Source organism: Gossypium arboreum, chromosome 11, assembly GCF_025698485.1.
Source record: "Gossypium arboreum isolate Shixiya-1 chromosome 11, ASM2569848v2, whole genome shotgun sequence".
Classification (NCBI taxonomy): Eukaryota; Viridiplantae; Streptophyta; class Magnoliopsida; order Malvales; family Malvaceae; genus Gossypium; species Gossypium arboreum.
In genome coordinates, this window is record NC_069080.1 from 23,159,040 (window position 1) to 23,267,711 (window position 108,672).

The window sequence follows — 108,672 nt, forward strand, 5'->3', positions numbered from 1 at the left end:
AATTCAAAGCTGTTAAGAGCCAAATCAAAGTTGGAAGCAGCGACAGCAGCTGAAGAAAAAGCTAACTCTATTGTAGCCAATCTTTCCCTCTCACTTGAACAGTTAAGACTTGAAGCTGAAGCATCAATGAAAGAGAAGGCTCTTATAGCCGAAGAAGCTGCAGCAATCGCAGAAGAAATCCGGAAAACCGAGTCCAAAATCGACTCAACCGAGGAAAAGTTGCAGGCAGCTGTGGGGGAACTAGAAGCAGTAAAGTCAGCAGAGACTTCAGCTCTAGAAAAGTTGAGATCTCTCATACAGACTACAATGCAATCTAGAGCTTCAGCATCCGATCGGAATTCCACGATTACTATATCGAAATTTGAGTACCAGTACTTGACCGGACGTGCGGTTGGAGCTGAAGAAATTGCTGATAAAAAAGTTGCTGCAGCTCAGGCATGGATTGAAGCTCTCAAGGCTAGTGAAAGGGAGATAATGATTAAAAACAAAATGGCTCAAAGTGATCTCAAGGAGATGAGGGTAGAGGAAGAAGAAGAAGAATATCGAACCCAAAGGTCACTTTCAGCTAAGAAAATGATAGAGAAAGAACTAAGAAACTGGCAACTTGTTGAACAAACCAAGCAATCATCATTCAATAGAAGGTCAATGAAAAGCAATGGCAATTCGACACCGTTAGGAAAATCGAAGTTCCGTAGATCATTGTCACCGGCGATACGGGTGAGTGGATTGACCCCATTCAGCAATAAGAAGAAGAACAAGGTGATGCCAAATCTAGCCAAGCTCTTCACAGGTAAGAAAGTTGATAAAGATGCTTAAGCTTGAGACGAATCCATTCTGTCAAAAATGAAAATGTTGCATATTACAAGCATTTGTAGCTAACAGTTGGGGTTATGTTTTTCAATGGCTGCTTGTTTCCGAGTTAGCTCTTAACAAAAACTTTTGAATCAAAAGAGAGTGATTGAGGCATTTACAAATATAATTGTAGGTGAGTTTGTTTAGATATGTGATGTAAATGAATGCAGACTGTATAGCAAAGAAGTATTCCATATAGGTTTCATATTGTTGATCTCTTCTTTATTCCTCTGTAACCATATTAAATAAATAAATAAAACATGTAATTGAAAACTCCTAGATATATAAGAAATATTTAATACATTGTGCGCGTATATTTTATCACGAGATGTTCTCTACTAAAATTTTAATTATTTCTATTTATTTTTTTAAAAATCAATAAAATATTAGTTGGAATTTATTCATGAATTTTTTAAAGAGGAAAGTAGTCACATAAATTAACTAACATCATCATCCAACATTAAGATACTGTTTGGTACGAGGAAAAATAATTATTTTTGGAAAACTTAATTTTTTGAGAAGTGATTTCAAAATTTGGTACGTCAAATTTTATTTATTTTTCTTCAAATTTATTTTTTTTAGGAGTTATTTTCCGATGAATGTGGTAATGTGATTTCCAATCACAAAAGGTGGGAAAGTTACTTTTCCATGTAAATTGGAAAGTCAGAAAAATATTAAGACAAAATTAATCTTATTTTATATCAATTTAAGATATTAATCTATTAATAAACGTAAAAAAAAATAATTTATTGCCTTCTTTATTTGTCCTACTACTTGATTTTCTCTATTACTTCTCGTGTTGCTTGAACCAGACTGACCGGTTGAATTGGTACGAATCAACATTTGAATCGGTTAAACTGAGTTTTTTTAATTTTTTAAAGTTTTTTAATTATTAATAATTTTTTAATTGAACTGGTTGAATCAATGGCTTGACTGGTTTAACCACCGATTTGATTTAAAAAACATTGATTACTTCAATGAATTCTTCACAAGTATTTGTATACAAAATTTCTTAAATTTATTCCAAAACAAGTTTTGTAACACACCAAACATGACCCGATAATTGGATTCAAGTATGATGTGTTACAACTTAAAATCAGACTAACTTCGAAACATTTAGTGAAAGCTTTATAAAAATTTTCAAATTATAATTATAAATCGTATAATAATTGTTGCTTGAATAAAGTTTTAATGTAAACATTAGCAATTTAGAATAACTACTAAATAGAAGTTCTTTATACAAATCATTTCCAAAATACATGCATACGCCACCCGCAAGAGTCATGCATGATATAGAACAAAACAGTTAGCTCATAATAGCAGCAGCACTCTGGCGTAGTCCTTCTAACAAATAGTCTTCCTTCAGTTAGCAAGCCAGAGAAGGAAAATATAACGGAGTAAGTGCATATGAACTTAGTGAGTTCCAGAAAGAAATCATAGATATCATTACTTACAACACAACCGAACCTTTCAGAGGGACTTCCATACGGTAATCATAGTACGCCCAATGGTGTGCATAGACATAGACAGACTTAGTATGCCAACTTACTTAACACATGAGCGTATATTGTACGCCAACTTAACACAACTCAAACTACCTATAACAACCCGATTTTGGGCCTAGTTGAAACAGTGGTTTCGGGACCACAAATTTGACGTAAGAAAATTCATTTTTATTATATTTTTATTGTCTACAATTTCACGGGATGATTTCGTGAAAATTTTGTTCGAAAATTTTGACGTTTAAGCACTCAATTTAGCCAAAAAGACTAAATTGTAAAAAGTACAAAACTTGAGTTCTAGAAGCTAGAGGTGTCTAATTGCTATGAAATTTTAAATTGGAAGTCCTTAAATGGTAATTAGACCATTTTGAAATTTTTGGACAAAAATGGGCATGATATGCTATGTTTTTAAAAGTTTTTCATTAAGGGTATTTTAGTAAATTGGTAAATAAAAGAATAAAAAAAGGGAAAATAAGCCAAATTTAGTCCATCTTCTTCCTCATGGCCGAATATACCATGGAATCCATGGATAGGGTTTTGTTCAAGTTTCCAAGCTCCATAGTAAGTGCATCCTAGCCCTGTTTTTAATGTTCTTTACATTTTTGAAGTCCCCGTAACTTAATTTACATAATTCTACCATTATTTTGAGCTAGGGTTCATGTTTAAAAATTTACCCATGAGTGATATGCATGTGTTTTGATGTCTAATGGTAGAAAATGAAAGTTGGGTGTTAAATAAACGACTTTTACTAAGTGATTTTCGGTGAAAATGTCAAAAAGGACCATTTTGTAAAAAAGTATAAAAGTGTTGTAAAAGTGTGATTAAATGAGAAATGTGGGTTGCTATAGTTATGAAAATGGTTCGGTTAGGCCCAAATTACAAACAAACTAAATGAAAATAATTTTACGAGCCTAGGGGAAAAAGTGTAAATATGACAAAGTTTAGGGGTAAAAATATAATTTTTCCATAATATGATTTTTGGGTCACAATAAATAATGTGACTAATAAGTAAGCTAAATGTGATGTGTTAGATCAAGAAAAACGAGAATCGGACTTAGAACGGGGGAAATCAAAGAATATGACGATTATGTCCATTTGCCCTTTTTGTGTCAAGGTAAGTTAGTGTGTTAATAATAATGAAATGTAATAATTGAATTTTAAATGCTATATTACTACCATGTATTATGTGCCTTGATATTTCATGAATATATATATATATATATATATGTGTGTGTGTGTGTGATTAGTATTATGGTCGTTATGAACGACATTACGAGTAAGTGCAACGACACTGTATTAAGCAAGAAATCCCGTTTGAACCTTAGGAATAGTTTAGGATACAAGTGACATGTCACTAGGAACTATGTGATCTGAGCTCATGAGTTGTGGTCTGAGTTCATGATATAAGTGATATATGTAATAGGGGTCTGGGTATTGACTTTGTGATCAGGCTTGTGAGTAACTCGCTGAGTGAGCATTTCATGTTAATGCTATATGGGTCCAAGTGCTGACTTTGTGTACAGGTCTATGAGTAGCTCAAATGCGAGCATTACATGATATGAGGTAGCTTTGGCTATGTATGTGGTACTTAGGTGCAAGTTTCCGTGTATCTATTAGTATTCTGAGTGTTCAACAGGTAATTTAAAGAATGATTTGACGATAGACCCAACGGGGTACGTCATGGTGAGAATGAATTTGATTATGTTACGAGATGGTACAGGTATGTACATAATGATATGATCTTTGATTTCATGAAGTTGTGGATTCATGAGCACTATGAAAATGACCTTGTGCTAACCTTGTGATTATTAGTTTAAGTTTATAATGTACAAATATATGATAAATGTGATTGATGATTATGTGTGAGACTTTTAGGCCAAATTAAATTGAGACATGATATGTTTATCCCCTTATCTTGTGGCCTAATGAACATGAAAGGAGAAATGGATTGGCATAAATGCCTATTTAAAAATTATTGTGAAAGAGTAAAATTAACATTAAAGCAGTTTTGGACAGCAGCAGTGATATAACTTTGAAAAAATCACCAAAAATTGTGAAAATTGAACTAGAGGTTGAATAAAATATGAAATTGAAGCTTATTGAGTCTATTTTCATATAAAGGAAACTGTGTAAGCAAAAGAATCTCATATTATGAGATATTTGAATTTTTGTGAGATAGAGCTAGAATGATTTCAGAATCCCCTGTTCTGATTTGGGAAAACCATTAAAAATTGTACAAAAATAATTATGGGTTATAATTTATATGCTTAAAATCCATAATTATTCTACTTTCAAAAAAAATAAACGGGAATCATCTGAATCCCGTATGAGGAGATAATTAATTTTTAGTGAAGAGGGGTCAGAATTATTGGACAGCGAAACAGGGGTGAATTTGAAGAATAAACTGTATTTATTGGCTAAACCAAAAATTCTGAAAATTTTATGGTAAGAATATATGTGAGTCTAGTTTTTGGAAAAATTAGCGGATCTTAATTTGGAATTCCCTAGCTCCAGATATAAATAATTTAGTGACTATGACTCGAGTTGCAACACCCCTAACCCGTAACCGTCGCCGGAATAGGTTAAGAGGCATTACCTAACTTGTACTCAATTCAGAACAGTCATTTAAAAATAATCCCCTCATTTCAATAAATATTATTCATCCACATTCCATATTTACTCAAATCAAGCATACAAAACTTTAATCATACAATCGGGACTAAATCGGTAACATATAAACATTTTGAGAACTTAGAAAATTTTCAACATTTCAAGGGTCACACGCCCGTGTGAACAGGCCGTGTGCCTCATACGACTAGTAGACACACCTATGTCTTAGACCGTGTGAAAACATGACATACATATTGATTTGCACCACACGGCCGGAGACATGCCCGTGTGCCTTGGCCGTGGTCGAAACTGACTTGGGTCACACGGCCGGCCACACGCCCGTGTGTCTAACCCGTGTGCCCTTCGAAATGGCTACACACGTACGTGTGCTAGGCTATATACCACTTAGGGGGTATACTAACTTATGTCACACGGTCAGTCACACGCCCGTGTGTGAGCCCGTGTGACACACACGACCAATAGACACGCCCGTGTTAAAACTATAAAGTATACTGCCTTAATTCGAAAGGCTACCCCAAGGGACACAATCCGTGTAGCATGACTGTATGTCGCACATGGTTGAGACACACGTCCATATCTCTACCCTTGTGGACAAAAATAGGCTATTTGCAAAGCCATTTTGCCACCCTATTATCATAAGTACTCACAAGCATAAATGACCACATTTCATAACTCAAATGGCAATCATTTCATAACCATTTCATATACAAAATATAAACCAATTCAACTTGATATTCAATCATCTATTTAATACCATGCATAATCCATTCATAATTCAAACAATTTGCATAACTTCATCTCATCAACTACTTGCCAAAACATGCCATATTTAGTACACATATACATAACCAATATTTAGCCAAGTTAATAACCAATATTTAGCCAAGTTAAGCCAAATCACATGGCTTAAACACATCAATGCATATAAACTTCAATAGCTAAAATAACTAGATAGCTTATATCATCAACTAGCCTATACATGTCATATTACTAACTTCACAGAGTTCAAATATACCAAATCAACTAATAGATAGTGTGATGAAATCTTCGATGACTTCCAACCCGAGCGAGCTTTCAAATAACTGTAAAATATGAAAATAAACAGAATAAGCTAATAAGATTAGCAAGCTCGTATGACTAATATGTACTATATACTATTTAACAATTAAGTCAGAATTTGAGAAACATGAGGACATATAAATCAGATCCATCAAGATTAACACGTAATACAATAACAACCTGGAAATTTCTGTATGTATTCATCGGTTTTCACTTACCTATAATATGAAATTATTAAATATCACTTACTTGTCGAGCATGTCATGTATACCTGGACTGATTAATATCATCAATTAAATTCTTGTATCGTTATCTTCTCTATTGAACCATGGAAATAATCAAATATTTTGTATCTTGCACACTAATGGGCACATATGTGGTTAAACCAACTATATATCGATTCAAATATATTACATTTGTTTGTACGTCATTATAACCTATATTACCATTTCAATACAATCCAACCAAATTTGCCAAATGCATAAGCATATAAAATCATCAATACCATGTAATTCACATAACATTATGGCAATTCATTTCTATTTGTATAAACTGTAATTCATTCATATAACCAGTAGTTCATCCGTGTAAATAGTAGTTCATTATTAATAACAGTAATTCAACTGTATCAACAGTAATTCATCCATATAAACACATATCTTATTCATATAACCACTAACAGTAATTATGCCCGTTGAACTACGTAGAATATGGACAGATACTCGGGTGATACACACTAAGTGTATTTATTGAAAATCTGTCAATTCATTATCATTTATCCTCTTTTGAGCCATGATCGATAGGCTCTTTTGAGCTGAAACGGTAAGCTCTTTTGAGCTGAAATGATAAGCTTCTTTAAGCTGAAACGGTAAGTTCTTTCGAGTTAAATGGTAAGCTCCTTTAAGCTGAAACGGTAAGCTCTTTTGAGCTGAAACGGTAAGCTCTTTTGAGCTGAAACGGTAAGCTCCTTTGAGCTGAAATATCGGTAAGCTCTTTCGAGCTGTGGTGAGTCCGCAACAAATGCAGGAGCTCGACCAAATCAGTAACCCTAGTGACATGTCACTCATATCTAACAAATTCATATGGTTCAAATAGGGCTCGGTAATTATTCAACTTCACCATTTAAGCATTCAATGATCAATAATTCAATTCCTCAAATCATATATATATTCGATTCAATTAAGTACATACATGTAAATACTCAATTCGCATATCTAATGCGTATTATCATAACAAATCCATGTAACATATATAACAATTGTAGCATTTCACTTTCATTCGTGTAAACAAAAATTTAATCATATAATCAGTAATTCGAATTCCAAGTGGGTTATTCATTTAACTTATACACATTCATTTAAAACAATTGCAAGTATTTAATAATCCAGTTCTAGCTATACAAACTTACCTTGTGTCGTTCAAATAAAACTATCGGCTATTTGTCCACTTTTCGTTTTTCCCGATCTAGTTCCGGTAATTTCTTATCTTGATCTATATGTAATATCAAATTCAGTATATTAACTTCCAAATTATTCAATTTAACATATAATACACATTTTGGAAAAATTACATTTTTGTCCCTAATGTTTTACATTTTGACAAATTAGTCCTTAAACTCGTAAAATGAATCATTCAATTTTATCAACATATAAGCCTAGCCGAATTTATTGTATACTTATACCAGCCCATATATTCTACAATTTCTCACACTTAATATCAAATTTTCACATTTATCAATTTAGCCCCTATTTGAAAATTTCATTAAAAATCCTTTAACAAAAGTTGTTTATTTAACAAAAACGATTTATTTTCTATCATTAAACATCAAAGCCCTATTATACTCATCAATGGTAAATCTCAAATTATTCAATAGTTTTGCAAATTAATCCCCTCATTAGCTAGCTTAAGCTACAATGATCCCGAAAACATAAAAATCATTAAAAACGAAATAGTTTTTCACTTACAGGCAAAAGATTTTCTTAAGAAAAATTTTAAGCTTCCATGGCCCTTCATTGCTGTCCATATTCGGCTGGAGAAGAATCACAAAGAAGTTGGCTTTGTTCTGTTTTATTATTATTATTATTATTATTATTATTATTATTATTATTATTATTATTAGGCTAATTACCAAAATGCCCTTACCTAACTTTAAAAATTTCCATTATACCAAGCCATCACATTCCACTATCTCAATAATGGACTAATAACCACATAAGGACTTTCACATTAAAGATCTATAGCTATTTAATACCTTTAGCTAATAGAACACAACTTTCGCACTTTACGCGATTTAGTCCTTTTTACTAAATTAAGCATTTAAACGGTAAAATTTCTTTATGAAACTTTCACGTAATTAATAAATCATGCTGTAGACCTTATTAAAATAATAAAATAAATATTTTGACTTCGTATTTGTGGTCTCAAAATCACTGTTCCGGTTTGACCCAAAAACGGGTTGTTACACGAGTAGACAACTTGATTGGAATATGAGCAAATAGTGGAATGATGTGCAAATTATGATTGTAATACCTTGAAAACATGTTAATAAATTTCTTATTATTTTCATACGGACTTACTAAGCTTATTAGCTTATTCCTTTTCTTTTCCCATCCTTTATAGGTTAATTTAACAAGCTCGGGTTGAAGATCGCCGGAGATGCTATCACACTATCGAGTTAAAATTTAGGGTATAAGTATTCAATACTTAAGTTTATGCATGTATAGGGGCTTCGTTATTTGTTATCTATGTCATTGTAAATGTGACCAAATGTGTCTGCCTATAGTGATTTGTGATTTAATTTATATATATATGTATAAATAACCATGCATGGTGGCTTAAATTGATCATATGATAATTCATGTGTATATGACAATGTTTTGTGGTGTGATTATGTTGTTTGATATGGATGAATATGTGCATATGACTCAAGTATTTGATGATTGATTTTGGCATAATTGGCATATAGTTAGAGTATAGCATAAGTATGGGATGTGAAAATGTATCAATGATAATCTTGGTATGAAAGTTGTTATGAGACTGCCATGCATAAACCATATTATTGATTATTAAGTGTTCATTTATGCCATGTTGGATGCCATTGAGATATGTGAGTGTGCATGTGTTATGAAGGTGGCAAAATGGCTTGGAAAATAGCATTGCATTTGTCCACATGGATAGGCACACGGGCGTGTGTCTAGGCCGTGTGTGACACACCATCTGCCCCCATATGCGTGTGATCCGGTCGTGTGTCCCCTGTACCTAAATTTTTGGAAGTCATTTCGCCACACGGCCTAAGGACACGGGCGTGTGACTTGGTCGTACGACCCTAATTTGTTGATGATGTCATAAACAAAGAGTTACACGGGCTGAGGACACGGGCATGTCCCAAGCCACACAGGCGTGTGTGACCACACAGCCTACCCTCACGGGCGTGTGACCCTATTTCATGATGAAAATTTTTAAATTTTCCCAAAAGTTTTTAAAGTTCCCGGTTTAGTCCCGAATCATCCCCGATGCGTGTTTAGGGCCTCGTAGGCCTACATAAGGGATGTTATGCATGTGTATGATTAGTTTTAAGAATTGAACAAAATTTTATGGTCTGATTTTATGTGATTGCATATGTTTAAGTCCGATAATGTCTCGTATCCTGTCCCGGCCTCGGACACGGGTAAGGGATGTTACACTACCCATATTCATGCCAGCTACGTACCTAGAATTCAGAATCAAAAGCATATCATATAGTTTTATTCACATACATACTCCCCCTTAACTCATCATATCATTTTCATTCAGAATAGCATGTTTTATTATGATCTGCTAGTTCAGTTTGCAATAATGACTGTCCCACCGGAAGCTACACAAACATATCTCTTTTTCTCCATCACCATAGATTAGATCATATTTCACATATCAGAAGCAGATAGTAGTGACTTAGGTATGAAGAATGACGCTTACTTCATACCACTAACAAACTGTACTTAGACTGATGACACTGAATGACCATTATCCACACATACACCATTCATACATTACTGAGGAAGAGTAATTACCTTATTCAATTTATATAAGAATGGAAATTTATAATACATGGAAGTAAGAAGGAACTCGCGAAAAATTCTAGCACAACCTACAAAACAGGTCCTTTGCCTTTATTGATTGGACCCTTATTAGCTTCTTGAGCTCAAAGAAAGATAATTATATATATCAGAACATCGACCTATCAAATCTTAACATGTTCAAAATCAGGAAGTTTTCTTCCTTACAAACCATTCTAACATCTATGCATGCAGTACGAAAAAAACATAAATGACTTCGATGATAACCTAAGGGTTCATTAGTAATTACTAGTGAGCTGGTATTAACGTAGAAGTTAGCTGCAAACCTTCACTTCGAGGAAAATCTTCTAAACTTAGGTTTTTAGAGACTCCTAGAGAAAATAAAAATAAAAAAGAGGAAAAAAAGCGTAAAGATGTTTAGAAAGACCACCGCTATCCTTATATACTTAAGCAACGAAGACAAGATTAGTGAAAAAAATCAGATAATTCCACTAACACTCTTGATTCGCATGATTAAGTGTATTTAACAAATTCTAGGTCTTATCATCTACAATAGTTTAGTTCAGTTCTAACTAAATTTTAACTTGACTAACTAAATCTTCATACTTTAAAATATTAAATAAATTTAAACAACTACGAACTTAAAAAGTTCGCCCAAAGCATTAGAGGTGGGTGAATACTTAACAAAAGAGTCCGTCAAACCACAAAACTCACCAAAACTAGGAGTTTGTCAAATGGTGAATTACACATAATTCTATACTTAACCAAGACAAATACTTTACTTATTCAAATCTATCCTTAATTTACCACCTATACGCCAAACAACAACCAAATACGGAGACTTAAATGAAAAGGTTGTTACAAGTTTTATATACAAATATGCATTATTATATTTATAAAATATATGTAAGACAAATCTGAAACAATTTTGCTTTCAATTAACATTATAAATTAAAAATTTTAAATATCAATTAAAATTTATTATTAAATATTTAATCCAAATATTTGTTACGAGAGAAGTTTATTATAAAAATTAAATATATGAATATTATCTTTTATTTAATAAGGGTAAATTCATAAATTATTATTACATTTTTAAGAAAGTACTTAGTAAATCGAACTAAATAATATAACATTCTTGTGATTTTAATCAATATATTTTATATATATTAAATATTGTAAAATAATTTTCCCAACAATTACATCCCATTAAAATTATAACATGAAAAATATCAAAATTTAGCTAATAGATGGATGATATTTGGATATTCCAAATCAAACAAAGTGTAAATGTCGATGGATTTATGGGCTAAACAATGTGCAACATAATTGACCGTTAATGGGCATATGAAAAGAAATAAAAGAAATTCAGTCGCGCAAAATATGGGCTCCTCAATGATTCCGCCGTTAACAGATAAATCAAAACTATTGCCATTAAATCTAAAGTAAGGGTGGGATGGGATTGAGTAAAAATTTTATTTAATTGAGTTAATAAAATTTTTTAATTTGATTTGAATTTTTTAAATTGAATTGAGTGAGATGAAATTTGAGTTGAGTCGAAACGAGTGAAATTATTTGAGTTAGATTAAAAATTAAACATATCAAATTAAAATCTTGTTACATTATAATTAATTCTATATTAGAGCATATAAATTTGAAATCATATATATTTAAAAAATTTAAAAAAATAATAAAAATAAGATATTAGGATGATAAATTTAAATTATTAATTAACTTATTTACGTACTTAAAATTATTATTTTAGAACTTTTTAAATTCTTAACTTTCTTTATATATTCTTCATATTTTTTTTAAATTTTTAAAATTTATAAAATTATTTTGAATTTTTTGTAATTTTTGTTGAGATGCACTAATTTGCTCATTTTTAAAATTGACAGGAATCAAAGAATTATTTACACCAATCCATTATTCGAATTGTAAAATTCAACTTAAAACTCGAATAACGTAAAATTTTAAAATTTTTTCTAATAAAATCAAATTTGATTCAAACCTAATTAAGTTTAATAATAACAGCTAAAAAATTTGACTCAACAATGATAGGAGGCCATCTTAAAAAGATGTCAACAATGGTGATCAGTCAGCTTTTGCCATGTTTTTAGAGAGGTGGAGTGTGGGTGTCAATAACCTAGTTAAAGATGCATTTGAAAGCAAGGACTGGATTCTGGTAGTTGTTTTCCCTATGCAAATTCATTATCACAAATGGATACTTTTATTCAACAACAATAGATTTGATGGTCCAGGCAGGAAATCAAGAAAGAAACATTTAAGGCTTCTCTTTCCCTATAAAATCATTTATACTTGATATTTTAATGAAAAATTTCATGATTCCTCTTCCAAATACCTAAACCAAGCTAAGTATCTATTCTTCCAACATTAAAGCTTCTATTTTGATTTGATCCCATGTTTATATTTTGTATCCAACAATATCCCTAAAAGATATTTATTGCAAATCATTGTTTATATTTTTTTTGTTATAATTCGTTTCTTCCAAATATCATCAACTTTAACCATTAATTTACTAGTTCCATTAGTTAAACATGGAATCACTATAATGTTTTATTTGCTTACAATGTTGTGCTATGCATAGAATCTGTAGTAAATTAATCATTAAGTAAGAGACAAATTATACATCATTGTCCCTTAATTTCGGTCAAGATTAAATTTCGGTCACCCAACTCTTTTAATTATATAATAACCATTAACATTATCAAATTGTTACATTTTTGCTACTAATTTGATACCTCCTGTTAAAATGATAATATGGCACATTAATTTAAAGGGATAATAACCAATTTCGTCCCTAAAATATAAATAAAATATTATTTTAATATCTTAATTATTTTCTTAATAATTATTCTAAAAAAGTTTTAAAAAATTAAAATTAATTATTATAAAACTAAAAAATATTATATAAATATAAATATTAAATAAAATAATTATATTAAAAATAAAATTTTCCCCGCCTCGTCCCCCCAACGATAGGGTTGGAGAGAAAGAGGTAAAGGGCGGTGGGGAAGACGATGGGTGGGGAGAGGAGGGACCAACGGTGGGGAGAGGAGAGGATGGGTGGGGTGGGTTTTATTTCATTTCATTTTATATTTATATTAATATAATAATACAAATATTAATATAAAATTTTATAATAATTATTTATAATTCAATTCAATTTATTTTTAATATTTTTAAAAATAAAATAATTTTAAGAAAATAATTAAAAATATCAAAATAACATTTTATTTATATTTTAGGGGCCAAATTGATTATTAGCCTTTTAAATTAAGGTACAACATTATATTTAACAAGAGGTAATAGATGAGTGCAAAAATGTAACAATTCATTAACGTTAATGGTTATTATGTAAATGAAAAAGGTTGAGTGACCAAAACGTAATATTAACCGAAGTTCAGGGATAACAAGTGTAGTTTACCCTTATATATTATGAAATTAGAGTGGTCGTTGTTATATAATGCAAGAGCGGATTGCTGACAAATGTAAGTGTTTTGGTTGTTTGTTTCATAATGGAGATTGAACATGTCATCCACGACCACCCCTTGTCGGTCATTGAAAACGGGAATATATGGCATTGGTGCCATGCATGTAAGGATTCCATATATAGGTCCCCGATGTATGGTTGCAACCGTTGTAGGTATTTTTTTCATAAATCTTGTCTTGATAGGCTCAAACCAGAGGTTCAAAGTTTCTTTCATCCATGCCCGCTTGTGCTCTCTCATTATTTTTGTTTAGATTGTTATGCTTGTTTTGGAGAAATCTCTTCAAACTATCGCTATCAGTATCAATGCAAGTTAAGTTGTCGTTTTAACATGCATGTGGAATGCGCCCTAAAGCCCATGGTAGAATATTCAGATGAGGAACACACTATCGAAACCATTCTTTTGAAAACGGGGATCGACTTTGTTTGAAAGTGAAAATTAAAACGGGAGTCGCCACCAATCTTTTATTAGGTGTGATCGGATCACCTTTGTTTTAATAAATCAATTTTAGTTTACTAAAACAGGCCTTTGGTCTCTGAAACTTGAGAGAATGAGTTCGGAGTCGTTACGTGCGAGGAAGGATTAGCACCCTCGACACGCCTAAAAAATTGGTACCGAATTGATTAGTTAGTGTCTTAATGTCGAAAATTAAAAATCGGGAAGGGACTTGAAATACGATATTTTCTATTAATACTGATTTTAAAATTCTTGAATTAGCTTAAATCGATTTGTTTAAAGATTTCCTTATCTCGAGATATCGGAGTATCACATCCCGTAAGTTAGGACACAATACCATGAATTCCCGAGCACAAAGTCGTCTTTTAATTTAAATTGGAAATCCGTAAATTTCAAAACTCAAAAGGATATTTAGCTATTTAGAACCAACAAGAGAACCGAAACCCCGTAAGTTAGGGCACAATTCTTCGATGTTCCAAAATGCGAAACATTGCCTTATTTATTGAAATTAGTAAAAACATGAATAAAAATCTTTAAAGTAATGAACAACAGAATGATATAAAATAGGCGGGAGACAAAAATAAACGAGTTGGAAATACATTGAAACAAATAATAAATATGACAACAATATTAAAACAATAACAATGCATGCGATATATTAAACGTAATAATAGTATCCAATGTGAAATAAAACAACGAATATATACATAATAAATATATTAAGAGTATGTACGTAAAATATATATATATTTATAAATAGTAATAGTGTTAGAAATATACTATATATAGTGTTTGAAGTATATACATAAAATAGTGAAAATATAACTAGTAATGTTAAGATATATATAATATATACATATGTATGAAATAGATATAAAAAAATGTACATAATATAGTGTAAAAAATACATACATAATACAATTAAAATATATACATAAGATAACATGTAGAAAAAAATATATATATATAATATAGTATTAAAGATATATACATAAAATAGTATAATATATATATACGTAATATAGAATTTAGAATATACCTAATATATTAAAAGAATATATATAATATAATATTAAAAATATAATAATAACAAAAAAAGAGGAGAGAGTGGGTGATTTTCGCCACAAGGTCAGCACTGATTCGATCTTACGGACCGTAAATAAACCACCATCGGTTGCCACCAGACACTGCAAAATGGACCTCAAAAAAACTTTTTCGGTAAAAATGAGAAAGCTTCCTCCTTTTATTTTTACTTTCGTATAAAAGAAACAAAATAAAACTGCAAGCAAAACAATAAGCAAACAAAGAACTTAAAATGAGAATAGACCAAGAAACCTCTTTTGCTTTGATATTTGATTAATCTCCAAAACAAACTAGCCTCTCCAAAAACTAGCCTTTACAATAACTCTTCTCCTTGATTACTCTAAAAAAAACCTCACAAAAATCCTTTACAATAACTTTCTCCCCCAAAACTTCTTCCTCCCCTAAATACAAAATATGAGAAGGCTTATATAGCCATTTACCAAATATTTTTTATTGTTTATGTCTTCATTTGTAGGTACAAGTGGTGGTGGAGCAAGTGTGGCTAATGGAGTAAGTGGTGGAGTAAGTGTGGCTAGTAGAGTAGGTGGTGGAGCAAGTGTGACTAGTGGAGTTGGTGGTGGAGCAAGTGTGGCTAGTGGAGTTGGTGGTGGCAAAGGCTAGGATTTAGTTGAGAAAAGTTTAGGTTGTGGGCTAGGGTTTTTTTATTTTGATTTGGGCTTAAGGTTTGGGCTTTGGGGTTTTGATGTAAATTGGGCTTTGGGTAGTTAAGATTTTGGGTTTTGGGTTTAATTTTGGTGGGTTAAGTAAGGTTAAATTGGGTTTTGATGTAAATGGGTTAAAATTGGCCTACAACAGCTACCCCTCTTTGCTTATTATCGTGTAACAGGAATAAAGAAAAGACACAAAGAAAGGCCAATTTTGCCCGGTCTTACTAAGTATGGACTTCTTTGGTGCTCTTCTCATCTAGGTAGTCTCTTTCTAAACCACTGTATCTTGTTGTCTTGATCAAATCCACTGCATCTTCTGATATATGCCTTGTAGCTTCGATTTACTCCAAAGTGACTTCAAAAAGATAAGATCTACGACTTCAATCGCTCTTCCATCGCTTTAGTCGATAAAATTTGTGGTCTTCTCTTCGCAACTTTTAGAAAGGTAAGATCTGATATCATCGATCAGCTTCACTGCAACTTCAATTAGCTTCACTGTAACTTATAAGGGATATAAAATCTGTGTCTTCGATTAATTCCAGTCTTTATTCTTTACTCGGCATGTGATCCTGAGCTTAACTCATTTCTCGCAATATGAATTGACTTTTTAAAACTAAACATTAAAAACAAAAATTGAAAATAGCTCAGCACGTGAGCCAAGGCTCAACTTACTTCTCGCAATATGAGTTGATTTTTAAAACAAAATTTGTAAAACAGATTTTGAAAATACCTTGGTATGTGACCCGAGGCTCAACTTATCTCTTGTAATATGAGTTGATTTTTGCAAAGCATAAATTGAAAAAAAAAAAATCAATTGAAAATACCTTGGCGTGTGATCTGAGGCTGAACTCACCTCTCGCAATATGTGTTGATTTTTTTGACAAACATAAATTGAAAAAAAAAAGAAATTGAAAATATCTCAGCGTGTCCTGAGGCTGAACTCACCTCTTGCAATATGAGTTGATTTTTTGGAAAAACAAAATTTGAAAAACAGAATTTGAAAATACCTCAGCGTGTGAGTCAAGGCTCAACTCACCACTCGCAATATGAACTGATTTTTTTTGAAACACAGAAATTGAAGAACAGAAATGGAAAACACCTCAGCGTCTTGAGGTTCAACTCACCTCTCGCAATATGAGCTGATTTTTTTAAAGACAGAAATTGAAAATACCTCAACGTGTCTTGAGGCTCAACTCACCTCTCGCAATATGAGTTGATTTTTGACAAACAAAAATTGAAATTACCTCAGCGTCTTGAGGTTCAACTCACCTATCGCAATATGAGTTGATTTTTTTGAAAAACAGAAATTGAAAATACCTCAACATGTCTTGAGGTTCAACTCACCTCTCGCAATATGAGCTGATTTTTTTTAAAGACAGAACTTGAAAATACCTCAACGTGTCTTGAGGCTCAACTCACCTCTCATAATATGAGTTGATTTTGACAAACAAAATTGAAATTACCTCGGCGTGTCACGAGGCTCAACTCACCTCTCGCAATATGAGCTGATTTTTTTAAAGGCGAAATTGAAAATACCTCAACGTGTCTTGAGGCTCAACTCACCTCTCGCAATATGAGTTGATTTTTGACAAACAAAAATTGAAATTACCTCAGCGTGTCCTGAGGCTCAACTCACCTATCGCAATATGAGTTGATTTTTTGAAAAACAGAAATTGAAAATACCTCAACGTGTCTTGAGGCTCAACTCACCTCTTGCAATATGAGTTGAGTTTTGACAAACAAAAATTGAAATTACCTCAGCGTGTCCTGAGGCTCAACTCACTTCTCGCAATATAATTTGATTTTTTTAGAACTATAAACTAAAAAAACAAAAATTGAAAATACCTCAGCGTGTCCTGAGGCTCAAATCACTTCTCGCAATATGAGTTGATTTGAAAAGCAGAATTTGTAAGGCAAAAATTGAAAAACAGAAATTGAAAATACCTCAGCGTGCCCTGAGGCTCAACTCACCTCTCGCAATATGAGTTGATTTTAGAAAAACAGAAATTAAAAGCAAAAATTGAAAAATAGAAATTAAAAATACCTCGGCGTGCCCTGAGGTTCAGCTCACCTCTCGCAATATGAGTTGATTTTTGAAAAGCATAAATTGAAAAAACAAAAATTGAAAATACCTCAGCGTGTGACCTGAGGCCCAACTCACCTCTCGCAATATGAGTTGATTTTTTTGAAAGATAGAAATAAAAACATCAAAATACCAAAAGATGTTATCTGGTGGAACTCAAGTGTCCTTTCCTTTGATTCAGTACAGCTATCATCGAAATCTCTTGTTCTGCTGAAATACATGTATATGTCATGCATGATGTTATCATGAAATGCACATGTTTGCCTTAAATGCCTTTATGCCTACATGATCATGCTATGTGCCTTGGGCTTGCTTGTTATATGTCCCTTTCCGTCATGACTTTTGATGATCTGCGTTCATTGCTTTGACTCTTGACTTTCTCTTCAGGCCCTGTACCCATCCTCTAGCTTCACGACTAATCTGCATTTCTCAGATATCGTTCTTTTGCCCCTGGTTGAACTTTGTCCTTGCTTTGAGGCTCTTGTACTTATCAAATTCTTGTCCGGGTAATGCTTAGCACTTCTTTTGTTTAGAGTATGTCATTTCACTATTTATCATGTAAATGAACCACATAATGAGATGCATGAAAATGGTCAGGTAGGGACAAAAGGATACCTCACATTTATTCATTTCAAATGTAGCAAACAAAGAAAGTTAATCAATGATAGTAAAAAAAAAGTGTCATAAAGAGAAAGGGGATCGCATTTCAACAAATACAAATGCTCTAGATATTCAATGCATGAACTCTTCCACGTTCCTCAATTAAGAATCTTTTCGAGCATGGCTTTCTTGCGTAAGAGATTTCGAGTTTTCAGAAATGCTTCAAATACTGTAGTATCTCTGTTTGACCCACCGTTCAAAACGCCTTGCTTTTTAAGCCAGTGCTTGCTTCATTAGAACGCCCTTTAGGGTTTTCATCTTAATCTTTTGTGTTAATCAAGACGTCCTTTTCGGGTTTTCACCTTGATCCCTCTCTCTTTTTCTTTTTTCTTTTCTTTTCTCTTTTTTTTAAGATGCCTTTTTTCGGGTTTTCATTTTGATTTTCCTTTTTTAAGCATAATATTTCTTTACAGCATCTGAATTCACTGGATTCGGTAACTCCTTCCCATCCATCTCAGTGAGAATCAAAGCTCCACCCGAGAATGCCTTCTTTACGACATATGGTCCTTCCCAATTTGGTGCCCATTTTCCTCGTAAGTCCTTCTGTATTGGAAGAATCTTTCTCAGTACGAGTTCTCCTTCTTGGAATTCTCTTGGCCGTATTTTCTTGTTATGGGCCGCGATCATTCTCTTCTAGTACATTTGTCCGTGACAAATTACCTTTAAACATTTTTCTTCGATGAGGTTTAACTGGTCATATCGAGCTCGAACCCATTCTGCCTCCTCTAGTTTCGAATCTATTAAGACTCGTAAAGAGGGGATCTCAACTTCGATAAGTAGCACAACTTCTATTCCATAGACCAGAGAGAAATGAGTTACCCCCGTAGATGTCCGTACAGATGTGCGATATGCATTTCAAAGCAAATGGTAGCTTCTCGTGCCAGTCTTTATATGTCTCGGTCATTTTCCCAATAATCTTCTTAATATTCTTATTGGTCGCTTCAACAGCTCTGTTCATTTTCAGGCGATAGGGCGATGAGTTATGATGTTTTATTTGAAATTGCTCACACACTTCCTTCATCATCTTGTTGTTTAGATTCAAAACATTATCTGAAATGATTCTTTCAGGCAAACCATATCGACAAATGATTTCCTTTTTCAAAAATCTGCAAACTGCAGTCTTTGTCACATTAGCAAGCAAATGACTTCTATCTATTTTGTGAAGTAATCAATAACCACAAAAATGAACCGGTATCCATTAGAAGCTTTTAGGGAAATTGGCCCTATAACATCCATGCCCTACATAGAAAAGGGCCATAGAGAAGCCATGACATGAAGGGGCGAAGGGGCTACATGAATCTTATCGCCATAAATTTGACATTTGTGGCATTTTCTTGCAAAACTAATGCAGTCGCTTTCCATCGTCAGCCAGTAGTAACCGAGTCTCATAATCTTTCTGGCCATAGTGAAGCCATTGGCATGTGTCCCACAAATTCCCTCGTGGACATCTTCAAGTATTTTTCTGGCTTCAACAGCATTTACGCATCTCAAGAGTACCTGATCTTTTCCTCTTTTGTACAGGATATCCCCATCAAGAACGAATCCAGCTGCCATTCTTCTAATTATCCTTTTGTCGTTCTTATTTGCTTGTTCGGGATACCTTTGATTCTTGATATATTCTAGGACACCATGGAACCATGGTCGTCTATCTGGTTCTTTTTCAATGCTGAAACAATGTGCAAGGACTTCATATATGCTCATTTGAAGAGGCATTATTTCTGTTTCTCTGTTTGCTTTAAACATTGAAGCTAACGTGGCCAAGGCATCAGCCAATTGGTTTTCTTCTCGTGGGAGGTAATTAAAAGTTATTTCTTCGAATTCTTGAATCAACTCTGCCACTAGATTACTGTATTTAACCAGTTTCGAATCTCTCACTTCCCGATCTCCACGGATTTGGTAAATCACCAAGACTGAGTCTCCGTATACCTCTAAAGTTTTGACGTTTCGTTCAATAGCTGTATGAAGTCCCATGATACATGCCTCATATTCCGCTATGTTATTGGTACAGAAGAAATTCAGCCTGGCAGTGAGTGGGTAATAGTTCCCTTCTGGTGATACTAAAACTGCTCCAATCCCATGCCCCAATGCGTTCGATGCACCATCAAAGCTCATCTTCCATGACTTCTTTTTTGATGACTCGCCCTTTTTTCTGTAATGCACATCAAATCTTCATCCGGGAAATCAAATCTTAATGGCTCATATTCATCCATTGTTCGGGTTGCTAAGAAGTCAGCTATTGCGCTCCCCTTTATCGACTTCTGACTTACATAGGCAATGTCGTATTCCGATAGGAGGATCTGCCATCGTGCTATTCTTCCTGAGAGTGTTGGTGATTCCATCATGTATTTTATTAGGTTTAGCTTTGAGATTAACCATGTCGTATGATACAACATATATTGCCTGAGTCTCCGAGCTACCCAAACCAGAGCACAACAGTATTTTTCAATGGATGGATACTTTGCCTCATATTCAGTAAACTTTTTGCTGAGGTAGTAGATCGCCTTTTCTTTCTTTCCTGACTCGTCGTGTTGCCCCAGAACGCAACCCATTGAATTTTCAAACACAGTCAAATACAATATCAATAGTCTTCCTGGAGTTGGCGGTACTAGCACTGGAGGACTAGACAAATATTGTTTTATCTTATCAAAAGCCACCTGGCATTCCTCATTCCATTCTCTCGGGTTATGTTTTCGAAGAAGCCGAAAGATTGGGTCGCATTAGTTGGTAAGTTGAGCGATGAATCGGGCGATATAGTTTAACCTCCCTAAAAATCCTCTAACTTCTTTTTACGTGCGCGGAGGTGGTAACTCTTGAATGGCTTTTATTTTATCTGGATCAACCTCGATACCTCTTTCACTGACAATGAAGCCTAGCAAATTTCCCGAGGTAGCCCCAAACGTACATTTGGCTGGATTAAGCTTTAGCTGAAACTTTCTCATCCTTCCGAACAACTTCTTGAAGTTCACTACATGCTTTTCTTCGCCTCGGGACTTGGCAATCATATCGTCAACGTAGACCTCTATTTCTTTATGCATCATGTCATGGAATAGCGTCACCATAGCCCTCTGATATGTTGCCCCAGCATTCTTTAACCCAAATGGCATTACTTTGTAGCAGAACGTTCCCCACATCGTTATGAAGGTAGTTTTTTCCATATCTTCCGGGGCCATTTTGATCTGATTGTACCCCGAGAATCCATCTATGAAGGAAAATAACGAATGTTTTGCCGTGTTATCCACCAATGTATCAATGTGCGGTAAGAGAAAATTATCTTTAGGACTTGCTCAATTCAGGTCACGATAATTCACACACATTCGTACTTTGCCGTCTTTCTTTGGTACCGGGACTATGTTAGCCACCCATTCTGGATATTTGGAGGCTTGTAGAAAGCCAGCATCAAATTGCTTCTTAACTTTTTCTCTTATTTTCAACAACATCTCAGGTCTCATCCGTCTTAGCTTTTGTTGAATGAGCTTGCATTCTGGCTTTAATAGGAGCTTATGGACCGCTACATCTTTATCCAATCCTGACATGTCCTGATATGACCATGCGAATACATCTTTGTACTCGCGGAGCAAAGCAATCAAATTATGCCTAGTGCCCCCTGAAATAGAAGTCCCAATCTTCATTTCTTGCTTCCTTTCTTCAGTTCCCAGATTTATTGTTTCAACAGATTCTTGATGAGGCAAAATTTGTTTATCCTCTTGTTCTACCATTCTTAGCAAGTCAGCAGAGAAGACATAGTCTTCAGCATTTTCTTCGGCTTTGAATTCTCCTAAACAAACAACGTTCTCAAAATCGATTTCAGGACTCGTAATGGGTTTGTTCATGCTGTTGACATCTGAGCACTTGAAAGTTGAATGGAAAAGGAAACTATAGAGGGGCATCCAAGTATTGGAACCAACAAACTGAATGTTATGGTATGGCATGAGGCAAATGTAAAGATAAGTTATGAAATGATTATGGAATTAGTGATAATGCGAAAATCGTGACAAAATGCATCTTCATTAATATTCATTTAAATGATAAAGAGCGAATGCAAGCTCTTACAAAAGAATTTTATTATATCTAAGGACATAACAAAATGTTAACGTTTGAGCATTACTCTGAAGACTTATAAACTACAAGAAGATCCTCGGCAGTCCAATTGTTCAACATGAAACCTGGGGGACAAGGGCGTATCTTTGAGACGTCTTTATTCACGTCAGCTCCTTTGTCAATGACATTTATACTGATATTCTAAAAACCCTCTTCGATTATTAACATTGTGCTTTGTGCACTATAATTTCCTGGGTATATCATTCCCACAGACGTAAATGTTCTTAACAAATGAGGGAATTCCATGGGCTCCCATTTTAGTTCTCGGCCTAATGTTCTCGCGATCTTTCTTTTCTGATCTTTTTCCCACTGCTTTCTTCTTTGACGCATGTCCGGCTAGAACCCTAAACCGTATCGAGCCTTGTGGTGTACTGGCTTTAGAGCCCTGACTATTCCTTGTAGTGATCTCCCTAAATCTCTTCTCGCTCGAGCTCCCCTTCCTATAGTCAACTTGACACCCATTCTGGTATTTCTCGACAGTTTTGGCACTGAAATTCTATTTCCCTCAGCGACAAAAGTGGCATTGACAAATTCAAGGGATCGGAAGGAACATTCCACTGCGTCTTTACTTACTTCAAGATGTGGCGCATCAGCAGAGATAGATGCGATAATGTCTTCTTATCCCTTGACAGTGACCAAACAACCATCCATGATGAACTTTACTTTTTAATAGAGAGAGGATGGAACTGCTCCAGCAGAATGGATCCAGGGCCTTCCTAGAAGGCAGTTATACGAGGGTGTGATGTTCATGACTTGAAACTCGACATTGTAAATGTAAGGGCCCACTTCTAAAGGGATATCAATCTTTCCCATAACTTCACGCCTTGTCCCATCGAATGCCCTTACCGTGGAATGACAGGGCCTTAAATAGGACAGATCTGTCAAAATTCTAGAAAGCGTGGCCAAAGGCATGACATTGAGTGCTGAGCCATTATCGATAAGCACATTCGGTATTATGTAGCCCTTACGACGCGTCGTAACATGTAGTGCTTTCACGGAGCCTCTACCATTGGGTGGTATTTCGTCATCACTAAAAGAAATGAAATTATCCGCATTCAAGTTGTTCACCCATCTGTCCAGCTTCTCCACGGATATATTGTTTGCCACGTAAGCTTGATTCAACACCTTTAGCAAAGCGTTCTGGTGTGGCTCCGAATTTAGCTGCAGAGATAAAATTGAGATTCGTGTTGGTTGCTTATTCAATTGTTCCACCACATTGTATTCACTGTGTTTGATAAATTTCAAGAACTCCTGTGCTTCCTCTTCATCCACAGGCTTTTTAGTTTCTTGCACGGGTGGAATTTCTTGCTCGACTTGACCTCATGCATCATTGCTTTCCTTTTGCTTCCAAATAACGTTCTTCTTCTTTGGTTCGACCTCTTTCGAATAACATCTTCCACTTCGGGTAAAATGACCTACCTCTCCAACATCTCCAGTTATGGCTTTGAGCTTTTCATCTTCCAGTGTGACGATATTGATGTCATATTTCCATGGTACGGCTTTGTCGTCCTTGTACGGGAAAGGAGACGGTACTTCGATTATCATTTTTTATTTTACCGGCTCTTTCGTCGCGTCGTAATAAATTATTAACGGTCGATCTGCGCTATAAGGGAGACTTGATGACTGGTTGTCAGAGGTGCATACTTCTCTTTCGTTGGTCTCTTCCCTCTTGTTAAGGACCTTAATCTCCTTATTATCCATCTGGTCTTGAAGCAACCTTTTAAATTCCTCACACGACTGAATGCCGTGTCCTACAATTTCATGGAAATTGCAAAAACTTTTACCTTCTTCTTCGAGAATTTAATCGGGGTGACAAAGCAATCCTTTCTTAACCAGTACCTCCCAAATTTTCTGTAGAGGCATCCTTATTTCCGAAACACATCTTCTGACTTTCCATTCGTCCTCTTTCCCCACTGTGCTCACATTCCCTTCAGCATGGTTAGGGAACGGGTTCCCAGTTGCATTACTGGCACTATCGAACTGTAGGATACCCGCGTCAATAAGTCCTTGAACTCTCCTCTTAAAGGCTAGGAAATTCTCCGTGGAATACCCCTGGTTCTCGCGTAGTATGCACAACTAGCGTTTGGATTGTACCACTTTGGGTATGGAGGTTTAAGGGTGCCATGTAATGGGGAAAAATCAGCTGTTTCTCCAGAAGTTTTGGGTACAATTCCCCATACGACACAGGGATAGGAGTAAATTGCGGGCTCTCAAGATTAGGCCTTGCTGGTCTTGGTTCGTTTCTGGGCTGGCTTTGAGCGGGTACCGTGTTTTGTGGGAATGTAGTGACGGGTCTCTGGTTGTTCGTGGCGTATACGGGGTAGGAAGGAGGTGGTACTTGGTAGTAAGGGGTTTGAGGGGGATAATAGAAATTTGGAGGTGGATAACTTCGAGGTCGGGGTTGGTTTGAATATGGATTAGGGGCATAACGACTTCCCATTCCCACCATGTGGGCTTCTGGTTCTTTCTTCTTCATGGGTGCTACCCTTCTTGAACTTTCTTGACCTTCTATTCTACCGCTCTTGACGGCATTCTCTATAAGCTCACCGGATATTACAATATCCGCGAAGTCCTTCGTGACGCTTCCCATAAGTTTGTCATAAAACGGCGTCTTTAAGGTGTTGATAAAAAGGATGGTTATCTCCGTTTTTGTTAGTGGGGGTTCCACTTGGGCTGAGACGTCCCTCCATCTCTGCGCGTATTGTCTAAAAGTTTCTGACGGCTTTTTCTCCATCATTTGTAAAGTCATCCGATCAGGCACCATATCTGATACATGCTTGTCTCGCTTCACGAATGCCGACGCCTAAGTCTTTCCAAGATCGGATCCTTTCCTTCTTCGAAATTTGGTTGTACCAATGAAGAGCCGATCCTACTAGACTATCTTGAAAACAATGTACAAGTAGCTTATCTTCGTTCACGTAACCGGTCATTTTTCGATAAAACATGACAAGATGTGCTTTTGGACATCTTTTCCCATCGTACTTTTTGAAATCAGACACCTTGAACTTCGGAGGTAGGATTAGGTCATGTACCAAACTGAGTTCTTTAGCACCTAATACCGAGAAGACTTCAGTGCCTTCTATTACCTTGAGTCTTTCTTCCAAATTCCTATACTTCTCTTGAGCCTCGTGATCATCTATTTTCAACTTGGCTATTTCAACTGGATCATCTAAATCTGGAATTACAGGATTGGCAGGGGTTGCTCCGGGATTTGACATAAATGTTTCTTGCCCTAGATGAGCAAATGGCATAGGTCGTTGTTCCAAGCCTGTGGATTCCCCTTGAGTATACCCTCTTTGTGCTACGTGGGCATGTGGTGGAGTGAATCCTAGGGGATAGAGTGGATCCTGGTCATAATTAATTCTTGATTGAGGTTCCATACTGTCGGGATTCTGCATGGGTCCTTTTCCTTTGACCAAAACTGATATCATCTCCATCATTCTAGCCATTTGATCCTTTTGTTCAAGTGATTCCTCTCAAGATCTTACTATCAAATCCCTCGTTTCTTGCTGTGGCTTAGCCAGTTGTTCTTGTAATTCCTTCTGGACTCTTTCCATCTTTTCGATTCTTTCATTGAACTCAGCCTCCATTGCTCTAGCTTGTCGACGCGTTTTATACGAATGGCGTGGTTCCAGATTTGAAGTGTTGCAACTGCGAATTATATGATTCTAACCTTAGCGAATGATTATAGGATATGTATATGCAATGAATGGATGAATGGATGCAAAAAGAGGCGTTGATTCCAATTCAATTTCATTAGAAGAACTTCACTAGAAGAAAAATTTCTTTACATAGAACAGATGATTACATATACGACTTCGCCCTAATGCCCAAAGTCTTAACTTTCCTAAGAAGCCAAGCTAAGCTTCGGCCTCGGTCTGATTCCAACTCGTACTTTAAGCTCAATATATCAGCCTAAACTGCCAAGGTTTGCAAGTGATCAACTATCTCTCGAACCTGAGCTATAGCTTCGCCCATGACATAGTCTCTATCTCTAATCTGGTTTTGAGAGTGGTGAAGCTGTTCTCTGTAATGGTCGTTGTCTGTCTCAAGAAGTTCCACTCGAATTTTGCTATCTCGCAGTGCGGTCTCGAGTTCTTCTATTTTCCCTTTCAACTCTTGATCCTCTTTCAGACTAGCCTTTAGCTTAATTATCGAATTATGGCTACGATGTTGCTGAAGTAATCTTTCCAATTCAGCCACCCGAGCTCGTAACTTCTCCTTTTGGTTTTGGGTTTCTAACAAACTCTTCTTCAGAGTGTCCTCTCGTACTCGGGCATCTTGAAATCTTTTCTCCCAATGGTCGGCTCTAGTCTTTTCCTCTTTAATCTCTTGACGCCATTGCTCCGACGTTTTACCTAATCCGGCAATTTTTATCGTTATACAAAGCTTCTTGTAATCGATTTTCAGACTATCTAAATCTTTCTCAGCCTTGTTCTTTCCTTTTCTTAACTTCTCGGCCTCTAGCTTGTGGATATCGACGTCTAACCCCAACTTCATTTTATCTTCTTCTAGCTGCTCTATCTTCTTCCCCAACTCTGAGTTTCTTTTCTCAAAATCTTACTTAATGATCTCTAACTCGGATGGAATGACCCGTAAATGCTCCTCTATCGGTTGTGTGTTCCTTTAATTCTGCCTAGGGATGTTATCGTTGACTCTCATACCCCACCACCATTCATACTTGGGGGTCTTCATCGGGCCTACAGTGAATCCTTTCATTCTTCGAGTTTGGTTCCATGCATCTGATATCTCGCGAACCCTCTTTTTATAATTGTTGTCTTTATAGGGGAACTCACATTGTGCCAAACCTTGTGTCACCGGTATAAACTACCTTGATCGATACTGCCTTAACACCATCAGTGGAGCGTATCCAATGGCTCCTCATATTCCAGCCAGAGGGACCCAGTCAAAATCACTGCACCTATATAAGATCTCGTTAGGAATCAACCACGGAGCCCTCCATTCAACATCTTGGGTCCGTAAATTTTAGAGAATAGTTATCCACCTCTCTTCGGAGATGTCGTCCCGCCTCGATGTGGCCACTAATTCTCTTAATGGGGAATAATCCTTAGAGAATACCCGATAGGAGACCTTCTCCACCTTCCAAAAATGACTGTGGAACCAAGCCAAAAGAAGCTATGCGTAACCAATAAATCTTCCCTCGCCCCCTCTCTGACATGTATTCAAGGATCGGAAAGTTTCTGCTAGGATTGCCGGGACGGGTGTGGTACCTTTATCAAGTCGATCGAATAAATCTGAGACGGCTTCATCTATGTGTCCAAGTGCTTTAGGAAAGATGATCAAACCGTAGAGACTTAAGGCAAAAACATCAACCCTTTTCTTCGAATCCGGGTGCGCAAGAATAAAATCCCTCAAATTCCTCCAAGGAATACATTTACTATCCCCTTTTTACGTGATGCGGGTCGCAACCCATTGCTCGCTCATCCCCGTGATATTCATCAATTTCTTCAAAAAAGGAGGGACATTAACAGGTCTTGAATAGGCCCTATCGGCCTGAATCTTCGGGCAATTAAGTAACGCCATGTATTCCTCCACCGTAGGTACTAAATCAACTCCTCCGAAAGTGAAGCAACTGTAAGCTGGGTTCTAAAATTGCGCGAGGGCTCGGAACAAGTACTTATCCACCTTTACATTGAGCAAATAGGGTAGGTCGTCGTAGTTACAGTAAAAGAGTTGTTTGACTTTGCCATTCCAACTATTCTATATATCCCTTAACTCTTGCAGGTCGTTCTGAGTCACACTGATGCGAGTGAAATCCCACAACTCCGATTCATATCCCTCGGTCAAACTATCTCCTTTCTCCTGTTGCGTTCTCTCAGACCATACTCGGACGGCCGCATTATCCTCCATTCTATCAAGAAATCCTTTTTCCATGCTAAACTCTTCTAATTAGTAACCGAACATAAATCAACACCCTTTTATGATGAAATGTCATGCGAAAATGATCAAAATACAACAAGTTAGTATTATATACAAAGAATAGAATTCAAAGCAAATAGTGAGGAAATAAGCACCTAATCAGGTAACCACTAGGGTTTAGTGTGGTTCTACCTAGGGTAGGCTCCTAGGGCTCATTACATGTAGTTTGGTTCTAAAGTAAAGGTACCTGAACCAGCAGATTCCTCGATCCTCACCCATTATAGGTTCATACAGACCGAGTTCGATTCAGGGGAATACATTTCCCTATGGCTATATGGAGGTGAAAACCCCACGAAGACGCAGGTACGGATGTATCCCGAAAGCGATCCACTATCCTATATAGAGGTGAAGACCTCACGAAGGAGTAGTTTTTCACTTCCACTTAAGAGGGTGAAATCGACCAATAATGCGATGCGATATGCAAAGATACCTCAAAGAATTAAACCACTTAAAGCAAGCATATTATAAAGAGAGTCGCGAAAATAACAGACAACATGCAATGCAGTAAATTTAAAATTGATTTTCGATTTTTGACAAAAGACAAAAAAATAATCAATTTAAGGCTCGACTCTCGAATTCCCCAGTGGATTCGCCAAGCTGTCGAAACCATTCTTTTGAAAATGGGGATCGACTTTGTTTGAAAGTGAAAATTAAAACGAGAGTCGCCACCAATCTTTTATCAGGTGTGATCAGATCACCTTTGTTTTAATAAATCAATTTTAGTTTACTAAAACAGGGCCTTTGGTCTACGAAACTTGAGAGAATGAGTTCAGGAGTCGGTTACGTACGAGGAAGGATTAGCACCCTCGACACGCCCAAAAAATTGGTACCGAATTGATTAGTTAGTGTCTTAATGTCGAAAACTAAAAATCGGGAAGGGACTTGAAATACGATATTTTCTATTAATACTGATTTTAAAATTCTTGAATTTGCTTAAATCAATTTGTTTAAAGATTTACTTATCTCGAGATATCAGAGTATCACATCCCGTAAGTTAGGACACAATACCATGAATTCCCGAGCACAAAGTCGTCTTTTAATTTAAATTGGAAATCCGTGCATTTCAAAACTCAAAAGGATATTTAGCTATTTAGAACCAACAAGAGAACCGAAACCTCGTAAGTTAGGGCATAATTCTTCGATGTTACAAAATGCGAAACATTGCCTTATTTATTGAAATTAGTAAAAACATGAATAAAAATCTTTAAAGTAATGAACAACAGAATGATATAAAATAGGCGGGAGACAAAAATAAACGAGTTGGAAATACATTGAAACAAATAATAAATATGACAACAATATTAAAACAATAACAATGCATGCGATATATTAAACGTAATAATAGTATCCAATGTGAAATAAAAACAACGAATATATACATAATAAAGATATTAAGAGTATATACGTAAAATATATATATATATATATATTTATAAATAGTAATAGTGTTAGAAATATACTATATATAGTGTTTGAAGTATATACATAAAATAGTGAAAATATAACTAGTAATGTTAAGATATATATAATATATACATATGTATGAAATAGATATAAAAAAATATGTACATAATATAGTGTAAAAATACATACATAATACAATTAAAATATATACATAAGATAACATGTAGAAAAAAATATATAAATAATATAGTATTAAAGATATATACATAAAATAGTATAATATATATATACGTAATATAGAATTTAGAATATACCAATATATTAAAAGAATATATATATAATATAATATTAAAAATATAATAATAACAAAAAAAGAGAGAGTGGGTGATTTTTAATACAAGGGCGCCACCGTCAGGATCCTCGGGACCGTTCTTGCACCCATTGTCGAATCTCCACATTACATACAATGGGACCTCAAAAAAACTTTTTCGGTAAAAATGGGAAAGCTTCCTCCTTTTATTTTTACTTTCGTATAAAAGAAACAAAATAAAAGCGAAAGCAAAACAATAAGCAAACAAAGAACTTAAAATGAGAATAGACCAAGAAACCTCTTTTGCTTTGATATTTGATTAATCTCCAAAAAAACTAGCCTCTCCAAAAACTAGCCTTTACAATAACTCTTCTCCTTGATTACTCTCAAAAACCTCTCAAAATCCTTTACAATAACTTTCTCCCCAAAACTTTTTCCCTGCCTAAATACAAAATATGAGAAGGCTTATATAGCCATTTACCAAATATTTTTTATTGTTTATGTCTTCATTTGTAGGTACAAGTGGTGGTGGAGCAAGTGTGGCTAATGGAGTAGGTGGTGGAGCAAGTGTGGCTAGTGGAGTTGGTGGTGGCAAAGGCTAGGATTTAGTTAAGAAAAGTTTAGGTTGTGGGCTAGGGTTTTTTAATTTTGATTTGGGCTTAGGGTTTGGGCCATTGGGGTTTTGATGTAAATTAGGCTTTGGGTAGTTAAGATTTTGGGTTTTGGGTTTAATTTTGGTGGGTTAGGTAAGGTTAAATTGGGTTTTGATGTAAATGGGTTAAAATTGGCCTACAACACACACCATTCAACATTTCACTCATTTTGATCATCCCTTAAAACCTGTTATTGATTCTACCCTGCAAAAACATGAAGTTGTCTGTGCCATTTGTGAAAAGCTCTGTTCTTCTTCTTCTTCTTCTTCTTCTTCTTCTTCTTCTTCTACCTACGGTTGCACGGAATGCAAGTTTTTCCTTCATAAATCTTGCATGACGAGCATTCCTCGACAGTTGATCAATCATCTCATCCATCCCTGCACTCTCCTATTCCTCACAACTCGTTTCTCTCACTACTGTGATAAATGTGGTGAAGATATTATCTCCAGAATAGAGTTCAGATGTCATAAATGTTATTTCTATCTGCATGTCAAATGTGCCCTGCTTCCCACTGTAGACTCTGAAGATGCCAAAGAGATCCAACATTTTAGCCACCCACATCCACTAGCACTCATCGAAAACCATAAAGATTTCAACAACGAACCTCGATGTGTGGCATGTGTGGAAACTTGCTTAGCTCCCACACCAGCTTTCAGGTGTAGCCGCAGATCATGCAACCACTTCTTTTTACACAAATCGTGCACTCTTAAATTACCTTGCCTCCGTCCACATATTAACCATCCTTCTCATCCCCAACACAAACTCACCACCGCATCCCTTCTATACAATGATGAAATCCGTCCTTGTGGTGCATGTTATATGGGCTTTGATTCATGTCTTATAGCATATAGCTATCCGAAGATAGGTATGGGTGTGGGTTTAACCTTCACTTGGATTGTAGTAAGCTCGAACCTTCTTTTGTTCTCGATGGCAATAACCATTTTCTCACTCTCATTGAGAAAATAGTCGATATGAATTGCCATTTTTGTGGTGCAAATTGCTGTAATTTCATTCTTCTATGTTTGGAATGTGACATAAACATCCATATCCAGTGTCTTCCATCAGCACCCAAAACAATAAGCCACAAATCTCATCTCCATCCTTTACTACTTACAAGTCTCCTTTAGAATATGAGTTGAACTCAAAGGAAGAAGCTTATAATTCTGATGATGAATTTTCTTGCGATGTTTGTAAGGAAAAAAGAAATAAAAGAGAGTTAATTTACTTTTGTGAGGAGTGTAGATTTATTGCTGAAGTGAAATGCGTCCTTTCTGCTGTAAGTGTATCTTTTGAAAAAATATTTAGTTAATTCAATTATTTCATTTACTAGTTAACTTTTAGGAAAATAAACATTTAATTTGAATTAGATATTAACTTTATTTTAACTTCTTCTTGACTAAATTATTTAAATTAGAGGAGAGTGATGAGTATAAATATATATTTGACAGATATATAATCAAGTAAATTACTTCAATTTAGTATTTTTATCAAAAGTATTTGCATCTTATATGTATACCTAACTATTGTTTATATATATATATGAAAATATTTAAATGTATTTATATCAAACGTATATTTGTGTTTATTATTATTTATAAATATCCGAGTAACATAATAACAATAGATTAGTAGGTGTAAACAACTAAATATAAAATTATGTATCAGGTGTTGCCATTTCTCTGTAAGAAGTACATTTGGTCAAGTGAAGAAGAATTTTCAAATGAAGAAGAATTTTCAAGTGAAGAAGAACAAGATGAAGAAGAAATTTCAAAGGAGGATGTGAGGGAAGAAGCTAAATCCTTTCTAGAAATCCCAAAGTTGCATGTGGAAAAGATCTTACTAAACTGCATCAGATTAAATGAAAGACAACATATATTAGAAGTGGAAATGAAGGAAGGAAAAGCTTAAATGAACAAACTAAAAACAGAATTTGAGAAGGCAAACCATCTATTAGAGACACTAACTGAAGGTTACCCAGATTTGTTAAGTTCACTAGTGCGAGATAACCTTCATTGGCGAGATCTAATCATCCGTTCCAAGGTGCGACATTTCTCTTTTAAGATTTTCCATTAATTGGTAGAAAGTATGTCTTTGTTAGTATTTTTGGTTGAAAAGATAAAAAAAAGTGAAAAATAAAGGAAATAAAAAGACACTAATTTTTACTATTATACCCATATAAACATATCTCTTTTCTTCCTAATTTTTAGGAGAAGTTATTTTAAAAAATAAACAAATTTCTTTTAATTTTTATAATCTTAATACAATGAATTTATAAAAATAATTAATAAAATGATTTATAAAAGTAATAACTTGAAAAAAAATCCTAAATAAAATAAATTTAAATATCCAATAAACATATTAAAAAATGCTATATCCGACTATATTAAAAATAATAAATACATCAAATTAATTATTATTCGTGAAAATGAGACTGTAGTGACACTTTACCAATATGAATTTATATTTACATAAAAATTATTTTAATAATAAATTTAGGTCTTTAAGCCTCTTAATTCAGTTCTTCTTCTTTCGCTTGATAGCCTTAACATGGAAGAATCGAGTGTTTTGATCCCCTTTTTAAGCCACGCAATGTGAGATTGTTAATGCCAATACTTCTCCTCTTTGTCCAACAATGCACCCAATTCATGCCTACATTCTTGAAGCTCATGAGCATTGGAGTCAATTAAAGGTGGATTGAGTTTACCACTTTATTAGTCCAAGCAACAATGTGGTCCCTAGAGCGATTGAACTCCTCTCGTTGCCAAGTATCCAAACCTTTTCCAACTGAATCCAATCTCTTCTCATCCCAATAAGCCTCAAATTTAAGGTGTCCCTTCCATAATTCATAATTTCCCCTAAACCCCCAGTGTCCAAGAAATACAAGACAACAACTTGTAAGTTAAAAAATGTACTAATCCAATCCAAAGAAGCCACAAACCTATTGAGTCGTTCTTTAACAAGGTTGAGGTTGTCTCTTCTGTTGGTCCAAATAAACCACTCCATATCTGGCTTGATCCCAAGTGACATGTATTTTCCAAAGCATAAAAAAACCATCCATGTCAACCTTGACCTTTCTGCGCCCCATTGCTTTACATTATCCGAAAGGATTTCATTGAAGTCTCTCCAAGTAGCCAAGAAGATGTTGAGCTTGCCTTAAGAGTCCTTAAAAGATTCCAACCCTCATCTCGGTACCTCCTGTCAATAATGCTATAAAAACCAGTTACGTGGAAATTAACACCATCGAGCCTATACACCCTCTTCTGAAGATGGCTCATCGAGAAGGATTGCAAGCTTAACCGCTACCCCTCTTTCCAAATCATAACCAATCCATCTGTTATATTAATGCAATCCATAGTAAAGCAACCACTCATGTTCCATTGCCTTCTAATAGTATTAGTCTCACTAGCCATCAACCTGTCTCATTCAAGAAGACAATCTTGAGATCTTTTAATGAAATAAGCCTTAAGAGAGTGCGAATTGTCTAAGGGTTTCCAAGCCCTTAGAAGTTTAACAAAGGTTCCTCATGGCTTTCACCAAGGTTGGTCGCCAACCTCCACTAATCTCACATTAGACAAACCAATATTATTCTTTACAGTGTTCGTACCCCCAATAGGGTTGAATCAAGCTTTCTTGGAATCTAAAGCACTGCTCGCCTTGAACCTCCCCTTAGAATCCCTCCATTTTTTTCAAACTCAAACCTCCACCAATCTCACCTTAAGTTGCCATTTTTGTGGTATAAATAGTTGTAGTTTTATCCTTCGATGTATGCCATGTGACTTTAACATCCATCTCTAGTGTCTATCATCGACACCCAAAAAAATAAAACATGAATCCCAACTCCATTCTTTAACCCTTAAAGAGTCTTCTTTTGAATATGAGTTTAACTCAAAAGAAGAAGCTTCTAATTCTAATGAAGAATATCATTACTATGTTTACGAGCAAAAAAGAAACAAAAGAGAGTTGGTTTACTATTATGAAAATTTATTATGAAAGCGTGTATCTCTATGGTAAATATATCTTTCATAAAAGAATATCTGCATTTTGCATCCTAAAAGCCAAGGTTCAAAATTCTATTGCTGTGATTTCCTTTAAAAAAAATGATATACTCTTTGAATTGCATATGGATCAGGTGTTGGCATTGATTCCAAAATCAAAGGTGGAAGATGAATCAATAAATGAAATCCACAGGTTGCATGTCCAAAATGTAAAAGGAGAGCTCATGAAATTAAGAGAAATAAAAGAGAGTTTAGAAAAAATAATGATGGAAATAAGCCAATAATTGAATGATGTAAAAGAACATATACGGACGAAAAAGCATATGTTAGCCATACTAGAGAATACTCATCCCTTAACATTTCGAGGTCCATTAGACGACGGACAAATAGGATTGGAGGACGATGAACAAATAGGATCAGATGACGATCCATTCTCCATTCGTTTCCCTCATTTGGTATGACTCATACTCGCTTCGCTTTCAAGTAGTTTGGCGTGGTAATATCTACGACATTGTAATGCAATATATTGTAAAATGCTAGTATTTCTTTCATATATTTTATAATGTCTCGATAAATACTTCAACCATTTTGATTTTAAATTTATACCTGATAAGTGATAAAAGTAACATATTTTAATCCCGTTTTTAATGCATTTTTGGATGATTATTTACGTGAATTGTTGAATTTTATGCCCCTAATCCTTTGAATTCATGTTTCTATACTTAAAAGAGCATCTAGGAGTGAAAAACAAGCAAAAATTAGACAAAGCAAGTAGATTTCAGGAGCTAGATGGACTGGGCCTTCCCACACGGACGGACATATGGCCATATGCCAGACTGTATCGATTTCATGATTTGCATCTCAAACACGCAGAAAAACGTAATTTTTAGGCTTTCTAGGCATTCTAAAGGCTATAAATACCAAAAAAAAAAGAAGAGAGAATGGAACCATTAGAGAATATTGAAGAAAACAACTCGAAAAACACCATTGGAGCCAACTCTGAAGCAGATTTCCATCAAGATTGAAGACCTCCTTTTAATTTCTTTTGAAGTTTTTATGAGTTTCTTTATTTCTTGTGGTTATTCTGACTTTGAAATGTTTTTATTCACAATTATGAACTAATTCTCTAGATACCCAAAGAAGATGAACCCTATGATAAATTCTATTATTTGATTTATATTTTACACGATAAATACTTGATTCTTGTTCTCAATTATGTGTGCTTATCTCTTGTTCTAATATTTTCGAGATATTAATTCATATTTAATGTGCTTAAATTAAAGGAGGAAAAGTCCTTGTTTAAGAGTAGATCTAGCATAATTGAGTGGACTTGCCTGCAATCCTAGAAACAGAACGACATAAATCTATTGGATTAGAGTCAAATCTAACAAGGAAATCCATAGATCGAGTTAATGTGACAATAAGGGTTTAATTAAAAAGAAATTTCAATTACTCAACCTAGAGTTGGTTGTTCCTACTCTCGAAAAAGATATTAGCATAATATAGGGATTTCTACGGATCAAGATACCAAGTAAATAAATCGTTTAATTCATATTCATAATAATAGATGAAGTCTAGGTGGATTCTTTCTTGGGTATTGTTTCTCTCATTGGTTATTATTCAATTATTTCCTGATTTATTCTCTGTTGAGTTCTTTAATTAAATTAATTTAGTAATTTTAGTTAAACCAATCACTCCAATTTTTCAGCTAAATAATAGGAAAACAATAATTACTAGTACTTTTGGTCATCGTGGATATGATATCTTTACTCACTGTAGCTATACTATTTATCGATAGGTGTACTTACTTTTGTCGTATTTTTAATTAATAACATGGACACACATCAATACCACTGAGGGTACTTGTCTATAGGTAGGGATGGTAAACTCGAACACATCAAATGGATTTCGTACTTTTTTATTCAAAATATGAATTTCTTCACTAAAAAAATAAAAGGAATAATGATTTATTTGACTCTTGAACTTTACAAAAATAGTCATTTTAGTTTTTATTTAATTTTTCGTTTTTTTAGTCTTTAAACTTGTGATGTTTGTCAAATCACTCCAAAATAGATGGAAAATGCATACATGTGAATTACCATATGGATGTCGCATCAGTAATTCATTAATTTTTTAAAAATTAAAAAATTCAAAAAATATATAAAAATTATCTTTTAAAATTAAAAAGTTTTAAAAAAATAAAAACATAAATGTGAATTGCCATGTGAATTATGTTTGTCCTAAAATACTTTCAATTGCAACGTTGCCTTTTTCCCTTGACTGGAATGAACTCTCTATTGTTAATCTTTATTTGGACAACTATTGAAGTATCCAATTCTTTGAAAAGATCACGATTAACAGTCATATGGTTGGTGCAATCACTATCAATGAGTCACTTCTCACGTGAATGATAGATTGCAAAGCAAGTAGCCACAAAGAGCTGCTCTTCCTCTCCTTCGTCAACAACTTGAGTAAGATTCTTTTGTTGCAAATTCACTTGTGCGATAGTATTTTGCTGAGTATTTCTTTTGCAATTTTTTTCATGATGCCCCATCTTCTGACAATTTTCACATTACAGTTTGGTTTTCTCCAACATTTGAAAGGTGGATAACCCTTTCTTCCATAGTGTTTACAAGGAGGAAAACAAAATTTTGTTCTTGTATTTGTAATGAAAGAATCAAAACATGAATTTCCCTTCTTATTCTTTTCATGTTTCTTTCTCTTTCCTCTTGGACAGTATTAAGCTTCCGCAATTAATGCACCTTCAATAAACCCTTTAGATCTCATGAGCCTTCTTTACTTTTATGCTTGGAAAGCATTCATCAATTCTGCCAAACTAACATTTGACAGATCTTTAATGTCTTCCAAAGAGGAAATGGTGGTTTCAAATCTTGCAGGAACGGTTACTAGAATTTTTTGAATTAATCTGGAATCAGGAAATTTAGATCCAAGTAATCTTACTTTGTTTGCGATTCCAAGCAATTTATCAAAGTACTCCTTCACCGTCTCGGAGTCCTTCATCTTCTGGAGTTCAAACTCTTTAATCAGGTTCAACATTTCCATGCCTTTAATCCTTTCATCTCCTTCATACTCCTCCTTCAAGAAATTCTAAACTTCAAAACTTGACTTTATTGTCATTATTCTAAGAAAGATTACAGATGAGACTACAACAAATAACGTAGTTCTTACCTTTGATTTGCTTGATTTCCTCTTATTGTGATTCTTGATTTACTCCATAATTAGATTGGCAGGTAATGAAGGAACTTCATAGTCCTTTTCCACAACTTCCCGAAGATCATTTGTCTTTAGATGAGCCTCCATCCTTGCGGTCTAGACATGGTAACCTTAACCATTGAAGTGGTGTAAGTGCAGCGAAAAGGATTTTTGAATCCATAGAAGAAGAAAAAAGACATAATATTTGCCCTTAGTTACAAGTCCTTCAAGAAGATAGCTCTTGATATCAATTTGTTGGAGGTTTTGAAAAAAAACAAAAACTTGCTGTGAAAAGAAAACAGCAAAGGCAAAAGGAAAGTAGAAAGAGTTTTTATTGAAAGTATACATCTTATTGAAGTGGAAAACTAGTGTTTATATAGGAAAAAATTCAACAATCATTGACTAAAAATAGGCTACTAAGAAGATTCATAATCTCTAAAAAATCTCTAAAAATCATCAACAAATCAAAATTTGCTAAAATTAGCTAGATTATTTTGTTATGGTAACTAAAGCAAAGCTTCAACCACCTTCTTCTCAGCTAAGTTATTTAAGTTAGAAGAGAGTAATATATATATTTGACACATGTATGATTAAGTAAATTCTTCCAGTTCAGTTTTTTTCTCTAAAGTATATATATGTATATCTTACTGTTGTTCGTACGTGTATAACATGAATGATAGGGGTCAACAATTTTATACCTACCTTAGTAAAGATGAGTAGTTAAACATAAATTTATTTTGTTGTTTGAATTGGAAATGAATTAGGTGTTGCCATTAATTTCTAAGGGAGATTCGCTTGAAGAAGAATTTTTTATAAAGAATGTGAGTCAACAAGTTAAATCCTTTTCGGAAATCTGAAAATGACATGTAGAAAATGTCTTCTAAAAGTATATCAAATTACGCGAAAGACAATGGATATTAGAAGTAAAAATGAATGAATTAAAAGAAAAACTTAGGAAAGCAAATAATCAGTTCTTTTAACTTTTCTTTTCTTTTTTCTTTATTTTCTACTTTCTTCTACTTCTCCCTTTGTTTTCCTCCCTTCTCCATCTCTTTCAACGTAGTTTTTTTATATTTTCCATTTGTTAAAACTTTTTTATGTTTATGAAAAAAGAAAAGGTGAAAGCTGAAACCAAAATAAAACTTGCTTACAAACCCTCATCGTCCATCATATTGCTTTAATAAAACAATTTGGATATCTCAATGACTTAGTCCACAAGCTCGCTTCACTTGAAGACCTCACTAGTTGTGACTTATGGCAGTCCATCCTCAACAAAGTTTCTTGAGCCCATTCCCTTAACCTCCTAACCAACCCCCACGACCACCTTATCTATCTTACCTATAACATTCTTGCCCTGTAACGGCCCAATTTTCGGGAATTCTGTGAATGTTGACAAAATTTCATGCTTTGATTTTGTCATTTGTGAGTGAAATTATGAAATAGGACCTATGTGAAAATGTTTGAAAATGATATAGGCTAAATTGAAGTGGCCAAATAAATAGGAGTGCAAAATAGGAGGATTTGCATGACAAACCTCCCATTTTACATGAAGTGGCCAACCATCATGTTGTTGTAGACAAAATGTACACTTGATATCCATAATTTATGGTACAAATTGATACAAATTGATAATAGGTTAGGTAAATGTTCCATGATAATGGGTTAGGTAAATGTTTCATGATAATAGGTTAGGTAAATGTTCCATGATAATGGGTTAGGTAAATGTTTCATGATAATGGGTTAGGTAAATGTTTCATGATAAGAATTTCATGTCTTTTGTATTAAAGAATTAAATGGATGAAATATGAAGTTTTATTAAAAGAAAAGGGTGAAAAGAACAAAGTTTTGTCCATCTTTGTTCATCATAGCTGAAAGTTAGAGAAGAGAAAGGAGAGGAGAAAACTCTTGAGTATTCGGTCATTAGGAGGAGGAAAATTGAAGGTAAGTTCTTGGTACCTTGCTTTTATTTTGAGGTTCATGAGTTCTTCTTGATTCTACCTTAACTCTTGAAGTATATTTTGATTTTTGGTTGTGTTGTGAGCATTTGGTCATGAATTAAAATGAAGGAAATGGTTGTTGTTTCATGTTCTTTTGATGAAAAATGGAAGATATGTGAAGTTGAGCCAAACAAATGAGCATGCATGTGCCTTAGATGTTAAAGGGAAAAATCAGCTAACATGTTGTGCTTTAAAATGATGAAATGGAGATTATACTTAAGTAAAATCATAGATATGTGATGATTGATTGGTGTTATACATGTTTAAATAACAAGCATGCAAGTTAGGTGTGAAAGAGTGATTTGGTAATAACCGCTTGGGACAAAGACGAGAACGTGACTTTGGAAAATCACCATAAATTGTGGGAGATGAGTTAGAAGCTGCATAAATTATGTAATTAAAGCTTAATGAGTCTAGTTTCAAATGGAATAAACTAGAACATATTTTGAATTTCGTACAACGAGAAAAGAGTGGTCGATTAGTCAAACAGTGAAACATGGGAAACTTTGAGAAAAATCTGGTATTGATTGGCCATACCAAAATTATGAAAATTTTATGGATGAAAGATATATGAGTCTATTTTCAGGGAAAATTAACGGCACTTGATTTGGAGTTTCGTAGCTCAGTTATAAATAATTTAGTGACTGTTGCTCGGGAAGACGACTTGCAAAGTGAAATTATGATTATGTGGTAAACATTGACAAAAATTTGTTAATGAGTTGCTTATTGATTTCTTATAAGCTTACTATGATCAGTAGGTGTGGTTGATGAATATTGTAAGGGGTTAATCGTAGTTCGTATTTGAATAGTTAGATTAACGTGTTAGTAATCCAATTGTAGGCGTTCGTGTGTGGATCTCGTCAAGATATCGTCGCAAAAATGTGTGTAACTAACACCCTCTTTCTTAGTCTAGATCGGCAAAAGCGAAAAGCGAAAAGCCAAAATGCCAAAAGCGGTATTTTGTAGATTTGAGTGTGCGAATGCTCGTGAGGTAAATCGATTAATGTTTTTGGTAAGCTGCAATGTTTGGACGCAAAGTGCATGATTTCTATGCCTCGATATTTTTGGGCTTAATGGGCCAAAATTGGAATGATGGGCCAACTGCCCAATTCGGTAAGAACCCTCGATGCGTGATTACGTTAGTACGTGAAAAGTAGGAATATGCATGAAAAACCTAAAATAGATAAATTCTGAAATACCTTTAAAAGTGGAAAATTTACGCTTTTACCCCTAGTAGATAAATTACGAAATACCCTAGGGTTAAATTGACCTAAATGCATGTTTGATTGTTGTTATTTTCTGCATGCCATGTTGTTATTATCGATGCATGGAATGGGATATTGACGGAGGAAGTATGAAAGTGGCTTGTCCACGTCTTGGAGGTTTTGCCTCAATTTATCGTTAAGCGAGCAGCAAGGTGCAAGAATGTGGAGTGTTGAAATTTGGGTGGGTTGAGCTATCCCACATGGAGTGTATGGCTGGTACGGGTGGAGTGTAGTGGTTGGTGGGTTGAGTAGTCTTCCCAAATGGGCTTGCATATGTTTCTTGATGTTGCATGTATTTTGAAATGGGCCTATGGGCCATCATTATCTGAATAAGGGCTAAGGCCCGCTTTATTATAATCTGAAAAGGGCTCGCCCAATACCACTGATTACTGAATGGGCTTAGGCCCAATGGGCTTGAGTGACTTGGACTTTGAATGGGTTTTCCTTACACATCGAGTTTCCCCAAACTCACCCTTTTATTTTCATCCACGCAGAAATCCCCAACCATAGTGGGCTTGAGTCGTGAGGGAATTCGGAGTGGCCACCCGTTCGAAAGTTTGATTTTCTTCCGTGAACTGGACATCCTTTTAATTACGTTTGAGGTTTTGGGCTTTTAAATGTAATAAGGCCGCTTATTTATTTTGATGGTTTTAATATGTATTACTAAGATAGGTAATACTTATTTTAACTGTTGAAATTGAATAGTTTTAGGCGTTTTAAAAAAAAACAACATTGATTTCAAAATAACACGACAACAAGCAAAGCTTCCGCAATGAAAGTATTTTCCAAAATTAATCACTTTTCCTAAAATGACTTAATCAAATCGGTTTCCTAGAAATATCCATGACGTTAAAGTGTGGCAATGGCGGTATGCATGTCTAGGATTGGATCCGAAGGAGCTTGGTACTTAAGCGATCCGATGGACTCACCACCTCTTTTCGGTTTCCTACGGTGCACGACTTCCATTCACTTTAACCCTTAATGAATTAATCTTTTGAACATCAAGTACGATTTTCTGGACTTAGAATGGAAAATTTTTTTAACGTTTTTGATGTGGCATGCCGGATCCGGCCATAACTTCTAGGCTGGGTTTGGGGTGCTACATGCCCTCTCGAAGTTATATTGTTTCACAGATTCTTCAAACGAGCTCCACACTTTCAATAACTAAAATGATCATCATACGAAACTTACCTTCAACTTTACCCAAGCTAGTTTGGTTCCATGCTCCCTTTTTCTCTTCTGTTCATCCATGCTCCCTTTTTCTCTTGGTTCATCCATGCTCGGCTTCCAATCAAACTTGCTTAGGAATATCCAAGAAGGTTTAGATCAATTTTATCGTTTGCTTAATTTTATTCGTCAGACAATAAAAGAAAAGAAAAGGAATAATCTATATGATTCTGTAAAAGTTTGGAAACGGAAAAAATTTTGTTTTGAATATAAAGAGTTCAATTTATGTTTAGATTTGATTAAGGATATGGTTTTTATATTGATTAGTTATATCCAATTTTAGTTTAAAAATAGGTTATATTCTAATCGAGTTTTGATTAAGAATGATTGATATTCAATTTTGAGTGAAATTTAATTTAGGAATCATGTGAAAGAAATAAGGACTTGGTTTATTTGGTGGACAAAGATTAAGTTTTTGCAGTAAATAATATGAGAAGAGAGGGAAAAAAAGAAAAATAAAGAAATAAAAAGAAAAAATTAAATTGTTCAAAAAATAAAGTATAGAGACTAGTTTTAACAAATGAAAAATATAGAAAAACTATATTAAAAAAATAGAGAAGAGAGGAAAACGGAGGGAGAAAGAGAAGAGAATGGAAAAAATAAAAGAAAAGTTCTAAAAACATAGAAAAAAATTAAATTGCTCAAAACGGAAAAATATAGGAACCAAATGTATAATTTAAACTAAAATTTTCTTTTGAAATTATGATTTAACGTACCATTTCAAACATAAATATTACAACACGATAACATAAGTAATTAAATGTAACATTTCAAACATAAATAACTAAAATGTTTACAAACAAAAATGAGTATTTTGATTGTTTATCCATTAATAAATTGAATTCAAATGATGTTTTTTTTTTTATATTTATACTTGCGCAAAAGAGAATCCGTGCGTTGACCTGACCTGTTCCCAGGGTTCTTTCAATTTCTTTTATCAAGACTTATTTACCATTTTGCGCAAAAGAAAATGTGTTTGATATACACTACTTTCTAAAAATGTATCTGACCTCAGTCTATTTCTAGATAATATTAAAAACGATGATTTTTTTTATTTTTATTTTTTAAAATTGACATTTATTAGTAATTTTGCCAATCCCATCTGTAATTTATGAACAGTGATGAAATCTTGAAATTCACTTGAACAGTTAAGACTTGAAGCTGAAGCATCAACGAAAGAGAAGGCTCTTATAGCCGAAGAAGCTGCAGCAATCGCAGAAGAAATCCGGAAAACCGAGTCCAAAATCGACTCAACCGAGGAAAAGTTGCAGGCAGCTGTGGGGGAACTAGAAGCAGTTAAGTCAGCAGAGGCTTCAGCTCTAGAAAAGTTGAGATCTCTCATACAGACTACAATGCAATCTAGAGCTTCAGCATCCGATCGGAATTCCACGATTACTATATCGAAATTTGAGTACGAGTACTTGACCGGACGTGCGGTTGGAGCTGAAGAAATTGCTGATAAAAAAGTTGCTGCAGCTCAGGCATGGATTGAAGCTCTCAAGGCTAGTGAAAGGGAGATATTGATTAAAAACAAAATGGCTCAAAGTGATCTCAGGGAGATGAGGGTAGAGGAAGAAGAAGAAGAATATCGAACCCAAAGGTCACTTTCAGCTAAGAAAATGATAGAGAAAGAACCAAGAAACTGGCAACTTGTTGAACAAAACAAGCAATCATCATCCAATAGAAGGCCAATGAAAAGCAATGGCAATTCGACACCGTTAGGAACATCGAAGTTCCGTAGATCATTGTCACCGGCGATACGGGTGAGTGGATTGACCCCATTCAGCATTAAGAAGAAGAAAAAGGAGATACCAAATCTAGCCAAGCTTTTCACAGGTAAGAAAGTTGATAAAGATGCTTAAACTTGTGACGAATCCTTTCTGTCAAAAGTGAGAACGTTGCATATTTCAAGCATTTGTAGCTAACAGTTGGGGTTATGTTTTATCAATGGCTGCTTGTTTCCGAGTTAGCTCTTAACAAAAACTTGAATTAAAAGAGAGTGATTGAGACATTTACAAATATAATTGTAGGTGAGTTTGTTTGGATAAGTGATGTAAATGAATGCAGACTGTATAGCAAAGAAGTATTCCATATAGGTTTCATATTGTTGATCACTTCTTTATTCCTCTGTAACCATATTAAAAAAAAAAAACTTGTCAGTGAAAAATTGAAATCTCTAAAATATATAAGAAATATTTAATACATTGTGCGCGCATATTTATATGCAGAGATAATGAATATCATGAGATGTTCTCTACTAAAATTTTTAATTATTTCTATTTATTTTTAAAAATCAATAAAATATCAGCATGCAGTTGAATTTTATTCATGATTTTTTTTAAAAGGAAAGGACTCACATAAATTAACCAACAATGTCATCCAACAGTAAGATAGTGTTCGGTAGGATGAAAAATAATCATTTTTGGAAAATTTAATTTTTGAAAAGTGATTCTAAAATTTAGTAGGTTAACTTATTTACTTTCCTTTAAATTTAATTTTTTTAGGAGTTATTTTCCCATTAATGTGGTAATGTAATTCTCAATGATAAAATATGGAAAAGTTATTTTCTTATGTAAATTAGAAAGTCAAAAAAATATTAAGATAAATTAATCTTATTTTATATTAATTTAGGATATTAATCTATTAGTAAACGTAAAAAAATTACCTTCTTCCTTTGTCTTACTACTTGATTTTCTCTATTATTTCTCGTGTTGTTTGAATTGGACTGCCCAATCGGATCGTACAAATTGACATTTGAATCAGTTCAACTGAGTTTTTTAATTTTCTTAAAAAGTTTTTTTAATTATTAATAATTTTTTAATCAAACCGGTTGAATCGATGGCTTGATTGGTTTAACCACCGATTTGGTTTAAAAAACATTGATTACTTCAATGAATTCTTCACAAGTATTTATGTATACAAAATTTCTTAAATTTATTCCAAAACAAGTTTTGTAACATGCCAAACCCGACCCCATAATTGGATCAGAATATGATGTGCTACAACTTAAAATCGACTAACTTGAAACATTTAGCAGCAGCTTTATAAAAATTTTCAAATTATAATTATAAATCGTATAATAGTTATTGCTTTAATAAAGTTTTAAGGTAAACATTAGCAATTTAGAATAACGTCTAATCCATTTGGCGTATAAGTTTAAATATAATAATTTCATTAAACAAAATATAATAATTCAAATCCATGCATTGATATTTAATAGAAATATCGTAAAAACAATCTTGTCAAAATAGAAGTTCTTTATACAGATCATTTCCAAAATATATTTATACGCCACATACAAGAGCCATGCATGATATAGAACAAAATAGTTAGCTCACAATAGTAGCAGCATTCTTGCGTAATCCTTTTAACAAACAGTCTTCCTTCTGTTAGCAAGCCTGAGAAGGAAAAGATAACAGAGTAAGTTCATACGAACTTAGTGAGTTCGAAAAAGAAATCGTACATATCATTACTTACAACACAACCGAACCTTTCAGAGGGACTTTCATACAGTAATCATAGTACGTCTAATGGTGTGCACAGAACATAGACAGACTTAGTACACCAACTTACTTAACACATAAGTGTATACTGTACACCAACTAAACACAACTCAGATAACCCATCTTCACGCCAGCTACGTACCCAGAATTCAGAATTAGAAGCATATCATACGGTTTCATTCACATACATACAGATAACTCATCATATCATTTTCATTCAGAATAGCATGTTTTATCATGATCTGTCAGTTGGGTTTGCAATATGATTGTCCTACCGGAAGCTACTCAAAAATATCTCCTCTTCTCCATCACCATAGATCAGATCATATTTCACATATTAAAAGCAGATGGTAGTGACTTAGGCATGAAGAATGACACTTACTTCATACCACTGACAAACTGTGCTCAGACTGATGACACTGAATAACCATTATCCACACATACACCATTCATACATTACTGAGGAAGAGTACTACCTTATACAATTTATATAACAATGGAAATTTACAACACATGGAAGTAAGAAGGAACTCACTAGAAATTTTAGCACAACCTACAAAGTAGGTCATTTTCCTTTATCGATTGGACCCTCATTAGCTTCTTGATCTAAAAGAAATATAATTATATATATCAGATCATCGATCTATCAAATCTTAACATGCATGCAAGAATCGATAACACTTAGTCCAAAATCAAGAAGTTTTCTTCCTCACACATCATTCTAACATCTATGCATGCAATACGAAAAACACATAAATGACTTCAGTGATAACCTAAGGGTTTATTAGTAATTACCGGTGAGCTGGTACTAATATAGAAGTTAGCTAGACACTGCAAACCTTCACTTCGAGGAAAATTTTCTAAACTTAGTGTAGATACCCAAATTTACCCAGGCCTAGAATTGTTAATTAGCCCAGACCAAAAAAATAAACTAAAACCCAAATCCGGATAGCCCAATAGGCCCAACATAAACCAAAATCTCAGCCAAGTTTAACCCTAATTTCCCCTAGTGCGCCGTACTCGTCCTCTGCCACCCACGTGCTTTGTCGGCAAGACCAACTCCCGAGGTTCGGCCCTTCTTGTCTCCATTTCACCAAACGGCAAAGGGTTGGCCTCCTTTCTTTGTTGACCCTCCAAAAACACCTACAAGAAGAAAAAGAAGGACAACAGAAACGAAAGCAGCAGCAAAAGCAAAACAAAATGTAACAAACAGTAAACCAATGTCTTGGTATTCGGCTATAAGAGAGCCTAGAACAGGAATTTTTTTTTTTTACACACAGCATAATTGAGCAATAAAAAAAATAAAAGGTTGACTGTTCATCTTCTTTCTTTATTTTTTGGTTTCATTTCGTTTATTTCTATTATTTTTCTTTTGTTTCTATTACGAATCTATTTTTAAAAAAAAATAAAAGAAAGAATCTCACCGAAATCCCGTGTCACCTCGACCGATCTATTCTCCGTCGTCAGAATCTGACTTAAAGGGAAAAGAGAGGGACCTTTTCTTTCGCATTTTTTGAGTTTGGGAGGTGCTTTGCTTTCGGGCTCTCTTGAAAAGGGCTAAAAATCTGGTCTTCGTGTGGCTCCGGCCACCGCCCTCGGTGGCTTTGTACGATGATGGCGATGATGGGTTTCTTTTGAAACCCTAGCAGAGCACAAACGAAAATGGGGAAGAAGGGGCTGCTCTCCTTCTGTTTGTTTTGCAGAAAAAAAGGAAAGAAATAAAACAGTAAAAAAAAAGATTTAAACAGCAGTACAAACAGACGCGTTCTCCTATTAATATACAAAAGGGTTATTTATAACCCAGTCCCTGCACGTTCTCATTTGTCTTTATTTAATCTGTTTGCTTATTTTCCTTTTATTTTCAAATTCGGCCCCACAAATTTGCTAGATTATCATTTTGGTCCCAAACGCGTGGACGCAATGGATAACGGACACATGTCCAGAAGCTGGATTTTTGCCCATCTAGTCCTCAAATCTTTTTTTTATTTCGACCCCCGTGCTCCTATTTTATCATTATTTTTGCTTTTAATTTTATTTTATTTCCAATTTAATCCCTAAACAGTATGATTTTCTTTTTTATTTCTTCCATCGTTTATTTATTCATTTACTGCGCACATTATTTATTTTGGATTTACGTGTTAATTCTTTAGATTTGTTTTATGAATCGTGTTCTAAATTTGTTTTACCAATTTTATTAAATTCACTTGTTTTATTTATTTTAAATCTTGTTGCGTATTAACTATTAAGCGCTATGTATTATCTACCTTAGATATTGTTTCTTTATAAGTCATTTGTTTTAAATCATTTTTACATGTTATGTATTTTTAAATCTTTACGTATAATATTCTTCTCAAATTGTTTTAACATATGTCACTTTAAATATTTTTATATATATTAATTACTTTACATTGTTTTATTTATTTATTTTAAACTCATTTCACATATTATTATTATTATTATTATTATTATTATTATTATTATTATTATTATTTTTGGACTATTTATTATCATAAATTTATATATACTTTATTCTTAGACTTCTTTTATGGATTGTCTATTTTCAATTTCCATATATAATTCATCCTAAATTCTTTATACATTTTTTATTTTATATATATTATTTATACTAAACCTTTTATCGTATGTATACTGCTTATATTAAGATTCTCTTTACATGTTTTAAACCTTTTGCATGTAATTTCAAAGTATTATATATTATATATTGTAAGTTGCCTTATTTTATTTAAAATCTTTTGTATATTAATTATAAAATTGCTAACTTTAAATTGTTTTCATAGCTTCTATTTTAAGCCTTATATACATGGTATTTGTTTAAGATTATCTTATTATCTGTTTTGAGTTATTTTATATTTAATTTTTATTTTTTTGGTTTTTTTTTGTTTATTAATGTTGCCATTACATGTTCTAGAAATCATTATTTATATCTCCATATTGTCAACATTCATCAACATTGTATCTAATTTACGTTTTACTACTCCGTGCTTTATGATATATTTCGCTTTTATCTAGTTCAAATCATACCATATATCACGCTCCAACATATTTGTTTTGCTTCAAACAAAATAAATGCACATTACTAAATGTACTTTTCGTTTTTACTCAAATAGAGGCAATATTCTTTTTTTGGAGTTTCAAAAGATCGTGTCCCACGTGTTGGGTTTCGATTTATTTCGTTTGACCCAAATGACCGAATATCCTTTTTAAATTTTCAATACATAAATTTTGGAAATTACAAGACGATTTTGGTATCGAAGGTTTGAAATATCGTGTCCTACGTGTTGGATGTGATATTTTATTTCTTCAAGACAAGAGAATCTTATTTGTTTCATACTATTGCATTCTTTTTGAGATTTTTAGATAAGGCAATATTTGGCGTTTGGAAATTTCGAGAAATTGTGCCCTACGTGTTGGGTTTTGATTCACTGTTTGACTAAACAACCGAATATCCTTTTTAAATTTTCAATACATAAATTTTGTAAATTATGAGACAATTTTGGTATCGAAGGTTGAAATATCGTGTCCTACGTGTTGGATGTGATATCGTATTTCTTTGAAACAAGAGAATCTTATTATCCAATTCAAGTTTTTCAAACATTCATATCAAGGGATCGTATTTTAAAATTTATTGCAAGACCTTCTCAAATTTTCAACATCAAGACATTAATTAATCAATTAGGTGCCAATTTAGGGCGTTACGAGGGTGCTAATCCTTCCTTATACGTAATCGACTCCTAAACCCGTTTTCTCAAACTTCGTAGACCAAAATCGTTGTTTTAGTAAATCAAAATATTTTATTAAAACGACCAAATTTCTAGGTGATCCAATTGCACCTAAACTAAAAAGATTGGTGGTGACTCTCAATTTTCGTTTTTCTTTTTCAAAACCAAAGTCGATCCCCGTTTTTTCAAAAAATGATTTCGACAGCTTGGCGACTCCGCTGGGGACTTCGAGAGTCGAGCCATAAATTGATTGATTTTCGTCTTTGTCGAAAATTGAAAATTTGTTTTAAACTTACGATCCCTTCATTGCATTTCATCCGTTTTTCTTACGTTTTTTTATCATTTTATTCATATTTTCTTTATTGCTTCGAATTTTTATGTATATATCCTCGCATGTTGCATTACATGACCGGTGTGGTCACACCTCTTAAGTGGGAGTGAGAAACTATTCCTTCGTAAGGTTTTCACCTCCGTGTAGAATAGTTGATCGCTTTCGGGATACATCAGTACCTATGTCTTCGTAAGATTTTCATCTCCGTGTAGCCATAGGGAAATGTATTCCCCTGAACTGAACTCGGTCTATATGAGCCTATAATGGGTGAGGATCGAGGAATCTGCTAGTTCGGATACCCTTACTCTAGAACCAAACTACATATAATGAGCCTTAAGAGCCTACTCTAGGTAGAACCGCACCAGACCCTAGTGATTACCCGATTAGGTGCTTGATATTTCCTATTTGCTTTAAGTTCTATTACATAATACTGACTTGCTGTGTTTTGCTTTTCTTGCATGGCATTTCATCATAAAAAGGTGTTGATTCCCGTTCGGTTACTAAGTAGAAGAGCTTAAGCATGGAAAAAGGGTTTCTTGATAGAGTGGAGGATAATACGGCAGTCCGAGTATGGTCCGAAACGACACAACAAGAGAAAGGTGATAGTTTGACCGAAGGATATGAATCGAAATTATGGGATTTCACTCGCATCGGTGTAGCTCAAAGTGACCTACAAGAACTAAAGGAGATATAGGGTCACTGGAGTGACGAGGTCAAGCAACTTCTTTATTGCAATTACGGTGACCTACCCTATTTGCTTGATGCAAGGGTGGACAAGCACCTGTTTCGGGCCCTCGTACAATTTTAGAATCCCGCCTACAGTTGCTTCACCTTCAGAAAAGTCGATTTGGTACCTATTGTGGAGGAATACATGGCTTTACTTTATTGCCCAAAAATTCAGGTCGACAAAGCCTATTCAAGAGCTACGAATGTCACAGCCTTCATAAAATATTTAGTAAGTATCACGGGGATGAGCGAACAGTGGGTTGCAAGCAGAATTAAACAGAAAGGAGACAGTAAGTGTATTCTTTGGAAGAACTTGAGAGGTCTAGTTCTAGCGCATCCGGATATAAGGAAGAAGGTTGACGTGTTCGCCTTGAGAATCTATGGTTTGGTTATCTTTCCTAAGGCACTAGGGTATGTAAATGAAGCAGTCTCAGACCTTTTCGATCGACTTGATAATGGGGTCACACCCGTCCCGGTAATCCTAGCAGAAACTTTCAGATTCTTAAACGCATGTCGGAGGGCAGGTCAAGGAAGATTCATAGGGTGTGCTCAGTTATTGTAGGCTTGGTTTCATAGCCACTTTTGGAGAGTAGAAAAGGTCTCCTATCGAGTTTTCTCCGAGAACTACTCCCCACTGAAAGAATTAGTAGGTACACCGAGGCGTGATGACCTTTTCTGAAGAGAAGTGGGTGGCGATTCTCCAGAACCTACAAGCTGAAGATATCGAGTGGAGGGCCCCATGGATGATCCCTGGCGAGATCTTATATCGGTGTGGGGATTTTGACTGGGTCCCCTTACTTGGAATATGGAGAGCCACTGGGTACTCTCCACTACTTGTTCTAAGACAGTATCGGTCGAGGCAGCTCGTACCAGTGACACGGGGGTTAGCTCAATGTGAGTTCTCTTATAAGGACGACAATTATAAGAAAAAGGTTCGTATGTCAAATACTTGGAAACGAACCCGAAGAATGAAAGGATTCACAGCGGGTCCAATGACAACCCCCAAGTATGACCGGTGGTGGGGTAAAAGAGTCAACGATAACATCCCAATGCTAAATCAAGAAAATGCCCGACCGATAGAAGAGCATTTACAAGTGGTCCCATCCGAATTAGAAATCATCAAGCAAGACTTTGAGAAAAGGAGCTCGGAATTTGGAAAGAAGATAGAGCAATTAGAAGAGGAAAAGATGAAGCTCGGATTAGATGTCGACATCCACAAGCTAGAGGCTGAGAAGCTAAGGAAATGGAAGAATAAGGCTGAAGAGGACTTGGATAGTCTGAAGACTGATTATAAGAAGCTGCGTATGTCAATAAGAAATGCCAGTTTGGGTAAAACGTCAGATCAGTGGCGTTAAGAAATTGAAAAAGAAAAGGTTAGAGCCGATCACTGGGAGAAGAAGTTCCAAGATGTTCGAGTGCGAGAAGATATTTTAAAAAAGAGTTTGTCAGAAAGCCAAGGTGAAAAAGAGAGGTTAAAAGCTCGAATAGCCGAATTGGAAAAATTGCTACATCTGCATCGTAGCCGTAACTCTGTAACTGAGTTGAAGGCCAGCATAAGTAAGATCGAGGAGATGAAAAGGAAAATAGAGGAACTCGAGACGGCACTATAAGATTGTAACATCCCAAAATAGGGCCTAAACGGAACAGTGGTTGCGAAACCACAAATCTGAGGTAGAAAAATTTATTTTATTATTATTTTGAGGTTCATGTATGATTTCATGATTGGGTGAAAATTTCGTGATGAAATTCTATGCATAAAGTGCTTAAGTTGAGGTTAGGGACTAAATCGAATAATTTGCAAAACTTGCATTCTAGAGGTTTTTAGTATGAAATTGCTTTGGAATATTAATTAGGAGGGTTTAAATAACAATTTGACTAATTTTAAGTTCATGGACAAAAATTAGGACATGGAAGGAATTTTTGAAAGTTTAGTAAGGAGGGGCAATTTGGTCATTTGGATATTAAATGAATTAAAAAGGGAAAAATAACACAAAAATGGTCTCAATTAGTTTCTGCCGATTTTTGCTCTCCTCCATAGCTGGGGTTTCTTCAACTTTCAAGCCTCATAGTAAGTGATTCTAGGCCCCGTTTTTAATGATCTTTACGTTTTTGGAGTCCCGGTAACTTGATTAAGCTTATTCTAGCAATAATTCAACCTAGGGTTCATATTTGGAAAAATACCCATAGCTAAAATTTGTGTATTTTGGTGTTTTATGTTAGAATATGAGGTTTTAAATTATGTTAAACAACTTATGCTACTCGGTTTTAAGTGAAAACGAGTAAAAGGGCTTAAATCGGAAAAAAATACCAATAGTCATAAGTATATGTTAGAGTGTGATTTTGATATTGCCATAGAAGGGAAAAATGATTAGCATGTCATAAAACATAAGAAAATAGGATAAAGTTTAATTTACGAGCCTTGGGGCAAAGGTACAAATATGTGAAAGTTTAGGGGTAAAAATATAATTTTGCCAAAGTTTGGGTCACGGACTGTTTTAATAAATGTGAATATTAAATAAGTTAAATTTTCTATTATAGATCAAGAAGAATGAAATTCGGGAGTAGATCGGGGAAAAGAAAAAGTAACGGACTAAATTGTAAAGTTTAGTCACATTTTGTATCAAGGTAAGTTACAGTAAATAAATGCAATATTCTTTTATTTTACATTATTATTGTCAATTTCCAGCATTTATATATTTATGTTATGAAAATATTTAAAGTCGAATTTAAGGTGAAGTGACAGAGGAAAAGTGTTAGAAAGCCGGTTGAACCCCGGAATGTAAGGATATTAGGGTTGTGAGATGAATGAAATGAGCCATGTAAGTCCATATTAGAAATATGGCTTTGGAAATAGGATTGAGCCATGTAACTCCATATTATATATGGCATTGGAGACAGGAATAATTCATGTAAGTCCATGTCAAAGACATGGCATTGGCAGGATATTGAAAGACAAGAACGACCCTAGTATCCTTAGTATTCCGAGTGGTTCAACGGGTCAGGGTACGAGTTAAATTACAGTGAATTAACAGCAAAGGAAAAGTAGATTATATTTATGAAAAAGGAAAGTTCAGGTAAGAAAGAAGGTAAGGAAATAAAGAAGAAGATAGAAATTGAGAAGTAAAGAAATTTATGATGTTAGATGATATTATGCATAATTATCCATTATGTTGAATGTTGTGATTTATTTGCTTGTAAGCTTACTATGCCTAGTGCTTAATCTCTTTATTTTCTTCTTCTTATAGTATTTATCTAGCCACTCGGGGATCGAAGGAAACGTCGGAGGCCGATAACACTATCAAAGAAATAACTCGGTATAATTAGACGTTTTGTTTTGGGTATGGCATGCATAGAAACTTAGCTACTTTTGGTATAATACGAACAATGAATGATGTGTAAATACTTGCTAGTGATTAGCTAATAAAATGGCCGATGATATACATGTTTATTAATATGTATGATTGAATGGTGATTATCACATGAAAATTATGAAAAATGTAAAAGTAACCTAAAAACAGATTCAAGTAACAGAAATGACGTAAATTTGAAAAATCACTAAAACTTTTAGAAACATATTTTGAAGATGAATAATATATGAAATTAAATCTTATTATGTATATTTTCTTATGGAATAATCAAAACGGGTAAAGGTATTATATTTTATGAGATATTTGAGTTTAAGTGAAACAGGGTCAGAGCGATTTCTGGATCCCCTATTTCAACTTTGGAAATTCACCATAAATTGTACAAAACTAATTAGACAGTTTACTTTATATGGTTAGAATCCTTGTTGAGTCTAGTTTTAAGATAAACAAACAGATTAGTGATATGAATGTTTTACAGGAAGTAACATGGTTCGTAGTAAGAAGAGGTCAGTGCAATTGAGTTTTGAAACAGGGGAAACTTTAACTAATAAACTGTACTAATTGGCCAAGTCAAAAATTCTATAAAAAATTTAGTAGATAGATATATGAGTCTAGTTTCAGGAAAAATTTACAGATCTTAATTTCAAGTTTTGAAACTCAAGAAATGAATTTTTAAGCAACCATGATGCAGAAAAATAGTTTATTCCAAAAATTAAAATAAGTGGTTTAGAGTTGTTTAAAAGGTAAGATAAGTTTAGTAACACCTCAAGCTTGACTCTGGTGAAGGTTTAGGGCATGGGGGTGTTACATTTATTGGTATCAGAGTAGGTTTAGTAGGTTCTCGGAACAGTTAGTGTGAGAAAAAAATCTAGCTATACATGCCATACTTGTATTTTGATAGTGTGACCACTCCTGACGATTTTTAAATATTTTGTTTTATAGTAATAGATCCCGGGCGAGCTGGTGATGATGATGTAGAAAGTAATGCGCGTGGCTCCATGAAGAAGCGATGCTATCGAGAATAGGCCATAATAGTTGATCAGGGAGGAGTGACTCGAGAAGCTCTCTTCTGAGCTTTGAATGATTTGTTTGCCGAGTTCGTTCGTATGAATCCGGTAGTTAGACCTCCACCCCCTCATGATTCTCAGGCTACCCATGTAGCTCAAGCTTCCCCAGTCACAGGTACAGTGGTAAGAGAAAAGCCACCAGTTGATAGAATCAGGAAACAAGAGGCAGAAGAGTTCCGAGAAACAAAAGATGATGATGCAGAGAGAGCAGAATTTTGGTTGGAAAATACTATCAGAGTCTTTGACGAATTATCTTGTACACCCGAGGAATGTATGAAATGTGTAGTATCACTTCTTAGAGACTCAGCCTACTACTGGTGGAATACCCTTGTATCAGTTGTACTGAAATAGAGGGTCACTTAGGATTTCTTTCAGGAAGAATTTCTTAAAAAGTACATCAGTCAGAGGTTTATTGACCAGAAGAGAAAGGAATTCCTGGAATTAAAACAAGGCAATATGACGGTGACCGATTATGAGCGTGAATTTGTCAGGCTTAGTAAATATGCTCAAGAATGTGTGTCCACAGAGACTATCATGTGTAAAAGGTTTGAGGATAGGTTAAATGATGATATCCTACTGTCAGTGGGTGTCCTAGAAATAAAAGAGTTCGTTATTTTAGTTGAGAGAGCCTGTAAGGCAGATGAGCTGTTAAAAAGAAATGGCAAAGTTGAGACAGAGACACAAGATACAAAGAAAAGACAGATGAGTAGATCATTTCAGGTTACATCCAAGAGGCCCAAAGAGTTTTCTACCAGATCTAGCTTTTCGGTAGGGCAATCTAGTCAGAATAGAGGTAGCAGATTTAAGGATTCGAAGGCTCAAACCACCTCGACTACGAGTGTAGGTAATGTCAGACAGGGTAGATCAAGGTGTCCACGATGTGGTAGACTTCATTATGGTCCTTGTCGAGCAGGCGAAAATGTTTGCTATAAATGTGGTGCTCCAAATCATTTTGTACGAGAATGTCCAGAAGTGGCTAGCCGAGAGGTAACACAGAGTGCTAGATCCGGAAATGCTCCTACTAGAGGTAGATCACCGAGGAAACCGGGAGTAGGAGCAAGTAACAGAGGTACCTCTAGAGATTCGGCTGTGAGACCAGATGTTAGAGCCCCTGCAAGGACTTATGCTATTCGTGCACGCGAAGAGGCATCCTCCCCCGATGTGATTACGGGTACATTTTCTCAATATGATATTAATGTCATTGCTCTGATTGATCCGGGTTTGACTCATTCTTATGTTTGTATGAAATTGATGTCTAGTATAAGTATGCCTATAGAATCTACATAATTTGTGATTAAAGTATCGAATCCATTAGGCAAGCATGTATTAGTAGATAAAGTATGTAGAAATTGTCCTTTAATGATTAGAGGCTACTGTTTTCTGGCCGATCTCATGCTATTGCCATTTGATGAGTTTGATGTGATTCTTGGTATGGATTGGTTGACTACACATGATGTGATAGTGAATTGTGGAAAGAAATTTATTGAGTTGAAGTGTGAAAATGGTGAAATTCTTCAGGTTAATTCAGAAGAGTCAGATAGTTTATTTCCCATAATTTCTGTTATGTTTGCTTAGAAATGTTTGAGAAAAGGGTATGAAGCTTATCTTACTTTTGTGTTGAACACTAAAGATCCAGAATTGAAAATTGAATCAATACCTGTGGTATGTGAGTTTACCGATGTGTTTCCGGAAGAACTACCAGGTTTGCCTCCTGTTAGAGAAGTTGAGTTTGGTATTGAGTTGATTCTAGGTACCACGCCCATTTCTATTGCTCCTTATAGAATGGCTCCGTTGGAATTGAAAGAATTGAAAGCTCAGTTGCAAGAATTAATAGATAAAGGCTTTGTAAGACCCAGTAGTTCACCATGGGGTGCACCAGTGCTATTTGTGAAAAAGAAAGACGGATCGATGAGATTGTGCATAGATTATCGGCAACTTAACAAGGTAATGAAGAAAGAACAAGTATCCATTGCCTAGAATTGATGATTTGTTTGATCAATTGAAGGGAGCTACTGTGTTTTCCAAGATAGATTTGAGATCCGGATACTATCAGTTGCGAGTTAAAGAGTCAGATGTCTTGAAGACTGCTTTTCGGACTAGGTATGGTCATTATGAGTTACTTGTGATGCCATTTGGCTTGACTAATGCTCCTGCCATTTTCATGGACTTAATGAACCGAATTTTCAGACCGTACTTAGATAAGTTTGTAGTTGTGTTCATTGATGATATTTTGATTTATTCTCATGATGAGACTGAGCATGCAGAGCATTTGATAATAGTTTTACAAATTCTGAGTGATAATCAGTTGTATGCCAAGTTCAACAAAAGTGAGTTCTGGTTACGAGAAGCTGGTTTTCTTAGACATATTGTCTCAGGTGAAGGTATTAAGGTTGATACGAGCAAGATTTCAACCATTTTTGATTGGAAGCCTCCTAGAAATGTATCAGAAGTTAGAAGTTTTCTTGGTCTTGTCGGATATTATAGACGATTTGTGAAGGGATTTTCCATGATAGCTACCCCATTGACGAGACTGCTACGGAAGGATGTTAAGTTTGAATGGACTGAGAAGTGCCAACAAACTTTTGACAAGTTAAAGGCATTGTTGACTAAGCTCTATCTTAGTACAAAGGAACGGGTAAAGAATCTGTGATTCTGATGATGCATCCTTGAATGGGCTCGGTTGTGTACTCATGCAGGAAGAAAAGGTAATTGCTTATGCCTCTAGACAATTGAAGCCACATGAGAAAAATTATCCGACACATGATTTAGAGCTAGCTGCTATTGTATTTGCATTGAAGATTTGGAGACATTATTTGTATGGTGAAAGGTGCCGGATATTTACCGATCATAAAAGCTTGAAATACTTGATGACTCAAAATGATTTGAATTTGAGGCAAAGAAAATGCTTGGAATTGCTTAAAGATTATGAGTTAGTGATTGATTATCACCCAGGTAAGGCAAATGTAGTTGCTGAAGCTTTAAGTAGGAAACTTTTATTTACATTGCGAGCTTTGAATACCAATTTAGCCATGTCAGATGATGGTTCTATTTTAGCTGAATTGAGAGCTAAACCGGTATTTCTTGAAGAGATTTTTGAAGCTCAGAAAGATGATAATGAGTTACAAGCTAAAAGAGTTCAATGTGAGTCAGGCATAGAGTCAGATTTTCAGATCAGTTCTGACGGTTGTTTGATGTTCAGAGACAGGGTATGCATACCGAAGAATGGTGAGCTTATTCGAAAGATCTTATAGGAAGCACATAGTAGTTCTTTGTCTATTCACCCAGGTAGTACAAAGATGTATAATGATTTGAAGAAAATGTACTGGTGGGTAGGAATGAAAAGGAACATTTCAGAGTTTGTTTCTAGATGCTTGATCTGTCAGCAGGTAAAGGCCGAACATAAGGTACCTTCAGGTTTATTACAGCCAGTGCTAGTCCCTGAGTGGAAATAGGATCGAGTTACTATGGATTTTGTGACAGGATTGCCGTTTACACCGAGAAAGAAAGATGCAGTATGGGTTGTGATTGATAAGTTAACAAAGTCGGCTCATTTTATCCCAGTTCGTATGGATTATTCACTTGAAAAGTTGGTCGAGTTATATATTTCAGAGATAGTCAGACTACACGGGGTACCATTATTGATCATTTCAGACAGAGATCCAAGATTTACTTCACGGTTCTGGAAGAAGTTACAAGAGGCTTTAAGTACGAAGTTGAGTTTTAGTACGGCTTTTCATCCTCAAACCAACGGTCAGTCAAAGAGAGTTATTCAGGTACTTGAAGATATGCTTAGATGCTGTGTATTAGAATTTCAAGGCAGTTGGGAAAAATTTTTACCATTAGTAGAGTTTGTTTACAATAATAGTTATCAGTCAAGTTTGAAGATGGCACCTTATGAAACTTTGTATGGACGTAAATGTCGCACACCTTTGTATTGGATGAGCTTAAGGAAAATCAGATTCTGAGGTTGATCTAGTTAAGGAAGCGAAGAGAAAGTAAAATCATCGAGATTGCTTGAAAGCGACTCGCATGACAAAAGTCGTATGCAGATTTGAAGAGAAAAGAGATTGAGTATCAAGTTGGTGACAATTTTTTTTGAAAGTATCCCCGTGGAAGAAAGTTCTCAGATTTGGTAAGAAGGCAAACTAAGTCCACGTTTTATTAGACCGTTTGAAGTAATTGAGAGAGTCGGACCATTAGCATATCGGTTAGCTTTGCCGATTGAGTTAGAGAAGATTCATAATATATTTCATGTGTCTATGCTACGTCATTATCGTTCAGATCCGTCACATGTGATTTCTCAGACAGAGGTTGAGATTCAGCCAGACATGACTTACGGTGAAGAACCGGTAAAGATTCTAGCTCGAGAGGTAAAGCAATTAAGGAACAAAAGTATTGCACTTGTGAAAGTACTATGGAATAGACACGGGGTAGATGAGGCTACATGGGAACCCGAAGAGGCTATGCAAAAACAGTACCCAAATCTCTTCACAGGTAAGATTTTCGGGACGAAAATCCCTAAAGGGGGGAGAATTGTAACATCCCAAAATAGGGCCTAAACGGAACAGTGGTTGCGAAACCACAAATCTGAGGTAGAAAAATTTATTTTATTATTATTTTGAGGTTCATGGTATGATTGCATGATTGTGTGAAAATTTCGTGATGAAATTCTATGCATAAAGTGCTTAAGTTGAGGTTAGGGACTAAATCGAATAATTTGCAAAACTTGCATTCTAGGTTTTTTAGTATGAAATTGCTTTGGAATATTAATTAGGAGGGTTTAAATAATAATTTGACCAATTTTAAGTTCATGGACAAAAATTAGGACATGGAAGGAATTTTTGAAAGTTTAGTAAGGAAGGGCAATTTGGTCATTTGGATATTAAATGAATTAAAAAGGGAAAAATAACACAAAAATGGTCATCTTCTCAATTAGTTTCTGCCGATTTTTGCTCTCCTCCATAGCTGGGGTTTCTTCAACTTTCAAGCCTCATAGTAAGTGATTCTAGGCCCCGTTTTTAATGATCTTTACGTTTTTGGAGTCCCGGTAACTTGATTAAGCTTATTCTAGCAATAATTCAACCTAGGGTTCATATTTGGAAAAATACCCATAGCTAAAATTTGTGTATTTTGGTGTTTTATGATAGAATATGAGGTTTTAAATTATGTTAAACAACTTATGCTACTCGGTTTTAAGTGAAAACGAGTAAAATGGCTTAAATCGGAAAAAAATACCAATAGTCATAAGTATATGTTAGAGTGTGATTTTGATATTTCCATAGAAGGGAAAAATTATCAGCATGTCATAAAACATAAGAAAATAGGATGAAGTTTAATTTACGAGCCTTGGGGCAAAAGTGCAAATATGTGAAATTTAAGGGTAAAAATGTAATTTTGCCAAAGTTTGGGTCACGGACTGTTTTAATAAATGTGAATATTAAATAAGTTAAATTTTCTATTATAGATCAAGAAGAACAAAATTCGAGAGTAGATCGGGGAAAAGAAAAAGTAAAGGACTAAATTGTAAAGTTTAGTCACATTTTGTATCAAGGTAAGTTACAGTAAATAAATGCAATATTATTTTATTTTACATTATTATTTTCAATTTCCAGCATTTATATATTTATGTTATGAAAATATTTAAAGTCAAATTTAAGGTGAAGTGACAGAGGAAAAGTGTTAGAAAGCCCGGTTGAACCTAGGAATGTTAGGATATTAGGGTTGTGGTGACGAAATGAAATGAGCCATGTAAGTCCATATTAGAAATATGGCTTTGGAGACAGGATTGAGCCATGTAAGTCCATATTATATATGGCATTAGAGACAGGAATAATTCATGTAAGTCCATGTCAAAGACATGGCATTGGCAGGATATTGAAAGACAGGAACGACCCTAGTATCCTTAGTATTCCGAGTGGTTCAACGGGTCAGGGTATGAGTTAAATTATAGTGAATTAACAGCAAAGGAAAAGTAGATTATATTTATGAAAAAGGAAAGGTCAGGTAAGAAAGAAGGTAAGGGAATAAAGAAGAAGATAGAAATTGAGAAGTAAAGAAATTTATGATGTTAGATGATATTATGCATAATTATCCATTATGTTGAATGTTGTGATTTATTTTCTTGTAAGCTTACTAAGCCTAGTGCTTAATCTCTTTATTTTCTTCTTCTTGTAGTACTTATCTAGCCACTTGGGGATAGAAGGAAACGTCGGAGGCCGATCACACTATCAAAGAAATAACTCGGTATAATTAGACGTTTTGTTTTGGGTATGGCATGTATAGAAACTTAGCTACTTTTGATATAATATGAACAATGAATGATGTGTAAATACTTGCTAGTGATTAGCTAATAAAATGGCCGATGATATACATGTTTATTAATATGTATGATTGAATGGTGATTATCACATGAAAATTATGAAAAATGTGAAAGTAATCTAAAAACAGATTCAAGTAACAGAAATGACGTAACTTTGAAAAATCACTAAAAATTGTAGAAACATATTTTGAAGATGAATAATATATGAAATTAAATCTTATTATGTATATTTTCTTATGGAATAAGCAAAACAGGTAAAGGTATTATATTTTATGAGATATCTGAGTTTTAGTGAAACAGGGTCAGAGCGATTTCTGGATCCCCTATTTCAACTTTGGAAATTCACCATAAATTGTAAAAAACTAATTAGAAGGTGTACTTTATATGGTTAGAATCCTTGTTGAGTCTAGTTTTAAGATAAATAAACTGATTAGTGATATGAATGTTTTACAGGAAGTAACATGGTTCGTAGTAAGAAGAGGTCAGTGCAGTTGAGTTTTGAAACAGGGGAAACTTTAACTAATATACTGTACTAATTGGCCAAGTCAAAAATTCTAGAAAAAATTTAGTAGATAGATATATGAGTCTAGTTTCAGGAAACATTTATGGATATTAATTTCGAGTTTTGAAACTCGAGAAATGAATTTTTAAGCAACCATGATGCAGAAAAATAGTTTATTCCAAAAATTAAAATAAATGGTTTAGAGTTGTTTAAAAGGTAAGATAAGTTTAGTAACACCTCAAGCTTGACTCCGGTGACGGTTTCGAGCGTGGGGGTGTTACAAAGATAGCAAAAGTCGAGTAGAATTCCTTTAGGCAAACAATGAACATTACAAAACACAATTTTGCCACTTTCAAGATCAGATTAGAAATAGAGATTATGTCATGGGTGAGGCTGTGGCTCAAGTTAGAGAGATAGCCGATCATTTGCAAACCCTGGCAGTTCAGGCTGATGTATTTAGCCTAAAATACGAGTTAGAGTCAGATCGAGGCCGGGACTTAGCTTGGCTTCTTAGGAAAGTTAAGGCTTTGGGCATTAGGGCAAAGTCATATATATAATTATCCGTTTTATCTAAAGAAATTTTGCTTCTAGCAAAGTTGTTATAATGAAATCGAATTAGAATCAACGCTTCTTTTTGCATTCACCCATTCTTTTGCATTCATGCATTTGCATTACATTAATTGCATTAAAGGCCATAAAAAGATTCTAATTAATTAAAAATGTTTCAGTAACCTGGAAACCGACGAAAATCTCTCGAATACACATCCCTACGGTACAAGGAAGAAAAATGAAGCAATGGATAAAAAGCTAGAGAGACTGGAGCAAATGCAGAAAGAGATGCAGGAGCAGATGCAAGCGCAAGTGCAAGAACAATTAGCAAAAATCCAGCAGGAAATGAGGGACCAGATGCTGGAATCCTAAAAAAGTATGATGGAAGAGCTAACCCGACTACTGACTAGTAGGCCGGACAAAGGAAAGGGCCCTATGGCCGATATGGGAAATAATAATGGAGATTCCCTCTACCCCCTTGGTTTTACCCCAGCAAACGCTCAAGCCTAGCATGAGACACACACACAGAGACCATCCATTACTGAAGATCCCCTTTACCCCCTTGGATTCACCCCGACGAATGCTCAAACGCAACCCGAGCTACACATGCAAAGACCGTCCGTTACGATTAGACCTCAGCAATTTCAGGCAGATACTTCAATACCAATCAATTATCAAACGGGCTCAGGTTCTAATCCCGGGGATAACCCTATTAATCCTATAATCCCTGATCTGGATAATATGACAGAAGAAGAAAGAGTGAGAACGGGGCTCTCAAAAGAATTGGAAGACCGATGCAAGTGGTTAGAGGAAAAGTTCAGAGTGATGGAAAATGCTGGTTATCATTGTGGGATCGACGCCAAAGATTTGAGCTTGGTCCCAGATCTAATCCTCCCTCCTAACTTCAAAATCCTAGATTTTGAAAAATACAATGGAACTAGCTGTCCAAAGGCTCACATCACCATATTTTGTCGAAGAATGGCAGTGTATGTTCACAATGAGCAATTATTAATCCATTGCTTTCAAGACAGTTTGGTCGGGTTTGCGGCCAAATGGTACAACCAACTAAGTCACGCGCAAATCCATTCATGGAAAGACTTGGCACAAGCTTTCATGAAGCAATACGACCACGTGACAGATATAGCACTCGATCGAATCACGTTGCAAAACATGGAAAAGAAACAAAGTGAGAGCTTTAGGCAGTATGCCCAAAGATGGAGAGAGGTGGCAACGCAAGTCCAACCGCCTCTACTGGAGATAGAAACGACTATGCTCTTTGTCAACACTCTGAAAGCCCCATTTATCAACCACATGTTGGGAAGCGCTACTAAAAGCTTCTCAGACATAGTAATGTCAGGAGAGATGATAGAGAACGCGATAAGATCCGGGAAGATCAAAACAGGGGAAAATGCCAAGAAACCAGCTCCGAGAAGGAAGGAAAATGAGGTGAACAATGCGGGCGTATATAATAAGAGTTATTCCAAGCCAGTCACTGTGAGCCAACCGAAGACAGTGACTACCAGCCATCAGGGCTCTGTAAGGCAAGATTCAAACCCAAGGCCTAACACGGAAAGATTCCAGTTTACGCCTATCCCAATGTCATACAGGGAGTTGTATCAGAGTCTATTCGACGCCCATGTGGTGTCACCTTACTACTTAAAACCCCTGCAGCCCCCATTCCCTAAGTGGTATGACGCAAACGCTCAATGCGAATACCATGTAGGAATCTCGGGGCATACGATTGAGAATTGCACTGCCTTAAAAAAGATAGTCGAAAGGCTCATAGGCATGGGCGTTGTGAAGTTCGATGAGCCCACAGGACTTAAGTGGCTGGGAATCCGCTACCTAGTCATTCAGACAAAGAGGTAAATGCGATAATTGAAAATAAAAAGAGGAGAACCAAGATAGATGTCTCAGAGGTAAAAACCCCGTTGAAATGGGTTTGGAAGAAGATGGTGGAAGGAGGTTTAATCACACAAGATTCAAGGGAAAGGCTTAGAGAAGCAAGAAGATACTGTGAGTTTCATGCCGATGAAGGCCATGACATCCAAGAGTGCACTAAGTTCAGGTCCATAGTGCAAAATCTGATGGACAATAAGGAGATGGAGTTTTACGAAGAAATCGAGGGATCAGAAGAAGGAGAGGTTCATTCCTCAGAGGAAGGAACAACAGAAGGGGTCAGAATAGTCAATCATCCTGTGGTGATAATTTCATGACCAAAGAATAATGAAGCGAGAATACAAATGGCGCCGAGAGTCATAATTCAGAAACCGGTATCCTTCCCTTACAAGGATAGCAAAAGAGTTCCCTGGAATTACGACTGCAACGTAACGATCCCGGGTGGGGAGAACTCGGCCAGCACTTCAAGAGAGAACCAAAATGTAGGTTTCTATACGCGCAGTGAAAGACGTTATGATCCTGCGGGTACAGAAACTAAAACTATTAAAGGAAAGACCTCATTAGTCGAGCAAAGGAAGGAAAAGACGGTCAGACTCGAATTGCCATCAATGAGCCAGTAACCGAGAAGGAAGCTAGAGAATTCCTAAAGTTTTTAAAGCATAGTGAGTACAAAGTGGTTGAACAGTTACACAAGCAACCGGCTCGCATCTCGGTACTAGCTTTGCTCTTGAGTTCGGAGACACATCGAAGCGCGTTAATGAAGGTACTAAATGAAACTTACGTTGCGGATGATATCTCTGTCAACAAGCTGGACCGTCTCGTCAATAATATAAACGCTGATAATTTTATATTTTTCAATAACGATGAAAAACCGCCGAGCGGAATGCGGTCAACAAAAGCGCTACACATTACCACCCGCTGTAAAGAATATACACTACCGGAAGTGTTAATTGACAATGGGTCTGTACTAAATGTCCTACCCTTATCTACGCTGAATAGGCTGCCAGTAGATAGTTCCCATATGAAGACATGCCAAAATATAGTAAGGGCATTTGATGGTACAGAAAGGAAGGTAATGGGGAGGATTGAAATACCCCTTTTAATCGGTCTAAGCACATACGAGATAGATTTCTTAGTAATGAACATCAAGCCCTCTTACAATTGCTTATTGGGAAGACCTTGAATTCACTCAGCAGGGGCAGTGCCATCATCGCTGCATCAAAAGCTTAAATTTATAACGGAAGGGCGATTGGTGACTGTAAATGCAGAAGAGGATATCATTGCTCCCGTTACCAGCGACGCACCTTATGTGGGGATAGATGATGAAGCGATAGAATGTTCTTTCCGGTCATTAGAATTTGTGAACGCAACTTTTATTGTCGAAGGGAACAAGGTCCCAGTGCCCAAAATCTCTAAAACTACTAGGATAGATTTACAACTGACAGTTGGGAAAGGAGCTTTGCCCGGAAAGGGGCTTGGAAGGAGCTTACAAGGAAGGATCGAGGCACCCATGCTCAAGGACAAACGAGACCGTTTCGGCTTGGGGTACAAACCAGATGCAAGGCAAAATAAAAAGGAAATAGAGAAGAGGCAAGAGAGGAGAAGGGCACGTTTAAACAGAGAAGAGGTCAAATGGGAGCCAATGATCTTTCTTCATATATCCAGAACATTTGTGTCAGGAAGGACCACTTACTATGAAAGAAAATCAACAGGGAAAGAGGCTGCTTTGAGCATTAACGCCTTATCTGAGGAAGAAACAAGTGAAGAGGATCAATTAGGCATTTGCCCATATATGCCTGGGAGCGTTTTGAACAATTGGACCGCGGAAGAGATCCCTGTAACAATTGGATCAATTAGGCATTTGCCCATATGTGCCGGACTTGTTAAGAATGGTAAAACAAGATGAAAAACAAATCCTACCTTACAAGGAACCAGTGGAAATCGTGAGCGTAGGAGAGGGAAAAGAGGTGAAGATTGGAGTTCGTATCACCGCAGAAACAAGGCGAGACCTCATTGAGTTACTGCAAGAATTCGAGGATTTCTTCGCATGGTCGTATCAAGACATGCCCCGGTTGAATACTGATATAGTGGTACACCGGCTCCCTATAAAGGAAGAGTGTAAGCCAGTTCAACAGAAACTCCGGAGAATGAGACCTGATGTTTTGTTGAAGATAAAAGAGGAGGTCAAGAAGCAATTCGACTCTGGTTTCTTACCAGTGGTTAAATACTCAGAATTGGTAGCCAATATAGTCCCAGTTTCTAAAAAAGATGGAAAAGTATGGATGTGCGTGGACTATCAAGATCTGAAAAAATCAAGCCCAAAAGACAATTTCTCATTGCCACACATTGATACATTAGTGGATAACATGACAGGTTACTCATTTTTCTCCTTTATGAACGGTTTCTCGGGATACAACCAGATAAATATGTATCCTGAAGACATGGAAAAAACCACATTCGTGACTATGTGGGGAACGGTTTGTTATAAGGTGATGCCATTCGGACTAAAGAACGCAAGAGTGACATATCAGAGAGCCATGGTAACCCTGTTTCATGATATGATGCACAAGGAGATCGAGGTTTACGTTGCTGACATGGTTGCAAAATCCAGGACAGAAAAAGAGCACGTACAAGTCTTGAGGAAACTATTTTTAAGATTAAGAAAGTTCCAGCTAAAGCTCAATCCCTCGAAATGTACTTTTGGCGCCAGGTCAGGAAAGTTATTAGGATTCGTAGTTAATGAAAAGGGAATTGAAATCGACTTAGACAAAGTCGAAGCCATACAAGAATTACATCCGCCACGCACTCAAAAGGAAGTTCGAGGTTTCCTAAGAAGGCTAAATTACATCACCCGGTTCATTTCACAACTAACGGAGAAATGTGACCCGATATTCTGCCTCCTTAGGAAACACAACCAGGTGTCTGGGACGAGGAGTGCCAAAGAACTTTCGATAAAGTCAAACATTTACCTGTCTAATGCCTTGGTGCTAATGCCACCTTGCCCAGATAAACCACTGATACTGTATTTGGTAGTGTTCGAAAACTCCATGAGGTGTGTGTTAGGCTAACGTGATGAGTTAAGAAGGAAAGAAAAGGCGATATACTATCTCAGTAAGAAATTCACTGAAAGTGAGATAAGATATTCGCCGATCGAGAAATTATGTTGTGCTTTGATTTGGACAACCCGGAGACTGAGACAGTATATGTTGTACTACACAACTTGGCTCATCTCAAAATTAGACCCTTTGAAGTACATGATGGAGTCAAATGCTCTGACCGGAAGAATGGCTCGTTGGCAAATACTACTTTCGGAGTTCGACATAGTCTACGTAAACCAAAAGGCCATAAAAGAAAGTGCAATAATAGATTTTTTGGCCAGCAGGGCTCTAGAAGATTATAAGCCTTTGAGTTTTGATTTCCTAAATGAAGACTTAATGTACGTTGCGACCACGGAAGAAGACTCTCAAGAAGATCATCATTGGAAACTGAATTTTGACGGAGCCTCAAATGCTGTGGGTAATGGAATTGGGGCAGTTTTGGTATCCCCAAATGGAGATCATTATCCCTTTACTAGTAAATTGGATTTTGATTGCACAAATAACATGGCGAAGTATGAAGCATGCATCATGGGTATCCGTGCGACTGATGAACGCAAAATCAAGGTGCTAGAAGTATATGGAGATTCTGCATTAGTGATCTATCAGCTCAAAGGTGAATGGGAGACGAGAGACACTAAATTAATCAATTACCAAAAGCTAGTTCTGGAACTAATTGAGGAGTTTGACGATATCACTTTTTACTATCTCCCACGAGATGAAAACCAGATGGCTAACGCCTTGGCAATTTTAGCTTCTATGATCAAAGTAAACAAGCAAGAGGATATGAAGCCTATCAAGATGAGTATCTACGAGGCCCCAGCTCATTGCTACAACATTGACGAAAAAGAGGAAAAGGAGAATCACCCTTGGTATCAGGATATATTACAATATGTGAGAAATCGTGAATACCCTGACCAAACAACAGAAAATGATAAAAAGACATTGAGAAGGCTAGCTAGTGACTATGTCTTGATGGAGAGATCCTATATAAAAGAAGAAAGGATCAGGTGCTCTTAAGATGCGTGGACGCTGTCGAGGCTAAGCAAATTTTGGAAGAAGTCCATGAGGGTGTTTGCGGAACACACACTAACGGTTTCACAATAGCCAGACAAATCATGAGGTTCAGATATTATTGGTCCACTATAGAGGGGGATTGCATCAACTATGCCAAGAAGTGCCATAAGTGCCAAATCTACGGAAATAAGATTCATATACCTCCTTCACCTCTTCATGTCATGACTTTTCTGTAGCATTTCTCCATATGGGGCATGGATGTTATCGGGCCAATCTCGCCGAAAGCGTCTAACAGGCATCGGTTCATCTTCGTGGTTATCGATTACTTCACCAAGTGGGTAGAGGCCACTTCTTATGCCAATGTCACGAAATCGACAGTCAGTAAATTCTTAAAAAAGGAGATTATATGTCGATATGGGATGCCTGAGAGGATCATATCCGACAATGCACTGAACTTAAACAACAGCACGATAGCAGAGGTCTGTAGCCAATTCAAGATCAAACACCATAACTCGTCACCGTATCGCCCAAAGATGAATGGTGCAGTTGAAGCAGCAAATAAGAACATCAAGAAGATTGTGGGGAAAATGACTAAGACCTACAAAGATTGGCACGAGAAATTACCATTTACCCTTTACGCCTACTGAACATCAGTCAGAACCTCTACCGGGGCAACGCCTTTCTCTTTGGTCTACGGAATGGAAGCGGTTTTGCCAATCGAAGTTGAGATCCCGTCCCTTCGAGTGTTGTCAGAGCTAAAGTTAGATGAAGCAGAATGGATCCAGTCTCGATATGATCAGCCGAACTTAATTGAAGAAAAGAGGCTGAAAGCTATTCGTCATGGTCAAATGTACCAAAAGCGAATGATGCGGGCTTATAACAAGAAGGTTCATCCAAGAGAATTTTATGAAGGAGACCTTGTTTTAAAAAATATTCTCCCCATACAAAAGGATTTCAAAGGGAAATGGATGCCAAACTGGGAGGACCTTATGTGGTGAAGAAAGCCTTCTCTGGAGGGGCTCTGATTTTGACTGAAATGGATGAAAAAAGTTTGCCTAACCCTGTGAATTCAGATTCGGTCAAGAGGTACTTTACTTAAAAAAAAAAAAGAAAGGCCAAGGCGAAAACCCGCAAAAGGGCGCTTTGAGACCAAAGGGGTTTTGAGTTGAAAACCTAGGAATGGGCAATTCAAACTTTGATCGAGGATGGGGCATATGGTGGTCTTGTCTTCTTTGAATTAACAAGGAGAAGGGATGCTACATTGTGGGGCATAAACAAAGTACTCTTGGTTTTCCAAACACAGACCGAGTTCAAAGGGCCCTCAAGAAGTTTTGTGCAGAGAAGATCATGCTACGATACCTGGGGCACCTACTTTTATCTTATTCATTTTGTATCTTAGCAAAATTTGCTATTTTGATTACTAGATTCATTTCGAGCATTGCTCTCAATACAATTCCATTTTGATAATCTTTTCAAGCATTTTTCATTGAAATAACAATTAATGGACTAATAACATTCAAAAAAGGAGTTTTGCATATTACTCTGAGATGATTTTGAATGATACAAGGACCTGAAACGGGACTAATTAGTTTGAACTACTCAAATTCAAAGAAACATTGGAAAAGAATAACCCAAATTGTGATTATTCATCAAGAGATACTAAACTGAAGAGAAGGGCTGGATAATACGTCGTTGATAAAACCTTGATGAATAGCAAGTAATATCAAATTAAGCATAATAATATTTTGCATTCACCCCAACATCATCCATGCACATCTAGTTAGGAGCATTTGATTCATTCATGACATCCTAATCATTTGGCATATGCATAGGCTCGAGAAATCGATTCTACAGGTCATGTCCCTCAAAAAACGATGTGGTAAGATCGATTGTAACTACGGATTTTGGCAAATCTTATCTTCCTGAAGTTGCAGTGAAGTGGATCAAAGCCACTACCCTCGTCTCCTTGAAGTTGTAGTGGAACAAATTGAAGAAACCATGAACCTTACCTCCCTGAAGTTGCAGTGGAATGGTTGAAATTACAAGTCTAATTTCCCTGAAGTTGCAGTAGAGCAGACCGAAAATAGCAGATCTCATCCCTCTAAAGTTGCAGTAGAGTAGATTAAAGCTATCAATCTTATACCTCTAAAGTTACAGCAGATCGGATTAAATCTACCATGGCAGATCCTATCTCCCTAAAGTTGCAATAGAGCAGATCGAAGCCACTAACCTTATCTCCCTGAAGATGCAGTGGAGTAGGTTGAAGTTACAAGTCTTATCTCTCTGAAGTTGCAGTAGAGTAGATCAAAACAAGTCTTATCTCCTTGAAGTTGCAGTGGAACAGACTGAAGATAACAAGTCTTATTTCCCTAGAGTTGCAGTGGAATAAATTGAACCTATAAATCACAGATCTTATCTCTCTGAAATTGCAGTAGAGCAGATCAAAACAAGTCTTATCTCCCTGAAGTTGCAGCGGAGCAGATTGAATATAGCAAGTCTTATCTCCCTAGAGTTGCAGTGGAACATATTAAGCTACTTGAAGAAAAGAAGCACCAAGAGAAGTCAAGACTCGGCAGGTCCCGACAAATTTGGCCCTCTTTTGTAGTCTTTGCTCTATTCCTGTTGCACAACAATGAGCAAAAAGGGGCAGCTGTAGATACCCAAATTTACCCGGGCCCAGAATTGTTAATCAGCCTAGACCAAAAAAATAAACTAAAACCCAAACTCGGATAGCCCAATAGGCCCAATCTAAACCCAAATCTCAGCCAAGTCTAACCCTAATTTCCCCTAGTGTACCGTACTCATCCTCTGCCACCCACGTGCTTCGTCGGCAAGACCAACGCCCGAGGTTCGGCCCTTCCTGTCTCCATTTCACCGAAACAGCAAAGGGTTGGCCTCCTTTCTTTGTTGACCCTCCAAAAACACCTGCAAAAAAAAAAGAAGGACAACAGAAACGAAAGCAGTAGCAAAAGCAAAACAAAATGTAACAAACAGTAAACCAATGTCTTGGTATTCGGCTATAAGAGAGCCTGGAACAAGAATTTTTTTTTTTACACACAGCATAATTGAGCAATAAAAAAAAAACAAAAGGTTGATTGTTCATCTTCTTTCTTTATTTTTTGGTTTCATTTCGTTTATTACTATTATTTTTCTTTTGTTTCTATTACGAATCTATTTTTAAAAAAAAATAAGAGAAGGAATCTCACCGAAATCCCGTGTCACCTCGACGGATCTATTCTCCATCGTCAGAATCTGACTTAAAGGGAAAAGAGAGAGACCTTTTCTTTCACATTTTTTGAGTTTGGGAGGCGCTTTGCTTTCGGGCTCTCTTGAAAAGGGCTGAAAATCTGGTCTTTACGTGGCTCCGGCCACCGCCCTCGGTGGCTTTGTGCGATGATGGCGATGATGGGTTTCTTTTGAAACCCTAGCAGAGCACAAACGAAAATGGGGAAGAGGGGGCTACTCTCCTTCTGTTTGTTTTGCAGGAAAAAAAGAAAAGAAATAAAAGAGTAAAAAAAATTAATTTAAACAGCAATACAAACAGACACGTTCTCCTATTAATATACAAAAGGGTTATTTATAACCCAGTCCCTCCACGTTCTCATTTGTCTTTATTTAATCCGTTTGCTTATTTTCCTTTTATTTTCAAATTCGGCCCCACAAATCTGCTCAAATTATCATTTTGGTCCCAAACGCGTGGACGCAATGGATAACGGACACATGTCCAGAAGCTAGATTTTTGCCCATCTAGTCCTCAAATCTTTTTTTTTATTTCGACCCCCATGCTCCTATTTTATCATTATTTTTGCTTTTAATTTTATTTTATTTCCAGTTTAATCCCTAAACAGTATGATTTTCTTTTTTATTTCTTCCATCGTTTATTTATTCATTTACTGCGCACATTATTTATTTTGGATTTACGTGTTAATTCTTTAGATTTGTTTTATGAATCGTGTTCTAAATTTGCTTTACCAATTTTATTAAATTCACTTGTTTTATTTATTTTAAATCTTGTTGCGTATTAACTATTAACTGCTATGTATTATCTACCTTAGATATTGTTTCTTTATAAGTCATTTGTTTTAAATCATTTTTACATGTTATGTATTTTTAAATCTTTACGTATAATATTCTTCTCAAATTGTTTTAACATATGTCACTTTAAATATTTTTATATATATTAATTACTTTACATTGTTTTATTTATTTATTTTAAACTCATTTCACATATTATTATTATTATTATTATTATTATTATTATTATTATTATTATTTTGGACTATTTATTATCATAAATTTATATATACTTTATTCTTAGACTTCTTTTATGGATTGTCTATTTCAATTTCCATATATAATTCATCCTAAATTCTTTATACATTTTTATTTTTATATATATTATTTATACTAAACCTTTTATCGTATGTATACTGCTTATATTAAGATTCTCTTTTACATGTTTTAAACCTTTTGCATGTAATTTCAAAGTATTATATATTATATATTGTAAGTTGCCTTATTTTATTTAAAATCTTTTGTATATTAATTATAAAATTGCTAACTTTAAATTGTTTTCATAGCTTCTATTTTAAGCCTTATATACATGGTATTTGTTTAAGATTATATTGAGTTATTTTATATTTAATTTTTTATTTTTTTGTTTTTTTTTTGTTTATTAATGTTGCCATTACATGTTCTAGAAATCATTATTTATATCTCCATATTGTCAACATTCATCAACATTGTATCTAATTAACGTTTTACTACTCCGTGCTTTATGATATATTTCGCTTTTATCTAGTTCAAATCATACCATATATCACGCTCCAACATATTTGTTTTGCTTCAAACAAAATAAATGCACATTACTAAATGTCGCACTCGTTTTTACTCAAATAGAGGCAATATTCTTTTTTTGGAGTTTCAAAAGATCGTGCCCCACGTGTTGGGTTTCGATTTATTTCGTTTGACCCAAATGACCGAATATCCTTTTTAAATTTTCAATACATAAATTTTGGAAATTACAAGACGATTTTGGTATCGAAGGTTTGAAATATCGTGTCCTGCGTGTTAGATGTGATATTTTATTTCTTCGAGACAAGAGAATCTTATTTGTTTCATACTATTGCATTCTTTTTGAGATTTTTAGACAAGGCAATATTTGGCGTTTGGAAATTTCGAGAAATTGTGCCCTACGTGTTGGGTTTTCATTCATTGTTTGACTAAACGACCGAATATACTTTTTAAATTTTCAATACATAAATTTTGTAAATTATGAGACAATTTTGGTATCGAAGGTTGAAATATCGTGTCCTACGTGTTGGATGTGATATCGTATTTCTTTGAAACAAGAGAATCTTATTATCCAATTCAAGTTTTTCAAACATTCATATCAAGGGATCGTATTTTAAAATTTATTGCAAGACCTTTTCAAATTTTCAACATCAAGACATTAATTAATCAATTAGGTGCCAATTTAGGGCGTTACGAGGGTGCTAATCCTTCCTTATACGTAATCGACTCCTAAACCCGTTTTCTCAAACTTCGTAGACCAAAATCGTTGTTTTAGTAAATCAAAATATTTTATTAAAACGACCAAATTTCTAGGTGATCCAATTGCACCTAAACCAAAAAGATTGGTGGTGACTCTCAATTTTCGTTTTTTTTTCAAAACCAAAGTCGATCCCCGTTTTTTCAAAAAATGGTTTCGACACTTAATTTTTTAGAGACTTTCAAATAAAATAAAAAAAGAGGAAGAAGATGTAAAGGTGTTCAGAAAGACCACCGCTATCCTTATATACTTAAGCAACGAAGACAAGGATTAGTGAAAAAAAAACCAGATAATTCCATTGGCACTCTTGGTTCCCATGATTAAGTATACTTAACAAATTTTAGGTCTTATCATCTATAATAGTTTAGTTAAATTCTAACTAAATTTCAACTTGACTAACCAAATCATCATACTCTAAAATATTAAACAAATCTAAACAACTGCGAACTTAAGAAGTTCGCCCAAAGCATTAGAGGTGAGTGAATACTTAACAGAAGAGCCCGTCAAACAACATAACTCACCAAAACTAGGAGTTCGCCAAATGGAAAATTACACAGAAATTTTGTACTTAACCAAGAAAACTACTTTACTTATTCAAATCTATCCTTAATTTACCATCTATATGCCAAACAATAACCAAATACAGAGCCTCCACCAAGCAGGCTGTTACTAGTTTTATATACAAATATGCATTATTATATTTACAAAATATATGTAAGACAAATTTGAAACAATTTTGTTTTTAATTAACATTATAAATTAAAAATTTAAATATCAATTAAAATTTATTATTAAATATTTAATCCAAATATTTGTTAAGAGAGAAGTTTATTATAAAATTAAATATATGAATATTGTCTTTTATTTAATAAGGGTAAATTCATAAATTATTATTACATTTTAAGAAAGTACTTAGTAAATCGAACAGATAGCTTAATTTTTTTAATTTTAATCAATACATTTTTATATATACTAAACATTATAAAGTAACTTTCCCAATAATCACATCATATTAAAATTATAACATAAAAAATTACCAAAATTTAGAAAATAGGTGGACGATATTTGGATATTCCAAATCAAACAAAGTGTAAATGTCGATGGATTTATGGGTACCGTTAATGGGCATAATGAAAAGAAATAAAAGAAATTCAATCGCGCAAAATATGGGCTCCTCAAAGATTCCGCCGTTAACAGATAAATCAAATCTATTGCTATTTAATCTATTGGTAGGTGTTGCATTGAATAGAGTAAAAGTTTGTGATTTAATTGAGTTAATAAATTTTATTTTATTATTTTAATTTGATTTAAATTTTTTAAATTGAATGGAGTGAAATAAGATTTGAGTCGAGTCGAAACGAGTTAAATTATTCGAGTTAAATTAAAAAATTAAACATGTTAAATTAAAATCTTGTTACATTATAACTAATTCTATATTGGAGCATATAAATTTGAAATCATATATATTTGGAACTTTTTTCAAAGCAAAATAATAAAAATAAGATATTAGGATAATAAATTTAAATTATTAATTAACTTATTTAGGTCCTTAAGATTATTATTTTAGAAAATTTTAAATTCTTAACTTTCTTTATATATTCTTCATTTTTTTAAATTTTATAATTTATAAAATTATTTTGAATTTTGAAAATTTTTTGATTTTCTTTTGTAATTTTTGTTGAGACAGCACTAATTTGCTCATTTTAAATTTGACAGGATCAAAGAAGTATTTACACCAATCTGTTATTCGAATTATTCGAGTTATTCCAATTGTAAAATTCAACTTGAAACTTGAATGACTTAACTCGATTAACTTAAAATTCAATTTTTTTTCGAATTAAATCAAATTTTACTCACACCTAATTAAATCTGTTAATAACAACTAAAAAATTTGACTCCACAATGATAGGAGGCCATCTTAAAAAGATGTCAACAATGGTGATCGGTAAGCTTTTGCTATGTTTTAAAAGAGGTGGAGTGTGAGTGTGAATAACCTAGTTAAAGATGCATTTGAAAGCAAGGACTAGATTCTGGTAGTTGTTTTCCCAGTGCAAATTCATTATCACAAATGGATACTTTATTCAACAACAATAGATTTGATGGTCCAGGCAGGAAATCAAGAAAGAAACATTTAAGGCTTCTCTTTCCCTATAAAATCATTTATACTTGATATTTTAATGAAAGATTTCATGATTCCTCTTCAAAATACCTAAACCAAGCTAAGTATCTATTCTTCCAACATTACAGCTTCTATTTTGATTTGATCCCATGTTTATATTTTGTATCCAACAATATCCCTAAAAGATATTTATCGCAAATCATTGTTTATATTATTTGTTATAATTCGTTTCTTCTAAATATCATTAACTTTAACCATTAATTTCCTAGTTTGATTAATTAAACATGGAATCACTTTAATGTTTTGTTTGCTTATAATGTTATGCTATGCATAGAATCCGTGATGAATTAGTCATTAAGAAAAGTAAGAGACAAATTGTACATCGTTGTCCCTTAATTTCGGTCAAGATTAGGTTTTGATCACCCAACTATTTTTAATTACCTAATAACCATTAACATTATCGAATTGTCATATTTTTGCTACTCATCTGATACCTCATTAAAACAATAACGTGGCACATTAATTTAAAGGGATAATAACTAATTTAGTCTCGAAATATAGATAAAATATTATTTTGATATCTTAAATATTTTTAATAATTATTCTAATTTTTAAAAATATTAATAATTAATTATTATAAAAACTAAATAAAAATATTCTATAAATATAAATATTAAATAAAATAATTATATTAAAAATAAAATTTTCCCCACCTCGTCCCTCTCCTTTCCCTCCCCCACGTTAGGGTGGGAGAGAGAGAAACAGGCAGGTGGGGTGAGGGAGGGGACCAACGGTGGCGGAGAGGAGAGGGGAGAGGGATGGGGTGGGTTTTATTTCATTTTATATTTATATTAATATAATAATACAAATTATATTAATATAAAATTTTATAATAATTATTTATGATTTTATATATAATTCAATTTAATTTATTTTTAATAATTTCAAAAACAGAATAATTATTAAAAATAATTAAAAATATCAAAATAATATTTTATTTATATTTCAGGGACCAAATTAATTATTAACATTTTAAATTAACGTGCCACATCATATTTAACAAGAGGTAATGGATAAGTGCAAAAATGTAGCAATCCGTTAATGTTAATGACTATTATGTAAATAAAAAAGGTTAAGTGACCAAAACGTAATATTAACCAAAGTTCAAGGATAACAAGTGTAGTTTACCCTTTTGTATTATGAAATTAGACTGTCGTTGTTATATAATGCAAGAGCGGATTGCTGACAAATGTAAGTGTTTTGATTGTTTGTTTCTTAACTGGAGATTGAATATATCCTTGATGACCACCGCTTGTCGGTCATTGAAAACTGGACTACAGGGGGTAGTTGCCATGCATGTGGGGATCTCTTGGATAGGCCCCCGATCTATGGTTGCAACCTTTGTACGTTTTTTGTTCATAAATCTTGTCTTGATAGGCTCAAACCAGAGGTTCAAAGTTTCTTTCATCCATGCCCGCTTGAGCTCTATTGTAATTTTTATGGATTTCGGTGTAATGCTTGTTTTGGAGAAATCTCTTCAAGCCATCGCTATCGATGCAAGTTAAGTTGTACTTTTATCATGCATGTGGAATGCGCCCTAAAGCCCATGGTAGAATATTCAGATGAGGAGCACACCATTCAACATTTCACTCATTTTCATCCCTTAAAACCTGTGGTTGATTCCACCTGCAAAAACATGAAGTTGTCTGTGCCATTTGTGAAAAGCTCTGCTCTTCTTCTTCTTCTACCTACGGTTGCACGGAATGCAAGTTTTTCCTTCATAAATCTTGCATGACAAGCATTCCTCGACAGTTGATCAATCATCTCATCCATCCCTGCACTCTCCTATTCCTCACAAATCCTAACTCTTTCCGCTGTGATAAATGCGGTGAAGATGTTTTCTCCAGAATACAGTTCAGCTACCGTCCATGTTATTTCGATCTGCATGCCAAATGTGCCCTACTTCCCACTGTAGACTCTGAAGATGCCAAGGAGATCCAACATTTCAGCCACCCACATCCACTAGCACTCATCGAAAACCATAAAGATTTCAACAACGAACCTCGATGTGTGGCATGTGTGGAAACTTGCTTAGCTCCCACACCAACTTTCAGGTGTAGCCGCAGATCATGCAACCACTTCTTTTTACACAAATCATGCGCTCTTAAATTACCTTATCTCCCTACAAGTATTCAATCTCCTTGTCATGACTATCCCGCCGGTCACCAACTCACCATCACATCCCTTCCATACAATGATGAAATCCGTACTTGTAGTGCATGTCGTCGGGGCTTTGATTCATCTTTCATAGCATATAGCTGTCGGGAAGATGATTGTGGGTTTAACCTTCACTTGGATTGTAGTAAGCTCGAACCCTCTTTTGTTCTCGATGGCCATGACCATTTTCTCACTCTCATTGAGAAAGTAGCCGCTATGACTTGCCATTTTTGTGGTGCAAATTGCTGTAACTTCATTCTTCGATGTTTGGAATGTAACATAAACATCCATATCCAGTGTCTTCCATCAGCACCCAAAACAATAAGCCACAAATCTCATCTCCATCCTTTACTACTTACAAAGTCTCCTTTGGAATATGGGTTGAACTCAAAAGAAGAAGCTTATAATTCTGAGGATGAATTTTATTGCGATGTTTGTGAACAAAAAAGAAATAAAAGAGAATTAATTTACTTTTGTGCGGAGTGCAGATTTATTGCTGAATTGAAATGCATCATTTCTGCTGTAAGTATATCTTTTGAAAAATATTTATTTAATTCAATTATTTCATTTACTAATTAACTTTCAGGAAAATTTTAAATAATTAGATACTTAACTTTTTAACTTCTTCTTGACTAGATTATTTAAATTAGAGGAGATTGATGAGTATAAATATATATTTGACACATGTATAATTAAGTAAATTACTTCAATTTAGTGTTTTTATCAAAAGTATTTGCATCTTATATGTATACCTAACTATTATTGTTTATATATATATATATATATATATGAAAATATTTAAATATATTTATATCAAACGCATATTTGTGTTTAATATTATTTATATATATCTGAATAACATAATAACAGTAGATTAGTAGGTGTAAACAACTAAATATAAAATTATGTATCAGGTGTTGCCAATTCTCCGTAAGAAGTACATTTGGTCAAGTGAAGAAGAATTTTCAAATGAAGAAGAATTTTTAAGTGAAGAAGAACAAGATGAAGAAGAAATTTCAAAGGAGGATGTGAGTGAAGAAGCTAAGTCCTTTCTGGAAATCCCAAAGTTGCATGTGGAAAAGATCTTACTAAACTGCATCAGATTAAATGAAAGACAACATATATTAGAAGTGGAAATGAAGGAACGAAAAGCTGAAATGAAGGAACGAAAAGCAAAAAAGAACGAACTAAAAGCAGAATTTGAGAAGGCAAACCATCTATTAGAGACACTAACTGAAGGTTACCCAGATTTGTTAAGTTCACTAGTGCGAGATAACCTTCATTGGAGAGATCTGATCATCCGTTCCAAGGTGCGACATTTCTCTTTTAAGATTTTCCATTAATTGGTAGAAAGTATGTCTTTGTTAGTATTTTAGGTTGAAAAGATAAAAAAAAAAGTGAAAAATAAAGGAAATAAAAAGACACTAATTTTACTATTATACCCATATAAACATTTATAAACCTATCTCTTTTCATCGTAATTTTAGGAGATATTATTTTTAAAAGTAAACAAATTTCTTTTAATTTTGTATAATCTTAATACAATGAATTTATAAAATAATTAATAAAATGATTTATAAAAGTAATAACTTGAAAAAAACCCTAAATAAAATAAATTTAAATATCCAATAAACATATTAAAAAATGTTATATCCGACTATATTAAAAATAATAAATACATCAAATTAATCATTATTCATGAAAATAAGACTGTAGTGACACTTTACTAATATGAATTTATATTTATATAAAAATTATTTCAATAATAAATTTAGTTCTTTAAGCCATTTAATTCAGTTCTTCTTTCGCTTGTTAGCCTTGGCATGGAAGAATCGAGTGTTTCGATCCCCTTTTTAAGCCAAACAATGTGAGATTGTTAATGCCAACACTTCTCCTCTTTGTCCAACAATGCACCCAATTCATGCCTACACTCTTGAAGCTCATGAGCATTGGAGTCGGGTAAAGGTGGATTGAGTTTACCACTTTATTAGTCAAAGCAACAATTTGGTCCCTAGAGCGATTGAACTCTTCTAGTTGCCAAGTATCCAAACCTTTTCCAACTGAATCCAATCTCTTCTCATCCCAATAAGCCTCGAATTTAAAGTGCCCTTTTCGCCTTCCATGATTCATAATTTCCCCTAAACCCTCCGTGTCCAACAAAATTGGGTGGTGATTCAAAGCAACCTACTACAAGACAACAACTTATAAGTTAAAAAATGTACTAATCCAATCCAAAGAAGCCACAAACCTATTGAGTCGTTCTTTAACAAGGTTGAGGTTGTCTCTTTTGTTGGTCCAAATAAACCACTCCATATCTGGCTTGATACCTAAGTGAAATGGATTGTTCAAAACATAAAAAAAAACCATCCATGTCAAACTTAACCTTTCTACACGCCTTACTTCTCATTATCTGAAAGGATTTCATTGAAGTCTCCCCTAGTAGCCAAGGGGATGTTAAGCTTACCTTAAGAGTCCTTAAAAGATTCCAACCCTCCTCTCGAAACCTCATGTCACTAATGCTATTAAAACCAATTAAGTGGAAACTAACACCATCAAGCATATACACCCTCATCTGAAAATGGCTCATCGAGAAAGATTGCAAGCTCAATTGCCACCCCTCTTTCCAAATCATAACCAATCCATCCACTCTATTAATATAATCCATAGTAAAGCAACCACTCATGTTCTATTGCCTTTTAATAGTATTAGTCTCACTAGCCATCAACCTGTCTCATTCAAGAAGACAATCTTGAGATCTTTCAATGAAATAAGCCTTAAGAGAGCGCGAATTGTCTAAGGGTTCCCAAGCCCTTGACAGTTTAAAAAAGGTTCCTCATGGCTTTTAGTAGGGTTGGTCGCCAACCGCAACTAATCTCACATTAGACAAACCAATATTATTCTTTACAGTGTTCGAACCATCAATAGGGTTGAATCAAGCTTTCTTGGAATCTAAAGCATTACTTGCCTTGAACTTCCCATTAGAATCCCTTCATTTTTTCAGCCCCAAACCTCCACCAATCTCGTATTAAGTTGCCATTTTTGTAGTATAAATAGTTATAGCTTTATCCTTCAATGTGTGCCATGTGACTTTAACATCCATCTCTAGTGTCTATCATCGACACCCAAAACAATAAAACATGAATCCCAACTCCATCCTTTAACCTTTAAAGAGTCTTCTTTTGAATATGAGTTTAACTTAAAAGAAGAAGCTTCTAATTCTGATGAAGAATTTCATTACTATGTTTACAAGCAAAAAAGAAACAAAAGAGAGTTGGTTTACTATTGTGAAAACGTGTCATCTCTATGGTAAATATATCTTTCATAAAAAAATATCTGCATTTTGCATCCTAAAATCCAGGTTTCAAAATTCTATTGTTGTGATTTCCTTAAAAAAAATGATATATTTTTTGAATTGCATATGAATCAGGTGTTGGCATTGATTCCAGAATCGAAGGTGGAAGATGAATCAATTAATGAAATCCGCAGGTTGCATGGCCAAAATGTAAAAGAAGAGCTCATGAAATTAGGAGAAACAAAAAAGAGTTTAGAAGAAGAAATGATGGAACTAAGCCAAGAACTGAATGGTGTGAAAGAACATATACGGACGAAAAAACATATGTTAGACGAAGAACAAATAGGATTGGATGACGACGAACAAATAGGATCAGATGACGATCAATTCTCCATTCATTTCTCTCATTCGGTATGACCCAAACTCGCTTCGCTTTCAAGTAGTTTGGTGCGATAATATCTACAACATTGTAATGCAATATTATTGTAAAATGCTAGTATTTATTTCATATATTTTATAATGTCTTAATAAATACTTCAACCATTTTTATTTTAAATTTATACCTGATAAGTGATAAAAGTAACATATTTTAATCTCGTTCTTAATACATTTTTGGATGATTATTTATGTGAATCGGTGAATTTTATGCCCCTAATCCTTTGAATTCATGTTTCTATACTTAAGAGAGCATTTGGGAGCAAAATGAGCAAAAGACGACCGAAAGCAGATTTCAAGAGCCACACGAGCTGGGCCTTCCCACACGGACTCGACTTACAACCATGGGACAGACCGTATCGCTGAAAAACAATTTTTAGAATGGATCCATTAGAGAATATTGAAGAAAACAATTCGAAAAACTCCATTAGAGCCAACTTTGAAGCAGATTTCCATCAAGATTGAAGGTCTCCTTTTAATTTCTTATGAAGTTTTTATGAGTTTCTTTATTTCTTGTGGTTATTTTGACTTTGAGATGTTTTTATTCACAATTATAAACTAATTCCCTAGATACCCAAGGAAGATGAACCCTATGATGAATTCTATTATTTGATTTCTATTTTACGCGATAAATACTTGATTCTTGTTCTCAATTATATGTGTTTATCTCTTGTTTTAATATTTTCGGGATATTAATTTATGTTTAATGTGCTTAAATTAGAGGAGGAAAAGTCCCTATTTAATAGTAGCTCTAACATAATTGAGTGGAGTTGCATGCAATCCTTGAAATAGAACGAAATAAATCTACTGGATTATAGTCAAATCTAATAAGGGAATCTATAGATCGAGTTAATGCGACAATAGTGATATTAATTACAAAGAAATTTCAATTAATCAACCTAGAGTCAATTGTTCTTACTCTCGAAAGAGATATTAGCATAAGTTAGGGATTTCTATGGATCAAGATACCAAGTGAATAAATCGTTTAATTCAGATTCATAATAATAGATGAAGTCTAGGTGGATTCTTTCCTGGGTATTATTTCTCTCATTGGTAATTATTCAATTATTTCCTGATTTATTCTCTGTTGAGTTCTTTAATTAAATTAATTTAGTAATTTTAGTTAAACCAATCACTTCAATTTGTTGGCTAAATAATAGGAAAACAGTAGTTATTAGTAATTTTGCTCCTTGTAGATACAATATCTTTACTCACTGTAGCTATATTATTTATCGATAGGTGCACTTGCCTTTGTCGTATTTTAGTTAGTAACGTGGACACATATCAATACCAATGAGAGTACTTGTCTATAGGTAGGGATGGTAAACGCCAACACATCAAATGGATTTTGTACTTTTTTATTCAAAATATGAATTTCTTCACTAAAAAAAAAATAAAAGGCATAATGATTTATTTGATACTTGAACTTTACAAAAATAGTCATTTTAGTTTTTATTTAATTTTTCATTTTTTAGTCTTTAAACTTGTGATGTTTGTCAAATCACTCCAAAATAAATGGAAAATGCATACATGTGAATTACCATGTGGATGTCACATCAGTAATTCATTAATTTTTAAAAATTAAAAAATTCAAAAAATATATAAAAATTATTTTTAAAATTAAAAGTATAAAAAAATAAAAATATACATGTGAATTGCCATGTGAATTATGTTTGTCCTGAAATGCTTTCAATTGCAACTTTGCCTTTTCCCTTGACTGTAATGTACTCTCTATTGTCAATCTTTATTTGGACAACTATTGAAGTATCTAATTCTTTGAAAAGATAACGATTAATAGTCTTATGTTTGGTGCAACCACTATCAATGAATCACTTCTCACTTGAATAACAGATTGCAAAGCAAGCAGCCACAAAGAGTTGCTCCTCCTATTCTTCGTCAACGACTTGAGTAACATTCTTTTGTTGCAAATTCACTTGTGCGATAGTATTTTGCTGAGTATTTCTTTTGCAAATTCTTTCATGATGCCCTATCTTTTGACAATTTTCACATTACGATTTGGTTTTCTTCAACATTTGAAATGTGGATAGCCCTTTCTGCCACAGTGTTTACAAGGAGGAAAACAAAATTTTGTTCTTGTATTTGTAATGAAAGAATTAAAACATGAATTTCCCATTCTTGTTCTTTTCATGTTTCTTTCTCTTTCCTCCTGGATTGTATTGAGCTTCCGCAACTAATGCGCCTTCAACAAACCCTTTAGATCTCATGAGCCTTCTCTACTTTTATGCTTGGAAAGCATTCATCAATTCTGTCAAACTAACATTTAACAGATCTTTAGTGTCTTCCAAAGAGGAAATGGTGGTTTCAAATCTTTAAAGAATGGTTACTAGAATTTTTGAACTAATCTGGAATCAAGAAATTCAAATCCAAGTAATCTTACTTTGTTTGCGATTCCAAGCAATTTGTCAAAGTACTCCTTCACCGTCTCAGAGTCTTTAATCTTCTAGAGTTCAAACTCTTTAATCAGGTTTAACATTTTCATGCCTTTAATCCTTTTATCTACTTCATACTCTTCCTTGAAGAAATTTCAAACTTCAAAACTTGACTTTATTGTCATTATCCTAAGAAAGATTGCAGATGAGACTGCAGCAAATAACGTAGCTCTTACTTTTGAATTTCTTGATTTCCTCTCCTTGTGATTCTTGATTTGCGCCATAGTCAGATTGGCAGGTAATGAAGGAACTTCATAGTTCTCCTCCACATCTTTCCAAAGATCATTTGTCTTTAGATGAGCCTCCATCCTTGCGGTCCAGACATAACCTTAACTATTGAAAACGGGTGGCGTAAGTGAAGTGAAAGGGATTTTGGAATCCATAAAAGAAGAAGGAAGACAAAATATTTGCCCTTAGTTACAAGTCCCTCAAGAAGATAGCTCATGATATCAATTTGTTGGAGGTTTTGAAAAAAAAAAAAAACTTGCTGTGAAAAGAAAACAACAAAGGCAGGTGGAAATTAGAAAGAATTTTATTGAAAGTGTACATCTTATTGAACTGAAAACTAGTGTTTATATAGGAAAAAATTCAACAATCATTGACCAAAAAAAGGCTATTAAGAAGATTCATAATCTCTAAAAAATCTCTAAAAATCATCAACAAATCAAAATTTGCTAAAATTAGTTAGATTATTTTGTTATAGTAACTAAAACAGAGCTTCAACAACCTTTCTTTCTTCTCAGCTGAGTTATTTAAGTTAGAAGAGAGTAATATATATATTTGACACATGTATGATCAAGTAAATTCTTCCAATTCAGTTTTTTTTTTCTAAAGTATGTACATGTATATCTTACTATTATTTGTACGTGTATAACATGAATGATAGGGGTCAACAATTGTATACCTACCTTAGTAAAGATGAGTAGTTACACATAAAATTATTTTATTGTTTGAATTGTATATGAATTAGGTGTTGCCATTAATTTCTAAGGGAGATTCGTTTGATAAAGAATTTTTGAAGAAGAATGTGAGTTAACAAGTTAAATCCTTTTCAGAAATCCGAAAATGGCATGTGGAAAATGTCTTCCAAAAGTACATCAAATTACACGAAAGACAATGGATATTAGAAGCAGAAATGAAGGAATTAAAAGTAGAACTTAGGAAAGCAAATAATATGTTCTTTTAACTTTTCTTTTTTTTTCTTTATTTACCACTTTCTTTTGCTTCTCCTTTTGTTTTATCCCTTTTCCATCTCTTTCAACGTAGTTTTTATATGTTTTCCATTTGTTAAAACTTTTTTATGTTTATGAAAAAAGAAAAGGTGAAAGCTGAAACAAAAATAAAACTTGCTTACAAACGCTCATCGTCCATCATTGCTTTAACGGACCAATTTGGATATCTCCATGACCTAGTCTACAAGTCGCTTCACTTGAAGACCTTGCCAGTCGTGACTTATGACAGTCTACCCTCAACAAAGTTTCCCAAGCCCATTCCCTTAACCTTTTAACCAACCCCCACGACCACCTTATCTATCTTACCTATAACATTCTTGCCCTCTCGAAACTATATTGTTTCACAGATTCTTCAAACGAGCTCTACACTTTTAATGACTAAAATGATCATCATACGAAACTTACCTTCAACTTTATCCAAGCCAGTTTGGTTCCATGCTCCATTTTTCTCTTCGGTTCATCCATGCTCGGCTTCTAATTAAACTTTCTTGGGAATATCCAAGAAGTTTCAGATCAATTTTATCGTTTGCTTAATTTTATTCGTTAAAAGATAAAAGAAAAGAAAAGGAATAATCTATATGATTCTGTAAAAGTTTGGAAACGGAAAAATTTTGTTTTGAATATAAAGAATTTAATTTATGTTTAGATTTGATTAAGAATATAGTTTTTATATTGATTAGTTTGATCCCATTTTAGTTTAAAAAATAGGTTATATTCTAATCGAGATTTGATTAAGAATTATCGATATTTTGTTTTGAGTGAAATTCAATTTAGGAATCATGTGAAAGAAATAAGGACTTGGTTTATTTGGTGGTTTATTTGGTAGGCAAAGATTAAGTTTCTCCAGTGAAGAATATGAGAAGAGATAGAAAGAAATAAAAAGAAAAAAATTAAATTGTTCAAAAATATATAGAGACTAATTTTAACAAATGGAAAATATAGAAAAATTATGTTAAAAGAAATGGAGAATGGATGAAAATAGGAGGAAAAGAGAATGAAAAAAAAGAGAAGAGTTCAAAGAACATAAAAGAAAAAAAAAATTAAATTGCTCAAAACAAAAAATATAGGGACCAATTGTATAATTTAATTTAAAATTTTCGTTTAAAATGATGATTTAACTTGTCATGTTAGCTTACCGTTACACTATTAACAAAAATTAACATATGTGACTAAACGTAACATTTCAAACGTAAATAACTAAAATATAACTTGAGACACAAAAATGGGTATTTTGATACTTTACCCCTTAATAAATTGAATTCAAATGTATATATATATATTATAGTTGCAAGAAAGAGGCTCCGTGCGTTGACCTGGCCCGTTCCCAGTGTTCGTTCATTTTTTTTTTATCATGACTTATTTACCATTTTGGGGCTTCAGCATTTTTCAAATTATGCGATTTAGTTTTTTTACATTTTTACTCAGAGCTGAAAATTTTGATGATCCCTGTCATTTTAAATTTGTTTGGGATTTTGAAATTTCGAGCAAAATAATTGCTCTTCCAGCCCTCTGTTTCTACAAATATTTTAATTAAAACCTTGATTTTACTCATTTTCTTTTTATATTACTCTATATTGAAATATTTTATTTCATTGGTCATTCTTTTTCCTTTCTTAAGCAAAAAAAAAAAACCATTTTATTTGTTATGGGACATTTTAAATTGACTAATATTATATTTGTAATACCCGTAAGTTTATATTATTTTATAATTATATTATGTTTGAGCTTTCTTTGTAAATTGTAATGGGTGTTTAATCATGAGCTTAAATGGTAAAAAGAACTTCAAGAATGGGAGGATTTTGGCATACTTTATAAGCCTTGTTCAACCCAGAACCAATAGAAAAAGAAATCTCATGCTTTTGCTTTCTTTCTTATGGCTACGAATGGCGAACCACATCCAAATTACAAATAGAAAATGTGAGTAAAATATTTTGTGACTAAAAAATGTGTATCTTTTTGTTGTTCTATATTTGGATTTAAATTAAAAAATTAAATAATCTAGAAATTTCTCATGTTTTATTATGACCACTTTGGGTAACCTATTTAATTTTTATTTTTTCTACAAATTATAAGAGATTAAAGGTGATTATAAAGAATATATATATATATATATATATATATAAAATAGAAGAGAAGGAAATTTTGTCTCAGGTGTATATTGTTTAATAATAACATCAATAGTGATTACAAAATTTTTGCATCAAGGGTGATTCTGGATTTCATGTTTTATATAACTCCAGCTATAATCTTTTAAAATCACTTTCATAATTCATCTTTAAATGCCTTTGTTTAAATTATGTTATATTTAAGTAATCTTGGATAAGTTTTGTAATTTTCTTCTTGAACAGCTAAACTACAAAGGGAAAGAGGTAAGTATAACCTCGTTGTTTTATTCTATTGGTAATTTTAAGATAAATTTAAAATTATATATTAACTTTGATTTATCCTTATAATTATTTATGTATGCAATATATAAATATAAAATGATGTTATATTAATAATTGTGTTAATATTTTATAAGAATTGGATGAATTCAAAATTTTATATATAAAATTACATAAAATCAAACTTCATGTATATAATTGCACATTAAACTAAAATTCATGTATTATTTGGTAATTTATCCCTATAATTTTTATGGAAGTAATGTAGATAAATGAGTTTAATGTGTTGTATTTGATTGACAAATGGAAATTATCATCAGCCCCACTAACGGGTTATAATAGTTAATTTAAGCTCGTTAACAAGTTAAAATGGTTAGTACAAGCCTCGTTAACAGGTGATAATAGTTAGCACAGACCCTACTGACGATTTTTAATAGTTAATCTATAGTTTTATTATTGGGTTGAACTCTTATTTATTCCTTAATATATATATATATATATATGTGGGGGAATGAATAATTGAGTCTCCTTTAATCTTTGGAGCATCTTTGATGATGTCGTATCGGTAAAATAATTGGTATTGCAATTTGTTGTTTTATTATTTTTCTTTCTTTCTTAACTATCCTCATTTATATAGGTTAATAGTACAACGATGCTTTTACCAAGTTAGGGTTATACTTAAAATTTTAATTATCGTATATATATCTTTTAATAAATTCAAATTTAGGTTAATTTTTAGGTTAAATTAAATAATTCATTACTAAATTTTTATAAATTTTCATTTTGAGCATTGAAAATAAATTTTTTCATTTCAAACTCTGTGATAAAAAATATTTTTATTTTAAGCATTTATACTAAAAACTATTTTTATTTTGATTATCTATCGTTAATTCAATATTATTGTACACTTATTTTGAAAGGAAATGAATTATCCAATTACAAATATTTTTTTAACAATGTCGTCTTTGACTTTTTAAGATAGGAATCACTTGGGATATATATGTATATAGGTACCTAAATTCACATCTACACACACAAAAAAAAAAATGATGATATCTTGAATTGATTACTGATAATCAAGACCAGGGGGAGCCAAAATAAAATGTAAAATCCCATAGGTAAAATTATTAGTAAATGCTATTTTAAACAGTTTTTAAGGAAAAAACACGAGATGTGCTTTTGAAATAATTTCATACCAAACATATTCTTTTAAGTAAGTTGGAACTTTTTGGGCGAAGTGGTAAAATGCCTAGATTTTTCCCTAATGGAACTAGGTTCAAATCTCATCCTGGTTTTATTTTTAAAGCATGTTTCAAGCTGCTTCTTCTTCTTCTTCTTTTTAATTTTAATTAATAGTTTTAATTAATAAACATGTTATTTTTAAATTTTAGTTAACAAACATATTTTTAAGATTATTTTATTTTATTTTATTTTTAATTCATGTTTTCAATTAATAAATTCTTTATTTGTAGAGACAAAATAATAATTTTGTACTTTTATTTAAAGCATGTTGTTTCGAACTCTTTTAAAATTTTTAATTAATATACATATTATTTTTAAGTTTTTAATTCATATTTTAATTAATAATTTCTTTATTTATATAGACAAAATAATAAATATGTAATTCTATAATAAAATATATAACTATATATATTATTATGGTAGATATATTTTATTTTAAAAAATCAACTAATTTTTTATATATTTTTCTTTATATATAATTTTATATGTGAAATATTTATTTTTCATCCATATTATGGGTATGCTAAATTTTAGTATTATATACTTTTGTAAGTGTATTTGAAATAATTTATTGAAATAATTCACATATAAAAATAATGATATTTAAAATAATTATTTGATTTTATAATATTAAAATTTGTTATACGCATAATCTACATTACAAAAATTAATATTTGACATATAAAAATATAAAAAGTTGATTTTAAAAAATAAAATATATTTAAAATAATGATATAGGTAAAAAAATTTATTTTATAGTTACATATTTATTATTTTATCTATATAAATAAAAAATATTAATTGAAAATATGAATTAAAAATAAAATAAAATAAACTTAAAATGTGTTTATTGATTAAAAATAATATATTTATTAATTAAAATATTAATTTAAAAAGAAAAAGCTTGAAACATGCTTTTTTTCTTAAAAAATAAAAATAAAATATCTAAGGGATGAGTCGGTTGAGTCTTAATTCAAGTAGCATAAGTATTGTTACTAATGCAAGAGGATTTGGGTTTGAGTGCGTTGAAACACATTATTCACTTATTTATAAGTTGAGTAGAGATTATAGTTAGTTCAAAGTATTATATCAAATAAAAATATAATCAAAATCTATAATAAAGTTATTAAAATTAATCGTTTTGAACTTGGGAGGACTGAAGGAAAGACTTTAGCATGTTAAGATTAGACTAAATAAACTAAATTATTAAAAGAAAATGTGTTTGATATACACTACTTTCTAAAAATGTATTTGACCTCAGTCTATTTCTAGATAATATTAAAAACGATGATTTTTTATATATATTTTTTTAAATTGACATTTATTAGTAATTTTGCCAATCCCATCTGTAATTTATGAACAGTGATGAAATCTTGAAATTCAGTTAGTCTTTTCAAACAAGACAATCCAAAGTGTCCGAAAATCTAGCCTAAACAATTGTGTTTAATCTGATCTATCAGATTGTTTATATATATATATATATATAATTTCATGTTTTCTTTTAAAATTATCTAGTCAGGGTCATATTTTACTCAAGTTACTCAAACTTGATGGTGGAATTAACGATTTGGTTAGATTTAGTTTTTTTATTATTTAATTTTGGTTAATTTGTAGTATTTTCATTTTCAGAAAAAGGCATTTTCTTTAAATTTTCAAAAACAAGTTTATTTTACATTATAAAATTTAAATAAATTCAAATAATTATAAATTTTCATTTTATAAATCGAAAATTAAATAAAAATTATTCAACATTAAATAAAAATTAAATTGTAAACAAATTAAGCATATGATCCAAAATTTATCGATTAAATTGAATGAAGTCCTGGTCGAAAAATTTTAAGATCCTCATTTTGTCATTGGAATAACCAATTTTATTATTTAAAAATATTTTTATATCAATGCATCAATTTTATAATTAAATTAAAATAAAAAATATTAATTTAAGAGAAGTGGATTTGGCACTAAAATGTCAAAATGCAGCTAAAGATGGGAGAAATCAAAAGTTGAAAAAGTGATGAAGGCGGTCCCTACCGAAGACAACTCCAATATCAATGTTCCAAAAGCACATTCAGCGCCATGTTCATGCAATTATCATCGCCTGCAATCACGCTTTGCCTTCAATAATCTCTTCCCTTTTCATCAAATCATTAATATATATCGAACTAAGATTGACCAAGTCATTTATTAAAAGCTATACTACATCGTTTTCGAGTTTGCGCATGGTAAAAGATAAAATCATAACCCTACTAATGTCAAACATATCTTCTTTTTAGAATATATGAATCATATTATCGCAACTACATGTTTTTTGAACCGTAATTGAATAAATATAACAGCGTGTGTGACAGAAAAACAATCTATATGATTTAGGTTTTCCCCAGTCAACACTTGAACAAATTACAACTCATTTTCTTTCGTAAAATGGGTGTATTTAATATGATGAAACTAACATTTCTTCTGTAAATCTTTCAAATACCTTAAACTTTATACCTGATGAATCCATTGTTGTTTTTGTTGATTCTCCTTGTATGCAATCACAACCCTCACTTATCTGCTCTAAATGATGAAGCTCTTGCTCTTTTATCCTTCAAACAATCCCTCGACAATGACACCGGAAGCTATCTCATCAACTGGAACTCATCAGATCCGAATCCATGTTCTTGGCATGGAGTTTCATGTAGAAATCAGAAAGTTCATGCTCTTATCGTTCCCAACATCGGACTATCTGGTTACCTGTCTCCTGCACTCTCAAACCTCTCCTCGATTCGTCATGTTAACCTCGAGAACAACTCATTTCGCGGAACGTTACCTACCGAGCTCTTTGGTGCAACTAGGCTGAAGAGCTTGGTAGTTTCAGGTAATTCCTTATACGGACCGCTTCCGTCCCAAGTCGGGAACGTTAAGAACCTACAGACCTTTGATGTTTCACGGAATTTATTCAATGGCTCGGTACCTTCGTCTATAGTTCAATGCAAGAAATTAACTACACTTGTTCTCAGTCAAAACTATTTCAACGGCTCACTCCCCGAGGGATTTGGAAACAGTTTGGTTAGCCTTCAGAACCTCAATCTTTCTTACAACAGATTTGACGGTTCAATCCCTGGTGACATCGGAAACTTATCGAATTTGCACGGTACTCTCGATCTGTCTCACAATTTCTTCACTGGTGAGATTCCAGCTAGCCTAGGAAGCCTCCCTGAGCAAGTATATATCGATCTCAGTTACAATAATCTTACCGGTCCGATACCGCAGAATGGTGCTTTAGGAAATGCAGGGCCAACAGCTTTCATAGGCAACTCGCTTTGTGGATTACCATTGAAAATTCCGTGTCATTCATCCAATAAGCCATTTCCTATTAAGCCAATTCAGAGATCAATAAAGCGTGGGGAAGGCGGTAGGGTGATTAAAACCATTGCAGGTGTGATGGTAGGACTCTGCTTCATTGGATTCATGTTCTCTTATTGGTACAAGCAGGCCTATGTCTGCAACGGAGTTCGGAAAGTCACTGGCTATCGTTTCGAAGAGAAACTGATGATTGGCAGGGACATATTCTGCTTTGCGAGAAGAGACAATGACACTCTATCAGAAAACATGGAGCAGTGCAACTTTGTTCCATTAGACACCGAGGTCGACTTTGATCTTGAACAACTTCTTAAAGCATCTGCTTTTCTCCTGGGGAAGAGTTCAAGTGGGATTCTATATAAAGTGGTGCTCGACAACGGACTAGCTGTGGTGGTGAGAAGACTTGGAGACGGAGGTGGACAAAGACTCAAGGAGTTTCAAACTGAAGTTGAAGCGATTGGGAAAATCAGGCATCCGAACATAGTTAACCTTCGAGCTTATTGTTGTTCGGATGATGAGAAGCTGCTCATATATGATTACATAACCAAAGGAGATCTTGCTGCTGCAATTCATGGTAACTTACTAAAATTCTGCAAATATTTTCCATGTTCTAGGAATCTCCATGATAATCGTTCTAACATTTAAATCTAAGCAGGGAAATCCGGAATTGTGAACTTTAAACCGCTTTTGTGGCCAGTTCGAGTAAAAATCATGAAAGGAATAGCCAAGGGATTAGCCTTCTTACACGAATTCAGTCCGAAAAGGTACGTCCATGGAAATCTGAAGCCGAGCAACATTCTTCTTGGAGAGGATATGGAGCCTCGTATTTCCGATTTCGGACTCAGTCGCCTCGCCAACATAACCGAGGAATCACCTGAATTTCAGGTGGAACAACAGATGGCAATTTGGACACCACAACAAAGCTCTCCATTCGAGTTAACACCGATGAATTCATCTTCGAACGGATCGTATTACCGAGCACCGGAAGCCTTGAATGACACGAAACCATCACAGAAATGGGATGTGTACTCATTTGGAGTGATATCACTGGAGATGATCTCTGGAAAGTTGCCAAGCATTCAAGTAGGTTCTTCGGAGATGGATTTGGTTCAATGGATTCAACTCGGGATCGATGAAAGGAAGCCACTGTCGTTCATCATTGATCCCTCCTTAGCTCATAGTTGGGTTGAGGAAGACAACATAACCGCCATACTCAAGCTTGCACTGGCCTGCATCCATAAGAGTCCAGATAGAAGACCTTCAATGAGGTTTGTGAGTTATAGTCTCGAGAAATTGACTTCATAATAAATTGATACCATCGATTGGATCAGAGAGAGAGCTGAACTGTTTTTTTTTTTTTTTTTGACATATTTCGGACAAATTCCCATACATGTAAAATATTAATTTCATTTCTCTTAGAAGGATGGATTCATCACTTACTATGAACATTAGCAGAATAAATATTTATTTGTTACTATGAACATAAGCAGTTTTTTTGTAGTGATGAAATGCTGCGTTGCTTCGAGTAAGATATCTGAAAACTGAACTCAGCAACCCTACAACAGTTCAGCATCACAGCAAAGTACATTCTCTTAGATTGACGGACAGTGTTCTGTCCTACTCTACATCCAAGCAGTATCAAAGCCATGAAGCGTACAAACAACACACTATGATCATGAACCACAAATTAATTAGGGAATTCCCAAAGAAATAAAGCTAATCATTGTTTCTTTTCATTTGCAGCATTAGTCCCTGAACAATGGCTTATAAGATAAAATGATTCATGTTTGAAAATTCTATGAAATGGCCAAATTGTGTGCTGGATAAGTATGCAAAAACTACAAAGCAGAGAATGGAAACAATAACTACCTATGTTTATCGACCTATATTCTGACTGCGAAATTTTCTTCAAATACGTGTGTCCGATGCACTGGTACAAATACTTAATCGTCCAAAAGAACCTCAAAATACAGGAAAAAGATTTTGAACGAAGCCGTGTTCAAAGTTCATGCCCAAGTGCAAAAAAAATAGGTTTCAGCTATTATTAGGAAACAAGAATCGCAGGTTAGAATAAAAGTTATACAACAAAATTTTAAGGGTTAATATGTAGGTTTCCTGAACTTGTCTAAAAATATTTAGTTGGTATCTGAATTTTACTTAGTTGGTACTTAAATTTGAAATTTGTCACACACCCTTAACCGTCTTAATTTTTTAAGGGTTAATATATAGTTTGCCCCTGAACTTGTCCAAAAATACTAGTTAGTACTTGAACTTGTCTAAAAAAGTATGCTTTTTAAAATTAATTTATATGTTTTAAAAGATTTTTAATTTTTTAAATTATGTTTGCTATGTGTCATATTGAAAGGTTGTCATGTGTCCCCATTGAATTGGCCAATAGCACTACATTAGCACAAATTAACAGTGTTAGTGTAGATGTACCAATTAAGACGATAAAATACAAATTTAAGTACCAAATAGGTAAAAAAAGTTCAGATACCAATTATGTATTTTTGACAAGTTTAGGGGCAAACTACATAAACTCAAATTTAAAGTAAGCTACTACCTGTGGAACCGGTTTTGGTTACTTCAGAAGTCTGAATGAGAACATACTTCTTTGCCTCAAAAGGATTTAAGTTTTAGCCACTAAACTATGTTGCTCTATTCACATCAAACTACATTGCTCAACTCAGATGTGAGTGTTGCATATGATCGTGTCAGGCTCAAGTATGATAAGATTTTTATAAGTTCTTTTATGTATTTAAAAAAATAAAAAATAAAAATTATATTCTCTTATTCATATATCTAAAATGAGTATTCGGTACGAATAATAGTTCGAAAAAAGTTAAAAGAAAGAAATTAAGAGTACATAAGGTAAGAAAGGACCGCCCTCATGGAGAGGTCCAGAGGTTGTAAAAGGTGAAAGCGGCAAATCGCAGATGGCATGGAATTGGGTTGCTTTGGTTCCTATCTCCGGAAAATAAGTCAGGATGACTGTTGGCCAAAATGATGGGAAAACAGCTGGGCACTATATTAATCCAACTCATTTTTCTTTGACTATTTGCATCCAGCATCTGTTCAGTACGTATCTGAATATGAAAATATATCGATATAACCCAAATATGAAAATATATCGATATAACAATACAGTTCTCCAAAGACCCTTAAAAGATTTGAAAGAATTAAGCATACTCTTATCATATAATCCATGAATTCATAAGCAATGAAGACAAAGAACAATTTGAATAGTCTAAATCATAGCAGATGTAGAGGTTGGTAAGCGACTAATTGCAGTTTTAGCTAGCAAATGACCTGAGATCCAGGTCGTAACCATTGCACCAAGATATGTAATAAAGCCCACACACCACGCCCAACATTGCAAATGATAATTGTAATTTGAATAGTTAATAACTACATACAGGCAAAAGTTCAGATTTCCAGCTTTCTCTTTACAGTTTTTTTAATCAAAGAAATAGACAAATATTGAACATTTATAACAAAATCTCCATTCCATTAGTAAGATTACATAAACAAATGTTACACTTTTAACAACAAGATCAGGAGAGACAATTCAACCATATAACACTTTGTTTGGAAACACTATAATTTCAACATCAAAGAAAAACAAATAAAACAAACAAATGAACAAAACGAGGAACAAAAGAAATAAGTTAAGAGGACCACCAAATTTGTCTACTTATATGGCAGACAAAGTTTCACTACCAAAACTGTTTCCCCAGATGGAGAATCAATATTATGGTTCTGATGTTGTAATCTGTTGTTCAGCGTTTTCTGTATGCAACTTTGCCAGAGCTTCGGACAAAAGCAATGTCGTGGCTTTGGTCATGGTTTGATACTGTGAAGGCAACATGGGTGGGGGTGGTTGAGATTTGTATATTTGGACTCGAGCAGGGTCATCATCAAGTTTGTTAGCGTAATTTGCAGTTTCACCAGCAGCAACACCAAATGATTGAGGTTGGTGTTGAACTTGAGCACCTGCATGCCTGGTTTCGGTTTCAGTATGCGGTACATTAATAAGTTGGTGTCCTGCGGGAATCTTTTGGCATTGTTGTGAGGTTAACTCAGCTGCAGGTTGAGGTACTGCTGCAACCTCCTTGAAAACCATTTGTGTTGGAACCAATGAAGCATTTGGATAAGCTTGGGGCTGACCAACACCAATACCCGTTGCATGAACCATACTATGTTGCACAGGTACATTATAGGGCTGAGCCGGTGCGACAGGGAAATAATACATTGGACGACGCTGATTCGACTGATAATGGAGATGGTGCTGCAGCTGCTGCTGTGGCACCGGATAATAGACTGGGTAATATGATGTAACGGGCTGCATCCCAGGCATGTTCGGCTGCACGTAACGGGTATCCTCATGAATTACTTGTGTTTGCTGGGGGGGTAAATGCATCAGATTTACCGGAAACCCGGATGCATGGATCGGTTTATGCATCTCAATCCCAGAGGAAGGATCAGCCATTTTCTTGTCTGCTTGAAAAGGGTTAGAACAAAGCTTATTGTCTATTGCAGAAATGGGGCCAACTTGGTCTTGAAAAGTTCCAGTCTGCACATTAGAAACAGCACTCCCAACACATTCATCGCTGTTGGAATGATAAAACAAAAATTTAACAATCAAAGGAAGTAAAAAGTATGGAATTTTTCAGTTCTATTGAAATAAACTTAACTATGATCAAAGTTGCATCCTATCCCAACAAGATTTAAGCATAGATTTTTCCAGTTAGAAATCTGATTCCCAAGTTCAAATTCCTTCTGTTTGAACTTTGAGCATGTCATTCAAACCCTTATTTATCAGTCAACACGAATCCAAACAATAGAAATCACCAAAAGCTCTATAAAACAATAAAAAGAAAATGCACATTTACACTACAAAATTCCTCTCTTTCCATACATAAAGAAAGACCCAAATTTGTTTACAATACCTTGGTATTGAATCTGGTGAGGGTTTAATTGGAGGCAAACTCGACAAAGAAAGCGAAGAAGAAGTAGAACCAAAGGAAGAAGAAGTTTCCAAAAGAATAGACTCAGCTTGTTCACCACTTTCACCTCCAAACCCCACTCTTGCACTCCTCAAAGCATCAACAAACCAACTCTCTCGTTTTGGATGAGTCAACTCAGCTTTATCGCCACTACCAACGGGAAAAAGGAAAAGTCTGATTCGTGAAGGTAAGGCAGTAGAACTAGAGGAGAGTCTCTTGTGCTCTTCCAACATGATTTGGAGATCATCATCGGTTGAGATGGAAATGAGCGAGTCAAGGTCGTGATCTGGAAGTTGGTATTTGAGAACAAATGGGGTGGCGAGGCGGAGGAAGGTGGAGAGGTGGGTGGCGAAGGAAGAAAGAGTAAGGGGGGTGTTGTCGGCGGTGGGGATGGTGATCAAGCGGTTTTCACCGCCAGAATAGTAGAACGATTTGGTTTGTGGACGTGGGATGATACGGCCGCCGTAGCTACACATTAGCCGTAGCTTAGGGGGCGAGGAGGGTGGTGGATCCATGGCGGTGGCCTTGGGTGGTGGGCGGCTAGCGTAGATCTAGTAAAGTAATAAAAGCAGACAAGTTGGAGCGTATATTTTAAGCAAAAAAGAAGATAAATTATAATTATAGAAAGATAAAAAGCTTGCATTGCATGGAGGGGGACAAGTGGTGTAAGCATTACCGGACCGGACAAGACAGCGAAGCTATCTCATCGGTTCGAGGGGAGTTGGATAATCAATAATCATTTATGGATATTTTTTTTTTTTAAGAATTTGCATGATATTTGGATTTTTAAAGCTTTTTTTTAAATCTATTATTTGAACTTGTCTTTTAACAATATATTTAGATTAGGCAGTAATGATTTGGATTTATTTTATATTTTGAATGTTGTTTAGGGGATGTCGAACTCATTCACGAAAAAATTATAATTTGTAGTCTGTTAATTGTAAATAAATCTTTTAATTAATTTAGTATTAGGTCCAAAAAAATGATTCTATCAAGGATTTGAAAAGGTGATTCAAAGTGAGAGTGTATTCACTCACTGAGTCAACATTTACTCTTAGTGAGATCTAAATTTATACCCTTATATGATATTTATAGGTAAGATGTAGATTCTCACCTTCTCAAGTTTTAAACAAAATCACTTTATGAATCCACCTAAATTTTAACTGTAAAAATAAAATTCAATAATAAAATAAAATGCAGATATTCTAATTCAATATTAAATTTATTAAAGGCAATACTTTACAAACTTTTCCCAAACAAATCTAACTTTTTATGATGATTTTATTTTTAACTTTTTAAGGAAGTCTTTAAGAAAAGTCATGCACAAGAACTGTATTTATTTTTTCTTAGATAGAGACGCTTAATCTATAAACATTGACAAATTCGTGTTTTTTTTTTAATTAAAGAAAATTTAATTTGAGCTAAGTCATAATTAAATGCGATCTCAATTATACGTTAGCACAGATCTTTTGAGGTATGTTTAAAAGAAGTGAAAATATTTTTTTACTTTCTATTTTCATTTAAAAATAATTAATTATTATATTATGTGTTGCATGTGTTCATTTTAAATATATATATTTATTAATTAAGTGAGAATTGATTAATTTATAATAAAATTCTACCGATTTTAAAAATAATTAAGAGAAAATAGCATTTTAAAAGTAATAAAAATAAAAAGTGAGAAAGAATCTATAATAAATTATTAAGTAATTAAATAAAAATAATTTGTAATTTGAATATGAGTCAAAATTTTAAAAAAAATTTAAATATAAAAATTTTTATTTTAACATTTTATTGCCTGTAACATAACATAATGCTAAACAATATTCATAATTATATAAATAATATTAAAATAAAATAATAGTAAAACAATCGAATAGCAAATAATAATAACTAAACGTCTCAAATAATAATGAAAACCATATGGTGATGGAAACAAAATTATTAAATAATGTTAAAATATGAGTTTTTTCCAATAATTATTTAGATGTAATTTTGAATGAAAATACCTCGCTAAAGCATATATTTATAGTGTAAACTATTTGTAACAGTTTGTTTTCAGTGAAATCGGAAAAGTGGTTTAGGACCACAAATCCGAGTTCGTAAGAAAAATTATTTTAAAATTATTTTATGGTCTACCGTATGATAGGAATTTCATATAAAAATTTCGTTAAGAAAATTTTACCGATTACATGTTTAATTGGTATAAGGACTAAATTGCATGAAATGCAAAAGTTAAGTTCTAGTAGCTATAAGTATCAAATAGCTATGGAATTCAAAATTTGAGGTCCTTATATGGCAAATAGACCATTAAGAGGGGTTAGTAGATAAGTATGATGATTCATCCATGGAAAATTAAATAAAGAAAAGGACAAAATTAGAAAGATGATAAATAATAAAATAATAAAATATCATCATTTATATCATCTTTCCCAAAATTAAATACATTGAAACCCTAGCTAAGAAAAGAGAATTCAAGCACGCTTACTTGACTTAATTGGGTAAGTAATCTTGTCCAGTTTTTAGTAATTTTTATGTTTCCGAGATCGTAATAGCTTAATTTAGCTATCTCGGGGATTAGTTTGAAAATTTATCAAAGTATTAAAGGTTTTCCATGGATGAATATGCATGAATTAGAAAATGAAAGGTCGTTGATAGATAAACAACTTTTGTAAAGGGAATTTTGATGAAATTATGATTTAAGGACTAAATTGAAAGGTTGCAAAATTCATGGAAAAATTCTAAATTTTATGAAATATATGGACTGCCATTGTGATATGTAAAAATCGGCTAGGCTTGGAATAAGGATTAAATTGCATGAATTTCATTTTTCGAGCCTAAGGACAAAACTGAAATTAATTAAAAGTATAGAGGTAAAATGGTAATTTTTCCTAATATGTGAATTGGATTAAATTGAATATGAATTGTATTAAATTGAGTTAAATTTACTCATATAGATCCTGAAAGACAAAATACGGAATTAGATCGAAGAAAGAGAAAGTGTCGGATTAGTAGACAACAAATCAACGAACACTTGCCAAGGTAAGTTCGTGTAACTAAATTGTGTAAATTTATATGTTTAAATTGAATGTTATTTATGTGTATTGTATAATTTCCATGTATGAAAATCGGTCACATATCCGATAATGCTTGATAAGTATTAAGTTTCGATGGATACAGGGTTTCCAAATTGGTTGTGGTCCTGCATATGTTGTGGACACACCATAGCTCCAAAGAGCGTCCCATTATTAGCCCTCTTGAGCTTCCCGTTATATGGTTTTTGCGAGCTTCCCGTTAATAGCTCTTCGGAGCATCCCGATCGATCGTGATCTTACATGTGTTGTGGGCACACCACAGCTCTTATGGTCGTCCCGTTATATGGCTCTTCGTGAGCTTCTCGATTAAAGGTTCTTTGTGAGCTTCCTGATTAATGGCTCTTCGGAGCTTCCCGATATGACTCACTTGAACTTCTCGATATATGGCTATCAAGAGCTTCCCGTTAATGGCTTTTTGGAGCTACCCGATATTGGCTCGTATGAGCTTCCTGATTATAGCTTTTATGAGTTTCCCGTTATACAGCTTGGATAAGCTTCCGTTACATGGCTTACTTGGGCTTCCCGTTATATGGCTCAAAAGAGGATTTCCCGATTATATGCTCTAATAAGTACAACATACAAAGTTAAGATTACAAATATGAATTGACAGATTACAGATTCGTACACTTCGTGTGTATAACCATGTATCCATCGATATTTCAAATGGTTCAACATACAAAGTTCTAATATAAGTTAAGATGAATTCTAAATGAGATACTACCTGTAAACACTTGAAAACATATGGAAATTTGATATTTGATGAGCTCATCCTTGATTCTTGATATTCACATGAAATACATGACTAACATGTTTGATGAAGTTGTGTTTAGGCTAATAGCCAAATTACTTGGGTACATTTTTGTATGCTTACATTAAATGTAAATGAATGGTAAGTTTATTTCCTGTTATATGAACTTACTAAGTATTAAATGCTTACTCTATTTTATTTCTCCTGTTTTATAGTACTTTGGAAGTTTGTTGGGCTAGAAGCTTGGCTGAGATATCTCACACTATCAATCTATCCAACAACTCGTTTCAGTATAAATAGTAAATTAAATTTTAGGTTATAATAGCATGTATAATCTAAATTTGGCCAATGATGGCATATAAATGTATGGTTGAAGCAAGCCATTGGTATGGATTGTAATTGATATGTGTTTTAGTATGTTTAAATGATAGTTAACTAATAGGTATGATTTGATTTGGTATAGTTAATACAAATGAGTTATATATTATTAATCAATTTGGTAAGATTGAATACTTGGATGTATGAGGTAATATGATATGTTTAAGACATGTATTTGGCTTGTTTTGGTTGCTTGATTATAGCTTATATATGTGCTATTTGATGTGTTCAGGTTGAAGCTAAAAAGGGGTGAGAAATATGTCTAGAAAATGACCTTATTTTGTCCAGATGGGCAGAGACACGGGCATGTGTCTCAGCCGTGTGTGACACACGGCCTAGTACATAGCACATGGGTGTGTGTTTTGGCTGTGTGTCCCCTGCATCTAAAAAATTCAAACAGAATGCTTAGGATTTTTCATACAGCTTGGCACACAGGTGTGTGACTTGGCCATGTGACCCCTACACCTACACACGGCCAAGCATACAGACGTATGACTTGGTCGTGTGACCCAAGTCAGAGAGTTACATAAGTACAGACATGGGCTAGGACACGGGTGTGTCACATGGTCGTGTGAGCCACACGAGCATGTGTCCCCTGCATTTTGCGAAAAATTCTTTGAGTACCCGATTTAGTCCCGAATTTATGAATAACTTCTAACATGAATGTTAAATAATATGAAATGTCTGTATTTATTCTATAAATTTCGGTAATGCTCTGTAACCCTGTTCCGGTGACGGATATGGGTTAAGGGTGCTGCAGTAGATTTTTGAATAAAAATTAATTCAAGGATCAATTAAGTGCACAAAAACTTTTAGGAGCAATTCAAGGATGAAATAGGGACTAAATTGATCGTAACATAAAATTTCTGGGTAAAACTTTAAAACAGGGGCACATGGTCATGTAGCTAGTCCGTGTATAATGCATTAAGCTATGTGGAGGGGTTACACGGCCATGTGGCCAAGCCGTGTAACAAACTGTGGCCGTGTGGAATATGCAAAATTAGGCTTCAAGGAAGACACAGCCGTGTGGCAGGCCGTATGGAAGGTATTAGGCCGTGTGAGAATCGAAATATCTTAGGGTTTCAAGGGGACATGACCATGTGAGGGGCCACGTGGCCTATATGCCTATGTGGCTAGTCATGTGGCCCTATTTCGAGGCATGGTTTGCCTCAATTCGCTTGTAAAAGAACACACGCCTTTCACCAAGATATCGATTGACATTCCTTGCGCTTAAATCTAGTTCGATTCAGCTAAATCAGGTCCTTTAATGACAAAATTGCATGAATTAATGATCGATTTCAAGATAAATCAAAATTTTCGAAAGATTCGATGATAAATCGAGAAACATCTGTTAATCATTCGCGAGAGTATCGTTAGATAGGAATTCTATAAAGATTCGAGATCAACCATCGGAATTGAGATGTACTTACCAATTCTTGACAATGATCAAAGATTGTTTCTACTAGTGATTATGAATCTGGTTGAGAAATGAGTTAAAATCGGGAATTGATTTTTAATTCAGGATCAAGAATAAATTTCAGCAATGGGAAAAAAATATTTTACAAAGAAGAAGATGAAAAAGAAAATGGGGAAGAAATAGAGAGAAAAGATAAAAAAAAATCAATTTATTTTGGAAAAGAAAACTACAGTTCAATTGTAATTAGGAAAAGTATTAAATATTTACGGTTTTCAAGCCTTGAGGGGGCTAGATAGAAATTTACCCCTTTTTTCAAAAATAAAAAGCAAAAGAAGGGGACAACATTACTTGATATTGGGCATGCAAGGGAGAAGTGTAAAGGCTTAACCATTGGGCTACTACCCATAACTTGTTAAATTTTTACTCTAAATTATACATATTCTAATGTGATTTTTATCCTAAGTTGTTGAAAAAAAAAATGAGAGAGGAGTGGATAAAACCCAAGACCTCTGGAAAGCACACTAACTACTTAACCATCAAACTTAGGTCAATTTTTAATTAATTATTTCAATTAACCCCCTATATTTTGGATCGTGACATGTATTTTGTATTTAATGTTGCTTAAAGCTTTTTAAACTTTAATTAATTTTTTTAACATATTAATTTTTTGGTTAGATGGTTAGATAGTTGCAAATATATCCTTGAGTTTCGGATTAGATTCCTTTCTTATTCACATCTGTATTTTTTATTTCATGATGCTTCAAGTTTTTAAATTTTTATTAATATTTTACATATTAGTTATTTTGTTAGATGGTTAGATAGTTGCAATTACATCCTTAAATCTTGAGTTCGATTCTTCTATTACTCGCATTTGTATTTTTTTATTTCATGTTGCTTCAAACTTTTTTAATTAATATTTTTAACATATTAGCTCCTTTCGTTAGATGGTTAGATAATTGCGATTAAATCCTTGAGTATGATGTTCTATTATTTTTATAACATATTAATGTATTTTTATTTCATATTGTTTCAAGCATTTTTATTTTAATTAATATTTTGGTGATATTTTTAATTATTTTTATAAGCTTATTATTATTCTTTCAATTAATTATATTTATAATAATTATTAAATTTTATTTTATAAAATCAAATAATTATTATCATTATCGATATTCAATTTTTAATTATTTTTTTACGATCTTTTAAGATTATCATTATCCACATTCATTTTTTTAACAAATCCCAAAGATTTGACTTCAAGTTATCATCAACAGGTTCAAACATGGTAAGTAATTTGGTATATCATTCAGAGCCATAAATTCTGTGGGACTAAGCTTTGAAAGTTGTGTTATAAACGGGATGATAAAATTGGTGGTTGAGTTTAAAAATATCAACAACTGACTTTATAAAATCCCAAATACAAAACTTAACTGACTTTTTTCATGTAATTTTTTACTTACAAAATCCATTACAATTAGCAAGTTTAACACAAACCAGAACAATTAACTGTTGGCATTTAATAATAATAATAATAAGCAAAACATTTTATATCTTATAAACCAAACATTTTCTTTAAAGTTTGCTAAAGTTTTAATATCAAATTTTAAATATGGCATTTAATTCAAGTTTAGAAATTTTTAATGTTTTATTTATTTATTTTCTTAAATATTATCCTATAAATATCCGATTTTCAAGAGAAATAAAATAAACTTTTTAAGTCCTTCATTGGGGGAAAAAAGTATTACTTTCTGATTTGTGCAAGCTAGTATTTTGGGTGATTGAATTTGTTCTGTCTTGGGGAACACGTTCAACAAAATTTCTTTACACCTGATATTATCATTGAGAGTGTGTATCATCTCAAGAGAGTGACTTAGTCTATGCCTCAGTCTCCATCACCCTATTTGAATATAGTTTAATATCATATAATTTAACAAATTATCATTTTAACATTTAAATTGACCTTCTAAATTTATGTTTTATTTAAAATTTGAAATTAGTAAAAACTCAATGTTTGGTTTATCATTATTTAAAATTATTTCACTATTAAAATTTGAAATTAGTAAACATCAGTGTTTGCTTTATCATTGTTTTAAATTAATTTTATGTTAAAAATGAATGGATAAATTAGATAGACCATGTGGCAAAGAAAAGGAGACTGTCCACATTACATGTACTTTAAGACTTTGTAATATAATATATATAGATTTTATTCAATTTTATAAAATTTAATATAATACAAATTTATGTAATATTTAGGAACAAATTAATCGAGTTAAGGAGTTCCTTTTCGAATGAGATTTGGATATTTAAGATATAATTTTTTTAAAGGAGTTTCTATATAATCTTCTTATGCTTGTTTTTAGAATTTGTATTTTTATTTAATATAAAATTTTCAAAAAAATGTTGGAATGAGATTGGTAGCGACTTATTAAAAAATTTAAATATATATATATATATATATATACACTTTTTAAAAATAGATGTTGAAATTGTGATATTTAACTCTCTTTTTTATCTAAAAATATCTAAACTAATATAAATTATTATATTAATAAGATTAAAACTAATAAATAATTTTTTAAAATTAGTATTTACCTATATCAAATAACATAATTTTAGTCCGAACTTATATTTTACTAATTGGGGAGGATCCATTTACACCGATGTAAAACTTAAGTGGTTCTATATTCTTCAGTATATTTTTGTACGATTAATATTTTAACAATTCAACCATCATATTTCATACTTCATTCATGTAGATCATGCATGTTAAATTTGACATAATTTAAAATTTTTAATTATTTATTTTATGTAAAAAAATTTCAACCGTTAAATATATTTTAATATAGACAATATTTTAGATAGATATGATAGAGATATCAAATCGATTTAAAATTTACATGCATTAAAAATAGTAATATCATGATAAATTCAATGGTTGGATCGTCAAAATATTATTCGTATAAAAAGTTACGAAAGGGTGTAAACCACTTAAGTTTTACATTAGTGTAAGTGGATCTCTCCCCTTCCTAATTTACTACACAATATTTTAATATGAATTCAACACTTTTTAAACTTAGTAGTAAAGTTTAATACTTAATTTTTCAACACTTAAATTGTTAGACACATTTAAAGGCGAGAAAAATTGTGTGACTATTTCTATGGCTAAAACAGTAGCCCCAAGCATTGTTTCATTTCTATATTTGCCTATTTTCAGAGTTAACAAATTTTAAAACAAAAATATTGAGCTATCTATTTTTAAGATCTTTGGATGAGTTAAAACCCAAAACATGAAGACCAATTGAGTTGAAATTGGAACTTAAAGATTGGTTATTGCGAATTAAGTAAGCCGCTTTTTATAGTTGAAGACATTGGATTACATCAAGACTTTTATGGAATTATTATTCTATATTGTTTTTTAGCTTTGCTTTATAGAAAAGTTATTAAACTATAACTCTTACGTAAACAAAACTTAAATAGCTTATAAACTTAAGTTTTGCCTAGGTTAAAGTAATCGAGAGACCCAAAAAGATAGTGGATTGTTTAAATTTGTTCAAGTTAAGAACAAGTATGTGTACATTATTTTTGTAAGTAATCAAGAAAGTCTCTTGACTTGCAAAACTAAACATTCAAGGAGAAAATTTTATAGGAGAGTGATCTAGCCTTTATACAACGGTGAGGGTCTTAAAACTTAAAACATTGGTTGCACTAGGACTCGCAACATTTTAAAAATTTAAATTCATTATTTAAAATTTGAAATTCCAAAAATCTAACATACATAATGTACTTGTATTAAATATGATTATTGTATGAAAATTTATATAAATGTATATCAACTAATAATTTATATATATATTTTATAATATTAAAATATTAAAATATCCGATTGGTTTTGAAACTTGATATTATCATACCATTGAATTCAACATAACGAAGTCTTTGAATGAGAAAAAAGTCAATGATTAAGATATGAAATTATTTGATACAATCATGAAACAATATTGTTCTCAATCAACAATTAATTAATTTGAGGGTCATTACGTTGCATATAAAAGAAAAACCCCATTTTAACATTTCTTTTTATAATTTTCGTTCATCCCTATCCCTGTATTATTTAGAAATAAACAGGTAAATCGTTTTCTCTCAAAACAGATTATTTGACAAAATCCAATTTTTTAAGAATAATTGTATAATATATGCTGTGGTCAAAATTTTCTAGATGATTCCCGACCCATATAAAATTCAACAACCAATGTTTTACGCCATTCTATTTTGGTAAAATTCTCTTATTAGTCCTTATATTACATGTAAGTTATGGATTTAGTATTTATATTGTCATTTGGTCATTTTAGTCCCTTTTTTTAATTTTGAAATTTCAGTATTGACCTAAATTATAACTGTTAATTTTATTAAGTAAAGTTCTACTATTTTCAAAATTTTATGTGACAAATGTATTATCATCTATGTAATATCATGTTAACTTGTTATTTTCATATAATACTCATAAAAAGCCATGTCGTTTTAACTAATGGATAGTAATGGTAAAATTAAAAAATTAGAAAATTGCACTTTGCCCCTAAATAATGAAAAATTGAATTAATCCTTTAAAAATTTTAAAAATATAGGCTATTAAAATGGTGAAATTATATTTTTACTATCGTATAAATATACAATTTAATTCCAATCCCCCAAAAATATTTCCTGGCTTCATCCCTGCTAATGGAGTTGGTTATCATTTGAGTCAAAATTAAAATTTAAAAATTTTAAAAATACAGAGAATACAAATTATCAAAAGGATACTACTTACATTTGGGTCAAGAATGAAGTTTAAAAAATTCTAAAAGTATAGGGAGTAAAATTGATCGATTAAATTAGAGTACAAAGACTAAATTCATAACTTAAGCATAGTATAGGGACTAATAGCAAATTTTGACCTTCTATTATATTAAGTTCCTTCAAAAACGGTTGAAAGTTCATTTAAAAGTTTT

At 33.6% G+C, this 108,672-nt stretch overlaps 6 protein-coding genes and 3 long non-coding RNA genes across 10 annotated transcripts in view; 7 read left to right on the forward strand and 2 right to left on the reverse strand.

Annotated features, from left to right (window-relative positions):
• LOC108450713 (protein PLASTID MOVEMENT IMPAIRED 2-like) overlaps positions 1-1,125 on the forward strand; it is a 2,900-nt gene extending 1,775 nt beyond the window's left edge. For both annotated transcript variants that reach the window (XM_017748450.2, XM_017748451.2), the window contains exon 3: positions 1-1,125. This exon is cut by the window's left edge. In XM_017748450.2, the coding sequence (XP_017603939.1) occupies positions 1-816 (816 nt within the window). In that variant the 3' untranslated portion in view covers positions 817-1,125.
• A 42,537-nt stretch (positions 1,126-43,662) lies between these two features.
• On the forward strand, positions 43,663-44,525 carry LOC108451630 (protein PLASTID MOVEMENT IMPAIRED 2-like). The gene is made up of 2 exons (XM_053021250.1): positions 43,663-43,677; positions 43,812-44,525. The coding sequence occupies exons 1-2, from the start codon at positions 43,663-43,665 to the stop codon at positions 44,523-44,525; spliced, it is 729 nt and encodes a 242-aa protein (XP_052877210.1).
• A 1,307-nt stretch (positions 44,526-45,832) lies between these two features.
• Positions 45,833-47,888, reverse strand: LOC128284297 (uncharacterized). The gene is made up of 4 exons (XR_008274687.1): positions 47,591-47,888; positions 46,962-47,309; positions 46,702-46,772; positions 45,833-46,061 (listed from the first exon to the last, which is right to left on the reverse strand). It is a non-coding gene; the product is annotated as an uncharacterized LOC128284297 (long non-coding RNA).
• Positions 47,889-53,984: 6,096 nt separating this feature from the next.
• On the forward strand, positions 53,985-61,040 carry LOC128283744 (uncharacterized). Its single transcript, XR_008274152.1, has 2 exons — positions 53,985-54,157; positions 60,947-61,040. It is a non-coding gene; the product is annotated as an uncharacterized LOC128283744 (long non-coding RNA).
• Positions 61,041-65,008: 3,968 nt separating this feature from the next.
• Positions 65,009-69,118, forward strand: LOC108451631 (uncharacterized). Its single transcript, XM_053021251.1, has 8 exons — positions 65,009-65,251; positions 65,350-65,722; positions 65,861-66,556; positions 66,618-67,141; positions 67,235-67,716; positions 67,804-68,176; positions 68,369-68,769; positions 69,013-69,118. Exons 1-8 carry the CDS (start codon positions 65,009-65,011, stop codon positions 69,116-69,118), a joined length of 3,198 nt encoding a protein of 1,065 aa, XP_052877211.1.
• Positions 69,119-77,672: 8,554 nt separating this feature from the next.
• Positions 77,673-80,006, forward strand: LOC128283846 (uncharacterized). Its single transcript, XM_053021252.1, has 4 exons — positions 77,673-77,697; positions 77,884-78,006; positions 78,149-79,095; positions 79,578-80,006. The coding sequence occupies exons 1-4, from the start codon at positions 77,673-77,675 to the stop codon at positions 80,004-80,006; spliced, it is 1,524 nt and encodes a 507-aa protein (XP_052877212.1).
• Positions 80,007-82,104: 2,098 nt separating this feature from the next.
• LOC128283787 (uncharacterized) lies at positions 82,105-83,023 on the forward strand. Its single transcript, XR_008274198.1, has 2 exons — positions 82,105-82,366; positions 82,640-83,023. It is a non-coding gene; the product is annotated as an uncharacterized LOC128283787 (long non-coding RNA).
• An 8,921-nt stretch (positions 83,024-91,944) lies between these two features.
• On the forward strand, positions 91,945-94,526 carry LOC108452777 (receptor protein kinase-like protein ZAR1). Its single transcript, XM_017750568.2, has 2 exons — positions 91,945-93,614; positions 93,696-94,526. Exons 1-2 carry the CDS (start codon positions 92,192-92,194, stop codon positions 94,343-94,345), a joined length of 2,073 nt encoding a protein of 690 aa, XP_017606057.1. The 5' UTR covers positions 91,945-92,191; the 3' UTR covers positions 94,346-94,526.
• A 1,994-nt stretch (positions 94,527-96,520) lies between these two features.
• LOC108450081 (uncharacterized) lies at positions 96,521-98,836 on the reverse strand. The gene is made up of 2 exons (XM_017747528.2): positions 97,990-98,836; positions 96,521-97,650 (listed from the first exon to the last, which is right to left on the reverse strand). Exons 1-2 carry the CDS (start codon positions 98,559-98,561, stop codon positions 96,792-96,794), a joined length of 1,431 nt encoding a protein of 476 aa, XP_017603017.1. The 5' UTR covers positions 98,562-98,836; the 3' UTR covers positions 96,521-96,791.
• Positions 98,837-108,672: the final 9,836 nt, after the last annotated feature.

Excerpts from the sequence above, each read along its gene's own strand:
- LOC108451631 (XM_053021251.1), top strand. The coding sequence starts at position 65,009 with ATGGCGCCGAGAGTCATAATTCAGAAACCGGTATCCTTCCCTTACAAG. Across the intron at positions 65,252-65,349 it reads AGCAAAGGAAGGAAAAGACG|TTACACAAGCAACCGGCTCG; the intron begins GTCAGACTCGAA and ends GTGGTTGAACAG. Across the intron at positions 68,177-68,368 it reads TTGACGGAGCCTCAAATGCT|CTCAAAGGTGAATGGGAGAC; the intron begins GTGGGTAATGGA and ends GTGATCTATCAG.
- LOC108452777 (XM_017750568.2), top strand. The coding sequence starts at position 92,192 with ATGAATCCATTGTTGTTTTTGTTGATTCTCCTTGTATGCAATCACAAC. Across the intron at positions 93,615-93,695 it reads TCTTGCTGCTGCAATTCATG|GGAAATCCGGAATTGTGAAC; the intron begins GTAACTTACTAA and ends AAATCTAAGCAG.
- LOC108450081 (XM_017747528.2), bottom strand. The coding sequence starts at position 98,561 with ATGGATCCACCACCCTCCTCGCCCCCTAAGCTACGGCTAATGTGTAGC. Across the intron at positions 97,651-97,989 it reads TCACCAGATTCAATACCAAG|CGATGAATGTGTTGGGAGTG; the intron begins GTATTGTAAACA and ends TCATTCCAACAG.
- LOC128283846 (XM_053021252.1), top strand. The coding sequence starts at position 77,673 with ATGCAAGAGCGGATTGCTGACAAAT. Across the intron at positions 77,698-77,883 it reads AGAGCGGATTGCTGACAAAT|GCTCAAACCAGAGGTTCAAA; the intron begins GTAAGTGTTTTG and ends TTGTCTTGATAG. Across the intron at positions 79,096-79,577 it reads AGGATGAATTTTATTGCGAT|GTGTTGCCAATTCTCCGTAA; the intron begins GTTTGTGAACAA and ends ATTATGTATCAG.